This window comes from Myotis daubentonii, chromosome 7, assembly GCF_963259705.1.
Source record: "Myotis daubentonii chromosome 7, mMyoDau2.1, whole genome shotgun sequence".
In the NCBI taxonomy this organism is placed as follows: Eukaryota; Metazoa; Chordata; class Mammalia; order Chiroptera; family Vespertilionidae; genus Myotis; species Myotis daubentonii.
Window position 1 is genome coordinate 20,336,606 of NC_081846.1, and position 117,055 is coordinate 20,453,660.

General features: G+C 40.5%; 3 protein-coding genes and 1 non-coding gene across 6 annotated transcripts in view; 3 read left to right on the forward strand and 1 right to left on the reverse strand.

The window, feature by feature from the left end:
- Positions 1 to 19,755, reverse strand: part of PECR (peroxisomal trans-2-enoyl-CoA reductase) — a 26,382-nt gene extending 6,627 nt beyond the window's left edge. Inside the window, exons 1-6 of the mRNA XM_059703071.1 lie at positions 19,568 to 19,755; positions 10,059 to 10,192; positions 9,583 to 9,748; positions 6,711 to 6,792; positions 6,159 to 6,255; positions 4,242 to 4,352 (exon numbers count right to left, since the gene is read on the reverse strand). Coding sequence (XP_059559054.1) covers positions 4,242 to 4,352; positions 6,159 to 6,255; positions 6,711 to 6,792; positions 9,583 to 9,748; positions 10,059 to 10,192; positions 19,568 to 19,685 — 708 coding nt within the window. The 5' untranslated portion in view covers positions 19,686 to 19,755. The remainder of the gene's footprint in view (positions 1 to 4,241; positions 4,353 to 6,158; positions 6,256 to 6,710; positions 6,793 to 9,582; positions 9,749 to 10,058; positions 10,193 to 19,567) is intronic.
- LOC132238967 (small nucleolar RNA SNORA2/SNORA34 family) lies at positions 12,129 to 12,262 on the forward strand. Its single transcript, XR_009453931.1, has one exon. It is a non-coding gene; the product is annotated as a small nucleolar RNA SNORA2/SNORA34 family (small nucleolar RNA).
- Positions 19,756 to 19,801: 46 nt separating the features above from the next.
- On the forward strand, positions 19,802 to 33,911 carry TMEM169 (transmembrane protein 169). Of its 2 annotated transcripts, XM_059703072.1 has the most exons (4): positions 19,802 to 19,898; positions 20,300 to 20,406; positions 28,036 to 28,470; positions 30,652 to 33,911. In XM_059703072.1, exons 3-4 carry the CDS (start codon positions 28,200 to 28,202, stop codon positions 31,272 to 31,274), a joined length of 894 nt encoding a protein of 297 aa, XP_059559055.1. In that variant the 5' UTR covers positions 19,802 to 19,898; positions 20,300 to 20,406; positions 28,036 to 28,199; the 3' UTR covers positions 31,275 to 33,911. The 2 variants fall into 2 exon arrangements, with proteins under 2 accessions (XP_059559055.1, XP_059559057.1); XM_059703074.1 differs by lacking the exon at positions 20,300 to 20,406 and having other exon boundaries at positions 19,824 to 19,898.
- Positions 33,912 to 37,034: 3,123 nt separating this feature from the next.
- On the forward strand, positions 37,035 to 116,842 carry XRCC5 (X-ray repair cross complementing 5). Of its 2 annotated transcripts, none has more exons than XM_059703075.1 (21): positions 37,035 to 37,176; positions 43,133 to 43,246; positions 45,237 to 45,420; positions 46,332 to 46,380; positions 47,306 to 47,428; positions 50,855 to 51,046; positions 52,409 to 52,523; positions 53,068 to 53,206; positions 56,288 to 56,400; positions 60,402 to 60,464; positions 62,681 to 62,818; positions 63,680 to 63,770; positions 66,481 to 66,614; positions 67,725 to 67,921; positions 78,641 to 78,731; positions 80,147 to 80,216; positions 102,876 to 102,985; positions 104,724 to 104,820; positions 106,781 to 106,848; positions 115,804 to 115,878; positions 116,627 to 116,842. In XM_059703075.1, exons 1-21 carry the CDS (start codon positions 37,156 to 37,158, stop codon positions 116,639 to 116,641), a joined length of 2,199 nt encoding a protein of 732 aa, XP_059559058.1. In that variant the 5' UTR covers positions 37,035 to 37,155; the 3' UTR covers positions 116,642 to 116,842. The 2 variants fall into 2 exon arrangements, with proteins under 2 accessions (XP_059559058.1, XP_059559059.1); XM_059703076.1 differs by lacking the exon at positions 37,035 to 37,176 and adding an exon at positions 37,217 to 37,337.
- Positions 116,843 to 117,055: the final 213 nt, after the last annotated feature.

Sequence of the window (117,055 nt, forward strand, 5' to 3'; positions counted from 1 at the left end):
TTCTTCGTATGTTTTGAAGTGCTGCTTGGAAAGTGCATGTGCCATCAATCGGAACAAGTGATAATCTGAAGGAGCAAGGTCCAGTGAATACAGCGGGTGGGTTAATACTTCCCAGGCAAGACCTTTTAACGTGTCTTTAACTGGTTTAGAAGTGTGTGATGGTGCGTTATCATGAAGCAAAATTACTTTGCCGTATCTTCTGGCTCATTCTGGTCGTTTTATGATCAAAGCATGGTTCAAATTAACTTGGACATTCTTTGTTTTTCACATAGAAATCATCACTTTTAAAGCGTTTAAACCAGCGTTCACAAGTGTCTTGAGATGGAGCATGTTCACCATAAGCTTCCCAAAGTATACAATAACTTTCAGCGGCACTTTTCTTCAAAATAATGAATTAAAACTTCCTGTAAATGCTCTTTTTTGGCACAAAATTTGACATTTTTAAGCGTAAAAATATCTATGATGTTAACACCTTCAGAAAATTTGACATATGAAGTTTTGAAGCTTGTTGTCAATACAACAAAACAGCATACATATCAAATCGCATATATATCAACATATGTGTAACTCCATCTATTGAAAGAAATCCGCATTATTAACCGGTGCACCTGGAACATTGTTAGTTAAAGCATGATCAGCAAAACCCTGGGTGTACCTAAGGTCAAAACTACTTTCAAAATAATACTAAGTCCTTATTTGCATTTTTCACTTTGTTGACATTTGTGCTAATGGTGCCAAAGCAATGGTGGGAAAGACTGCTGGAGCCTCAGCATGAGTCATGGCAGGAACACAAAACTGACCTAGTGATCCTTATACCAGTAGTCATTATATACTTCACCGGCAAGTACTTTTTGGGGGTGGGGGCAGCCTGTTTCACGTTAGAATGTCCTTGGTGAAGCAGGAAAAATTATTAATCTCGACCACTGAGCCTACACCTTTTTGATATCCTGCATGATGAAAGAGGAATTACATATTAAGCTCTGCTGCATATAGGAGTATAATGGTTGCCTCAAGGAAAAGAATGTGCAATTGAGTTGCGAGCTGAAGGAGTCACATTTTCCAAGAAACACCTTTTTTATTTGAAAGAGCAAAGTGCAGTTACTGATCTTGGATACTGGGCAGACATTTTTCAAAAACGAACACAGTGAGACTGTCACTTTAAAGGGAAATGACTGACAGTATCTGTTATCCATGGTAAGATTTGAGCTTTCAGGTGAAAATTAGAATTTTGTTATTGTACATCAACACTTAGAATTGTGTGTCAACATTCAGAAAATATGCATTACTCAGGGAACCAATATTTTCCAAAAGATCAATGCCTGATGTTACAAAATCATCTATGGGTCAGAGACCCAGCCTAACTGCAAGAAAGATCAATAGATTGTAATGTAACAGAGCACAAAAAGTTCACTGACATGGTTCCAGGTTCCACACTGCAACTAATCTTTAAAAACTGCCACTTTTTGCCAGGGCGGTATGGCTCAGTGGTTGAGCATTGACCCATGAACCAGAAGGTCATCCTGTGATTCCCAGGCAGGGCACATACACAGGTTGTGGGCTTGATCTCCAATAGGGGGAGTTCAGGAGGTGGTCAATCACTGTTTCTATTTCTCCTCTCCCTTCCTCTCCGAAATCAATAAAAACATTTTTTAATTAAAAAAAAATAATAAAATAAAAACTTCCACCTTTTGAATAGTAAAGGATATTCACAATTATCTGAAAATGCTAATATTAATAAATGTGCCTCTGTTTCCAACTGCCCATGTGTAAGAAGCCAGCTTTTCTCCATATGCTTTATCCAAACAATGTATTGCTACAGATTGGATGCAGAGACTGACATGAAAGTCCAGCTGTAGCCTGAACCGGTTTGGCTCAGTGGATAGAGCGTCGGCCTGCGGACTGAAAGGTCCCAGGTTCGATTCCGGTCAAGGGCATGTGCCTGGGTTGCGGGCACATCCCCAGTGGGAGATGTGCAGGAGGCAGCTGATCGATGTTTCTCTCTCATCGATGTTTCTAACTCTCTATCTCTCTCCCTTCCTCTCTGTAAAAAATCAATAAAATATATTTAAAAAAAAATACTCTTAAAAAAAAAAAAAAAAGTCCAGCTGTATTCTAGTAAGCCGTACATTGAAGATATTTGTATAAATGTTTTGTTTTTGAAAATGTAGCTATTTTTCATTAAAAATAGTACTGCTGTCCAGTCAGCGTGACTCTGGTTGAGTGTCGACCTGCAGACTGAAAGCAAATTGAAGAAAAGAACAGAGTAGGATCCCTTTTTGTTTAAAAAAAAAAAAAAAGTCTATAAATATGGATATTTTTGTGTGTGCATAGTAAATTTCTGGAAATATATACATCAAACTGATAATGAAAGGTAGTTCTAGGAATTAAAACACATTTTCTTCAAGAATGTTATGATTTTGCTTTTATATTTAGCCCTTCAATATCTCTAAAAATTATTTTGCATATATGTGATGTGAGAGAGGTGTTCTAATTTATTTCTAAATGACAGCGCATTGCTGCAAAACTTTTGCTGAATGATCTATTCTTTCCCCATAAATCTGAAATGCTGCTTTTATCCTACAAACTCCCATAGATACATGGTACTGATGCAAGAGTCCATTATATTCCACTAATTTTAATCTCTTACAGTACCAGCACCAGATGTTGTAAATAAGTATTGCATTAGAGTATGTTTTGATGTCAGGAAGATCAAATCCTCCCATTATTCTTTTTCAACACATTTTTGGCTTTTTTTGCATAAAGATTTTTCTAAACAAACTTCAGAATCAGTGTGTTAAATTTCAAACATATATTGAATTTATACATTAATTTAGAAAAACTTGATTTCAATAACATTGATTCTCTCCATTGAGGAAGATGACATGTCTCTATTTTGGTCTTTAGTAATAAAATGTTTTTTGTTCAGAGCTAAGTTGACTCCAGGTATTCTAATTTTTATTATTATTATGGAAACAATAACTTTTTTTCATTACATTTTAAGACTGATATCGCTAACATTTATGAAAGCTATTAATTTTTTCATACTTAAACCTGACCACCTTACAAAAGTTGCATATGGAATGTCATATAGTCATAATAGTCTGACTTGCTTAGGGTCCGGTCACGTGATAAAATAACGTAGCTGGAAAAGTGCAATGAAACACGCTCTTCTTAATTCACACTGCATTTGCTCCTGAATAAAGTCTGCTGTGAGCACCCTAGCCCACTTGGCTCAGTGGATAGAGCATCGGCTTGTGGATTGAAAGGTCCCAGGTTTGATTCTGGTGAAGGGCACATGCCCAGGTTGGAAGCTCAATCCCTAGTGTAGGGTGTGCAGGAGGCAGCCTATTAGTGATTCTCTCTCATCACTGATGTTTCTATCTCTCTCTCCTTCTCCCTTCCTCTCTGAAATAAATAAAAATATATGTTAAAAAAAAAAAAAGACTGTTGTGAGCATTCAAAGTGATAGTGGGGAAGAGCATGTAATAGAATAGAGTGACAGTTGTCTAATAATTATTCACTTCACTAACTATAGATAAATAGTTTTCTTACAGATCCCGGGAAACTAGAGGATGAAACAAGGCTGTAAAAAGATAAGATGCCTCAATGGGTCCATTACTCTGAAAAGAAATACATTTTGAGAACAGACCAAGGACAGGACACACTTTGATTTGGTTGCTGTGCCTGGACCCTGACCCTCTCTGGGAGTTTTTCTCAGGAACGCTGACCATTCTCAGGTCCCAGGAACAGGCTGAGCTGTTTGTAACATCATAGAAGATTAGCCACCTTGTGATCGGACTTTGAGCTCCTAAAGGCCGGACTGCAGATTCTACCCTCCCCTTTCCACGTTACACTTGTAGCTTGCAGCTACACCTAGCTATCTTCTCCCTCGTGTGTACATAACCAGCCAACTGGTGAGGGGGGTCAGAGCAGATTTTTTGTGGATGACCTGCCGCACTCCCATCCAGACAGCATTATTGGAGCTCATATCTGACTCAACCCTGTCTCTGTTTAATTGGCTCAAGTAGTGACAGGTAGCCCGGACCTCTTGGTTGTCCGGTTACAAAAGCACAACCAGGATATTCCCCCAGATCCAGAAAGTCCAGGGAAATGGTTTGGTGGCAGTGGGAGCTATCGTCTCTATCAGCCAACCATACTACGTAAAAAAAAACACCAAAATGTTACTAAGTTCCAAAGTATGAAATAAAGTCATTCTAATCAGTGTTAGAAATATAGCTTACCTCCTCAGGAACTCCAAGTCTTTTAGCTGGAATTTTCTGATAGGCCCTTCCAAATATGTCTTTTGCCAAATCACCATAGTTGTCAAAAGCAGTCTGGGAATAAATGATTCCCTGTGTTTAGATATAAAATAAGAACAAAATAAAGTACATAAGATTAAATTTTAATTGTAAAGACAGTCTATCAACCAATACCAAAAATTAAGTGCCTTATGTGGAATAGAAAAGGTAACATTGTTAATATTGAGAAAATTTAATAGTGGTTGACTACTACAAATGAATTATCTGAATGCTCATTTTGTGGCCTCCCCTTCCTTAATAACCAGTTAAGCCCTAGATGTTTTTCATAAAAGACTTGGTTTCTGAAAGCATAATTGTATGAGCAGATTAGTGGGCTCTTAACTGGGACAAACAATGAGACAGGGGAGTCTATTTTATCTTCCACTGGGCTTCTCTGTTTTACAGTACAAGACTGGGCTATGGTTATGCGAGATTTAGAAAATGCAATATTATCATGGTTTTTCACCTAAAGTAAAATCACAAATAAAGCATGTGAATCTAATATAAATAAACAAAAAATGTAATTGTTTAAGAATTCTTCTGTATAGCTTTCATGGATTTATAAAGCCAAGAAAAGTACTCAAAACCTATATAATACAGGATAAAGCTATTTGTTATTGACTCAAAACTACAACAGAGATTATAGGGAGGAGAGGAAACAGGAGGTGTAAAAGATGAGGAAATTGCATGGTAGTGAGATGATATACTGGTTTCCCATTAAACAATTTGCAACCTTTTGTTTAAAGAGGATAACATCTTCTAGAAGTATTAAGTTTTAGAACTTAAACCTAAAAATGTCTCAGGAGGAAAAACATGACTTCAATAAGGTGCTTATAATACTAACAACCCACTAAAGGTTTTCAAGAAATGCACTTTTGGAGGCCAGTAATGCAAGGTAGCTGCATTAAGAATGGAACTAATATTTATTTTATAAATATTTGCATGTAATTTGAGTAAGGTAAGGTCAGCTATGAAGGACTAAAGGGAAATAAAGTTTCTGGCGAGGAGCCTGCAATTTGTTAAATAGGAGATTTTCTACTAATGTCAACAAGTCAGTTCATGCTTAAGTCCCACTGAGCAGCATGGATAACAATATGTATAGGTAGTATAAAGACAGAGGTATAGATAATATCCACAGATATTACGGAGTTTCAGGTTGAGGAATGATTCCTATATTTTAGCAATGACCAGGAAACATCACAGAGAAGTGCATCTGAGCTGAGTTTTACAGGATGAGTGTGTCCGTACATTAAACGTGTAATACTCAAGGAAGCTTAAGCTATACCTTACTTCACACAAAAATGATAGTTTTTGAAGTTGAACGTATTGTGATTTTTCCCCCCATCACTTACATTAGTTTCAGAGAAATTTTCTCTTTACTTCTAGTTGATCTTTAACTGGGAGTTTCTTCCTAAAACTTTGACTTTAAGTTTCTCACTCTCTCTTAATAAAAGATTAATAATAAACCAAGAAATAACAAAACAATCCAGAAAAATTCATTCTTTAAAGTAGCGATTTTTCAACCTTCACAGTGTATTTGAGTTTCTTGGGAGGTTTTTTTTAAAAATACTGATGCTTGGATTCCAGAGTTTGGAGCCAAGCTTATATATCACTATTTTTTAAACATTCCACAGATAATTCCACTATTTTTTAAACATTCTAATATACAGCCAGGATTGAGAATCATTGGCTTAATTTAACCTTAACAACCTAATCAAAGAATACTGGTAAAGCAAAGAATATACACATCCATTTTCAAAAGCCAATCTTTTCTAGTACACATACAGTGACAAATACCTCTATCAACAACATAAATGGAATCAGAAGAGCACAATTAGTTCATATAGAACATTTACCTACAGGGGCAACACAGTTGATCCTTATTCCACTGCTGGCCCATTCCAAAGCCAAGGTTTTGGTGAGATTGTAAACACCTTCTCTGGCAGCTGCACTATGCCTTTAAAAGACAAAATATAAACACTCTAATTAGCTTTTGTTGAATATTTCCCTCATTAACTGAACTGACAGGTGTGTCAATGGCCGGTCAGAACCCCACAAGAACTTTCTTGTCATGAAACTGTGTTTGAGTCTGTCTGAACAATGGGAAAGAATTGTGTCCTCCCATATTCGAGCCAAACCACAGCTGTCTGATTGTCAAACAAATCTCATTGTGTAGGCCCACATACGATTCCCCCAATTCACATGGACTTAAGAGGAATATTGAAAACTTTTTTATTATGAAGAAATACAAATTGGTAATTTGAGGGTTACAAGTGTGGTTGTTACAAGTCTTTTCGGTGTGTGCACAGTAAATTTTTTAATGTTTACGATTTCAGTGATTTTTTTTGTTTGTTTTACTTTGGCTATTTCTGAACCTTTAACACATAGGAAAAAATATATATATATGCTTACGCAAATCCCGGAAATCCATTTTTAGTAAGCATAGTGATATTGACAATGGATCCTCCATGCTCTCTCATCCAAGAGCTGTAAACTGAAGGAAACAGACAGATGACAGTCATATTAAACAGTGTGCTGACCTTTCTCTGGTTCCCTGTTCCAGCATACTGCTTTTGTGGTATATTTTAAGTTCATATTTATATTTCTTTTTTTTTTAAGCCTGGCTGAGGTACAATTTACACATCATAAAATTCATCTTCTTTATGGGTGCAATTTAATAATTTTTAAAAAATATACAGAGTTGCCCTGGCCAGTGTGGCTCAGTTGGTTGGAGTGTTGTCCTGTGCACCAAACAGTTGCTGGTTCCACAGTGGTCAAGGCACATGCCCGGGTTGCGGGCTCAATCCCTGATAGGGAGTGTGCAGGAGGCAGCCCATCGATGTCCCCCTCTTACATTGATGTTCCTCTTTCTCTCTCCCTCTCCCTCTCTCTCTCTCTAATAATCAATAAAATGCTTAAAAAACATATGCAGAGTTGTGCAACTACCAACACAATACAGTTTTAGAACATTTCCATCACTCCAAAACAAAAAGTTCCTCTGTGCCCATTTGCAGCCAAATCCATCCCCAGGCAAATACTCATTCATTTTCTGTTTCTGTAGATTCAACTCTTCTGAATATTTCACATCAATGGAATCACACAATATGTGGCCTTTTATGTCTGGCTTCTTAGAATGATGTTTGTGAGGTTCATCCATGTTGTAACACATATCAATAGTTCCTTTTTATTGTTGAATAGTATTCCATTGTATGGATACACCATATTTTATTTATCCATTCACCAGTTGATGAACATTTGAATTGTTTCCACTTTGGGGTGATTATGAACACATCTTTATGTAGACACATGCTTTTGTTCCTCTCAGGTTAAGGGTAAAATTGCATTCATATAGTAACTCTATGCTTAGCTTTTTAGGAAACTGCCAAACTTTTTCAGTGTCTCCACTATTTTATATTCCTACCAGAAATGCATGAGGACTCCAGTTCCTCCACACTATTATTGTCTGACTTGTTGATTATAGCCTTTCTAATGGAAATGAGGTGGTATCTCACTGAGGTTTTGATTTCCATGTCCTTAGTGACCAATGGTGCTGAGCATCTTCTAATGCGCTTATTAGCTTTTCATATATTTTTTGGTGAAATATCTACTCCAATCTTTTTTTCTGCTTTTTAATTGGGGTGCTTTCTTATTATTGAATTATAAAAGTTCTTCATATATTCTGGATACAAGTTTTTTATCAGATATGTGGTTTGGAAAACTTTCTCCCAGTCTTTGGCTTATCTTTTCACATTCTTAATGGTGTCTTTTGAAGCATAAACATTTTTAATTTCAAGTCTAGTTTACTAATTTTATATTTTATGGATATATGGGTATTTTGGTGGTGGTTCCTAGGACTCTTTGCCTAACCTAAGGTCAGAAAGATTTTCTACTTTGTTTACTTCTAAAAGTTTCATAATTTTACTTTTTCCATGATCCATTTTGGACTATTAGTTAACTTTTATTTATAGTGTGAGGTAAGGGTCTTTTTGTATGTGGAGATCCAACTGTTCCAGTACCATTTGTTGAAAAGACTATCATTTCCCCATAGTATTGTTGGCACCTTTAAAAAAAAATCAATTGACCACAAATATAAAGTTTTATTTCTGGACTCTCAATACTTTTCCACTTATCTATACATCTACCCTTATGCCAGTACCATGGTGTTTTGAAATCAAGAAATATAAGTCCTCCAAATTTCTTATTTTGTAAAATTGTTTTGGTTATTCTGGGTCCTTTGCATTTCCATATATACCTTGTTTATTTTTTTCTTTGTTTCCCTTACCCAAGAAGATATATCAGAAAAAATATGGCTAAGAGAAATGTCAGAGATTTTACTGCCTATGTTTAATTCTACGAGTTTTATGGTTTTGAGCCATACATACAAGTCTTTAATCCACTTAAGAGTTTATTCTTGTATATGATGTAAAAAGGTGATCTAGTTTCATTTTTTCACTTGTATCTGTCCAATTTTCCCAAGATAATTTATTGTATAGACTATCTTTACCCCATTGTATGTTCCTGCCTCCTTTGTCATATACACACTGTCCATATAGGTATGGTTTTATTTATGGGTTCTCTATTCTGTTCCATTGATCTATGTGTCTCTTTTTATACTAGTACCATGCTGTTTTGATTACTATAGACTTACAGTATAGTTTGATATCAGGCAGTGTAAAACCTCCAACTTTGCTCTCTTTTTCTCAAGATCACTGTGTCTATTAGGGATCTTTTGTGGGTCCATATAAATTTTAGATTATAGTTCTGTGAAATATGTCATTGGTATTTTGATAGAAATTACATTAAATCTATAGATTGCTTGGGTAGTATGGACATTTTAATGATTGAAACATAACCTGTAATCCAAAGACAATGCTGTGCTAATTAGTTGTTAGTCAAAAGAATGTGGACTCTGTCTGGTAATCTCCCCAAGGACCTTACTGAATTAACAGGTCCTTATAACAGATTTATTTCTTAAAAACAAACTAAGTGTGAGAGTTTTCTTTAATTTTATAAACAACTTTTAGTTATCTCTTTGTACAGATCCTTAATAATTTTCTCACGGTAAATTCTTAAAAATAAAATTATGAGAAAGATCAAAATATATCCATATTTTATAAATACTGCCAAATTACTAGCCAGAAATGTAGCAATTTACAATCCTGTGAGCAAATCAGGGCAATGTTGATAACTGGAGCTTTCTGAGCCCCTAACAGTTTCTCTTTCAGGATTCTCTACGATATTTAAAAAAGACACCTTGAATTTTGGGGTTAGTGATCACACTTGCCTGCTTTGCACATATAGAAGGTGCCCGTCAGGTTGGTTTCAATCACCGCGTGCCACCCCTTTGCACTGATGTGGTCAGCAGGAGACGTGAACTGGCCTCCTCCATTGTTTACCAAGAAATTGATCTTACCATAAATATCTAAGGTGGATTTGACCAAATTATTTACCTAAAGAAAAACATTAAAAGCAAACTGGTTAATGACCTAATTTACTACTTGGATCAATGGTTTGCTCCAGGAGAGCTTACAATCTCTCATCACAATGTCCACAGATCATGAAGCTAGATGTACAATTTTGCTTCCCTTCCTCTCTCCTCCTGAGGCAACTTAATATTAGCCAAGAACCTCCTTCACAGGCTCTGCTTTTCCTGAACCTCATCCGAGGCAGGTAACATAAGAAAACCGGAAGAACAGTCAAGTTTAGGAACCACTGCTATAGATTAAAAATGAATAAATGACATGGACATAGTTGCAGTACCTCCTCTTCCTTACGGATGTTGCATTTTATGGGGGTGACTTGAGACTGGTGGGTGAGAGGCAGGGTGGTCTTCAGTTCGTCTGCAGTAGATTTTAATACATCAAACTTACGGGACGAAATGACCACATTACAACCTGAGGAAAAAACAACCAAAGCACAAGTAAATATGCTTTCATTGGTTGGCAAAATCCCACAAATAATAATGTTTACCAAATATTTCATGTGTTCCTGTAAAAACGATGAATTGGGACTTCTGCTTCTGGTCAAGATGGAGTAACAGGAACTGGATTACTATCAAATTAATGAACATATCCTTAAGTGAGGATGAAAAAACAAACACTCACATCTGTAATTCTTCCATATTAAGAAACTGAGCATCTTTAAAAAACAAACAAACAACACACAGCAACTACAAAACAACAATAACTCAGGATACTAAAGTGATTAAGGCCTGATTTTGTCCAAGGCCTCAAAAAAGACATACAGTGAGCCCTAGCTGGTCTGGCCCAGTGGATAGAATGTTGGCCTGCATACCAAAGGGTCCTGGGTTCAATTCTGGTCAAGGGTCCGTAACTGGGTTGTAGGCTCCTCCCTGGCCCAGGCCCTGGTAGGGGCCTTGTGCAGGAGGCAACCAATCAATGTGTTTCTCTTACATTGCTATTCTATCTTTCCCTCTTTCTTCCACTCTCCCTAAAAATCAATGGAAAAATATCCTCGGGTAAGGATTAACAACAAAAGACATACAGTGAAAATATAAGTAGGATTTTTCACATGAATTATCAAATCAAACATTTTCTAAATTAACACTGACTATTATCTGAGCCCTGAATGCTTCAGCAAAGTTATGCAATACAAGTAGAGCTCTACTGAAACACAACTTTAAAAGGCTATTTACTTTAACTAATAGAGCTTGTCACTACACACAAATGGTAACCCACCCCACCATTCTTTTAACATTGTTTCTTAAATGATGACTTGTAAATTCACAGGTGGCCACTGATAAACTGCCTGTTTGCTTAAGGATTCTAGGAACTAACGTCCAAGGAAGCTAAGTCCAGGCTTCAGGCATTTTGGCTCCAGATTTGCTTACCTTCCAGGTGATCATTTGACTGGCCCCAAAATCATTATTGGAGCAGACTGTGCCAACTGGCACATAACACCTTTAAAGAGACCCCACAACCCCTCTGATCACCTTTGTTCTGCCTTCCCCTTCCCTGTCCATAAAAACCTCTGCCTGCACCGAGATGCTAAGATTGCCTTTGTGATGAGAGTCCCCCATCTTCTCAAGGTGCTGGCTCTTGAATAAACCTGCTTTCCTTCCATCAGCGCCTGTCTCTAGAGTATTGGCTTTCAAGCAGCAGTCAGCCAAACCTGGGTTCGGTATCAAAACTTGAACTAGTGTGCAAAGGTATTACAAGAAAAAAACAAACAAACTGCAATGCTGGGCAAAACACTAGAAATCCAAATTTCCATTAAAGGAATGGTTAAATAAATTATTGACCACCCATTCTATGGAATATGACATAACTTTGAAAAGAATGAGATGCCCTAACCGGTTTGGCTCAGCGGATAGAGCGTCAGCCTGCAGACTCAAGGGTCCCGGGTTTGATTCCGGTCAAGGGCATGTACCTTGGTTGCGGAGCATCCCCAGTGGGGAATGTGCAGGAGGCAGCTGATCGATGTTTCTCTCTCATCGATGTTTCTGACTCTCTATCCCTCTCCCTTCCTCTCTGTAAAAAAATCAATAAAATATATTTAATAAAAAAAAAAAAGAATGAGATACTACCATATATACTAGCCTGGAATGAAAAAAGTACAGAGCAGTAAAAATACTGTGGTCCCAGTTTTGAAAGTAACATATTATACACGTGTGTGTGGGGGGGGGGGGAGCGGGGGGGGGGGGGCATTTGGGTGGACTCATTGAAAATCTCCAAGAAGGAGATTTAGAATAAGAGCAAAATGGGAAAACTAATTTTCTTCTTTTCTATACTTCAATACTACTTGAATTTATTACAGTGTACTTATATTACCTTATAATAAACTAGAAATGTATTGAATATAATTCTTCTCTAGGCCCTGAATCAAGACCAGTGGGGTTTTTGTAGCTGTTGGTTTCAAACAGGAGCCAAGAGCAATGTCTTCCTGTGGTTTGTTGGCCATTTAGGACCCAGTGGGAATGGCCAATTCAATTGGAAGAAACATAGAAAAAAAATTTTAAAAAAGAAAGAAAAAAAAATATAATTCTTCTCCAAATCCTACACTAAATAATTTGAATAAACATTTTTTTTGTTTATATGAGTAGCTAGAGAAATCCAGAAAGCTTGATAAACTTGTTTAGATATAAGATATAGAACTAACTTGCAGATGAGGAGTTATTTCTACATCAGGCATTTGCTTTCCTGCTTGGGCTGACACAGATTCCTTTCAATCTTCAAATCAAAGTATTACATTTATTAAGTACTTTCTAGGTCCCTGGTGTTAGTAATAGTCTTGGTGTAAACCCCATAGGCTTTTGTTTGTGTCTTTGTTTTGTAATGTAAATGTCTAATTTAAGCTTTGATTGTCAAGGCATCCAATTCAAAGAAGGCTATCCTATCTAATAAAAGGTTAATATGCAAATTGACCAAACTGCAGAGCTCTATAGCCTATCAGGAATATTCACAGGAAAAATAGAATCAGTCACCATTTTATGTGAACATCACATACCCTGCAGGCTTCACCAAAGATTTTCCAGATCCTGGCTCAACCTTGCAGTCCATTTGTGGGTTTTCATATATTTGAACTCTCCTGGTTGGTAACTTTGCATTGGCCAAACACTAGATTTGCATTGGCAGGCATGATTTTTATTAGGGCAGGATGAAATAATAGGACAATGATATCTTGTAATATTTTGGAGGCCCCATGGATTCTTTTGAAATTCCAGTGAAAGAGATGAGTGTCTCCCTAAAAATATTTTGTAACCTTAAAAAAAAAAAAAACTGTATATATAATGTTGTTGTATTGTATTGGAAATGGATTTCCTTCAGTGAAATAATATACAAATAATTTTTATTGTGAATTTTTAAGCTTTATTTTTTTATGCCAGAATTAATAATGCTATTTCCCGAAAATTGTTATAAGCCCTAATTGGGCAAATAAATGCTAGCCAATTCTGTTTCCAGTGAGAAGGCTACTATATTTTGGTGTGAATTACAAGTTGAATTTTTAGACATGCTTTTAAAAATGCTGATTGTTGTGTTGCCTTACACATCCAAATGATCTGGACTGTTCCTTTTTCCAAAAGGATGCCAAAAGCACTACCTCACAAGAGTAGGATATAGTGAACAGGATTGGAACCTCTTTGTTTCACAGATGCTGTTAGACAGGGAATCCTGATTCCATCAAGGAATACTAAGATCATTTAAGTTTAATTCAAGTCAGTTCCTTCTCTTTGCTCTTGAGTTAATCATTCTCTTTCTGTAACTACAGCAGACGTTAGGTACAGGGGGCAAAATGGAAATAAGAAATCGTGAAGTAAGACAGCACCTTTTCTTGCTCTGCTGACTAGGCTTGTTATGGTCAACCTATCAATAACCAATGTTGAGGGTGGGCCAGCCTTTATGGTTCTCATTATGATTATAAGACACCCTTTAGTAATAACCATCAAGAAATGTTGAAAAGTAAACTTATATGCCTTATAGGACCTGGAAATGTCACAGCAGACCTGGGGCCACACAGTTAGGGCACCAGTTAGGGCACCAGTGGAGTGAGGGGGATGGGGCACAAGTGCTTGGGGTTCTGTTTTTATTGGGGTCAAGAGTGGGGACCTAGGTTTCATTGGCTCACTCTTCATTGATGAATTTAAAATGTAAGAGCTGGCCCAGTTGGTTGCAGTGCCCTTTTGTACATTGAAAGACTATGGGTTTAATCCCTGGTCAGGACACATACTCACGTTGCAGTTTTGGTTCCTAGTCAGGGAATGTATGGGAGGCAATCAATGACTATTTCTCTGACACCTCTCTCTCTCTCTCTCTCTCTCTCTCTCTCTCTCTCTCTCTCTCTCTCTCTCTCTCTCTCTCTTCTCTCTCTCTCTCTCTCCTTTCTCATCAATAAGGATGTCCTCAGGTAAGGATTGAAAAAAACACATAAGGGTTGGAATATAAAAAGCAGGAGATGAAAATAACAAGTGGCTCAAATGGTCAGTTATTGAAATCAACCAAGACCTCTATTACAGAGGAGCCTGAGTGAGGGGAGGTGACCTGGCTCTTTATCTAGTCCTGTGGCTGGCAATGTATTATTTGAGACTAGAGGCCCGGTGCACGAAATTCATGCACTCAGGAGGGGTTTCTCAGTCTGGCCTGCACCATCTTGCAGTCCAGGAGCCCTTGGGGAGCAGGGAATGGGCCTAAGCTGTCAGTAGGGCATACTTAGTGCTGCCGCCACCACCGCTGCGCTCCAGCTGTGAGCCCGGCTTCTGGCTGAGCGGCACATCCCCTGTGGGAGCACACTGACCACGAGGGGGCAGCTCCTGGGTTGAGCATCTGCCCCCTGGTGATTAGTGTCTGTCATAGCAACCAGTTCTGCAGTTCAGTCGATTTGCATTTAGCCTTTTATTAGATAGGATAGCCTTCTTTGAATTGGATGCCTTGACAATCAAAGCTTAAATTAGACATCTACATTACAAAACAAAGAAACAAACAAAAGCCTGTGGGATTTACACCAAGATTATTACTAACACCAGGGACCTAGAAAGTACTTAATAAATGTAATACTTTGATTTGAAGACTGAAAGGAATCAGTGTCGGCCCAAGTAGGAAAGCAAATGCCTGATTTAGAAATAACTCCTTATCTGCAAGTTAGTTCTGTATCAGCGGTTCTCAACCTGTGGATCGCGACCATCAGAAAACATATATAGCATATCAGATATTTACATTACAATTCATAACAGTAGCAAAATTACAGTTATGAAGTAGCAAAAAAAAATGATTTTATGGTTGGGGGTCACCACAACATGAGAAACTGTATTAAAGGGTCCTGGCATTAGGAAGGTTGAGAACCACTGTTCTATAGCTTATATCTAAATAAGTTTATCAAGCTTTCTGGATTTCTCTAGCTACTCATATAAACAAAAAAAGTTTATTCAAATTATTTAGTGTAGGATTTGGAGAAGAATTATATTTAATACATTTCTAGTTTATTATAAGGTAATATAAGTACACTGTAATAAATTCAAGTAGTATTGAAGTATAGAAAAGAAGAAAATTAGTTTTCCCATTTTGCTCTTACTCTAAATCTCCTTCTTGGAGATTTTCTATGAGTCCACCCAAATGCCCACATACACACACACGTGTATATTATGTTACTTTCAAAACTGGGACCACAGTATTTTTACTGCTCTGTACTTTTTTCATTCCAGGCTAGTATATATGGTAGTATCTCATTCTTTTCAAAGTTATGTCATATTCCATAGAATGGGTGGTCAATAATTTATTTAACCATTCCTTTAATGGAAATTTGGATTTCTAGTGTTTTGCCCAGCATTGCAGTTTGTTTGTTTTTTTCTTGTAATACCTTTGCACACTAGTTCAAGCTTTGATACCGAACCCAGGTTTGGCTGCCTGCTGCTTGAAAGCCAATACTCTAGAGACAGGCGCTGATGGAAGGAAAGCAGGTTTATTCAAGAGCCAGCACCTTGAGAAGATGGGGAACTCTCATCACAAAGGCAATCTTAGCATCTCAGTGCAGGCAGAGGTTTTTATGGACAGGGAAGGGGAAGGCAGAACAAAGGTGATCAGAGGGGTTGTGGGGTCTCCTTGAAGGTGTTATGTGCAGTTGGCATAGTCTGCTTCAATAATGATTTTGGAGCCAGTCAAATGATCACCTGGAAGGTAAGCAAATCTGGAGCCAAAATGCCTGAAGCCTGGACTTAGCTTCCTTGGACGTTAGTTCCTAGAATCCTTAAGCAAACAGGCAGTTTATCAGTGGCCACCTGTGAATTTACAAGTCATCATTTAAGAAACAATGTTAAAAGAATGGTGGGGTGGGTTACCATTTGTGTGTAGTGACAAGCTCTATTAGTTAAAGTAAATAGCCTTTTAAAGTTGTGTTTCAGTAGAGCTCTACTTGTATTGCATAACTTTGCTGAAGCATTCAGGGCTCAGATAATAGTCAGTGTTAATTTAGAAAATGTTTGATTTGATAATTCATGTGAAAAATCCTACTTATATTTTCACTGTATGTTTTTTGTTGTTAATCCTCACCCGAGGATATTTTTCCATTGATTTTTAGGGAGAGTGGAAGAAAGAGGGAAAGATAGAATAGCAATGTAAGAGAAACACATTGATTGGTTGCCTCCTGCACAAGGCCCCTACCAGGGCCTGGGCCAGGGAGGAGCCTACAACCCAGTTACGGATCCTTGACCAGAATTGAACCCAGGACCCTTTGGTATGTAGGCCAACACTATCCACTGGGCCAAACCAGCTAGGGCTCACTGTATGTCTTTTTTGAGGCCTTGGACAAAATCAGGCCTTAATCACTTTAGTATCCTGAGTTATTGTTGTTTTGTTGTTGCTGTGTATTGTTTTTTTTCGGGGTTTTTTAACATGCTCAGTTTCTTAATATGGAAGAATTACAGATGTGAGTGTTTGTTTTTCCATCCCCACCTAAGGATATGTTCATTGATTTAATAATAATCTAGTTCCTGTTTTTTGAGTTTCATTTTTAGTTTATACTATGTGACAGGCATTAGAAACACAATAGTAAGCAAAGACAGTTTACATGTTCATAAAACATCTTTAAATGAAGACAGTTTCTCCTGGCTGGGTTACTCAGTTGGTTGGAGCATCGTCAAGTGCACCAAAAGGTTATGAGTTCAATTCCCAGTCAAGGCACATATCTAGGTTGCGGGTTCGATCTCTGGTTGGGTTGTGTATGGGAGTCAGCTGATTAATGTTTTCTACATTGATGCCTGCCTCTCTCTCTCTCTCTCTCCCCCTTCCTCTCTCTCTAAACAAATCAATAAGCATATCCTTGGGTGAGGATTTTTTTTAAAAAAATGACAGTTTAATCCCCCATAATTCAAATTATTTCCAGAAAAAATAGTTGCTGTTAACAATGCTGTAAACTTCTGGTCTTTTTTGGCATATATATTGTATGTTTCATTTTGATTTACCTATTTCTCTTATAATGAATATTTAGGTTATTACCAATGTTTCCCTACTCACCACTACTTCCTTATACATAAATCTGTGCTTGTCTCTGATAATTTTCTTAAGGTAAATCCCTAAGAGAGAAGTTACCAGGTCATACAGCATGGATATTGTTAAAGCTTCCAGATTCTTTTTTTCAAATTGCCCTTTAGGAAGCTTCTAATAATTTTCATTCTTGCCAGCCTTTTCACTCCATCATTTTCTTTTTTTCAATTTTTAAAAATTTTGTTAGAAAAGCAATGTGCTCTTATTTTGCATTTTATTACTAATAAAGTTGATTGTTGCTCATGTACTTATTGCCTATTTAAAGTTCTTCATGGCTGGACTGGGGACCTGGTCCTGAGCGGGTCTGCCCAGGCAGGGCTGGTAGTGTGTGAGTTCTTGACTTCGTGGAGGAAAGATTTCACAATATGAGTCCAAGTGACTATAAGGGTAGTTTTATTAAAGCTGGGAACAGTGAAACAATGAAGGACTTAGGATCGAAGCAGCAGCAGGAGAGCCCAGGCTGGGCTGCCTTAGCTCACTGGCAAGTAGGAGAAAAGGGAGCCTTGGAGACAAGTTCAGGGGGTTAGCCTGGGACGTGTTGCCACTGTCCATTGCTCCCCTGGTTGCAAGTCTCCTGGGGTCACTTAGAGTTTAAATGGGGGAAGAAGAGAAGGAAGGGAATGACATGGACATGCTCTTCTGAGGGAGAGCTCACCCTGGGTCCTTTGTCTTGAGCATTTTTTTTTTTTAATTAATCCTCACCTGAGAATATTTGTCCATTGATTTTTAGAGAGAATGGAAGGGAGGTAAAGAGACAGAGATAGAGAAACATCGATGTGAGAAACACACATCGATTGGTTGCCTCCTGCATGCACCCTGACCAGGGCCCATGTGCTCTATCCACTGAGCCAAACCAGCTAGGGTTGTCTTGAGGCTTTTGTCTCTCTTTCTGGCCAGAGTCATAGGGGAGGCCTCAGGAGAGGGTTTCAGCAGAATATTCATCCATTTTCCAGGTGTGTTCTGTTAAGGTCATGGTCTCTACTGATTGGTCAGTGCCAGGGCAGGGGGTCCTCAGTCATCGCTCCTGGTCCTGGCATTGCCCACCTGGTTTTGCTGCTTTTCTGGGCCTGGAGCTGCAATACAACTGAGTCCTAGATGTTATCTCTAAGAAGGTGACTTTCCATATCTGGCTGTTAATTGCTCAGCCAGTTTGTTCAGCTATCTGTCTCAGTTTCCCCATTCTACTGGCCAGGGAAATATTGACTCAGTTCTGAGTTTCTTTTATTCTAGAAAACTCCAGACGCACTTTCTTCACAAGGAACACTTGAAGTTTAAGGATAATTTTATGAAGATATAATTTCATGTGGTTTGTGACTAGGCTGCACCAGTGGCTTCATGGAGCTCTGCCTGGGCGGGTCAGTGTGCCCCTGTGTGGTGGCTTCCCCCTATCCTGCCTCCATTTGGTTCACCTGGTCCATATCATCAGCCAATTTTTCTAGCAGTGTGTTCGATCTTTTCCTTATTTGTGAGAGCGCTTTCTATCATACATTTGTTGTATATTGTAAACATTTTTCTTCATGTGCCTTTAATATTTCCTTACACTGTTTTTCAGTTTAATGACAATTTACATTTTCATGTGGATAAATTTATCAATTTTCTCCTTCGTGGTTTCCCTTCCTTGTTCATGTGCTGACAGAGTCCTCCCTTCAGCCGTAGCCGTCTGGCTCAGTGAATAGAGCTTCCACCGGGGGACTGAAGGGTCCCAGGTTCCATCCCAGTCAAAGGGCACCTATCTCCATTGCAGGCTCGATCCCCAACCCTGGTTGGGGCTGGTGCAGGAGGCAACACTGGATGTGTCTCTCTCACCTCGATGTTCCTCTGTCTCTCCCCCTCCCTTCCACTCTTTCTAACATTTCCAAAGGTGAAAAATTTCCTTAAGTGAAGATTAGCAAAAATATAAAATAAAAAAATAAAATAAAAAGCCGACAAGGTCCTCCCTTCACTCATTACAGTAAATGTTATGAAAGCTCCTATGATGGGAGCCTCTCCATGTTGCAAACTTTCCAAGTTAAAGGAAGTCCTCCTGTGTCCTAACCCCTCATGAGGCAGTCTACAGAGAAGGATTCGTTTTCCATGACTAATTCCATAGCATGTTTCCACAGGTCTCCTTATTCCCTACTTGGGGCCCAGAGCGGTTTCAATTTCGCAACCCGGCCTAGCGCCCCCTGGCCCCGGCCCCAGGGTGTGCCAGCCATGCCAGCCGGCGTCTCCACGGACCCGGTGCTCCGGGTCCCGACCCCTCGCTCCTGGTCCCGACCCCGGGGCCTACTCACGTACCCAACCGCAGGAGCTCGGTCGCGATGGCCTTTCCGATGCCCGTGCCCCCGCCGGTGACGATAGCCACTTGATTCTGCAGCAAGCCGGCCGCCAGGCAGCTCTGGCCCTTAGCCCACATCCCCTTGACTGCGGAGCGTCTGAGTGCTTCCAGGGAGGCCAATTCGGGTTGATGAGTCCCCTGGACCTTGGACGTGGGCAGGGCTAAGAGCCCACGTGACCGCCCGGGCCCCGCCCCGCCCCGCCCGCTGCCGCAGCTGCGGAAAGACCGCTCCCAGGCGGCGGCTTCCCGAGCGCCGCGTCCTCTGCCCGTCTCTGCCCCTGGCAGGTGTAGGTGAGACATCTCGCTTGTGTTTGTTTGTTTGTTTTTTATTTCGATGCCATGGGAGGTGTTGGGGGTGGATGGCAGAAGGGAAGCAGACAAAAGGCGGGAGTGTGCTGTATTTTGAAAAATGCAATCCTCAGTGCTATAGCTCTCATGGTTAATTAAAATTAAATCTCCAGGGCATCTGGGCAAAGAGAGGCTGCGGCGTGGCCCCAGATGCTGTGTGCGGCTGGCTGGGAAGAGAAGGGGCTGGCCCAGCTGAGGGGAAGAAATCGCTTCCAGATCCTTTCATCCTCCAGAAGGGACCCCGGGGAGGGTAGTAGCGGTGCGGGGAGGTGCAGTTATCCGCAGACGCAAGGAAATGATTTAAAAATTAACTCGAGCCCATCTCCACCTCATCTCCCCCTCAGGAATGAAAGGAAGAAGCAACCTTTACCAGATTCGAGATCTGATCCGTTTCAGCGTAAACCCATGAGTCCTTGAAGGGTGCATGCTTGCTGCAAGAAAGGGTCTGTAGGTGTGTGTTTGAGAACCTATCCTCCAGCTCATTCCTTATGCAGGGGAGCGAGCCTGCTGAGGATGGGGGAAATTTCTCATTCGTGTTTGGGTGCCCAGTCCTAGGGATTCATTATTCAGATTCTCCTTCTTATTGTTCATCTGGCATGGTTCAGCCAACCCACCAGAGTGAGATCACACCTGGACTGGCCCGGTGAGACTTTGCCTAAGGTGTTGGCAGATCCAAGGGTTTGTGCCAGGTGCTGTGGTCTTAACAATCCAGGCAGGATGCTATTTCTAAGTCTGTTATCAGAGTGCTGTATTTTCCTCTGCTGGGCATTAAAAGCATGTAAAAGCAAACAAATACCATTATTCCTTGGTTGGGCCCAGCACCTTTTCACAAAGCAAACTGGAAATGATTGAGTGCAATCAGACATCTTCCTTCCTCTTCCTCCATCCCCTGCCTTCTCCCACCTCCTTTAAGACACACTTGCCCCTCAATCTTTGTTGCTGACAGATTCCAATCTACACTCATTACCAAAGGGAAGAAAGCTCTTCCTCTTTCCATTTGCTAGAGAGTTTACCTAGGAATCACATCTACTATTAAGTCAGGTATGTGATTACGACCAAATTTTTAAGAATGACACTGTCACCTCCACAACAAAGAATTAAATTTATATAGTAAAGTTCAAAGTTTTATTGCAGAAAAATTAATTCCTGGTGCTTTAATCCCAACAACAAAATAAATTTTTTTAACAGGAAGAGAAATATTGACTTGGTTCTGAGGAATTTCTTTTATTCCAGAAAATTCCAGGCTTTCTTTCTTCACAAGGAACACTTGAAGTTTCTTTTAAGAATAATTTTATGAAGATACTAGAGGCCCAGTGCACAAAATTCATGCACAGGTAGGGTCCCTATGCCTGGCTGGCAATCAGGGCTGAGGGGGCCTTCCGGCTGTCGGCCAGGGCCTTCCTTCATTCTGCACTGCCCCTGATGGTCAACACGCATCATAGGGAGTGATCGAACTCCTGGTCTCCAGGTCGGACTCCCACGGGGACACTTTGCATATTGGCCTTTTATATAGAGAGATATATGATAATTTTGTGTGGTTTGTGACTGGGTTGCACCTATGGCTTCATGGAGCTCTGCATGGGCAGGTCAGTGTGCACCTGGCTGCACCACAGCCCCTGTGTGGTGGCAGAGTGGACTGAGAGAGAGGCTCTGTGGTCCTCCAGTGAAAAGCTGGCTGGACTGGCTTCAAGCCAGTGTTGACTGCCGAGGATGACAGGAGCCAGTCCTGAGCAGCAAGGAAGTTGCAGCATGAACAATCAGAAAGTTGTTTTCCACAGTCCAAAGAGAGCCCGTGGTGAAGAGAGATGGGGTCTCTTTGAGAGTCTTTTGTTAAAAATAAAGAGGCATGTCTCCTCTGCCTCTGACCTTGCCAGGGTTTGAGGACCCCTGGGGCCACATGCGGCCCGCCGAAAACATTTATCCGGCCCGCCGGGTGTTTTTGCCGCCGCTGCCTGTCCTGCTTAGCAGCCGACTCGTCCCGGGCCCGCAGTGCACATGTGTGGAATGTGAGGGACAGTGAACTGGCCCCCTGTTTAAAAAGTTTGAGGACCTCTGGACTCTAATCCCTGACGGCCCAGCAGTAGTCCTGCCGCTCAGAGGCTTTTTGTTTCCCCGATTTCAACTCTGGCCCCTGATGGAGCCACCTCACCTCAGGGCAGCCACGCCATGCTGCACTGACTGCTCCTCTAGTGAATCAAGTGCCGCCCTTCCCTGCACTCTGCATCACTACCCGCTTTGTCCTGGGGTCAAAGGCATCGTCAAGGCCCTGACCCTTCCACACTCCCACCCTGTCAAACCCCATTAGCACTGACTCCCTTCATCTTCTGAGATTCTTCCTCACCCAGCTCACCACCCCTCCCCCGCCCCATCTGCATGGTAACTTCACTTTCCCCCTTCTGCAAAGCAGCTGCTGTCTCAGACTGACAGGGCCCTGTGGGATTCTCAACATTCAGACTCACAGACTCCACGCAGAAGGAATGTCAATGAGGCCTCTAGCTCCATCCCACCTTGAAATAAGAGCCCGACGTACATAAATAAAACTCTTAACCAATTCACAACATTCAGCCAATATTTACTGAGCACCTGCCATGTGCCAAGGACTGTTCTCTACAGTACAGAGGACAAGACATTTAGGTGTCCCTGCCTTGGTAGAGTTATATTCTAGCATGTATGCATGTTTGGAGCAGGAATGGGAGGTAGAAAGGCTACATGTGCCATGAGAGGTAAGACAGTAAGCAAACAAAAGGTCAGATAGTGAAGATCAGATCTTACAATAAGAACACACTTCAGCTCCTTGTAACCAACTACCTTTGCTGCCAGGAACGGTTTCCTCTGTAGATGGTCAGATCCTCCCTCAGTAATGAACCTGTCTCCGTGTGAGAACCTTTCAGAACCAGGTAGGTTGGCAATGACAAGAGAAATACTATCATGGGACCACAAAGGAACAGGCTATACTGTGCTCACGGCCAATTCACAGCAACTGATTGGAGGCTGCTGTTCCATCAGCGTTCCGGTCACTTGACACCCTCTAAGCCAAATTCCCTTTCATTTTTACATTGGTGAGACTATCTCCCTGAGAGAGGCTAATGGTAATTTTTAGTGGTAAAATGATAAGATTTATTTCCCGGTTTGCCTAGTATATCTAAAGGTGGTGAATCAAGATGCTATTGGGAGAGTCTGGCCACCCCAGACAGGTAATATGTGGCCTTTGGGTGACACATACACAAATGAGAAGAATTGAAAGAATAGCAGGCTGGAGCAAGACAGTTCACTGTAATGATAAATTAACTTGAAAATGAAGCTAGCCCACCCACCCATCCCCAGTTCAAGTTCTCTGAAAGAAGGAGATGTGTCCAGATGGGTCAAAGTGCAAAAAGTTAACTCCGAATTGATCTTAAACCATTGGAGCAGGCCACACTGATTTGGAAGTGTTATAAGCCAGAGGTGACAAAGTGACAGCCCATTTGTGTTTTGTTTTGCTTGGTTGTCCCCTTGGCAATTTATTTAAGTTTGTGTGCTGTGCCAGCACAGCCAAGCGTTCAGTGAGCCTGAGGGGGCACGGCAAAGGATGTAGAAAAGACAGACAAAGAGAATAAGCTGGATCTAGGTGGATCTCCTGTGCCTGGCTAAGGCCACAGAGAGAGACCCAGATAGCAAGCTGAGCCTTTATTTTATAGCCAGAGGTAAATAAGGTAGTGGTCGCCATAGTTACAATGTTCTTGTGAGTTTCACTCATTTTGGCAGCACTTGCTGCACCTCCCACAGCCCATTAGCTACCCAGATAAGACCTAGGGAGCACCATAAGGTCAAGCCTAATTATGCTAAGAGGGCTGTGCCCTCTAAACTGGGACTTGTTTATGGCTTGCCAACCAGTCAGTCAGAGGCTTAACCCTATAGCTCAGTGGTTCTCAACCTGTGGGTCGCGACCCTTTGGGGGTCGAACGACCCTTTCACAGGGGTTGCCTAAGACCATCATAAAACACATATTGAATATATAATTACATATTGTTTTTGTGATTAATCGCTATGCTTTAATTATGTTCAATTTGTAACCATGAAAATACATCCTGCATATCAGATATTTACATTATGATTCATAACAGTAGCAAAATTACAGCTATGAAGTAGCAACAAAAATAATTTTATTATGGTTGGGGGTCACCACAACATGAGGAACTGTATTAAAGGGTCGCGGCATTAGGAAGGTTGAGAACCACTGCTATAGCCGCTCCCTACAAATTTGAACTAATTGCAACAATTAAAGTCAGGATTTTTCAAATGAAATTTCAGGCAACCCATGCCAAATGGACCTGCATTTCTTCGTGAAAGCACTGTTGGCCAGCTCATTACAAGCAGAGAATAGTCTCTGTCTCAATCTGTGCAGGCTGCTATAATAAAAGTACGGATAGCTTAAAGAAATTTTTTTTTCTCATAGTCTGAAGGTTGAGAGTCCAAGATCAAGGTATTGGCATATCCATTGTCTGGTGAGAGCCTGGTTAATAGACATCTTCCTGGTTCATAGGTGTCCAGCTTCTTGCTCTGACCTCACATGACAGAAAGAGCAAGAAAATTCTCCGGAGTCTCTTTCATAAGGGCACTAATTTCATTCATGAGTGGTGCACCCTGATAACCTAATCACCGCCCAATGACTCCACTTCCTAATACCATCACATTGGAGGTTAAAATTTTAACATATGAATTTTAGAGGGATTCAAATATTCATTCCATAACAGTATCATACAGTGTATTGAGCTCTCTAGTGGATTCCTGGTGGGGCTTAAGCCAGCATCAATGTAATATCCTTTGTATTGGCCTGCTGAGATTCAGAATTCATGGCCCACCCAGAAGAATCAAAACTGCTTGAACCATAAAATGGGTGATGCCATTTTATGATCTGAGATGGATATCAAAATCTGCTTATGCCCCAGGGCTGATAACTTGGAGCACAGCAGAGGGGTTGGGACATAAAATAACCGTGGGCAATCCCAGTGTATTGGTTAAGATTTCTGTGTGGCATTTTTCTCATATTCCAGAGGAAGAGGGTGGCTTTTAATCCTTCTTCCTCATTCCTCTGCCATCCCTACAGGTTTTCCCTTGTCTGTATGGTTGAAGATGACTCACCAAGTTCCCATTCCAGCCCTCAAGAAAGTGAAAAGAGGAGAGGTGCAGATGTGGAAGTTGCACATATCACATTTACTCACATCCCATTGGCCAAAGATTAGTCATGATCACACTTATCTTTGAGGAATGCTGGGAAATATTATCTTTTTTTGGGGGGGGGGGAAATATTATCTTTACCAGAGAAGTCATGTGATCAGCTAAAATCCTCCATTATTAAAGAAGAAAATAGATATAGATGTAGCACTTAACAATTGTACCATAATTGAGCTTATTAGGCATAAAAGAGCTTATTAATGTCTCTTTCTTAAACTTTTCCTTAATCTTGGTCTTTGACAAAATCAGGCTAATCCTTAATTGCTACCATGTCATCCCCCCAACCCCCAAATTATTAATACAGTTACTTAAAATATTTTGTTGAAAACCTACTTGTTGGCCTAATTGTATGAGCTTATAGTCTAGTAGAGGAGATAGACAACAAACAAGTAAAATAACAAATAAGACTTAATTACAAATGTTGATGTCTTATACAAGAAATAGGCTATAATGAAAAGGAATAATGAAAGGCAGAGCAGGGGGCCTATTTTAGGTTTGGTGTCAGGAAAGCTGTGGGGGATATAAAGGCTATGGCCATGTAAAGGGCCCGGGGTGGCGCAGCATACCAGCCCTGTGGTAGATAGCATTTAAGAAGACTTCAAGAGGGCCCGCTGGTGTGGCTCAGTGTTTGAGCATCAGCCTAAGAACCAGGAGGTCACAGTTCAATTGCTGGTCAGGGCACATGCCCAGGTTGCAGGCTTGATCCCCAGTGTGGGGTATGCAGGAAGCAGCTGATCAATGATTCTCTCTCATCATTGATGTTTCTATCTCTCTCTCCCTCTCCTTTCCTCTCTGAAATCAATCAAAATATATATTTTTTAAAAAGACTTCAAGAGGGAAAACAGTTGGTGCTCTTGAAGAATAATGGGCAGCCAGTGTGATCAAGCATTGGAGGCATAGATGAAAAAAGTGGTAGAGCATAGAGAAGCAGGACTGGAAAAGGCTGGGTCATGCAGGTCCGTAGGCCATGTGGATTTCTTCTTATAACAGTGGAGAGTACCTGGAGGGTTTTAAGCTTTATGTGAAGTTGATGGTGATTGTATTAATGCTTTCAGAAGATCTTTCTAACTACTGAGTGGAGAATTGATTGGAAGACAGCAGGAGTAGAAGCCAGAAGATAAGGAACATGTTTTAGAACCATAGATAAGAGATGATGGCTAGTAGACCAAAGTGGTATAACAATGGGTATGGGAAAAGTGGTAGATGAAGTTAAAAATTATGGAAAGTTGCCTTCAAGAATGCTTAAAACCAGTTATTTTAAGCATGAGTTTTAGAGTCTGAGCATGTTCTTTAAAACCTATTTACCCCCTAGGACAGTGGTTCTCAACCTTCCTAATGCCATGACCCTTTAATACAGTTCCTCATGTTGTGGTGACCCCCAATTTCATTGTTACAAATTGAACATAATTAAAGAATAGTGATTAATCACAAAAACAATATGTAATTATATGTGTGTTTTGCGATGGTCTTAAGCGACCCCTGTGAAAGGGTCGTTTGACCCCCAAAGGGGTCGCGACCCACAGGTTGAGAACCGCTGCCCTAGGGTGACTGAGAATCCAGAGCTAATGATTTATTGAAGGTCACACTGTACAGCATCACATTCACTGACCATCTTCAGACTGGGAATGGAGGTGGAGGACGGGTGAAGCCCAACTTCCAGGGAAAAGAGCAGTCCTTTCTCTCCTCTTAATTCTATAGATGAAAGTCTTAGAAACTGAGCAAATTCTTTTTACCCTCCATTTTATGGAATCTAAAAGGAAGGATAAGTGTTCAGAAGCTGGTTCCCAGATAAAACACTAACAGCATAATAAAGCGTATAAAAATGGGGAGATAATTAAGCCTTTCTCTCTTAACAGTTTCTCTTATCTTATTTTTAAGTAGATATTTTCTCTTCTCCTCTGTCCTATGAGGTCAACAAGTATGCCCTAAGTATCTACTACATGAGTCCTGGGGTCTTTCCACTGGACATGAGGAAGTGTAAGACTGTCCCTGATTTCTAAAATTTTACAATCCACCCACAAACTCTCTTTACCTTGTAAGCAAACAAACAAAAGAGGAAGAAGGAAGACTGTTAAGAGTGAAAAGTGTGCATCCTCTCCACTGGTTTTCCAGCATGTGGTAAGGCAGATCCCAGGAACTTTCTGGGATCTTGGGCCAACAAGAAGCCAGGAAAGAGGTGTGCTCTGTAGAACAGTAGCGTATATGTGGTTGGTGAAGTTGTGCCATCTTTGGGTGCCTCACTGAAAGTTGCATTCATCCATTTGAGTATGCTTGTAATGTATGACTTGATAGCCAGAAGCCTGGAGCATTGCAACCAATGTTGCAGCCACCTGAATCTCCAAGGAGTAAGAAAGGTTCTTAACTCCCATTTGTCTGTAAGGCTTCCTCACCCAATTTCCTTATACTTGTCTAGATTGATGGGTTTACTAGTACATAATATATGCTTTTGTAAATAACAAACATCATTGCAACATATAAAATTTTGTTCACTACAATCCAGTCTTGTGAAAGTATTTCTGCAGCACTCAAAAATGCAGAAATACTAGTAGCCCAGCCAGTGTGGCTCAGTGGTTGAGCATCGACCAATGAATCAGAAGGTTCAATTCCTGGTCAGGTCACATGCCTAGGTTGCCGGCTCAATTCCCTGTAGGGGGTCTGCAGGAGGCAGGTGATGGATGATTCTCATCATTGATGTTTCTATCTTTCCCTCTTCCTTTCTCTCTGAAATCAATAAAAATAGATTTAAATTCTTGTTTAAATGCAGAAATAACATGTTATGAGAAGTAAAGTGAAATAAAGTGTTATGAGACGTAAAAGGAGGTGAAGACTTGCCAAGTTGAGGATCATTTCCCAAATTCCTTTTCAGCTCACCCCTGTTGATGGCTCTGCTTTCCTATCTTTCAAGTTGCACTCATCATTGGGCTATCTTTGCATAGCCCCATCCAGGAAGAAGCTCTGGGATGTGTGGATTGTAAATTTGCCCAAGCAAGTTGGACTCTTCACAAGGAATAACCAGACGTGAGGACTAGAATGGAAGAGTTGGCACCAGTGGAAAGTCAGGGCCAGCTTCCAAGCCCACACCATGGCTCTCTGAGGAAGGCCGTGGCAGCTGCCTTGGCCCTGGATGGGGAATCCACAATGGGTCACAGGAAAAAGAAGAGGAAGGAGTCCCGCCCAGAATCTATTATCATCTACCGGTCAGAGAGTGAGAAAGTGGATGAGGAGCCTGGGGAATCAGAAGGTGGAGACCAGCCTAAAGAGGAGGAAGGAGCCGACTTCCTAGACTATCCTGCCGATGATGGTAAGTCTCTCTGGGGCCACTTGCTTAAAGCCATGGGAAGGAAACCAAATGAGGATCCTCCAGAAAACAGACAGGCATTTGATCACTGACCTATTTCTTCTTGTTGATACATTTCTTCTCACAAACTTGCAGTCTTCATTTAATGAATTGACAATATTGATTACTTATTATGTTCTCTTCTAGGTAATATGGAGGAGATCTCGCCCTTTTGGAATTTCTAGTGTAATGAAAGAGACTAATTTATACACAAAATTTAGTAATACAAGCATACTGTGCTAATCGCTTAATACATGTAAGATAAAGAAACAATAATAGTTGGCTTTCATAATAATCAGGAAAATGCAAGTTATAACAACAGTGAGTTATAGTATTCCCTCACATTTAGGATGGCAAAAAATCGGATAAAATCAATAACATCAATGTGAGGAAGTGTACATACGCTCATACACCTCAAGTGGAAGTGGAATCGCTTTAATCACTTTGTAGGGAAAATTGTCAATTTTTATTAAATTTAAAATATGCATTCCTATATCCTGGAAATTCTCAGTATCCACCCCATGCAATTTATGCCCATGTGCATAAGGAAGCATGTGTAAGAATATTTGTTGCTGCTAATGAAGTTGTGGAATGCCTGTATTGAGCATCACTGTGTAGCAACAAATGGATGAGGTAGATCTATTTGTGTAGATGGATTCATCTCTAAACATATACCCACGGTGAACAAGCAACATCCTTGCTCTCATGCAGTTGACCTTCTAATGGAAGGAAGACAGACCGTGAGCAAGTGAGCAAATAAAAGATTATTCAGGTAGTGGTTCAAGTTTCCAAGACAATAAATCACGGTGATGGGAATATGAGTAACTGGGGAGAGAGGTTGCATGGATGTGCAAGGGCTCTCTGAGGATGTGAGGTTTGAGCTGATCTGAATGACATGAAGGAACCAGCAATGAAAAGATCTTGGGCAGAGCTTTTAGAGGAGGGAGAACAGCAAAGGCAAAGACCCCAAGGTGGGAACACCATTGCTTGTTTCTGGAATAGAGTATTTTCTGTTAGTGAGTATAGAGAACAAGGAATGGTGAGAGGTCAGAAAGGTCTGCAGGGTCAGATCACATTGGGCCTTGCAGGTCATAGTAAAGAGTTAAGGATTTATTGTACGTTTAAGGGGAAGTCAATAAAGGATTTTTTAAAAATATTTTTTGATTGATGTTTAGAGAGAGGAAGGGAGAGGGAGATAGAGCAACATTGATGTGAGAGTGGAACATCGATCAGCTGCCTCTTGCACACCCGCTACCAGAGATTGAGCCCACAACCTGGGCATGTGCCCTGACCAGAAAGGAGTCAAACAGGATGTTGGGGACATGCCAACCTAAAGCTTGTACTGTGCCCGCCTCCTTCATTTGTAGAATACATTTCACATACCGAGGACCACGGACTTCCCTATTTCAGTGTCTTCAACCTCACTTCCAGAGTGGCCAAAGGATGGCTGTTTGGTTGTTGTTGGTGGTGGTGGTAGTGGTGTTGTATGTATGTGTGTGTGGTATGTATGTATGTGGTGTGTGTGTGTGTGTGTGAACAGAACTTAGACACAAGGGCTGGGATGTCCACAGGCTTGTGAGGAGGCCCCCTCTCAGAGAAGCATAGTAGTTGATACTAATAAGCAATATTTTCACAGTACTTGTAAGCTGGAAATAAGAACACTATAAAGTGGTGTCTGTAGTAAGTTCCTCACACTCTTCCAATCACAGAGATTGTGTCAAGATTGAGGCCCAGAAAGTGGAGAAGGAACATGAAAAACAATTCAGTCCACCATTGAATCACTGTCTTCAGTGCCATAACAGATGCTATAACCTGGACACTAGCCCTGGCCGGTATGGCTCAGTTGGTTGGTTGGAGCATTGTCCCGTGCACCGGGAGGTTGCTGGTTCGATTCCCGATTGGGGCACATACCTAGACTGTGGGATCCATCCCTGCTCAGGGCACATACGGGAGGCAACTGATTAATGTTTCTCTCCCACATCAATGTTTCTCTCTCTCTTCCTCTCCCTCCCCATCTCTCTAAAATCAATAAAACATTTTTTTAAAAAGTAGACACTGTTGTCATCAGCCACAGCCTCAGGGGACAACACTGTGATGAAATGTCCACTCTTCTGATCTTGACTTCACCTCTTTTATGCCTTGCAGGTATGTGGAACATGCCTTTGGACAGCCGCTATGTCACATTAACTGGGACCATCACACGAGGGAAGAAAAAGGGCCAGATGGTGGACATCCATGTCACTTTGACAGAAAAGGAGCTGCAGGAATTGACCAAGCCTAAAGAGTCATTGAAAGAAACAACCCCTGAAGGCAGAAAGGTCTGCCAGATGTCGGCAGACCGTGGGCCCCATGTGGTCCTCTGGACACTGGTCTGCCTGCCTGTGGTTTTTATCCTCTCCTTTGTTGTCTCTTTCTACTATGGCACTATCACTTGGTACAACATCTTCCTTGTGTACAATGAGGAGAGGACCTTCTGGCATAAGATCTCATGTTGCCCCTGCCTCATTCTCTTCTACCCAGTGCTCATCATGGCCATGGCCTCTTCCCTGGGCCTCTATGCTGCTGTGGTTCAGCTCTCGTGGTCCTGGGGAGCATGGTGGCAAGCTGCCCGGGACATGGAGAAAGGCTTCTGCGGCTGGCTCTGCAGCAAGCTGGGTCTGGAGGACTGTTCTCCCTACAGCATTGTGGAGTTGCTTGAATATGATAATATTTCAGGCAATCTCTCCAACAAGGACCCCACCCAGGAAGTAGAAACTTCCACTGTCTAAACTTCGAACACCTTATTTCCTCTTCTGGTCCCTGTAGCCTGTATATCATCTTCCAATTTCCCTCCCCTCACAGTGCTTCCGGAAAAGTCTAGCCCACACTGATCTGCCCTACTATTTTGATGATTCTAGGAGAGCAGGGAACAAAAAAGCAATTTATACAAAAGTTGGCCATACAATGGACAAACTCTTCTTCATCTCCTGTCCTAAAATGACCATTCATCTGGGACAAGGAGCTCAGTTTTATGTCAGTTCTGGTGCTTGAAGGTGTTACTGGTGCTTGGAACTCAGGGGAATATGTGAGTAAGTGTGACAGGGAGAATAAGGAGGCTCTGGGGGACCAATAAAATAATAGGGGTTGAGTGAAACATTTAGGAAGCAGGTTTACCACAGTATAGCAGAATGTAAAGATTTGTATGCATCACTTAGAGTTTTATTTAGCTGCATATAATTGATATCCCAAAATATGAGTGGTTTAAACAAGATAGAAGTTTACTTCTTTCTTCTATAGAAGAAGTCAGGAGGCAGACCATCAGGTGACCTGATAGAGTTACTTGGATCCAGGCTTCTTTTATTCCCCTACCGTTGGTGAAATATGACCCTCATAACATTTATCTTCCACACCCCCGTGCTGACGACATCTGCAGCCATTTCATCCATGTTTCTGGCAGAATAGAGGAAGGGGCAAAGAAAAGCATATTTTCTGTGCTCAAGGAGGCTTCCCAAAGTCTCACTCAATACTTCTTATATCTCATTGGCTAGACCTTCATCACATGATCTAACAAGCAAAATAGGCTGCAAAACATAGTCTTTTCACAGTTATATGCTAGGCTAAATATGGGGGTTATGCAAATTTAAGAGGAATAAAGAAGAATGGCTATTTTGATTGGCAAGTAAGAATATCAATAATTATTTAAATATTTTCAGATGCCAAACTGCTAATATAGTTTTATTTATTTATTTATTTATTTATTTAGGCCTAAATCTTAGAGATTTTATATATAGATACTAGCTATATATACTATGTATAAGTTATATATAGATATTAGTATCTTGTACTTTGCAATTAAATGACTAATGTCATGTGGTTTCAGGGTTCTTTTTAGAAGCAAAGAGTAAACAGTTGAGTACAACTGTATAACAGTAATGTACCTTTTTTCCTGGTAGTGAAGGTGGGACTGGGTGGTAATATTTAATTTATTCTAAGATTAAAGACTGTGCAGGGAGGGATTGCATCTGTCATTCCCCACTGCCTTCCCTCAACCCTCCCCCAACAGGGATTGGTAGCCCTAAGCAGGAAGAAGATATAGTTATTTTTCTGTTGTTTGGAAAAACCTCACTCAGAGCCTCACTCACTCATACCTTTCTGGAGTTTAACAACAAACACAATCTTTGTTGAGCTGGAAGACTGTCTTCCTGGTCACCAGGGAGTATAAAGCAGATTAATCTAGATTGATTTTAAACTTAAAACCAAATTCATTCTTGAAGGTGTATTTCTAATTTTTTTTTAATTGAATCATCACAGATCAAGAAGTTTTTGGAGGTTTTGGGCCTTACAAGAATAGCTGGTACTTGTTTCTTATCCATGTCTCAGGAAGAAGTTGAAAGAACTTCTGTGAAGCAAACCAGACTGGTTGGGCATGATCTCCCACAGAAGGCCAGGGACATTTGTTTAACGTATGGTGCTGAAATCCACCTTCAGAAGATATCCCACAATTATTATTATGATTATTTAATCTTCACCCGAGGATATTTTTATTGACTTTAGAGACAGAAGAAGGCAGAGAGAGAAACATCGATATGAGAGAAAAACATCCATCTGCCACCTCTTGTACGTGCCCCAACTAGAATTGAACCCACAACCTAGGTATGTGCTCTGACTTGGAATTAAACCTGCAATCTTTTGAACCTCCAACCAACTGAGCCACCTAGTCAGGGCAACACCCACCTTTTAAATAACTATTATTAGTTTGACAAAAACAAAATTCTGTTCAACATTTTTTTAAGATAAACTTGGTGCTCATTGGTGCTTTTGTAGCCATGATTTAATATCACCAACCTAGTGATTAAAGTTATGTATTCTGTAACAAATCAAAGTATATGTGCTTTCTCCTCTGGCCAAGTTCTCATTACACTGGAACAGCCTATTTTGGGTGTAAGGAATGCTAATGCTGCAATAAAACTGAGGATGTCTGCTGGCATACAATGAGGGATGACTCTGACCTTCAGGGATTCCAGCTCCAGAATATTTGCTGATCTTCAATTGTAAAACCAGGATGATGCACCCAGACCATCACTTGACCAGTTTTAAGATTCTTAACGGAATGGACTATGCTGGTCTGCGCGTAAAAAACTTTTCAAACTCCTCCCCTTAATCTTTTTGTTCTGTTTTCCTTTCCCTTCTTATAAAAACCCCTTCCTGCACTGAGATGCTACGATTGTTTTTAAGGACAAGAGTCCACCATATTCTCAGGTTGCTGGCACCTGAATAAACCTCTTTCCTTATTTACTGTACCTATCTCATGAGTATTGGCTTTCATGGTGGCAGGCAACCGAGCTTGTGGGTTGTTTCCTCAGTTTCACTTTTGCAGAGATGTAAACAATTGAAATGAAAACAAAATAAAATATAAATAAAATGTGCTCACTTTGTTTCTGAGTTTCTCCCAAACTGCTTTGAGAGCAACAATTTGCAGAAAAAGAGTAACTATGGTGGCTGTTCTATCTCTCTATATAAAAGCCTAAGCGACTGTTAAGACTGGTTAACAGGTCACTATGACATGCACTGACCACCAGGGGGAAGATACTTGACACAGGAGCTGCCCTGTGGTGATCAGTATACTCCCACAGCCAACCTCCCACGGTCCCTCCCCCAGACTGGGAGAGATGGCCCTGATCGGCCCCAATTGCTGGCCAGGCCAAGGGACCCTACTCATGCACGTATTCATGCACGGGCCTCTAGTGTATATATATATATAAAAAAGTGTAATATGCAAATTGACCTGACAGCGAAACAAGGTTGGCTATGATACACACTGACTACCAAGGGGCAGACGCTCAATGCAGGAGCTGCCCCGAGCCCACAGGCTCTGATTGCCCATTGGGGAACAGGGAACTGGGGTGGGTGGTGGCAGGTGCAGGTGGCCCCAGGGCCCCGATCACCCTGTCAGTCGCCCCCCACACACACAGAGGGCGACCGGCGACCAGCGGTGGTGGGAGGTGGGGCTAGCTGCTGGCAGCTGGGGAAGATTGGCCCTGATTGCAGGCCAGGCCTAGGGACCCTACCCATGCACAAATTTTGTGCACCAGGCCTCTAGTATCCTATATAATAAAGAACTAATATGCAAATGGTTGTCATGCCCTCACACCATCATGCCCTCATGCCTTCAAGCCTTAATTGCTCAGACACTCAACACCGGGGAGAGAGGAATGGGGACCAGCCAGGCTGCAGCCGCAAAGAGGGACAAGCCACCTGCCCCATGGTCCTGGGAGCCAGCACCTGTGGCTATGGCCCAGGAGAGGGACAAGCTGCCTGCCCCACGGTCCCAGACACCTGAGGCTGTGGCCCAGGCAAAGCTGGCCCAGGTCCTGGGTGCCTGCGGCCAGCCAGAGGGAGGGAAACCCGGGTCCTGGGTGCAGGGCGAGGCAGAGGCGGTTAGGGGTGATCAGACAGGCAGAGCTGATTAGAGGCAATGAGGCAGGCAGGCAGAGGGGTTAGGAGCCATCAGACAGGCAAGCAGTTAGGAGCTAGTGGTCCCAGATTGCGAGAGGCAGTCGGGCATCACCTGAGGCGTCCTGGATTGGAGAGGGTACAGGCTAGGCTGAGGGATCCCCCCCCCCCCCCGCCGCCTGTGCATGAATTTTGTGCACCGGGCCTCTAGTATATACAATAATCTTAATCTGAATCCTTATGAATAGTACTCTTTCCATGTACTGTTACTAGTTGAACTTGGGCTGCCTGTTCCTGTGTCCAATAACGAAAGCAAGGTTGAATCATACAAGGCGTTTATGGAGGAGGCCAGCCAACCAAGAAGACAGGGTGTTTACAAGCATTCAAATCCTGTTTTACTGCAAGGTGCAAGGGACAGGATTATAAAGGGAAATAGGGCTAGGGTGAGATTGGAAATGGACGTCAGCTATTGTCCTTTAGTCATCAGGCGATGAGATGATGTTGATGAGATGATGTTTTGACTTCTGGTGTGTCGGTCTGACCATGCTTATCAGTTCTGCTTGCTGGATTCACAGCTGAGTCACCTCCTCAATTGTTTCACACAGGCCTTGAAAAGGAAACTTAAGAAAAACTTAACCCCTTATTCACATATGAGGAACTTAACCCCATAAGTATATGTGTTCTAAGATTTAAAATAATACAATTATTTTTCAGATTAATTCAGGTGCTCTATCATATTATAAGTACCCCTATCAGTATCACTAATTTATAGAGATTTTGTTTAGGTGGACTGTTTCCACAGACACATATTTACTTAAGCATATATTAGGAAGTTGCAAACACTTTTGCCACACTTTTCTGGGGTTAGGGAAATCAATGGCCAAGGCCAAAAATAGTTATAATTATAATTAGGGCAAGGGTAAGGAGGCCATAGTTCAGCCGTGGGCAAACTACGGCCCGCGGGCCAGATCCGGCCCGTTTGAAATGAATAAAACTAAAAAAAAAAAAAAAAAGACCGTACCCTTTTATGTAATGATGTTTACTTGGAATTTATATTAGTTCACACAAACACTCCATCCATGCTTTTGTTCTGGCCCTCCGGTCCAGTTTAAGAACCCATTGTGGCCCTCCAGTCAAAAAGTTTGCCCTCCTTTAATGGAGAAGAGTTGAGTGAGGATGAGGCCCAAGGGACACACCTAGATGAAGCTGACATGGCCCCCACCCTAGTTGGGATTGCCACCTAGTGGAAGAAATAGGCTTGTAAATGAAAATCATTTCAAAAGGGCTCTAATAAGGTACCTAGACTATTAGAAGGAAAACTTAACCAAATTGGGAGGCATGGCTTATGAGGGGCACCCAAATAACATTGTCATTCTCCTTGCATCCATTTTCCTCATTTGTGACTGTAGCTCTCATGCATCTCTCTTCAAAAACGTCCTTTTTTCCTCTACCAGCCATAGCCCATCAACCTCTTGTCCTCCCTCTTTCCACCCAATTACATAGCATACAAATCTAAACAGATTATATATATAATTACATGAATAATATCTGCCTCTTCGCCCTTGTGAAGGGAGGCCTTTTGCCAGTGAAAGCAGTGCTTAACGCCCATATCCATTCTCAGCACCACAACCGCCTCGCCGCCTGAAGTGGGTGATTCTAAAGACGTTTCTAAGGATGGCAAATGCAAACAAACACAGGTACTAGAATCTCTGATTCCTCCCAGGAAGCAAATCTGTACTGGAAGGTGTGTGGGTGTGAGATAGGGGAAGGGGAGAGAAAGGAGAAAGGAAGGAGAGAGAAGGAGACAAACAGAGAGACTATAGCGAAGATAAAATTATGGACATAAAGCATGCACATTTCCTCCACCGCGGTGGGTCTCCAGTCATTCTACTTATGGGTCATATAAAAAGTTTAAAAAATAATATTTGAGTTTTCAAAGAACTCCTTGCGTTTGAATAAATGAATCTTTCGGATAAGTGGTTTGTATTTAGACACTTGGGCAGGCAACTCAACGACCGCAAGCGCCTCCGCACCAGGGCAGCGCCCAGGGAATCTGCGCATGCTCAGACGCCGGCGCACAGCGTCCCCGCCCCTCCCAGTCTCCCGGTCTCCCAGCCGCTCTTCCGGTTCACCTGGTTCCGAGTCCGCGGGAACCGAGTTGCGGCGCTGCAGGTTCCCGCCCGGAAGAGGCGACCGGGGCGCCTGCGGAGCGGCAACATGGCGCGGTCCGGGAACAAGGTAGAGGAAGCGTGGGCTTGCGCGTTGCCTGTGCTGGCGATGGAAAGGGTGTTTCCGAAGCAGGAATCATGGGATGACGGCGGTGCCGGGGAGTGAGGGAAGAGGGGAGATCGTGGTGGTTCGTGGGCTGGATCAGCACGGCCTGCACCGAGGGATGCAATGTGCGAAAAGCTGGAGATTCGAAGTCCTAAGACCTGCATTTGAGCCTTGCCAACTGCCCACCCTTCCTCTGCCCTCCCATCCTCTCACCTCCTTTCCATCTGCTCACCATCCCACCTCCCTCCGGTGTCGGCTACTCCTCTCTACCCCTCTATCCCAGTCCACCCCTAACCCTCCTTCATTCCTTCCGAGCCCGGGCTTTTTAAATCCGTATGAGAATGGCCGTTAGCCATGGTAAGCACCTACTCCACAGGCTTGTACAACTTCAAAGAGGTGCTGTGAGTAAAACAACTTGAATAGAAGGTGCCCTATTATTGCCTCTAATAATCTAATTTTCTCTGTGCGAGACACTGATCTAAATGCTTCGTTCCTATCTCGTTTAATCTTAACAAGCCCATGACGTGGAAACTATTAACCCCGGTTTGCAGGCATGAACAATGATGAAGTGATCCATTAGCCCAGGTCACCCAGCCCATAATCGGTAAAACTCGGGTTCCAACCCAGGTGGTCTGGTTTCAGAGCCCTGGAGAGTTTCTGTGTTGCTAGGAATCTTTGACCTTCAGTGTTCCAAATTAACAACAGATATTGAAATGAATTTTTAAGTCATTTCTTCAGTATCGGTAGAGTGGTAGTAGTCTGGAAGGGTCACTAGAGGGAGATGTGTTCCAGGGAGTGGCTCACTCACCCAAAGGCAAGGCCCTGGCAGAGGCATCACAGAGATAGGAGTTTGAGCAGCTGATCCCTATACCCCCTCAATCTTCAGTTAAGACTGTTGATGAACACGATTAGGAATGTATGTGGCCACCCCCCTTTTCTGTATAGCTTCTTTGAACTGCTGAAAACTTCAGCTTTAGTGGCGCAGCTGTTTATGGCAGGTGGGCTTGCAGCAAAACTCAAACTGGATTGCTTTGGTGTAAAAATGAACCCTGTTACTGTGCTGCCCAGTTTCTCGTTCATGGTATTCTTACTGCCGCCAGAAAGGAACTTGAAATATTACACAGACAGTTCTGCTTCCCTGAAAGAAGTTCTATATTGTGAGACCCTTGGATACCACCTTTTTTGGATACCTGATTCCTAGCAAAAGGCTTTCTCGTTTAAAAGTAGTTTTTATGAATGTGTACTAAATAAATGCAGCAATGTATTTTGGGACTCTTAAATTTTTAAATATTTTTGCGTTCAAGACATTGAAACTGTGGGATGTAAATTTTATTCTCAGAGGAATTTTGTAGTTTATTACCACCTTTTCTCCAAACATGCTATCTTTACTCCAGAAATCTTTAATGTTAGTGCATTAAGTTTACTATCCTATATAATAAAAACCTAATATGCTAAGTGTCCAGGGGATGTCAGAGAGCTGGTTTTGGCCCGATCCCACAGGCCCAGCAAGGGACCTCACTGGTGCATGTACCGGGCCTCTAGTTTATAATATAAACTAGGGAAAAACTTAAATAGTCTTTCTTTTCCAGGTGTTGCCTGCGCTCTAACCAAATCTAGAAATCATGTATAACTTCCCAGATAGGAGCTCATACACGTTTTCCAGACACTTCTAGGGGCAGGAGATCACTGCTTCTGAAAACTGGTTCTTTTACTGATCACTTCTAAATGTTCTTTCTTCTTCCTTGTATGGAGTCAAACCAACCTCCCAGTAACTTCCATCTGCTGCTCTTATCCCTCCCAAAGACCAATTCTTTTATAACACAGCTGTCAAATATTTGGGAGGAACGCTCATGTTCCACTAAATCTTCTCATTTGGCTTAAATATCCATTTTATTTTCAAACTGTTCCTCAAATCACATGTTCTTCAGATCCTTCTTTTAACCTGCTCATTTCATGTTCAGTTTTAATAATCTTTCTCTAAGATGTGATGCTCCGAACTGCTCACAGTTTGTCAAATGTGGTCTGATCAGTACAAAGCACAAGTGAAACTGTCAAAGAATGTTAACTATGAAAAGACCTTAGGTCTCATTTTGTCCAATGCTGCTTTCTGCCTCCATGAATTAATAGTGAGTTTAAGTGGGAATGGTGAAGTTAAGTGGGAGTCCTTGGGAATCCAAGAACTCAGAGCTAAGCTATCCTATACCAATAAAAGAGGAAAATGGTAATTGGCGTACGACCGATACCTTTTTCATTGGCTAATCAGGGTGATATGCAAATTAACTGCCAGCCAAGATGGCGGCCGGCAGCCAGGCAGCTTAAACTGAACATGAGACTTGCTTGCTTCAGTGACGGAGGACTGCAACATTCCCCGCCTGCCTTGCCGGCCTCTGAGCCTGCAGTTTGAACATTGTAACAAATATAGAAGCTAAACAAAACCCCAGCAACCTGCTTTCAGCAAGCCGGGATCTCAGAGCTGGAGTTGATACAGAGTTTCGATTATAGAACCTAAACAAACCAGATACCTACTTTCAGCAGCTGAGGCCTCAGAGCTGGAGCCAAGCCTCAGAGCTAAAGCTGGCCCAGAATAAAAAAAAGAAAGAAAAAAGGAGCGGTTGGGAGCTTCAGTCCCAGCCTGAAAACAGCGCTCAGCCCCTCACCCAGACTGGCCAGGCACCCCAGTGGGGACCCCCACCCTGAAGGGTGTGTGACCAGCTGCAAACAGCCATCATCCCCTCATCCAGGCTGGCCAGGTACCCCAGTGGGGACCCCCACCCTGATCCAGGACACCCTTCAGGGCAAACCAGCCAGCCCCCACCCATGCAACAGGCCTCTATTCTATATAGTAAAAGGGTAATATGCCTCCCAGCACCGGGATCAGCGGAGCCGCGAGGCCTCCCGGCACCGGGATCAGTGTGACAGGGGGCAGCGCCCAAACCCCCTGATCGCCCTGCGGCTCTGTGTGTGACAGGGTGTGGCGCCCCAACCCCCCCCAACCCCACGGGGCCCTGCTCTGTGTGTGATGGGGTAGAGCCATAACCTCCCCATCGGCCCTGCCCTGAGTGTGAGAGTGGTGGCGCCCCAACCCCCTGATCGGCCCTGCTCTGTGGGTGATAGAGGGCGGCGCCCCAACCCCCCCACCCCACGGGGCCCTGCTCTGTGTGTGATGGGGTAGAGCCATAACCTCCCCATTGGCTCTGCCCTGAGTGTGACAGTGGCGGTGCCCCAACCCCCTGATCGGCCCTGCTCTGTGGGTGATAGAGAGTGGCGCCCCAACCCCCTGATCCGCCCTGCTCTGTGTGTGACAGGGAGGAGCTCCCCAACCCCCTGATCGGCCCTGCTCTGTGCATGACAGGGGGCAGCGCCACAACCCCCTGATTGGCCCTACCCTGAGCGTGACTGAGGGTGGCATCGCAACCTCCCAATCCGCCCTGCTCTGTGCATGACAGGGGGCGGAGCCCCAACTCCCCAATCGGCCCTGCTCTGAGCCCGACCAGGGGCTGCACCTAGGGATTGGGCCTGCCCTCTGCCACCTGGGAGCAGGCCTAAGCCAGCAGGTCGTTATCTCCCAAGGGGTCCCAGACTGCGAGAGGGCACAGGCCGGGCTGAGGGACTCCCCTCCCCCCCAAGTGCACAAATTTTTGTGCACCGGGCCTCTAGTATATATATAAAAGACTAATATGCTAAGTGTCCAACCATCAGGGTAGTGACATCACGTAGCAATGCCCGGCTTCCTCTCCCTAGTGACTAGCCTTGTAGTTTCTTCACCCCAGGAACACAACTTGCTTTATAGCTAGGTGCAAACATTTCACACTGTAACCAAATGTCTATGAAGCGTTTTCCCGTGCCTCATCTCATTTGATCCTCACAGAAGTCCTGGAGTAGGTAGATAGGAGACTCGGTGGAATTCTGTTTTCATTAGCCAGAAAATGGGGATTTAAAAAGCTTAGAAACTTGACCCAACTGAAAAGAAGTAAGAAATGGTGGACCTTGAAAATGACTTTAGGTTCTCTCACTGCACAGAATATAGTCAAACACTGCTGCAGTTAAATATTTTACTCTTTGTTCTCCCTGTGTGATCTACAATAATCTGCTTCCTGTTGATATTTACTGCTGGGTTTCTGACAGTTACCTGAAAGAGAAGTCGGGGTGCTTCACTGGGCTGGAAAAAGTTTAGCTAAATCAGAAAGCAGGTCTAATTAAGCAAATTTATTCTATATATATAAAAGGCTAAGTTGACTCACACATGCGCAATACATATAAAGCTCTCAATGGCGCCAATTACACAGTGTTTCGATCTGTCATTGTGGATTGTGAATTTGGTTGACTCTTCTATTATAGAGAAAGGGCGAATAGCGATATTAAAATATTCTAACTAATTTCCTTTCAATGTGCATGAATTTGTGCACCGGGCCACTAGTTAATAATAAAGATGGAGACTGGATCTCAGGTCTTCAGATTGCTAATCCAGTCTTTTTTTCACCATAAGCCCTTTCTTTTCTTTACTTGGATTCAATAAGCCATTGACACAATCTAAAATATTTTGGAGGATGAAATTAGGGGGATGTAGTGCTATAGCCATGTCCTACTAGTGACTCATTTTATAATCCACTCTGAAATTATTAGTTGCTATTTGTTCAAGTCTTCAACTTATTCAGTTAAATTTTGGATGCCAAATATTGATTTTATGTGTATCCCTCTTAGTTTATGTTTTTCCTATTTTCTTCGTCCCCTACATACATGATTGCTATCTAATGACTAGATGTCTTTGTGTGGTTCCCTCTATCTGTAACTCCCTTGTTTACATGACTGACTCCTACTCATTCTTTAAGACTCACCCAAGTTTCATATCCAGGCAGCTTTTTATGCCTCTTTATCCCTCCTGTATCTCCTCCCTTGTGTGTACTTTAGTGCCCACTGCATATCTCTGTCATGGAACATTGTACTGGTATTGTTTGTTTATATGTCTTTGTCGGCTACTAGAATAGATTTGGTGTCTTGATCTTTATTTTAGATCCTCAGTTTATAAACCAATGCAAAGTGTTGTGATCATTTTTGCATATATAAATTGTAGTAGTCACCTATTGCCACAAAATGCATTATGAAAAACTATGCCCTGGATGGAATTGGAGAGCATTATGCTAAGTGAAATAAGCCAGTCAATGAAGGAAAAATACCACATGATCTCACTCATTCATGGATAATAGAGACCATTATAAACTTTTGAACAATAATAGATACAGAGGCAGAGCAGCCTCAAACAGATTGTCAAACTGCAGCAGGAAGGCCGGGGAGGGGTGCGGGGCAGGAGGGAGGGGGGTAAGAGATCAACCAAAGGACTTGTATGCACGCATATAAGCATAACCAATGGACATAAGACACTGGGGGGTAGGGGAGGCCAGGGGATTGTCAAGGGCAGGGGGAAAAAAGGGACACATATGTAATACCCTTTGACTGTAAGCAATAAAAAAAAAAAAAAATGGTAATAAAAACCCCACAAAAAACTATGCCCTAAATCAGTGGTTTACAACAAAAGCTTGTGGGTCTGTAGAGCAACTGCAGTTTTCTGATATATTTGGGGCTCAGCTGGTCTGGACTTATCTCTAACTTGCAGGTTGTTTGCAAATCTGCTTCCCCTTGGTGTATTCTTGGGTTCAGGCTAAAGGACCAGCACCTGCCTGGAGCATACGCCTGCCTGACAGATACTTTCTAGCTTTTAGAAAATATTAGGACTGTTTAAACTTTCTCTATAGTAAAATTTATGTCTTACGTCTATTCTCTAAGTAGAACACGTCCTCTCCCTTCATCATGCATCCCCTAAAGATCAGTACAGGTTATTTGGGTGAAATAAACAAAGGACATATCTCTTTTTTATTGGCTATTATTAACATTTTTCAAACATTCTTTGGGACCTTGTTTCCAGGCAGCTGTTGTGCTATGTATGGATGTGGGCTTTGCCATGAGTAACTCCTTTCCTGGTGAAGAATCTCCATTCGAACTGGCAAAGAAGGTGATGACCATGTTTGTGCAGCGACAGGTAAGAGTCAGATTGGCCTTGAACTTATAACTCACCTTCTAGCTGTGTATTGCCTCCACTTTAGTAATGCGAGATACCAGCCTCTTTACAGTGTCCAGCCTCAGTGTTTTCTGCAATCCGAGGAGTTTTCTTACATATGCTCCCATGCAAGTTCAACTATCATTAGAGCCTGATAGTTTTTCCTTCTCTTATTTTTGGTCCCTCCACTGAATATTACAGTTTTTACCAGACACAAGAGGCAATGTCGAGTCATGTTTAAAAGTACAGTCTCTAGAGCCAGATGGCCTAGGTTTGAATCCTGGCTCTAACATGTCATTTACTAATCTCGTAATCTTGAACAAGGCCTTCAACTACTTTGTGCCTATTCCAGTTACCTTTTGCTGGTAACATAATATTTCTATTTTTTTAAAATATATTTTATTGATTTTTTTACAGAGAAGAAGGGAGAGGGACAGAGAGTCAGAAACATCGATGAGAGAGAAACATCGATCAGCTGCCTCCTGCACATCTCCCACTGGGGATGTGCCCGCAACCCAGGTACATGCCCTTGACCGGAATCGAACCTGGGACCTTTCAGTCCGCAGGCTGACGCTCTATCCACTGAGCCAAACCGGTTTCAGCATAATATTTCTATTTTAAACAGGCCTCAAGAGAGTCCCATGGAACCATGAGAGATGATTTTTTAAAAGATATCCTATCATTTAAGCATGTCCCACTGGTGTGCTGGACATGTTTGAACCCCAGCAGCTGGGACCTTTTTTCCATGTACAACTAGGGATTATAACGAGTTGTGAAGAGACTGGGGAATTTAACAGACCAAACAAAAATGAAGAATGCCAGAATTTCATTTTCTCCCCATGCAGCTTTCTCCCAGTTGATATAAAAGGCTTAATCATAGATGGGAACAAGACTGCCTATTGTGTCAGATACTGTTTTGTTTTGTTTTGTTTTGTTTTGTTTGATTATGAAATGTTTCATAAAAAAGGCAGGTGCAGAGAATAATATAATGGGAACATATTTTCCCATTGTCTAGCAATATACAACCCTAAAGTTTTGCCATGTTTCTTTTTCTTTTTTTCTTAAAAAATAAAATATTACAGATAAATGGGAAGCCCCTTGTGTATCCCTTTCCAATCCTCTTCTTTCCTCTTTTCCCCCCTCTTTTTCTCAGAATTTGTATGGTTATTACTGAGCTTATTTTATACTTTTGGACATAAGTATATTCATAAATAATACTTAGTGTTTTGTGCAGTTCTCAAAACTATGTGATGTTATTATATGGTGCATGTAATTTTTTTTTTTATCAACCTTACGTTTTTGAGATTTCTTCCTGTTGATAAACATTGCACAAATTTTTTGTTTTTTTACTAGGTGGTAATATTCCATTGTATAAATATTCTGCGATGTTTTTTTGCCTCCTCCTGTTGAAGGATGGTTCGCTTGTTTCCAGTGTTGCCCTGTTTGTTATAAACAGTGCTGAAGTGAATTTTCTTGCTCATTGTGTCCTTGTGTACATGCCTAAGAATTTCTCTATGGTATATACACCTGTAAGTGAAATTCCTGGGCTATAGGATATGAACCATCAAACATTTTTTTTTTTAATCTCTGGAAAATTTAAACCTTGAATAGTTATTCCAGAAAGACAGACTAAAATCTTTTCAAATTATCCGTAATTAGTTTTCATTCAGAATTAGAGTTTGATTTTGCTAGAATTCTTCAAGAGCAGTTACCATCCTATTTCCCCACCCTAAATTGTGCTGAAATGAAGGGTGGTACCTATATAGTTCATGAAAAAGTCTGCTTAGAACCTAGGAAATTGTCTTTATCCCATGGGCCATCCAGCCCAACGTACTGTTGTTGACAATGGTCCCAGGAACCTGCCATAGGGAAGCACGGTTGTCTCTCTCCCTGAAGGATAGGTATCTAGGTGATACTATATGGCTTCCAGGTGATACTGTATGGTTTTCAACCTTCTAACATTCTTCTCTAGGTGTTTGCTGAGAGCAAAGATGAAATTGCATTAGTACTTTTTGGTACAGATGGCACCGAGAATGCTCTTGCTTGTGAGGATCAGTATCAGAACATCACAGTGCACAGACACCTGATGCTACCAGATTTTAACTTGCTGGAGGACATTGAAAGCAAAATCCAACCAGGTTCTCAACAAGCTGACTGTATCCTTTTTCAGCCAAAGAAGACTTAAGAAATTTCCTTTAATCTGTGGAATCATAATTTAGTTTGGTGAGGTTCTCTGAGTCCCAGCTCTGGCTATAATGACATTTTTGGCTCTGAGGACATGGAGGTGATGTGTGTTAGGATTTAATGGGAAATTAATCGGATTGGGTTGGGTGCCTGGATTCCAGGTCCTCCAGAATAGAATCTTGCTCCTTCTTTGCACTAGTGATATTGAGAGGATGGGAGGCATAGGAAGGGGAAGATACGAAGGGTATACGTGTGTATCAACGATGTGCAGAGGGTTTGATAGTGGTAATGGTCAGAAATGTTTGGACATAGAGAAGGTATTTCTAGAAGAGTATAACATTAGCCATTCTCCATGCTTTCTTGGATGGAGGATATTTCTGTGCCAAAAATCAGACTGATAGCCAAATTGTGAGACTTCCATAGGTGCCCTAATTGAAAGGGGTTACTCTTATTTTTCTAACAATACTGCCTCCCTGATCACTAGGAGGTGCTGCTGTGCTGGGAGTAACTTACAAATGCTACATTATGGCTCACTTAATATTTAAGAGTGGACTGTTAATCACAAAAATTGGGTTCTAGTCATTGTAAAATGGCATCATGATTTTTGGTTAAATGAGTGAAATATGTTAGATTACCTTTTGGATTATTTTATTTCTCATAGTTATATGTTTCAAGATGTATAGTATGAAACATAGCAAATGCGAGTATATTATTAGTGAAATAAACTTTGGAAGAAGGGTCATTGAGCAAGTACTTCTAAATCATCACACAGTCAACCTAGTGTCTACAGTTTCCAACACTATGGACTTTATTGGAAAAAAAATTGCATGTTCTTGGAATAAAGGGACTGTTTGGTCAGATCTTCTGCCCTTAACTAGCTGAGTCCTGGATGCACTCATTGTGTGCATGGATGTGATTCAACAAGAAACTGTGTAAGTGTCTCAACTGGAGAGAGTTGGAAATGAGCCTTTCTGCAAAAATTGTATGGCTTGATATATTCAGTGCACTATGTGATTCATTGTTAATCAAACGGCATGTTTGTGTGGCTAAGGAAACATTTGATAGAATTCAGTGGTTGAGTTCAAACTCCCATAAAAGTTTAAAAGGAGGAGGGAATATATTGGGAAGGCATTTTTCTGGGAGGAATAAAAGTTTGGCTTATTACAGGTTCCTTCCTATTTGACTTAGCTAATTACCTGGAATTTTTAAAAATACTAAGTAGTGTGGTCCATATGTTATTGAAATTAGATGCATAGTAACTCTGGCCAATTTTCTAATTCATTATTTTTTAATTACTGTGCTTTTAAAATATGTGTCTTTGACTACACATACACAAACACATCCCTTGACTTTTAGGAATAACGATTTGCATAAAAATCTCAGGCCTAAATTTGTATTGTAATTTCTCAATATTTATACATTCTTTGCAAAATCTTGCCATAGCCCTGTGAGAGAAGTCAGACCAGGGTGTTTGGCAACTGAACCCTTACAAGGCTGATGTAGTACTGACCTTCTGCCTATCTGAGGCTGGAAGGGGATGCTTTTTAATCACAATGACCACATCTTTACCTGAAGATAGAGTTATGAAATGAGGGACATAATTCCAAAATACTAAGAAATTTTGAAATGCTATGTTGTTAAAAGTATGAGCTATTACTAGGTGACTAGATGTTTGGTAGAAACTTAACTGAGTATCAGCAATATGTGGACTTCTATAAGGAAGGTAATTACATTTATTAACTGTACCTAGATTCATTCCTTAGTCTCTTTCTGCTTAGTAGACAAGTGAAGTGCATTTGAATCTGTAGGAACTAATTCAGGAGGAGGATTTCTTAATGTGATAACTCTCTCTTGTAGAGGAAAGAAGTTTGAGAAGAGGCATATTGAAGTGTTCACTGACCTCAGCAGCCCATTCAGCAAAGATCAGCTGGATACTATAATTCATAACTTGAAGAAATCCAATATCTCCCTGCAATTCTTGTAAGACTGTAAGAATAATGCTTGTAGACAAACCCTGTGCTCTCACATGTAACGAGTGGGCCTCGTTACAGAGCGCTTGGTTCCCAGGAGCCTTTGCTCTGCTCTGGGTTGGGATCTGTCAGATGATTGGCCTCAGCAAATATCCACGGATCACTTTCCACGCTCCAGGAACACTTCTGAGCTTTGGTGATAAAGGATGAAAGTCACAGTGAAACAGGAATCTAGCTTAATAGCAGATTGTTCATTACTCTTAGACTCAAAGAATTGATGAATTAAAGGAAAATTTTGAGCATATTCAGTCCATCTCTTGCCTACTTAGAGGATTTGACCCAAACAATGAATGACCAGATTGATGGAGTTCTTTCTTGAACAGCTCAAGAGAACGGTTCCTTACAGTAGATATTTTGGGGGTAGAGAGAAATGCTAACTTGAGAATCATTTTAAACATACATAATGCTTATTTTTAACTGTTTTCAGATCTAAAGGATACACACATGTATCTAAAAATAATTTGCTTATGTGCATTTAGAGATGAGCTATATGAATAGAGAGGGGAAATGTATTTCACAGTTTGTTGGGGAGAGAGTCCCTCCCCAGAAACTTGAATTTTCCCTCCAGGCATTTCCATTCGTTATCTTCTATGAAAGTTCTTTGACTGCATTAATCCTTCCTGCTGTGTCTGTAGCCTATTTTTTCTTGTCCTATTTTTGGTGAAAGCAGAGTGATATTACAGGATGTTGAATTATTAGGCTTCTGGGGACACTCCTTTTTTCAGACTGAGAGCTATCCTAAGCAGTCTCCAGCCCAGAGTGGGAAGCCTTTGGCTTTAAAATGCCTGCCATGGGGAATTAAGCACCTCCTTGCATGTATGTACCTCTTAGAACTGCTGAGGGGCATCTCCTTTCTGTAGAAAAGTAGTTCAGAATAACCCATCATACTGAAACTTGTTAAAATGGTACCTCACAGAAATTAAGTGTTTTTAAAGTGACACTTCTCTTATTGAATTGAGATTTTTTCCCAGCACTTCAAAAGCCCAGCTTGGCTTCTGTTCCCTGTTCATAATCTCAGGATGCCTTTACATGGCTGAAGTACACTGCACTTGTATTTATTTTTCTTTTTATTGAATTTATTGGGGTAACACTCGTTAAGAAAATTATACAGCTTTCAGGTACACAATTCCAAACACAATTCTGTACACTGTATTGTGCGTTCACCACCCCATGTCAAGTCTCCTTCCATCACCATGTATTCCCCTATACCCTCATTCACCTCTCCTCACTCCCCCTCTCCCCAGCAATCACATTTGTTTCCACGAGTTTTCTCTCTCTCTCTCTTTTTTTTTTAAATATCTTTATTGATTTCAGAGAGGATGGGAGAGGGAGAGATAGGAACATCAATGATGAGAGAGAATCATTGATTGGCTGCCTCCTGCAGTCCCTCCCACTGGGAATCAAACCCACAACCCTGGCATGTGCCTTGACCAGGAATCGAACCATGACCTCGTGGTTCATAGGTTGATGCTCAACCACTGAGCCATACTGGCTGGGCTCTTTTTTTTTTCTTTTTCCTTTTTTGCTCAATCCCTCCATCCCCAACCCAATCCCTCAGTGCCCTCCTCTGACAGCTATCATCCTGCCCTCTCTGTCTATGAGTCTGTCATCTGTCTTTATTTTGCTTGTTAGTTCATTTTGTTCATCAGATTCCACATTATGAATGAAATCATATGGTACTTGTCTTTCTCTGACTTACTTTGTATGAGAAATACTGTAAAGCATGCTGAAGAGGGAAACAATCAGCCTTTTCTTCTACTTGCTCACTGTTTGACCAGTTGTATTTGTGTGTGTGTGTGTGTGTGTGGTGGTAGTTTCTTCCTGTGCTACAAACCTCCAGCATATGAAGTAAAATTTTGGTTTTATTATTTTGTGTATCCTGTGTTATTTGGTTATTCTAGATGGACTGAAAAAATACAGGCAGGACAAAGAAGCATTGTGTTCTGAGCAGGACTGTTCCTTGGACCTGGTTTTTAGGTTCTTCTAACTACTGAGAAAGTTTATTTCTGGTTTAATGCAGGGTAGAAAGAACTGTTGTTATAACTCTTTTTCCTGGGTAGCTTCCTGACCCTTCATTTTCCTATCATTCTTCCCTTTTTCCTGTTTGGTGTTAGGGAAACAGCAGTAGCCTGATGCAAACTCTGTGTCCCACACTCTGCTCCCTGGGAGCTCTTTATCTGATAGGTAATACAGTATATGCAGATATGTCATGCTATTATACATAGAAAAATTAAAACAGGAAGCCCTATTTTAATTATAGCAAATAAAATGATAGAGGTCTGATATCTAGATCTGGTCCTGAGGCAACCAGATTATATATATACTAGAGGCCCGTTGCACGAAGCGATTCATGCAATAGGCCTTCCTTCCCCTGGTTGCCGGTACCAGTTTTCCGCTGGCACTGGTTTTCCTCCAGCACTGGGGACCCAGGCCTTTGGTTCGGCCACAGCAGAGAAGCCAAGCCTCTTCAGTCTTCACTCTTCACTCCAGCCAGAGCCTTCAGTCTTCCCTCTGTGCCTGCATATGCAAATTAACTGCCATATTTGTTGGGTTAATTTGCATAGTCACTCTGGCTGGTGGGTGTAGTGGAGTGACACCAATTTGCATGTTTCTCTTTTATTAGTGTAGATATTTTAAATTTGAGAGTGATTCATATATATATAATATATATAATATATATATATATTTGATTTGAGAGAGAGCAACATCAGTTGCCTTTTGGTACTGGAGTTGAGTAATGTGAGTTTGAGTGGTCCATGGGCAATGTGGACGCCTGTCTGAGAGAGTGAAGCCAGCATAAAAGCAAATGAAAACTTAGTATGGAGATAGAGAGAGAGAAGGTCAGATAACCTGCATGGTGTTTGAGACTAATCATCCTAGGGCCACCTGCAACCCTGCCTTTTCAATTATTTGGTCATTTAAGCCAATAAATTTCTTGTTTTTACCAAATCAAAGAGGCTTTGGCTACTTAAAACTGATAGAGCCCCAGCCGGGTAGTTCAGTTGGTTAGAGCATTGTCCTGATGTGCCAAGGTTGCAGGTTTGATCCAAGGTCAGGGCACTTACAAGAATCACCAATGAATGCATAAATAAGTGGAACAACAAATAGATGCTTCTCTCTCTCCCTCTCTTCCTTCCTCTCTCTCTCTTCCTCTCTCTCTCTCTCTCTCTCTCTCTCTCTCTCTCAAATCAATAAATTAAAAAACCCTCATAGAATATTGGATAAGAGATAAGATGACAGATGAGAAATTTAAAGCTTGGAGAGGTTGACATACCCATTTTCTCATAGCTAGTGAGACAGAACCAGGACTGGGACCCAGTTCATTGCCTGGCTTCAGAGCCTGTGTTCTTAACTAATGCTGATCTTTTCCTGATAGTTTGCCTTTCCCAATTGGCAAGGAAGATGGAACTGGGGACAGAGGAGATGGCAACTTGCCCTTGGACAACCATGGGCCCTCCTTTCCTTTAAAAGGAATTACTGAGCAGCAAAAAGAAGGTATTCGGATGGTGAAAAGGGTGATGATGTCTTTAGAAGGTGAAGATGGGCTGGATGAAATTTATTCTTTCAGGTGAGAAGTGAAAACCTTGATTACAATTTTCAGTTGTAATATGTAAATTTCTCTTTTGATCATAAGGCTTCCCAGTGTTTTCCTTTTTCTGGTCCACTCTTGAATAAGCAGTTCTTCTTTAATAAATATTCTGATTTCATAAAAGAAATAGTATACCAGTCCCTAATCTTTTTTTTTAATCTCTGGATAATGTCACATAATTCTCTTTACCTCTTTCTCGATGTATTTTTCATCTGTACCAAGGGGATCAATCATAGTCTAGACCACTGGTGGTCCATGAGGTCTGAAAGATTGGTGACTGCTGGTCTACTGTATGCTTTGAATGTGTTTGGTCATTAATTTCTTTGTTTCTTATTTTAGTGAATACCACAAATTCCAGATATCACCCGTCATCTTCTCTGTTGTTTGGGGGTCAGATAAAAGTAGAATTGATCTGGATTTATGTTCACATGAAGTAACACTTGACATTGTTTTGCTACCCCTCAAGTTCTCCCCTCTCTCCCCAGTAAGAAACCTTGAGTTTTCTATCTGCTTTGCCTTAAAACTAAAATATGGACTTCGAAGTTCCTTTATCCCCTGGAGAGTCTTTATTTAACTCTCTCCATTCTGTACAGATACATGTGCCTTTTATTTGGGAGAATTGGAATTAAATAAGAATTGTAGAGTTGTGATATTATAGGGTGGTGCCCACTCCATGAAACCCTAGATAGGAGTTCTTATCCTCAGGTCTGTGGTTTTCAGGGAGTTTGGTGAACCCTTTCTATTGTGTGAAAACTTATTTATGAATGTGCTTTTATCGTAGCCTCAAAATGTCCTTGGCCCTGAAAAAAAATGTTAAGAACAACTGGCTGAGTTGAAAGAAAAAAAGATTGAATAGAGCAGTGGTTCTCAACCTTCGTAATGCCGCTACCTTTTAATACAGTTCCTCATGTTGTGGTGACCCCCAATTTCATTGTTACAAATTGAACATAATTAGAGCATAGTGATTAATCACAAAAACAATATGTAATTATATATGTGTTTTCCAATGGTCTTAGGTGACCCCTGTGAAAGGGTCGTTCGACTCCCAAAGGGGTCGCGATCCACAGGTTGAGAACCGTGGGAATAGAGGAAGATAGAGATGTTTGTTTTGACCTGTCACTAAGCCAACTCAGGTGTACCTGGCTCTCTCCCAACTTGTGATCGCCACATTCCTGCTGTCCCCAGCTATTCCTCCTCTCTTTATGATCGACAACAGTTCACTTCTCCTTTCAGCACAATTAACATTTTAAAATTGTTGCTCTCATTGTATATATATTTATTTTAACTTATCTTTATTGTTAAAAGTATTACAGATTGCCTTTTTTTTTTTTTTCCATTAAGTGAGAGTCTGAGGCAACTGTGTGTCTTTAAGAAAACTGAGAGGTCTTCCATGCCCTGGCCCTGTCAACTGACCATTGGCTCCAATTTGTCAATAAAGATTTTAGCTTATAAATCGGTAAGTAGTTGGTACACATATTTTTACAGAAATGTTACCTGGCAGACAAATATGCTTACATAAGGAACTGACAATTCGTGAGTGGTTACTCAGTACTGTAGTTACTACTTCTCTAACTGCTCTCCCTATTTGTATCCTCTCTATCTTTTAGGAAAAGACATGCTAGAAAAGGAAGCTTTATGAATTTTCTTACTGATTTCTGACTACTGATAGACATCTCCCCTTTTTTTATGAAAACTGGGGTAACAAGATGTATGGTCCTCTTTTATTTTTTCGGTCTGAGGGTTTAATATAGAAAGTGTTTGAATATATACTAATATTAATGTTTATCTGTGGTTTAACCTGAGGGGAAGATGAAATGTAGAAAGAATTATTAAGTAAACTAAAGTTTCCATAGTAGGTAAGAACCAACAAAGCAATTCAGCTAGATTAATTGTTCTGGATGATTTTCTGTAAGTAAAGAGTATATCAGAGTATGTCAATTGGAATCCTAGCTTTCTCTGCATTTATTTATGTTTTTCTTCATTTTTTTGTTTGAAACAAGGTTCTACAGGAGAAAGTTAAAAAGTCTTGGATAGTTGTGGATGCAAGAACCCTAAAAAAGGAAGATGTACAAAAAGAAACCGTTTATTGCTTGAATGACGATGATGAAACTGAAGTTCCAAAAGAAGATACTATTCAAGGTATTACAGTGAGAGAATCCACTTTTGCTTAAAAGAGCTGTTCTTCAAAGTGATAGGAGGCAGGCTGGGATTTGTATTATTGTTGTTTAGAGATATTTCTCTGCGTTCTGGAGACACAGCTCTTTGAGGGGATCATGAGACGTAGATTCTTTAGCTCATCTGTTAGGTGTGAGGCAGGATGGTTCCTAGGAGTGCACTTGAGTATTCCATCTCTCTGAGCTTTAAATGTCTCATGTGACAGAACTTAATACTTGGCTTTGTTTTAAAGTTTGAAATTTAACTGGTTATATCAATGTGACCAAAGGAAGTTTTTTTATTTACTCTATTTCATTTCTTACTTCCATGATGATTATTTTTCTGAGTGCCAATTTAAGATTATTTTTAAGTGCTAGATGTGCTCCTTGAAGTAATTTAGGGCATAAGAAAAATTATTTGTGTTTATTGGGTTGCTTTATGTTCGCTAGGATCTTTGAAGTTGTCCTTTTTATATTATACTCATTTGATCTGTATAGTGTATCTAGATGGCATCTCTATGCAGGGGGCTTAGAAACTAGCTAAGAGTGTCTGAATGTTCAGGAGTTAAGATTAGAAGTGCCAAATGATGTTTTAAGTTAGAAACCAGGTTTATATAGATTTCTTGCCAGACTATGTGCTGCACAGCATAGGTTTAGTTGGCAAACCTTGAAAAAAAATATCTTTCATCTGTGGTGCTGTGTTGCAGTGTTTGTGGATATTTGTATGTGTTGTAGGGGCAATAGGGGAAATTGGTTAAAGGTGGTAGTGGTGGTTATGGTTTCCTTCTTTCTCTTGGTGGATTATGTGTAGACTAATCAGTACCCTACAAGCTCTACTAGTGTAGTGTAGTTAAGAACATGAATTTTGGAGTCAGACCTAGGATAGAATTATGGCTCTATCACTTGCAAATCATTTGATCCTAGTGTAGTGACCCATCCATCTAGGAAGAATAGCACGATGAGAGGTGAAGACCAGGAAAGTACAGGGCCTCCTCAGTGATGTCGAGTATTTGGGTTGCTGGTGTATTGGGCACATACAGATTAGTGTGTGGTGGAGGATAGTATCCCATAGATAGCCTGCATTTTTTCTTTTAATCTTCTCACCAACCTAATGAAGCACTCTTGTTACTTTCATTTTATAGATAAGGGAATTTTGACCAAAAGACTTCCATTAATGTATTCAAAGTGACACAGCTAGCAAACTAGCATAACTTGAACTCAAGGCTGTCCTGCTTCAGAGTCTGTGTTATTACATGCTGTTCTGAATTAGGAAGGGCTTTGAATGATAGGCTGAAGAGTTTAGCCTTAATTTTGAAAGCAGCATGGCATTATTTATAGTTTTGAGGAGCAGGTTGTCATTGGACTGTGTTATAGGAAGGTTAATATGACGGCTGGGTATAGGATAGATTGGAAGGAGAAGAGATTAGAGTTGAGGATGCCAATTATTTTGGTTGCAAGCAAGAAAAGCAGCTCTGGTTATCTTAGGCAAAAGGGAAACTTATGGATTGAGCAATGGAGAGGGAATAGTTGAATATGGTTTGAGTTCAGAGAGCATAGATGTGCAACTTTTGTCCCTTAAACTTTTTGCAGTTACTCACATACTCCCTTTGCCTGTCCTCCACTCTCTACTCCCAAATATGTAGAGTTCTGTTTCTTAGAGAGAAGGGCAAAGGAATATGGTCATATGGTGTAGTCTGTTCTATCTTTTTCGCTATGTACAAAAGTTAGAGTTATTGATTTACCCTTTAAATAGATGAACCAAAAACCCAGGACAGTTTTCATTAGAATTTTCACATTACTATTAAACAATTTAAGTAAGATGTCTGATGACAGAAAAGTTAAAAAAACATTTGGTTTCGATACCACCCTTAATCATGTGCCATACCTTCCCCTGTTAACTTTTTGTTGGAAATTTTTAAAAAGACATACATAAAAGTAGAAAAATTTTTTAAAAATTAAATATGTGACATCAACAGATTAACAGGAACAAATAAATGCTGGATCACTGACTCTGCCTCAAGCACACAAGTTCCTATGTTTCTTGGAGTAGAGGTGCATATACTTTTTCTTTCCTTTTACCCAAAGCCAGAATCCTTGGATTTTGATGATCCTTCTCCCCACAAAATATATAACACTACATATTGAAAGAGCATGACCTTCCATAGAGCAGAGGCCTTGGACAGAGTGGGAGTTTTGTGTGTTTTTTGTTTTTTTTTAAGAAACCAAGAGCCACCCTAGCCAATTTGGCTCAGTGGATAAGCGTTGGTCAGCAGGCCGACGGGTCCTGGGTTCAATTCCAGGCAGAGCACATACCTCAGTTGCAGGCTCCTCCCTGGCCCAGGCCCTGATGAGACAACCGATCGATGTGTTTCTCTCTGTCTTTCCCTCTCTCTTCCACTCTCTCTATAAATCAATGGAAAGATATCCTTGGATGAGGATTAACAATAAAAAAGAAACCAAGAGCCTTTATTTATATGAGCAACCTAAGTAATAGAAAAAAAAATAATAGACAATACAATCCCAGATATAAAATAAATTTAAATGCAGAAAAATATTTAACTTATCAATTGAATGTTTCTAAATAGAAAAGTTTTGGCTTCTTCCATTAGGCACTTGTATGCATTTTTGAGAACATTCTGTTTTGAAAATTTCCTGTGGGCATTTTTCTCTGTGGTTCTCCAGGTTTCTGAAGAAATATGTTCATGTTATTTTGTTTACAAATCATGATTATATTTTAGTCAACCATGGTTTATCTTTAGAGAATAACTAGTTTATTGCATTGGCTATATTCTTTCCTCTAGGCTGGGTAATCATTAGGTAACTAAATTGCAGAATATGTACTTAAAAAATGTAATTGGATTTTAATTGACTCTTTTTGTAGATGTTGTTTGTGTATCTGCTGCTGCTTCTCCGTTCATCACAAGGGATGAAATTTGATTTTAGGGAATAGTATATGGAGGCTTGATCTGGAGTGTGCATGTATAGTTAGTGTATGTGGAGGGCTAATTTCAGCTCATAGAGAATGAGGCTCCGTATGCTTAACAGATGCTCTTCTCTTGTTCTCTAGGGTTCCGCTATGGGAGTGATATCATTCCTTTCTCTAAAGTGGATGAGGAACAAATGAAATACAAATCAGAGGGGAAGTGTTTCTCTGTTTTGGGATTTTGTAGATCTTCTCAGGTACAGGACTTAGTTTACTAATTATAAACAAAATAAGTGACTTTTTTCTTGTTATTATTTGAGATGGTGTGATTTTGATTGGTCCTTTTATTTATAATACGTTTATTTAACTTAGTTTTTCTAAAATGTAGTCTGGGAGTTAGTGCCACTATCTTTGATTTTTTTTAAATATATTTTTATCGATTTCAGAGAGGAAGGGAAATGGAGAGGGAGATAGACATCAATGATGAGAGAATCATTAATCAGCTGCCTTGTGCATGCCCCCAGTGGGGGGATGGAGCTTGCAACCCAGGCATGTGCTCCCTGAGCGGAATTGAACCCGAGACCTTTTAGTCTGCAGGCTGATACTCTATCCACTGAGCCAAACTGGCCAGGACACTATTTTTGATTTTTGAAGAAAAAATCAAGATGGAGAAAAGTCAGAAGAGTAGATGTTATTGAAAGTCACTTTTTAGCTTTGCTGTCAGTCATAGTTCATAGTAGCCTTAAAGAAACAGTATCTAGTTCTTTGCTATTATATTGCCTTTTCGAAGCTGTTATGTATAATGGAGTGTTTATAGGAATGAAGATCTAGCTGGGTTTTGAATGCCAATAGACCTCTTAGAATATCATTGATTTATGCCAGTCACCGTTCATCTCAATGCCCAGCAAAGAGGTCCAAGATGTGAAATTTGTTCATGTCATATGCTTTTTAGATACCAATGCAGAGATAGCACAAAATAGACACAGTGGGAAATGCAGTAATTCACTGAAGGCCCTGAGATACCATATACTGCCCTATAAAGGGTTATTAAAGGTCCCTGGATATCTTAGATAAAATTATTTGTGAGGTGAATGAAAATTAATCAGTATAAAATGTATCTTTTCAGGCTCTGTAGGGATGAAGATATATTTTTTTTTATTCTAGATGAACTCAATTGAGAATTATAATAAAAATAAATACTACCCAGTATATTGGGTTTGAACTTCTTCATATTGCTTAAGCATAAGTCCCTGTGTAATTCAATGTTAGAATAATTCATTGAAGTTGGGTGAATCTTTTTCATGATATGTGCCAGTTGTTAGATACATTTTTAAGACTCATAAGCTGAAAATTGAGAAGATTTACTTAAAGTTGATGAGATTTTAATGGTAAGAATACTTTTTGAGATATGAGAATCTCTAATAATTTTCTAACAAATTATACTAAATATGCTTTATATACCTCCCAAAGTGAACTCACTTTGGGAGGTATGGAAACTTAAAATTAGTGGTTATTTATGTCAGTGCTTATGAGTCTTTTCAGTGAAACAGAACCTTTAGTCAGACCTGTTTGTACAAACTGGCCCATTGGAAAGTGGTCTTCCTAATTCCAGACAGGTAGAAAAGACCTATTCAAAACATCTGCAACCCTACCGTTTGGCTCAGTGGATAGAGCGTCGGCCTGCGGACTGAAGGGTTTAATTCCAGTCAAGGGCACATGCCGGCTGGATTCCCCAATGGAGGGTGTGCAGGAGGCAGCTGATCAATGATTCTCTCTCATCATTAATGTTTCTATCTCTCTCTCCCTCTCCCTTCCTTTGTGAAATCAATAAAAATATATTAAAAACAACAACAAAATAAGACCAAAAAAAACCCTGCAAGTGTAATTCAGAACTCAAAAAATTGAAATCATCTATGCCTGGCTGGGACTGGGGGAGCCTGTTTAGTGAATGGCAAACCAAGGAAGAATGAGCTGAACAAAAAGTACATTTTTCCTTTTTTAAAAACGTTTTATTGAATTTATTGGGGTGACATTGATTAATAAAATTATGTAGGTTTCAGGTATACAATTCTATAATACATAATCTGTGTATTGTATTATCAAGTCGAGTCTCCTTCCATCACCATTTATCCTCCCTGTACCCTCTTTTACCTCCCCTCGTTCCTCTTTCCTGCTGGTAATCACTGTACTGTTTTGTCTGTGTCTATGAGTTGTTTTCGTTTTTCTTAATCCTGTCACCTTTTTAAAAGATTTTTATTAACTTTTAAGTCATGAATTATTTTTCTAAATTGACTTTTTGTTTTTAAGCTCTAAACTATTTTTATCTTAAGTATAATCTCAGACAGGTACTATGAAGATAATATAATAGTTATCATTTATCGAGTGATTATAATACTCCTGTCATTATACTAAGCATTTTATGTAAATTCCCATTTCATTCTTTTATGAGCCTCTTAGGTAGGTGCTATGATATGTATTTTATACATTAGGAAATTGAGCTTCAGAGCTGTTAAAAAACTGGTCCAAGGTCACCTAGCTAGAAGGTGGTAGAGGTGGGTTTTGAATCAGGTCTCTGATTCCAAAGCTTATGCCATTGATCAGTTGTAATCTGCCCACCAGATGGATAGCCTCATTTTTGAATAGTCTAAGTTTTACATACCTGCTTTTGTGTATTATCTTAACAAATGTATACACATCATCTTGTCACCTAAGAAAGTATAAGCATGTACCTTGTAACAGATGAGTAATTATCATTAAATTGATAAAATCTCATAGTTTTCAAATTCCCTTACAGTGAGGGAAACTAACATTTCTGGATTGAACTGATAGTTTTCATTCTATAAAATAGGATTTTTGGTTTGGGTTATTTTTTTCTTTTTTTGAAATGTGAATTACTTTTCTTTTTAAAATTTTCAAGAGTCCTTTCAATTTGTCTTTCTCCAAGTTGTCAGTGTTCTGGATATGTAATTACAGACGGATAAGAATTTAGCCAGAACTTCCCCTAAATGTCTGGCTGTCTTTTGAAAAGTCATTTAGGTGCCTTGGGAAGAGATTTCATTAGCTCTTCTTTAATCAATCAAGAACTATTACAAATTCTAATAGGAGGACAAATCTATATAAATGTAGCAAACTAAAAATATAGGATTATTCCCATATTTCTTCAAATAATGGTTCTCAAATGGGTAATAGAAGTGGAGATGGAGGGAATTTGAGTTACATGGGCCTCACACCCATACATTTGAGACTTAGTCTTGAGCTACTATGACAGTGCTCATAATTTCTCAGCTTTAGAGGTGGAAGGGCAAAAGAAACCCTAAACATTTTAGAAGCCTTGCCTTATACAGCATATGGCATGTTCTTATAAATAAGCTTCAGGCACAACGGCCCCTAGATGAAAGAGAAGTTCTTATCTTATTCAATAGGTGCAGGTGGCAACTCTTCAGTGTTCATTTTCTCATATTTGACCCCTTTGATACTGTGATAGATGAGTAACTAAAGGGGGCAAAAGAACACACAGTGTTGGTGTGTGTGTTTTTTTTGCTTCGGTTACCCTTCCTTCAGTGCTGCCCCTCTGTTTAGTTCTTTTGCTCTGGTCTCTTTGCATTTCTTCATTGCTCTTAGGACCACTTAATTTTGCTGATAAAAGACTTCATGATTGATTGTTGCTAATCTTGCTAGTTTCCCCCTTTCCCCTTGCACTGTGATACTGTACTACTTACGAAACAGTTCCCCAAATATTTCTGTGTTTTATGTCACTCTAAACTAAGACACTTTTATCTCTGTCCAGGATATTTGTGGCCAGACTTTTTATCTCAGTTCCGAACACATCCTTTAAATCTTAACTTAGGTGTCACCATTTGCAGAACCCTTCCCTGAGCCCTCATGACCAAACTAGATGCCCTTCTTATGTGCTCTTGTAGCACCAAAATGTAATACTGTATTAGAAGACTACTCTTGTGTCCTCGTAGCACTGTATGTTACTACTGCACTGTGGTTAATTTAATATTTACCTAAGCTCCTCAGGACAACCTATATTCTGTTCATTATTGTGTTTAAAGTGCCCAGAATAATGTTGATGCATATTAGATGCTCATATATTTATTCTGTTGAATCTTAGGTAATATGTTGTTTCTAGTACTTGTCAATGTTTTTCAGTAAGAACATTTTGAATGGAATTTCTTAGCAAACTGTAGCATTATGGTTTTATGTATAACTTATTTTGGATCATAACTGATTCTCTCCTCACTTACTCTTGTAGGTCCACAGGAAATATTTCATGGGAAATCAAGTTCTAAAAGTCTTTGCAGCAAAAGATGATGAGGTGAGTTGACAATGGGTCTTTGAGGTAGTGCCACAGAATTAAATTGTCATTTTAAGTGAATTGTTTGGGACATTTATAGTTTAAAATGACATTAATTATTGTAACGGCAGTGGGGAAATTCATTGTCTTTTAACTCTGAAAATGAAGAAATGACTAATGAATTTGTCATAGTATGAGCACAAGGCCTTAGGAAATAGTCCTACCATCGGACAGCAGGTGAATGTTAAAAACAAAAAACATTTGAACACATGCATTTAGTATGGGGATCTCAGTGTCCCCAGAAAGGTTGGGGCCAGGTGGACATTTTTATTGTTATGGATATTGGACATTTAGTACTGGCTCTAGTGTCCTGGAGATGAGCTTCACTGACTCTCTGGACCACTTGTCATTGAGAAATTTGTCTTTTCCAACCCCCATCTCTTTGCACTCTTTCCCCACCTTCCCAAGAGATTCTGTTTTCAGGCTGGTTTCTGCCTGGCTAACAACCCATGACTCTTGCATCCTACACTCACGTGAACCTGCCCTCTCCGTAAATATTTTCTGTGTGGCTTCCAAGTCAGAACTTATTTCCTTGGAGATGCTGATCTAAACTGGAAGATTAGAATATAGTGTCTTTTTAAGACTACTGAAGCAGGTCTCCAAATATTTGTATTTAAAATTAGTAGATGTAGAAGGCTTGTTTGGGGGGAGGGGGAGGGGGAGGGTGTAAGAGATCTAGTCCTCTTAATCCTCTCTTTCTCCTCATTTCTGAAGGGTAGCTGGTTATAAATCTAGTGAACGGGTATTATTCCGTTATTCCATCAGAACAGTTGACGTTAGGAGAAAACACTCAGTACTGCACAGGTTCACTAGAGCACAATAGGCTCTAATACGTGAATCCTCCAATTTAAAAATCCAAGTTCCTGGGTTTCTCCTAAATCAGATCCTGTTGGTAATCACGCAGTTTTGGGATATATTGTCAACACATCTTAACTGTGTTGTTAACTTCTGCTGAATATAAGTCTGGGTTTTAGAAGAGTGTTAAAGCTGAATATACAGACTTTTGATTCATCAACTCATGAGACTGGATAAAATAATCCCCAAGTAGAGCTTTAGAGTAAGAGAAGGAGAGAAAGGTCAAGAGCAGAGTGTCAAGTTAGTTGGAGGAGGAGAAGAACCAAGGGAGGAGTGGCTCACAATCTATACAAATAAAGAGGTAATATGCAAATTAGCCAGGACACTGTAACACCTCACTCCGGGACCATTAGCATATTACCTCTTTATTAGCGCCTATCATCAGGAGGCTGCCTGCGTCTCAGGCGTTGCTCCAGAGATGGGAGATGGGGCAGAAGTGGGGAGGCAGGAGTGGAGAAGCAGGGAGGCAGGAGAAGGTGGGACCAGCCGGAGGCAACTTGAGGGTGGGCGGTGCTGTGCAAATTCGTGCACTGGGCTCCTAGTGTATAATAATCAAGAGAGAGTGTTATTCTGAAGCCAAAGGAGAAAGTTCAGGGAAAGGGGATGGTCAGATGCTACTGAGAGGTCAAGTAGAATGAGAGCCAAGAGCTTAGCAATTAGGAGATCATGGCTGACTTCAGAAGATAATTTCAATAAGGCAGGTCAGTAGATGGATTAGATTGAAGAACAAATCTTGTGCTAAGCAGTGTCAACAACAAGATGATTATTTCATGGAATTTAGAGGTGAAAGGAAAGAAAGATACATGTAGTAATTTATGGTGAAAGGGGGACAAAGAAAGATTTTGTTTTAGGAAGGCCGAGACTTGAGTTTATGTAGCGGGTGAGGGTATGAATTCAGATAAGGAAGATTGAAGTGATAAGAGAGAGGATTTAGATGATGAAGTAAAGTTCCAGAAGAGGTAAAGTAAATGTGATCAAATGCAAATGTGTAGAGTGTGGCCTTGAAGTGGGTGAAGGTGCACTTTAAAAAAAGTCTGAGCTCTAGCTGGTGTTTCTCAGTGGATAGAGTGTCAGCCTGCGGACCGAAGAGTCCTGGGTTTGATTCCAGTCAAGGACATGTACCTCAGTTGCAGGCTCCTCCTTCTCTCTTCCACTCTTTCTAAAAATCAATGGAAAAATATCCTCGGGTGAGGATTAAAAATAAATAAATTTTTAAAAATCTGAAACAGGAAGACAGTAGAACACAGTCTTAGGAGTATGTGGTTCCATTGTGAAAACTCTCCCGTGTTGGATAGGTGTTAATGCTGCATCTTTCTTACTAGGCAGCAGCGGTGGCCCTTTCCTCCCTGATCCACGCTTTGGATGAATTGGCCATGGTGGCCATAGTTCGCTATGCTTACGACAGAAGAGCTAATCCTCAGGTTGGCGTGGCTTTTCCTCATATCAAAGACACCTATGAGGTAAAACCCACAGGGCTCTTTATTCATGGTTTTTCCCCCCTTCAGTTTCTTTATTCTAAAGGTGCTTCTCAACTGTTAATGTGTGTGGGAATCACTTGGGGCAGCTTGTAAAAATGAATTCTGATTCTGTATTCTGGGGTGGTGCCTGGGATTCTATATTTCTCACAAACTCCTAAGTAACGTCGATGTTGCTGGCCTGTGAACCACATGTTCAGTTGCAATGGAAGAACATATGTTAATACGAGTATGTTAAGGACCTTCTTATCAAATCACTAAAGGTTAACCATGACCTCCTGTTTACCCAATCCAGTGACCTTCTCTTGGTTATCATCCTTTTTGACAATCTCAGAACCTAATAGGAATAGATTACCTCTATTTTTTTTTTTTTACAACAGACTTTATTTACAAAGATTGAGGATGTGATTTTCTTGTGATCTTTGTGAAAGTCAGTTTGGTCAGCGATGTCCTATTTAAAATACGGGCCTACATTTCTTACATTTCCTATTTCTCAAAGAACTGACTGTGGCAGAACTGAAAAAGGGACAGCAAATGACTTGACTTATACATCAGCCTTCCCTCAACCTGACTCTTCTCATTTATTGTATTGGGCATACATTTTCCAGATATTCTTCGGTAGACTTTGTTTGAAGCTTGTATTTCATGTTTAATATTCTCTGTACTCTTTGCAGCTGTGTATAGCTAATAACAGTAATCAAAACACTGTACTTTCCATGCACCGGCATTGGGCCTTCTGATTTTCGAAATATTTTTGTTGTGCCACTTTCACAGCATTTGGGACCAGTTTTATATTTTTTTATTAATTGGATTGTTTTTGCTTTTACCTCCTTTCTTTCTCATTAGTGTTTGGTGTATGTGCAGCTGCCTTTCATGGAAGACTTGCGGCAATACATGTTTTCATCATTGAAAAATAATAAGAAATACACTCCCACGGGTGAGTTTATTTCCACTTTGCTCCCTAATTGGCTCTAAACACAAACTGTTCTTGGGAAATCACCTGTCTGCAGTCATTGGCTGGGGCCAAGGTTTCACAGGATGGAATTAGTTGGGTCCATGTCGCATCGTACACAGTAATGAAGGTGGTTCATCATGTGTTTTTCCAGTAATAAGGATACGTTTGCCCTGAACTCTCCAAACACTCTCTAGGTTCCCCCTTCTGACTTAGGATTTATATCTAGGAAGCAGCTTGCTAGAAATGGATGTGCATTCTTTGGTTGTGAGCAGGTTTGCCTTCTACGGGAGCTGACATATAGAATCACACCTGGGACTTTAGTGTCCTACATAAAATAGAACTTTAACTTGAAGAGTGATAGTGCTGGAGTTTACCTTTTCTCTTTGCCCTTTCTTTGTAGTTTCACGGTAGCAGTTTAAGTCACACTGTTCTCATTTCTAGGAGTTCCTTCGAGCTTGGCGTGGAAAGGCCTTTCTTAAGCATCTGGCTACAAATGTCAGGGGCTGCACAGAATGAGTCTCACAGATGCAGATCCTGTCTTCCAGAGAGCTCACAGTTTAAGACAGTTGTAACAAAATATAGTAGTGGGCCAGATGTAGAGAACATACCACAAAGAACACAAAATGACATGTAGATGTTTTAGTTTACAAGTTTTTCTCTAGGATTAGGGAATAGTAGGTGACTCTCAAAGCTGGTTTCTCTGTGTGTGTTTTGGTTCGCCCGATTGGGAGAAGTGTGCAGTAGAAAAGCCAAGAAACAAATGGGCTTCTGGGGCTTGTGTCTTTCCCATCTTCTAGAAATGAGTCCTTCTGCATCATGGGGGAGCCAGGCGTGGACTTCAACATGCAGAAGCTGCCCATGTGTTAGAGTAGCCTATCCCTACCTCTTAATAACCCCAAACTTTAAATGAGCAGAACATTTAAAAAAGAGAACTTTGTTGAGAAATTATGGACATACACCATTTACCCAGGACCTAAAACATTAAATATCTCTCGACCTGTTGACTTATTTTCTGTGAGTTGACATTTTTGTTTGCATTTTCTCCATTGGAAAAATGTATTATTAAAACTGTTTGGCATATTTCCCAAGTAGACATTTATGTAGGGGTGTGCAGTGCTAGAATGATCTGGCCTGATAACGTCCTGATAGCTTGTAATGGCAAATGAAAAATCACTGCATGTTCATACACAGGTACCACCTACTATGTTGTTTACGTAGTCAGCTGACCATGGTGATGGCTGTGCCAGTGCCTGAAGCCTCCCCTAGAAAGTCCAAAAATGGGATAGGAAGATTTTATGATAAATAGCTGCACGCTCTCTCCTTCTGTAGTAGCTGTTCAAAAGGGAAATTTGTAGCAGTAACGGACAGAAGTATAATGGATGTTTTAGGAACCACTTACTCTTTTCTACCTTTTGCCTAGTGACTCGATGATCCAAAACTAGCACCTCAACTTTTAGGAACTGAACTGCTGTATGAATCAGCAGCATGAAAGTGACACATGGTAGTTTAAGTAGAAGCATTTTTGATAGAGTTGCCTTTCATCCACATTGCCTTGGGGCATGTCATTGTTGTTGACTAGGTCGATTTTTATTGAGGAGCACTTTCTTTTAGGTTTTAGAAGAGTCGTAAAGAAAAGGAAGTCATGTTTTTGCTCTTAAGGATCTTTAGCGTTTGCATAAGACATGAACACAAGTGTGCATATATGCGGAGTGTGCTTAGTGCCATGAGTTTTGTGAGAGGAAAGGGCTCCTTCTGACTTGGGGGGCTTGTGAAGGAATCTGCTCACTCCGATCCAATGTTGTCTTCCTGTTAAGCTGTGATATAAGTTATATTAAATCCTTATAAAGTTAATGCTCTTTTTCTTTTTAAAAAATTGTATTGATTTTTAGAGAGAAAGAGAGAGTAATAGCCATGTGAGAGGGAAACACCAGTTGGCTGCCTCCCACATGCCGTCTACTGGAGATTGAGCCCACAACCTGGGCATGTGCTGGGAATTGAGCCAGCAACCTTTTAACGCACAGGACTATGCCCACCCAACTGAGCCACACTGGCCAGGGCTTTTTAAATGTTTTTCTCCTTTAATTACTAATTTCTTTTTAATATTAATTCATTGAATTCTGAATATTTTAAATTGCCATATACAGGTTGCGTTTTGTGTGGCTGTGGTCTGGTTTGTGTGGCATTCCTCTGGAACAAAGTCTTTTGCTTTTTTTAATTTTTTAAAATATGTTTTTATTGATTTTAGAGAAAGGCAGGGAGAGGGAGAAGCATCAATGAGAGAGAAACTTTAATCAGCTGCCTCCTGCACACTCCCTGCTGGGGATGGAGCCCCAAAACTGGGCATGTGCCCTGACAGCAGTCTCTTGGTACATGTGATAATGTCCAGCCAACTAAGCCACACTGGCCAGGGCTAAACTCTCCTGCTTTTGATATGATTTCCATTGTCAAAAGTTCACTGAATGGTAGAACTGGGAAGGACCTAAGAGACCAGTTACTCTAAATAACTCATTTTTACATATAAGAAAACCAAGGTAAATGATTTGCATAACTAGAGACTATATTTGGCAGAGCCAGGGCTGTGTAACCTGCCAGGATTGCTATGAATAGCTATGAGTGGAAAGCATTTGTTTTAGTGGAAAATAATAGAATTAGTCTATTTTTCTTTCTGCTTTTTTGTTTATCCTTGTTTTAGAGGCACAGTTAAGTGCTGTCGATGCTCTGATAGACTCCATGAGCTTGGTCAAGAAAGATGAAGAGGGAGACACCATTGAAGATTTATTTCCAACCACCAAAATCCCAAATCCTCAATTTCAGAGATTATTTCAGGTGAGAAAGAAAAGATGAACCTATCATACTTTTTTTAAATGAAAGAGAACTGAGTGAAAAATTAGAGTAATTGACCAGTCACTAACAAATGTTTTTAATCCCCTCAGTTGCTCTATATGTTTAATGGAAGAAAGCCACCTTCTTTCTACTAAAAGAGAAAAATACTCTGAGCTTTTGGAAAGAAAGAAGTCAAGTTAGGGTGCTTTTAATTTCTTTCTGGAGAAAGGCTGTTGTTTTTTCAGGAAGGCTTAATAAAAAGCCGATTTTCCTTTTATGTGTTTTCCAGGCTTTTCTTCTTTTTTAAATATCCAAATAGTAGAGTTTTAATGAAGTTTAATGAATAATCACTATTAGGGAAGAAGTGTTCCAGTGCCACATTTGTCAAAAATTTCATAATTAAAGGTATCATGAAGGTCAGATAAAGAGGTTATAGTAGGAAACTATTAAAGAGTAACTAAAATACAGGGAAATATGAAATATGGATTTCTGAATCTTGGGCCAAAGGAATTGGAAGGTGGAGATCGGATTAAGGGAACGGGAAGTTGAAAACAAAGCTGACTTATGCTGAGGAAGGGGAGGCATAGGCCAGGGTCGAAGGGAAGGAGTATTCTAGTCCTGGATTAACTCAGTGACAGCAGGACATAGGCTTTTCTGAACCCCCAAACTAAAAATGATCCCATGCAGCTTTTTCAGGCAAACTCTTCCTCACATAGCAGTGGAGGACCTATTTCTGAGGGGGTGGGGGCTGTGGATAGAGAGACCCTCAACTCCCTCTTAACTCACTTCTTAAAGTCTCCTTAACTAGCTCAGGTCCCTATTAGGGCCCATTGTAATTTTGAGGGATCTTCTGCACGAGAGAAAGTGCCTGTTTTTTTGAGGTTTTTTTTAATGCTTATAATTCCTTTAAATAATGAGGGAGGGGGAACAACTTTTGTTCTAAAATTAGAAATGTAAAGCTTAACAGTAAGGCCTGACTCAGTGAATGCTTTAGTAGTCTAAGTGTAATCAATATAAATACTTGTATAAAATTCTTCGATGTTTTTGACAACTGGACTTCAAATGGCCTTTGCCATTTACTTGCATTTTAAAATCCTTATACTTTCCCCACAGTGCCTGCTGCACAGAGCTCTGCATCCTCAGGAGCCTCTGCCCCCAGTTCAGCAGCATGTTCTAAACATGCTGGATCCCCCCACGGAGGTAACAGCTAACTGTGAGATTCCTCTCTCCAAAATAAAGACCCTATTCCCTCTGACTGAAGCCATCAAGAAAAAGGACCAACTGACTGCTCAGGACGTTTTCCAAGACAAGTAAGTAATGCTATGGTTGCATTTCACATTGGACAACATAAGATTGGTGGTAGTCATAGACTGGGGCTCCAGGACTGACGGTTGGATGTGGGAGGAAGAAACTTTTGGTTATTTGATCCTGGCCTTGAAAATACTGGTTTCTCTCATCTGTGCATTGTAGGTCTGTTTTATTCTTGCTATTCACCTGGAATGGAGAGCTACCTTCAGGGCTGTTGGCTTTTTAATCAGCATCAAATTCTTGAGATATATATATATATATATATATATATATATATATATATATATATATATATATATGCTAAACAATTTTGATTATCTAATACTAAATTTTACCATTTTCTAAAGTAGGGTGCTGAGGATGAGAGGAGAGGGGGGAAGGTCATAAGGTTTTTTGTTTGGGAGGTTAGGTATCAGGAGAATGTCAATGAGATTTTTGGAGGAAAAGTGAGAAGGGGAATGAAAAAACCTGGCCCTGTGTTAATGATGTACTTGGTTATATCATCAGTGAGGTGTTTGCATTGTAAGAATGGCAAAATGCTTTTCATATAATTCTCAAATCAAATCACGCTTTCAGGAAGCTATTGAGTTTTTTCTTCCCTCAGCAAATTCTTTTCAGAATCTGTATCAATTTCTATTCAAAACAAAATAAAAACCATAAGAAATTGTTTTTTATTATCCAGAATCATTTGGGTGTATAGATTGATTTTTTACCAGTTTTAGGTTTCGTTATTGGTGACTTTTCCTCCCAAATCAAAATGATCTGTTTATTTATTTAGATTGGATTCTGAGATCTAGGCTTAAGCCACATTTTTTTTTTCTTCCTTCCCACAGCTGTATCTTTATTGACAAGTAAAGCTTATTTGTAAATACAGTACTGAATAATTTCCAAAAACCTTGACAGAGTTTTGTAAATTGCTAATTTAATGAATCATCTTCCAAGTTGAATAGAAAGCTTTATGCTTTCTGTGGCTTTTTAGAGATTAATACCCCCGGCTGTGTTAGAATTGAAAAAAAAAAATAATCATGGGATTGATAGATTCTATCACATGCTTTCCTGATACGTTCTGGAGAGTTTTTTGGTTCACTTTAGCCTGTAGCTTTCTTCTACATAGAAAGGCTGTCACTGGAAGTTTACTTTCTCCCTGCTAGCCTCATCTGCCTGTATCCCTCAGATCAGTGCTTTAGAACAGTTACTACAATTTGAAGTCCTTTTCTTCCCATGGCAGCCTTGCTCTGGCCTCACTGCGGTCATTAGCTATTCTCTGTCTGTGTTAAGGCTCCAGTTCCTGATCCTGATTACCTTCTGCTGTTGTGGGAAGGAAAGGGGTCATTTCCCCTTCTCCCCTTGATTAAAATGTATACTGGTATTAGCTGACTTTAAGAACAACCCAGAGGTTGTTCTGTGATTTGGTCCCCGCTGTGATGACACCTTCAGCTCTAATCCTACCCCTCACTCCTTCTGGAAGCCTGAGTGTCTCCTGGGGCCTGAGAATTATCTCGCTCACACATACCCACTCACACTCCCATTCTCTACCGTTCTTCAGAAATCTTTGTTTTTAAGAACTACAGAAATGGTGCATTTAACAAATATTTATTGAGTACTTTCTATATTTAATAAGAAGGATTCAGCCCCTTCTGCAAGGTTCTTGCAACCCTTAATTTTTATGGTAAGGTACCCATCAGCTTTGGAGGTGGTTTCCCCAAAGAGAAGAAAATTGCTAACAACCAGTTATACTTTTGTGTATATTCAGTATCTCTGTATCCACGGCACATATTTCCTGTGTAGGGGCAAGGGACAAAGACTGGGGAGTGAGCAAATGTCTGTTCAGGAAGTGTCAGAGGCCAACACAGAGAGCCCTGGACTGGGAATCACGAGTCTTCATTCTAGCTTTGAACTCTATGTGATTTTGGTTAAATAATTTTATCTTTATGAGAGTTTTTCCATCTTAAAACAGCATCCTCTCAACAGAGATTGTAACACTATCTCTTAAATTAATATTTAATTTAATAAGCACTTTGAACTATTTAGAAGGGAAGGCAGTAGTCAAAACCCAAAACAATAATAGTATCATGCTGTCCCAAGTTAATCCTTTCACCTGTTTCCTGAGATGTTATCTCCTGTCTCATCTGGTACCTTAGTCCAATCCTAATATCTTCCCTCTTTCTGTAGTTTCAGCTTCTCCCTTTGTACCAGCTCCTTTCCCTCTACACATTAACACTATATTTCTTTCCTCTGTAACAAAATAAAATAAATCTCTCGCTTCCCCCTCAAGTTACTACCTATCATTTTCTTTCCTTCCATAAGCCAGGCTAATTGGACAATAGTCTAACTGATTCTTTACTTGGCACTCATTGTCTCAGCTTTCTGCCCCCACTGCTTTCCTGAAACTGTTCTTCCAAAAGACACCAACTGCTTACATGTACTTTAGCTTGGCAGCCCTCTCTTTCTTCACCTCTTTGCAGCACTTGACATTGTCAGTTATTCTTTGCCTCGGAACTCATACATCTTCCTTAACTTCAGCTTCTCCGGGTGTTTCTGTCTAAATCTTTGACGGCTCCTGCTTCGATTCTTCTGGGGCTGCTTTCTTTCCCCACCAACCTTAAATGTGGATGTTCTGTAGGACTCTTCCTCACCAAGAGCTGACACTTATTGGCCACAGGTATTTGTTGAATGCTTTGCTTGACATGTATTACCTTTTTAGATCCTTTGGGTAATCCTCTGAAGTAGGTTCTTTTATAACCCCCATCTCAAAACTGGGGATACTGTACCTTAGAGAAGACAAGAAACTTGCCCAAGATCACAGCTGACTACATGTTGGTGTGAGGATTTAAATTCAAGCAGTCCAACTCTAGCTGATTTGGCTCAGTGGATAGAGCATCAGCCTGCGGACCAAAGGGTCCCAGGTTCCATTCCAGTCAAGGGCACATGCCCAGGGTAGGGGGCTCGATCTCCAGTAGGGGGCGTGCAGGAGGCAGCCAATCAATGATTCTCTCTCATCATTCATCTTCTACCGGGGATGTGCCCGCAACCCAGGTACATGCCCGTGACCGGAATCGAACCTGGGACCCGTCAGTCCGCAGGCCGACGCTCTATCCACTGAGCTAAACCAGTTTCGGCGCATCATTGATGTTTCTATCTCTCTCACCTTCTCTTTTCCTCTCTGAAATCAATAAAAATATATTTAAAAAATAAATAAAAATAAAATAAATGCAGGCAGTCCAGCTCCAGAGCTTGCACTTTCACCCATTGTGCCACGTTGCCTTCATAATACGTGTTCTAGGGCCTTTGATTATTTCACATGCACGTCTTCAAACACTACTAAGTATCTGTCCATCCTGACATATTTCCAGCCTAGCCACTGTATCTTAAGTGTCTGTCATTACTTCAACTTTAATGTGTCCACAAATGACTTCATAATCTTTTTTCTTCCATGCTCCTTTTAAACCTCATTTCATGCTATTTTTTATTCTCTATTTTAGTTAATGACACCTATTTCCAGGAAGTCATCACTTTTCTACTTTCCATATCTAGTTGGTTTACCAAGATGTATTAGATTTACCTCAAACCCACTCCTTTCACTTTGGGTTAGTATAGTGGCTAATCGCATTGATTTTGGAATCGGATACATTTGGATCAGACCCAAGCATTTCCCTTTAATAGCGGTTAAAGTTGGCAAGTGGTTCTGTGTCAAGTGGCCATAACAGACACCTGCCTTTTAGGAGGCTACATAGGAGAGTGGTTACTAAGAGTTGAGGACTAGTTGTGGACCCTTTACTAATTGTGCTTTAGACAAGGTCAGAAGCTTTTGAACCTTGGTTTGCTCATTTGTAAAAGACAGTAACAATAATTAACACATAGGGTTGTTGTGAAGTTTAACTGAGATACTTTATTTTTTTCTTTATTGATTAAGGTATTACATATGTGTCCTTTTCCCCCCATTGCTTCCCAACCCCCCCCCCCCCCCACTCATGCCCTCACCCCCCCTAGTGTCTGTGTCCATTGGTTAGCTTATGTGCATGCCTACAAGTCTTTTGGTTGATCTCTCCCCCCTTACCCCTCCCCTCCCCTACCTTCCCTCTGAGGTTTGACAGTCTGGTCGATGCTTCTCTGTCTCTGGATCTGTTTTTGTTCATCAGTTTATGTTGTTCATTATATTCTACAAATGAGTGAGATCATGTGATGTTTATCTTTCTCTGACTGGCTTATTTCACTTAGCATAATGCTCTCCAGTTCCATCCATGCTGTTGCAAATGGTAAGAATTCCTTCTTTTTTACCACAGCATCATATTCCATTGTGTAGATGTACCTCTGTTTTTTAATCCACTCATCTGCTGATGGGCACTTAGGCTGTTTCCAAATCTTAGCTATGGTAAATTGTGCTGCTATGAACATAGAGGTGCATATATCCTTTCTGATTGGTGTTTCCAGTTTCTTGGGATATATTCCTAGAAGTGGGATCACTGGGTCAAATGGAAGTTCCATATTTAGCTTTTTGAGGAAACTCCATACTGTTCTTCATAGTGGCTGCCCCAGTCCGCATTCCCACCAGCAGTGCACGAGGGTTCCTTTTTCTCCACATCCTCTCCAGCACTTGTTGTTTGTTGATTTGTTGATGATAGCCTTTCTGACAGGTGTGAGATGGTACCACATTGTTGTTTTGATTTGTATCTCTCGGATGATTAGTGACTTTGAGCATGTTTTCATATGTCTTTTGGCCTTCTGTATGTCCTCTTTCAAAAAGTACCTATTTAGGTTTGTTGCCCATTTTTTTGATTGGGTTGTTTATCTTTCTTTTGTTAAATTGTATGAGTTCCCTGAAAATGTTGGCGATTAAACCCCTTATTGGAGATAACATTGGCAAATATGTTCTGCCATGCAGTGGGCTTCCTTGTTGTTTTGTTGATGGTTCCTTCTGCTCTACAGAAGCTTTTTATTTTGATGTAGTCCCATTTGTTTATTTTCTTTTAGTTTCCATTGCCCTAGGAGCTGTATCGGTGAAGATACTGCTTTGGCATATGTTTTGAGATTTTGCTGCCTGTGGATTCCACTAATATTTTTATGGTTTCCCATCTTATGTTTAAATCCTTTATCCATTTTGAGTTTATTTTTGTGTATGGTGTAAGTTGGTGATCTAGTTTCATTTTTTTTGCATGTATCTGTCCAATATTCCCAACACCATTTATTGAAGAGACTGTCTTGACTCCATTGTATGTTCTTGCCTCCTTTGTCAAATATTAATTGAGCATAGTGGTTTGGGTCGATTTCTGGGTTCTCTGTTCTATTCCATTGGTCTATATGTCTGTTCTTGTGCCAGTACCAGGCAGTTTTGAGAACAGTGGCTTTGTAATATAGCTTGATATCTGGTATTGAGATCCCTCCTACTTTGTCCTTCTTTCTCAAGATTGCTGCAGCTATTCGGGATCTTTTTTTATTCCAGATGAATTTTTGGAGAGCTCCTTTTAGGTCTGTGAAATATGCTGTTGGTATTTTAATAGGGATTGCATTGAATCTATAGATTGCTTTGGGTAGTATGAACATTTTAATGATGTTGATTCTACTAATCCATGAACATGGTATGTTCTTCCATCTGTTTATGTTATCCCCTGTCTCTTTTTTCAGTGTCCTGTAGTTTTCCGAGTACGGGTCTTTTACCTTCTTAGTTAAGTTTATTCCAAGGTATCTTAATTTTTTTGGTGCAGTGGTAAATGGGATTGTTTTTTTATAATCTCTCTTTCTGTAAGTTCACTATTGGTGTATAAAAATTTCTTGGCATTAATTTTGTATTCTGCTTCATTGCTGAATTCATTTATTAAGTCTAATAATTTTTTGATAGAGTCCTTACGGTTTTCTATGTACAACATCATGTCATCTGCTAATAATGACAGTTTTACATCTTCTTTTCCAATTTGGATAACTTTTATTTCTTCTTGTCTAATTGCTATGGCTAACACTTCCAGTACTATGTTGAACAGGAGTGGTGAAAGTGGGCATCCCTGTCTCGTTCCTGTTCTTAAGTGAAATGGCTTACTTTTTGCCCATGGAGTATGATGTTGGCTGTAGGTTTGTCATATAAGGCTTTTATTATGTTGAAGTATGATCTCTCTATTCCCATTTGCTGGGGGTTTTATCAAGAAAGGGTGTTGGATTTTGTCAAATGCTTTTTCTGCATCAATTGATATGACTGTGATTTTTATCTCTCAATTTGTTTATGTGATGTATCACGTTTATTGATTTGTGGATATTGTACCATACTTGCATCCCAGGGATAAATCCTACTTGGTCATGGTGTATGATCTTTCTGATGTAATGCTGGATTCGATTTGCTAGAATTCTGTTGAGGATTTTGGCATCTATGTCCATGAGGGATATTGGCCTGTAATTTTCTTTCATTGTGTTGTCTTTATCTGGATTTGGTATTAGGGTGATGCTGGCTTTATAGAATGATCTTGGAAGTGTTCCTTCCTCTTGAATTTTTTGGAATAGTCTGAGGAGGATAGGTTTTAGTTCTTCTTTGAATGTTTGGTAAAACTCCCCTGTGAGGCCATCTGGCACCAGGCTTTTTTTTGCTGGAAGCTTTTTGATGACTGCTTCAATTTCCTCCATAGTTATAGGCCTATTGAGATTTTTAGATTCTTTCTGATTGAGTTTTGGAAGGTTGTCTTTTTCTAGGAATATGTCCATTTCCTCTAGGTTGTCTAGTTCAGCGGTCGGCAAACTGCAGCTGGCAAGCCACATGCGGCTCTTTGGCCCCTTGAGTGTGGCTCTTCCACAAAAATACCACGTGTGGGCGCACATGTACAGTGCGATTGAAACTTCATGGCCCATGCACAGAAGTCAGTATTTTGTGGAAGAGCCATTCTCAAGGGGCCAAAGAGCCACATGTGGCTCGTGAGCCACAGTTTGATGACCACAGGGCTATTTTGTTGGACTAGAGTTGTTCATAGTATTTTTTAACAATCCTTTGTATTTCTGTGGGGTCTGTTGTTATTTTGCCTCTTTCATTTCTGGTTTTGTTTATTTGGGTCCTCTCTTTGCTTCTTGGTGAGCCAGAAGCTTCCAGAAGATGCTTTGTATGTCTACTGTGATCCTGGCTAGAGGTTCATCAATCTTGTTTATCCTTTCAAAGAACCAGCTCTTGGTGTCATTGATCTTTTGTATTGTTTTTTTGTTTTGTTTTGTTTGGTTTGGTTTGGTTTGGTTTGGTTTCTATGTTATTTATTTCTGCTCTGATCTTTATTATCTCCTTCCTTCTGCTCACTCTAAGCTTTTCTTGTTGCTCTCTTTCTAATTCTTTGAGTTGTAGAGTTAGATGATTTACTACCTTTTTTTTTTTTTTTTTTTTGAGGTAGGCCTGTAGAGCTATAAACTTCCCTCTCAGGACTGCTTTCATTGTGTCCCATAGATTTTAGATTGTTGTGTTTTCATTGTCATTCGTTTCCAGGATGTTTTTAATTTCTTCTTTGATCTCTTTGGTAACCCAATCATTGTTTAATAGCATGCTATTCGGCTTCCAAGTGTTTGAATTTTTTTTATTGTTTTTATTTTAGTTTATTTCTAATATTATGCCATTGTCTGAGAAGATGCTTGATATTATTTCTATCTTCTTGAATTTGTAGAGACTTTACCTGTGACCCAATATGTGGTCTATCTTTGAAAATGTCCTATGTGCACTTGAGAAAAACGTATATTCTGTGGCTTTGGGCTGAAATGTTGTGAAGATGTCAATTAAGTCCTGATACCCTCTCCCCAGAAACATACCCTAACATACTAAGTTTTGCGTATATTTTCAGGGCATTCACACGTTCCTTGATGCCATCCTTCGACCCCGATTAAAAACCTTTGCTTGAATGGCTTTTCATTACCTTCAGCTTAAGATCAAACTGTTATACAAATGAGAAAACTCAGATAGGCAGAAAGAAAAGAAGTATCCTATATTATAAAAAGGTAGTATGCAAATTGACCATCACTTCAACACACAAGATGTCTGCCCCCATATGGACACAAGATGGTTGCTACAAGATGGCCAGCAGGGGAGGGCAGTTAGGGGCGACTAGGCTGGCAGGGGAGGGCAGTTAGGGGCAATCGGGCCGGCAAAGGAGCAGTTGGCATCGATCAGGCTGGCAGGGGAGTGGTTAGGGGCAATCAGGCTGGCAGGCCGGCGAGCAGTTGGGAGCCAGCAGTCCTGGATTGTGAGAGGGATGCCCGACTGCCCTGTGGGATTGGGCCTTAATGGGCAGTTGGACATCCCTCGAGGGGTCCCAGATTGGAGAGGGTGCAGGCTAGGCTGAGGGACACACATCCCCACCCCCCACATGAATTTCATGCATCAGGCCTCTAGTTTATCCATAATCCAGCTACTTAGAGAACCAGTGTATTTCTTCACAGTTGCTGAGTGTATAATTTAGATGTTTTCTGTCCTCATCTCTCACTACTTCCCGGCATGCTCCTCATGCCCCAGTCTAACACAGCGACTTGCTATCCTCTCACAGGGATGTGCTGCTTGCCACAATGCTTTGTTAATTGCCTGTTTATATATTTATCTTTTTTATTTCACTGAACTTCTTAAAGATTTTGATTGCATATTAATTTTTGTATATTTAATATCTAAAGCTCTGCTTAGTTTTAGTGGCTAACACATTGTATTAGGTAAATGTTTGGCTAAATAAATAAATTACAAAATTTATACATATTTGTAAAAGAAAATGAGAAGAGGAGAAAGAACAATGAATTACCTATGGTCCCAACATCCAAATACAGCAGCTCCTAAGATTTGTATGTCTACTGTGATCCTGCATGGATAATTTCTACCTCCCAGGGCTCTGCTCCTTCATAAGTAATTGGGGGATGAGAGTCATTGCCCTTTCCCACTTCAAATAGACAGTCTGAGTTCAATATATGTAGAATTCCTAATAATGCTGTTAAATGATTTAATATTGAGAATATTAATCATATTAAAATTTCACTACTTTCTGCTTATTCCTGGGCCTGCCTTCACCTGCTCAGTTCTGAAGAACTAAAATTTATATCTTCTTATCCTTCTTTCCCAAGAATCTTATGTTGGAAGGTTTAAGAAATTCTCTATGTGATTCAAACTTGTATTCTCACAGAACTTAGCACAGTGCTTTGCATATTTAATGGTTCTTAATGCCATCTTATAAGTTAATTTGTATGTTTGGAAGAGAATAGGTGCATAGTTGTATACTCATGGTACTTTTTATCATAGTGTTTTCCTGAGGAGCAAATCGAAGATCAGAGAGTCTAGTAGCTTACTAGAGTCTAAACTCTAGATATACTGGGATTAATATGAAATCAATATTTTTAAGAAATAAAATTTCAGGGCCAGGGAGTGTTGAAACAGAGACTAAAATCTAGCTCTTTGGTTTCCAAATCTTCAGCAGTACCATGAGCAGTACCAAGTTGTCTGTCGAACTGAGATGACTGCGAGGTTTTTTGAATGGACTCAAATTCTGGGGGAATTTCATGCTGCTTTGGGTTTATGCATTTCCCTCCATTTTTGCCATCAAGGCTTTGTGTGCTCAGCTTCTGTTCTATTTGAAGGAAAGAACTCAGGATGATTGACCCCTTTTAATGATTCCTGGGCCCCATCCTTCTGTCTTCTATCTTTTTCCTTTTTCTTTTTCTTTTTGCTTCTCAAAGGGAAAAAGGCAAGTGGTGAATGGGAAAGATGTCAAGTACTAAAACTTTTAATTCATGTTTTTGTAAGGCTCTGATTACTGTAGTCCTTCATCTAGCTGTAAGAGGAGATTCATTATTGAAACAGCATTGAATAAGCCAGCTCATGCCTTATTATTCTTTGCTTTAATTTTAGGATAACCTCTTCTTCATGCCTCATTGTCTGAAGGTTGGGCTTTTGAACAAAAACACATCGCATTTAGAAATACTAGATCCTAGTAATTTCCCTTCTCATTCAGCCGTTTCTTGACAGCTGCTTTTGCCCTGGATTGATTATTTGTCTGGGAGGAAAATCTTCATATCTCAGTGTTCAGTAGCTTAAGGGAGATTATGGGCAGAGCCTTTGGATTTGATTTGATTTTCCTTTGCAATTAACTTGACCTCTCCTGACTTCTAGACAGGCTGTTAAAGCCAGAATGTTGCTTGAAGCAAGATGTTTGATACACTTCCTTGGAGTCATCTTTCCCTCACGACACAGATGCTATTGGACTCTGTTAGCATACTGTCCAACACAGAATTAGGTTTTTTTAATAGCTTGACTTCTCTAAGAACTAGCTCTTGCATATTTGATCAAGGGTTATCTTGTAAGCTTTGAAGCTGTAAGAGGAAGTTTCTAAAGCTCTCACGTACATGATGAAGAAGACAAGTCTTCTATGTACATGGAAAGCTAATAGCTGTCAGTTCTGAGATGGAAACCAGCAAATAGTATCTGAAGAGCAATGGGTTTCTTACTGAAATGTTCTGTTTCCATGACCCGTGCTTACAGTTGCATCTGGGAGAGGGCTTTTTGATGCACCTGCTGACTGTGACCTCTATGCTGTGAAGCAGCCAGGGCTGCTCAGGTCAGGGTCAGGCCGGAAGTTCTGAGGTTGGGAAAGCGAGCCAGGCTCTTTGTAAAGGAGGACCAAGTGCGGCTGTTAATTTTTGACACTTGAAAAATAAAGTCGTACTTTTCACATCAGTAGTTCTGGGTTTTGTATTGTTTGCTTTGTTTTAAGGGGAAACCCCATTTATTTTTTTTACAGGCATGAGGAGGGACCTAACTCTAAAAAACTGAAGACAGAGGAAGAAGCCCACTTTAGTCTCTCCAGCCTGGCTGAAGGCACGGTCACCAAGGTGAGCAGAACTTTTCCAGCGTGCTCTCCCCATTGCAGGGAGACGGGCTGGGGGAGACTGCATCAGTGTCTGTTAGTCCTTCCAACATATAAGCCACGCAGGCGCACCCCATACTTGTTCCTGGAAGTAATTACTGTCAGTGAATTGCTTATAGAATGGTCTGTATGATACACAGTGCACAGAGCACTATATAATACACAGAGCATGGAACATTGCTGTGGGAGTACTTTTTGTAGAGATTTTTTTGTTGTTGTTGACTTCACTTTGCAGCTTTCTGTTTAGTCAAAATGATAGGGGTTGATGATACAAGTCTTAATCTCCAAGTACATAAAATTTGAGTGTAACTCTTCTTTCTGATATACAACTTCAGAACAGGTTTCACAAGTTTAGGATTTCTCCAAACCAAATATCCTTCGACACCTGAGATCTTTATTTAATGGAAGGTTTTGGGAACTTAAAGATAATTGCCTTATTTGAAGTGTCATTAGTTTGAATCAATGGGTCTTAAAAATTGTCCCTTACTAGCCAAGTGCACTGGGAAGGTCAGTTAGCACTAGGGCATGCCTTTTCCCTTCTTCAAAAAGAAATGCTCTCAGAAAAATTGAATGTCTGAAAAATGATTTGGGTTTTATTTCAATGTTTTATAGTGAAGGAAAAAAATTATGACCTTATTTGCTCGGAAAACTTTTCTGACTGCTTTACCAGAGCAAATTGGAAACTTTAGTATGTTTTGTGCCGAAGTCTACCAGCCATAATAGAGCCCCGTTGTCGTCTTCCTTTGAGCTGAATGATACTTAGGCCCTGTTTAGGTTGGGACCGGAAGATTAAAGGCATAAGTATGATCAGAAAGTGCCATATAGTGTGGCAGAGATTTCCATCTTTGAAACTAGCACTGCAGTAAACCTTGATACACGATCTGCTTGTACTGTTGGGTGACATCTTCAGTTTGGGCACGTTTATATATTCTACCAAAACTTCAATGCCAAAGGGTCAGCAGCAGTCCCCCCCAAAAGGGGAAGTTCAGAGAGTCAAGCATCAGGCTGTTATTTTCACGCCATCTTTGTAGGACAGATATATTTGGAACTGGCCCCACACTGCAGAATCCTCCCTTCCTAATTGGTTGGGTGTCAGGATGCACAGGCAGTTTGCCACATAAAGCCTTCAAGCTGGGCTGGCTAGTTGCTTGGTAGTAACACTTCTGACCCCTCTGGAAAGAAGTCAGCTTGCACAAAGGGAGGTAAGTGAAAGTACAGTCGGCAGCTGTATCTGCTAGCTTTGAACAGAACCCTGGAAATGACTAGGAAGGGCCTTCACTCTGGCTTTGGTTTTATTCTATAAGAGGACACTTCCGACATCAAGCCATCTTGTCTTGGCTGGGGTGATCTGCAGGGTTATTTTCTGTGGATATATTCTAGGTCGGAAGTGTGAATCCTGCTGAAAACTTCCGTGTTCTGGTGAGGCAGAAGAATGCCAGCTTTGAGGAAGGTGAGTGATATGCCACTGGCTCTGTTTTTAGGGAAGGTGTTCAATTGAGTTAATGGATTTAAAATCGAGATTAAGAAGTGTAGCCTTTTGTAATAATGTTATAACCTCTATATATAGCAGTTTTCTTTCTTGTGGGTCTTTGTGTTGTCCCTTATTAGTGATCTCATTGAGACATTATGAGCAATGAGATAAACTCAGTACAAGTCTGCCCAAACAGAGGACTAATTTGTTAAGAAAACTGTGGGCGAGAACCTTGGAGTTTTTAGTTCCACTTCATTGAACTTCTTTGGGTGACTGTGAATGAGCTTAGAATAAAACAACTTTGTGTCATATCTCCCTGTTTTCTGGGATACACATTCTTAGTCTAGTCTTAAGGATTGGAGCCCCTTTACAACCCAGAAAGACCTTGCTGTTGCCCTCTGATTCAGTACTTCTGAAATTGACTACATTCTCACAGTTTTCTTATCATATATAACCTAGAATTTCATTTAGGCTTGGGTTAGTATTAAAATGGCTTCCAGAACGAATAGAGGGTCTCCCCCCCCCCCCCCCCCCCATGCAAAAGCAAAGAGTCTTTATTCGAACTAGTTCGGCTCCCCAACCACACTCACCGACGCAACGGCAAGCCAAGTGGCAGAGAGAGAGAGAACTCTGTGTGGAGAGAGGTTTTATAGGGGGGTTGGAGTAAGGGGAGGAGAAAGGACTGTGGGCCCTGCCGATTGGCCAGGCGCAAGTTGGTGTCTTGTTACACAGGATGTGGTCATATCTATGGCGACTTCCCTTGATTGTCATTGATTAGTTTAAAGAAGTCATGGTGTGGCTAGCAGAGGCTTGGGCTTCTGGGAAGAAGCCTTGCTGAGCACATGGCCAAGGTAAGATGGAGGGCGTAAGAACGAATAGAGGGTCTTGAACTGACATTCACATACTACTTGAATGTGTTTATATTCCTGTTCTCTCACCCCTTAACGCAAGGGTGGGGAAACTTTTTTCTGCCAAGGTCCATTTGGATATTTATAATAAAGACCATACAAAATTATCAGCTTAAAAATTAGCCTGCTATATCTGGTCAAACATTTAATTAATTCACCCCTAATGCCTTGGTAGGCCCAGACAAATGATTTTTTGGGCCTTATATGGCCCATGGGTGGATGTTCCCCACCCTTGTCTTTTAAAGAGTGGCAGCTAGCACTTGTAGCCCTGCAGCTTTGTGTGCACAGTAGTAGTCATAAAGCTGCCCAGGTACAGGCCTATCTGTGAGACACCCTCTGTGTGTGAGTGTTACTGCATGCATAGAACTTTCTCTTCTCACTTCTTGGTGTTTTAGGTGGAGAATTGCCTAGAACACTACACCATTTTAGTTTAATCATCTATAGTGGCAGGCATAGGTGTAGGGTGCCTTAGTACTTCGAGTTTGAGAATCCTAGCAAGATGTCTGGACATGCTGTGCTGTTGCCCAGCAGCAGTCATAACCAGCTAAGCCTCCGAGAGAGCATGTAATCCACCAGGCCAAAGTTTGTTGGCAGCAACACCAAAGACCAGACCTCTGAGAATTACCTAAGGAAGAACAGCTCTGTTACCATGGTAATTCTTTTAGGTGGGTCATGGATGTTTTATGTTTTGAGATCGAAGAAGATTTTGTGTTTTTGATGAAAGGTCATGGCCTTCTTAGCTTTTGATTGTATGTTGTCAGTTACTTTGGCCAAAGTCAAGGGTCCTCTCTGTGGAAGTGATTGACCTCCCTGGTTGATGTAGGCATGGTCTCTTCAGGGGGCTGAGTCCAGAATCATCACCATTATGAAGGTAGCCACTAGTGTCTACTATGTTCAAGCATTGTGCACCCACTTTGTTATATTTTTGTCTTAGTTACCTACCCCACAGAGCAGTCCCACGGTCACATGAGCAAGTGGAGAAAATGTGAGAGCTTTAACAACTGGTGCCAGAATTTGCTGAAAATTCTTCCATTGTTTTAATTGGGAAACTACTTTGATAAGTGCTTAGGGTAGAAATAGACTCTGTCCAAGGCTTGGTTGTTAACCAGTACTGGGGTTCAGAGGAGGGGGTAGCTATTAGCATCATAGAAGTAGACAAGCTGACTGGAGTTTAGTCAGGAGAGGGGGAGGAGAAAAGTATAAAAGCTAAGAGGGAGAGGAAGTGAAGGAATAAGGTAAGGGCACAGAGTTCTGTAATACATTCCCAACTTATGACTACAGATCCTCAGAGTCAGTAAAATCAGAATGCTTGGCTTCAGTGCTCTGGTGAAGAGGCAGAGTTTTGGGTCTTGAATTATTTCAGGCAGAGCAGAGAAAGCACCTCAGAGCACAGGAGGCCAGAGTCTGAAGAGCTCATGAGAAAGTAAACTCCTCAGAATGTTCACATTGATGAAAACATGTTTCCCTGAGGCCATGGAATTGGGCATTTGAAGTAGATATATGAAAATAAGGGCAGTGACCCCTAGATGGCACATAGGTTACAAATAGGTACTATTATCTCCTCTTTACAGATGGAAAAACTGTAAAACTGGAGGAGATGAACTTCCCCCCAAATCACACAAGGATTCAAACCCATTTCTTTCTTAAATACTAGATTTTTCTACTTAGTCATTATTTCTCCTAATCCTAATGGCCTCCTTTCCTACGTGTTTTTTGTTATACATTATAGGGTCATGAATTTAAAAGCTTGTGTCTATAGATAGGACTTTGGATGAGTAGACTGTCTTTGTGAGCCAAGACCTACTTCCCCTGTAAGCCCAGAGTTGTCTTCCAGTCGTTAAGCTTTCTCCTTGGTATTGATCATTATCCCTCCCAGACTTCTCTGACTAGGGCAAGGGTGGTAGAAGTCTTGCTCTTTTCTCCATTGTATCTATTTTTAAAAATTCAGTTGCCAAAAGCATGATCAATAAGTATTAGTAAGATTGTTTTACCCTTAGAACTTGGCCCTTTCACCTCTTGTTATAAACTAACTAGAGGCCGGTTGCACGAAGAGATTCGTGCAATAGGCCTTCCCTTCCCCTGGCTGCCGGCACCAGTTTTCCTCCAGCACCCGGCACCCAGGCCTTCGCTCCTCTTTGCAGCTCCAGACAGAGCCTTCAGTCTTCGCTCTGCCACTTTGCCCCTACATATGCAAATTAACCACCATCTTTGTTGTGTTAATTTGCATACTCTCCTGATTGGCTGGTGAGTGTAGCGGAGGGGCGGTTAATTTACATGTTTGTATATTATTAGGTAAGATATACAGGTGTAATCTGTCTGGCCTAATAATCATGAAGTCAAACTGAGAAAATTGTGATCCTATTCCCTTGACATCAGTTGTCTACAGTAAGCAGCTACACATTTTATCTTCTGTTTTTTTGGTGTGAGGGATATTTTTTGTCCTAAGTTTATTGGCAGAGAGGAGATAACACTGAACCCCAGGATGTGTTCTTCCTGGCTGCTGATGCTCCGGTAAGCTGTCTTTGATTCTCAAGTGTCCTCCTTCTGCTGGTCTCTTTCCTCCTTTCTTACACACCCCTACATGCTATCACTACAGTTTACAATAAAAAAATTCTTGACTATAGCTGTATATGTAATACTTGTGGAAGTGGAGTTGTTTCCCTCATGCACAATTCATAAGTGCACCTGGAATTTGTAGTTGTGGGTTATTGGAAGAACCTGAGTCCACAGAGTTCTCAGACTCCTCAAATCAGGGTTATCCTATATAATAAAAGCCCAGTGACCATAACGGCAGGATGACCAGAACAACCGCTCGACTAGTCACTATGAGGTGCACTGACCACCTCTCAGTGCCTTTCCCCAGCTGGCAGGCTCTGATCACCAATGGCAAACGGAACCCAGTGGGGGGGGGGGGTGGAGGGTGGGACTGGCAAGCGGGTGGAATGGCCAACCTCTTGGTCCCTCCCCCCGGCCTGCAGGCTCCAATCGCTGATGGCGAATGGGAACCAGAGTGGGTGGAGGGGGATGCAGACAGCTCCAGGACAAGGCCTCCACCCCACCGGTTGCCCCACACACAGAGGTGACCCACGGCGGGGGTGGGGCCGGTGAGCAGGCAGCAATGGCTGACCTCTCAGTCCCTTCCCCGGCCATCAAGTCCCCATTGCCAGATGGCGAAAGGGGAACCGGGGTGGGCAGCAGTGAGATGGCCCTGATTGCAGGCTAGGCCTAGGGACTGTACCCGCACACGATTTTGTGCACCGGGCCTCTAGTCTACTTACATGAACACCCTTCTCCACTAGCTCATCAGCAGGGCTTCTTAGGAGGAACGCCATGGATTTCCAATTCTTTGTCCCTTCTCTGCTTTTACTTAGAGAGAGTGCTAAAGTGGTCAAAAGATGACAGCAAATTAGAGAAAGAAAAGCCACATTACTTCAGTCCTCCAAAAGATTTCTACATGATTGAGATAGGTTTAAATTTACAGGTTTCCACTGAGTATGAAATATTATGTAAAGTAGCTGAAAGGTACCTAGTGTGTCAAAAACAGGTTCTCTGAGGACCTTAAAAGCTAGAAAAGATGAATATTTGGAGACAAAAGGATGGAATGTAACTTTTTATAATATGAGATGATTCTTCCATCAACCCTACTTTTGCCACTTAGATTGTAGGTTCTATACTAATTAGGTTTCCAAGTAGTGACAGGGTGGCGGAGCTCCATTCCACCAAATTGAATTCACAGGGACAGGATTGGTTAAAAAATAAATTTGTCAAGAAAATATCCTAAGTAGAAATGGTAGGGACTCCTATTTGGAGTCTGATAGTTAACATTAGATTTATGTACAAGTGAGCAATAAAGTGCACATATCCGCTTGATTACTTGATGGTCACTTTATTCTGTGGCTGCTGAAGCATTTCATTTTCTCTCAGATCTCTTCCTCCTGCTGTGTTTGGACACATCTCATCCTCAAGTCTTTTGGCCTTTGTTCTCCAACCTAACCTTATTCATTAAACAACATCCTTTCCATTTTAAAGGATATTTCTTAAAATTTACTTAAGCACGACCTTCCAACAGTAGGTAGGTAGACTGTGGTATAGTTAGTGATAAAATTATATTGTTCATCAAAGCTAAATAGGCAAGTTTTTTCAGTTATGTTTTTTGTATGGTATAGCACTATCCCATTTTCACAGAAGTTTACTTACATATATTATATGGTTTTTCTGCCATTGAATCAAGCCCTAAATTGTGGTTTCTCAAGAGTAGGGATCTAAGAAACTTCCTGTGTATTTTCTTTTTTTATAGGGCCCTGATTTATGTAATCTTGGGTGTGAATTATGTAACCTATCATAGCTCTTTCCAGAAAAAAAGAAGATAAACATATGGCCTTTAGCTGTTGTTTTGCACGGAGATGGTAAAATTTTTAAAGAGTACATTCTGTCAAATACCTTGAACATCTTGAAGGATACTAAATACAAATAGTAACTAAAAGTTTAAACATCTTTACCTCCGTAAAACTTCTGTTTTGTTTTTTTAACAGTTTGACATATTTTCTTAGTCCTTTCCCAAAAAAGCAGATTCATCTATTCATAAGAGAAATAATACAAGATTACAAATTCTAGTGGTTTAGGCTGTGCTTTATATTTTTTACTAAACATCTTACTTGTTCCTCTCTGGATTCCTTTTTGACTTGCTTAGTTTTAAATTGTTAAACTCCAGAACTTGATGATCCTGGCTTATTTTATCAATTACAAGTAGTCTAATTCAAAAACAAAAATCAGCTTATTTGGGATTATAAAGGATGCCTTCTAAAAGGGTGTGTTATTATTCCACCGGTATCAGTGACCCTTAGTGTCTTGTCATATCTTCCATGTGTGTGGACTAGTATGCTAAGATGACTTTCCACAGATATTGCAAATGTGTGGAAAACACTATATCAGAGTCCAGAGAGCCAGTTCTTGGTCTCTTGTGGCTTTAACTTCTTCACTGTTGCTTCAGTACATTTCACGAGATGGCACAACACCACCCTGAAGTTTGCATTTTAACATAATAAAACTCATCAATCAAATAATTAAAATGAAATCACTGAAATGAAGACAGAAATAAAAAAGACATGACATAGAAACCAAAGACCATCATACATAACCACTTTAAAGTATTTTCAGTTTTCAGCAACACTCCCCAAAATGGTTCTACCCATTCTTAATCAGCTTCTGAAATATTTTCAAGATCAGAATATGTCTAATGTAGCCTGGCTATCTATTAGGAAAGAGAGCCTACTGGTAGCATAAACATAAAAGCCTGTTGGCTGTAGTTGTGTTCTCAGTAACACTAAGATTTCTCCTGAGAGCATTAGAGGACGTCGATATGTGTGGCACATGACAGTGTTCCTATTTTCTCCCACTGGTTTGTTTTCTCATCCCAGGTGGTAAAGTTGCTTGCCTTAAACCTGCTGAGTATTTTCTCCTTTTTATGTTAAACATAGAAAGGATATTTTCCCCTCTGGCTGAATATGTGGAACTCATATGAACGCTTTCCATGTCCAACAACTAGAAACACACAGAATCTGTTCCAGCCTGCTTTTAACATGGTGACCAGTCGGCTTGCACTGATGGCCCGTGCCAGCAGTGCATCAAGGCAAGTGCTCACAGCTGACTCCAATGGCAACACAAAATTAGACTGGGTGCTTTGGAGAAAGGCTGTGGTTCTCCAATTTGGTGCTGGAGTTTACCCTTGCAGTGAGTGCTAATGAGAGTGATTTGTGAGGCAGAGAGCTGTTGAAGTACTTCTCTTACTCTTGGTTCTTCCTTATACCTCCTATAAATCCTACAATTCTTCCTGCATGGTAGATCTTGCCATCCGGGGCATTGCCCTTGGCTCTCCTGGAATTGGGCTGCTTCAAGATTGCTTCTTAAGCCCAGCTGGTTGAAAAAGGAAACTGATTTCAGATTGTGCTGATGTGCAAACTGCTTTAATCGGGGACTTGTGGCAAACAACAGAAACTCTTAACCAATTACTATCTTTAGGGATGGATGTTTGGCTTTTGTTAAAATAGTCACTAATCAGCTGAAATGTGTTAAGAGCAGCTTAGAAACAGCTTGGAGTCCCACTTCAATACAATAAAAGTGTTTTGGTCCTCCCCTTTTAAATTGCAAGCCCAAGGCAAAAAATATGCTGACATAGAAAGAAGTGGCAAGTGTAATTTTACATGGTTAGTCCTGACTGTTATTCATGTTTTCATGAGACTTTAAAAACTGGTATGCATGTTTCTTTGGCCAGAAAAGGGAAGGGATTTGGTTCAGATATAGAACACAGATCAGCAGGACTTGAGAATAGTATCAGCAAAGTTGTCTTCGGACATAGGAGAAAAGTTAACCTTTTATTTTATTGTATTTTTTGTGGTTTCATATGGACAGTTGAAGAAAAATATTTAGTTAATAGTTATGATTAAAGGACCTTCTGTAGACTGAATTACCTCCCCTCCCCCCACACAAATTTATATGTGAAAGCCCTATCTCTTAATTTGATTGATTGTATTTTGAGATGGGGTCTTCGGGAGGTCATTAGATTTAGATGAGGTCGTGAGAGTGTGGCCCTCATAATGGAATTAGTGCCCTTATATGAAGAGATACCACTTTGTGTTCTTTCTTCTCCTCTGTCTCTCTTTTCTCTCTCAACTGAGAATACAGTAAGAAGGTGATTATAAGCCAGGAAAAGAGAGCCCTCACCAAAACCTGACCATGCCGGCACTAGCCTGGAGAACTGTGAGAAAATAAATTTCTGCTGTTGAAGCCACATAGTTCATGGTATTTTGTTATGGGAACTTAACTAATACAGGCTCATTTCATTTCCTTTGTCCGAGTAAATTACTGAACTTAATGTAGTTTATCTCTCTATGCCAGTGGTTCTCAACCTTGGCTGCACATTAGAATCACCTGGGAATCTTTTTAAAATCCTGATTTCTGGGCCTCATCCTCCGGAAATTCTGTTTCTTTGTTATGGGCTGGGGCCACAACATTAGTAACAAAGAAACAGAATTTCCGGAGGATGAGGCGCAGAAATCAGGATTTTAAAAAGATTTCCAGGTGATTCTAATGTGCAGCCAAGGTTGAGAACCACTGCTCTAAGCCTTTCAGTGATAATGAGCAGCAAGTATAACACTCAAGATAATCCTGTTAGAGTCAGGAGCCATATCCCAGATGAGAACTACCTTTCGATAATCCCTTGCCCTTGGAACCTAATAGTGTTTCTTTCGGACAGTGAGGATAAGTTTACTATCTGCACCTTAGTAGTTATCCTGAAGTAGAAACATCTAGTGTCTCCCTTCTGTCTGTGGTAAATATCCACAAATCTCTTTGCTAAATGGCTTGTATTTATTGCCAATTTTTTATAGTTTATTGAAATGTAGGTTTCTACTATAATAATATACTCATTCTAAAGGCAATTCAGTGATCATTTGTAAATTTACAGAGTTGTACAATCATCACCATAGTCCAGTTAAAGAACTTTTCCCTCACCCCTAGAAGTTCCACATAATCATTTATAAAATCAATTATTTTTCCCCACTATCACCCCAAGAGACCACTTTCTATTTCTATAGATTTGCCTTTTCTGGAAATTTCACATAAATGGAATCAGTCAGTATTCAGTCTTTTGCATCTGGCTTTTTTCACTTAGCACAGTGTTTTTGAAATTTGTCCATGCCATAGCATGTATCAATAATTGATTTTTTATTGCTGAATAATATTCATTTTTATGAATATACCACATTTTATTTATCCATTCATCAATGATGGATATTTGGATTGTTTTCAGTTTTTAGCTATTACAAATAATGCTTCTGTGGACATTTGCCTACACATCTTTGGATGTTTTCATTTTTCTGGGCCATATGGAAGATTTATGTTTAACTTTTTAAGAAATAGCCACTCTTTTCTAAAGCAGCTGGCCATTTTTCGTTCCCGTAAGCAGTGAATGAGGGTTCTACTTCCCACATTACTGATAGCGCTTGTGTTGTCAGTGTTCAGTTACATTGGCAGTGTATAGGTATTTCGTGGTTTTAATTTGCAATTCTTTAATGACTAACAATGCTGGTCATTTTTCATGTGCTTATTAGCCATTCCTATATCTTCTTTGGTAAAATGTCTTTTCAATCTTTTGCTTTTTGGGGGGCCCATATTTTGCAAATATTTTTTACAGTCTGTGGTTTGTCTTTTTAATGATGTCTTTGATGTTTCTTAATTTTGATTTTTTTTTTTTTTTTTTTTTTTTGTGGACTAGCATTTTGTTGTCTTGTGTAAGAAATCTTTGCCTAGCCCAAGGGTGGGCAAACTTTTTGACTCAGGGCCACAATGGGTTCTTAAACTGGACCAGAGGGCCGGAACAAACGCATGGATGGAGTGTTTGTGTGAACTAATATAAATCCCAAGTAAACATCATTACATAAAAGGATACGGTCTTTTTTTTTTTTTTTTTTTTTTAGTTTTATTCATTTCAAACGGGCCAGATCCAGCCCGCGGCTAGTTTGCCCACGGCTAGCCTAGCCCAACTCACAGATTTTCTCCTCTGTTTTTTTTTTTTTTTAATATATTTTATTGATTTTTTTTACAGAGAGGAAGGGAGAGAGATAAGAGAGTTAGAAACATCGATGAGAGAGAAACATCGATCAGCTGCCTCCTGCACATCTCCCACTGGGGATGTGCCCGCAACCCAGGTACATGCCCTTGACTGGAATCGAACCTGGGACCCTTCAATCCGCAGGCCGACGCTCTATCCACTGAGCCAAACCGGTTTCAGCAAACTCTCCTCTGTTTTTTCTGAAAGTTTTAGGTCTCTAATCTGGTTTTAGTTGATATTTGTAAATGGGTATGAGGTAATTACCTAGATTTATTGGTTTTTATAGGGATAACCAATTGTCCCAGCACCATTTGTGGAAAAGACTGTCCTTTTCCCATCAAATTGCCTTGGCACCTTGTTGAAAATCTTTTGACCATAAATGTAAGAGTTATTTCTATACTTTTCAATTCTGTTACATTGATCTATGGCTGTCCTTCACTAATACATTGTTTTGATTACTTTAGCTTTATAATAAGTTTTAAAATACTGTAATATGTCTTTCAGTTTTGTTCTTTTCTAAAATTGTTTGGCTAAACAAAAGCCCAGTGGGATTTTGATAGGGATTGCACTAAGTATATAGAATAATGAAGGGGGAATTGCCATCTTAACATGAGTTTTCTAATCCATGAACATGGAATATTTTTCCATTTATTTAGATCTTATTTACTTTCTCTTCATAGTGTTTTGTATTTTTATTGTATAAGTCCTGCATTTCTTTGGTTAAGTTTTTGCCAAGTATTTTATTATTTTTAATGCTGTTGTGAATGGAAGTTTTTGAAGTTATTTTTTGGATTGTTTGTTTCTAGTATATAGAAATACTGATTTTTGTATATTGATCTTATATCTTGCATCCTTATTAAATTTGTTTATTCTAGTTGCTTTTATATACTCCTTAGTTCTACGAACAGGATCATGCTGTCTGCAAATAAAGGCAGTTTTACGTCTTTCTATCTTGTATGCCTTTAATTTCTTTTTCTTGATTGTACTGGCTGGAACATCCAGTACAGTGTTGAAAAAAATAATGAGAGTGAATATCCTTGTTCCTGGTCTTAGGGGGAAAGCTTTTAGTCTTTCACTATCAATATGATGTTAATTCTAAGTTTTTCTCAGATTCCTTTTATCAGCTTAAAGAAGACTTCTCCCATACCAAGTTGGTTGAGAGTTTTTTGTTTTTGTTTTAATATTTTTATTGATTTCAGAGAGGAGGGAGAGGGATAGAGAGATAGAAACATCAATGATGAGAGAGAATCATTGATTGGCTGCCTCCTGCACACCCCACACTGGGTATCGAGCCTGCAACCTGGGCATGTGCCCTGACCAGAAATTGAACCGTGACCTCCTAGTTCATAGGTCAGCATTCAACCATTGAGCCACGCCGGCCAGGCTGGTTGGGAGTTTTTATTATGAATGGATGTTGAGTTTTGTCAGATGCGTTTTCTATATCTATGAGATTATTGTGTGGATTTGATTCTTCTATTAATATGCTATATTATATTCATTGATTTTTTAGTTGCTAAACTGGCCTTGCTTGCAGGGATAAATTCCAGTCAGTTGTGGTATATAAGCTCTTTGGTATGTTCTTGAAGTAATTTTGCTAATATTTTGTTAGGATTTTTGTGTCTGTTCATGAGGAATATTTTTATGTAGTTTTTGTGGTGTCTTTTGCTTTGATACCAGAGAAATATAGGTCTCATAGAATGAATTAGGATGTATTCTTTCCTCATTTTCAGGATTAGTATTATTATTTTTTGCCGGGAGCCGGTCCATCCTTGCTGTTTCAAGGGACCTGGCATATATGGCATACTGTTCTTACTATGTTTGCTCACCTTCTTGGCACTGTGTGTTTTAACCAAGGTCACCTCTCTGAGAAAGGTTGTTTCCCCAGGTAGGGATTTTCCCCTGAAGTTAGGGAGGGAATAAAACCCCTTAACTAAGTGCCAGGCGGGTAATTAATCACTTTAACTACGAACAATCATGCTTAAGCTACATAATCTTTACTCCCTGGAATGGAGATAAGAAACGCCCTAACCTTTGGAATAGAGATTGATAGCATTGGAATCAACTGGTATAAATACAGATGTAACAAGACAACAGGAGACAGAACCTAGATACAGAACCTAGACAGAACCTAGATACAGAACCTAGACACAGAACCTAGACACAGAACCTAGACACAGAACCTAGACACAGAAGAACTTCGCTGGAGAGAACATGGCAAAAGATCCTGGACAGAAACTGGAGACAGAACCTAGAGACAGAACCTAGAGACAGAACCTAGCGAGAGAACCTGGCTGAAGAACCTAGAGACAGAACCTGGCTCTGGAATGGAGATAAGAAACGCCCTAACCTTTGGAATAGAGATTGATAGCATTGGAATCAACTGGTATAAATACAGATGTAACAAGACAACAGGACACAGAACCTAGACACCGAACCTAGACACAGAACCTACACAGAACCTAGAGACAGAAGAACTTCGCTGGAGAGAACATGGCAAAAGATCCTGGACAGAAACTGGCCACAGAACCTAGAGACAGAACCTAGAGACAGAACATGGCAAAAGATCCTGGACAGAAACTGGCCACAGAACCTAGAGACAGAACCTAGAGACAGAACATGGCAAAAGATCCTGGACAGAAACTGGCAACAGAACCTGGAGATCCTAACCAGAACTTCGCTGGAGATCCTGACCAGAACTTGGCTAGAGATCCTAGCTAGGCTGCTGATCAACTGAATGATGTCTCTGTGTCATTCCTTCTTTGCCGACTCCGTCCACACCTTTGGGGACTCCTGGACCTGCTGGGGTGGGACCCCAGCATCTGGCGCCCGAACAGGGACCCCTAGGTAAGCCCCCCACTCGGGATGGATAGGACTCCACCGTAGGAAGAGGGTGGATAGTCTTCGCCAATTCTGTCCACACCTTTGGGGACCCCTGAACCTGCTGGAGTTGGACCCCAGCAATTTTTTTTTAATATTTTATAGAATTTGCCAGTGATCTGGGCATGGTTTCTTTGTGGGAAGGTTTTCAATACTAATTCATTCCTGGGAGAGTAGTTCCTTAGTTAAGTGAATAGCAGCACTTAGTAGTTCCTTAGTTAAGTATATTGAATTATTATTCAGATAACATGGTAAAATTACGGCAGAAAAATCATTAAAATGTTAAAATGTATTTCCAATAGAATACATGTATCTATGGATGACTGTTTGCTTCATGATGTCTATCTCTGCATACAGATAACTGATTGCTTTTATGCATCCATGGTTATTCAACAAATAAGAGAATTTCAGATAACTTGATTTCCTATTTTCTTCATATGGAAACTTGTTATGGACCCAGTGACTAAACTTCAAAATAAAATATTTTATATCCTGAACATTGATTTCAATACCAATGAAGATGGGGAAGCTAAAATTTGGATATGATTATTATGTTTTTAATAGAAAATTTTCTTTAAATTTATTTTGTTTAATAAACATAATAATTGTGATTTTTCAAAAAAACAAAACTAATTCAGTTATTTTACTTATAGATTTAGCCAGACTTTTTATTTCTGCTTCAGTCAGTTGCAGTAATTTGTGTCTTTATAAAATTTGACCATTTCATCTGTCTAATTTGTTGACATAACATTGTTCATATTATTTATGTTTTTAATTTCTCTAAGTTGATAGTGATGTCCCCTCTTATTTCTGATTTTGATCATTTGTATCTTAGCTGTTTAATTGGTCAAAGTAAAAGTTTATGATGTTAATAAGCAAAATTTAACTGAATAAATTTGAAGATCTAATTGGCTTTAGTAACTGAGTCAAGAATCCAACTGGCATCTCATCATCTAGCAAGCAGAGAGAGATATGCCTAGGGGTTATACAAGACAGAACTTTTATAGAAAGGAGGGTGGGACAAGAAAAGTCATCAGCAAGAGAAAAAAAAACACATTCATTCAAGGAAGGGAAGAGTTCAGGTGACAATGGCTTTTTGTTGGCTGAGTTGTGGTATTTCCATTGACTGGGCTTGTTGCTGAGCCAAAGGAAAATCTTCCTTCTTCTTGATGGAGTAGTAAAGTAGCTGCACTTCCTGTTTGGGAGTGCAAGGTAGTCACTTCCTGTTGGAGGCTGTAATTGACTCTGAGCAGTAGGATGTGAGAAGAGCTCCCTCTACAGGCCTTCCCAACTCAGCTTTTAGTTGAGGTTTCATTTATTAACTTTAACAGTGAATTTATTTATCTTTTATAGACGATTCTAACTTTTATTGACTTTACCCATTATCATTCTTTTTTATTTTATTGATTCTAATCTATCTTTATTATTCCCTTCCTTTTGCTTGCTTTAGATTTAATTTGGGCTCCTTTTTCTAATTTCTTAAGATAGAAGCTTAGATTATTGATTTGAAACCTTGTTTCTTTTCTAATATAGTTGTTTTAAAGCTACACATTTCCTTCTAGCCACTCTTTAGCTGCACATCATAATTTGTGATGTTGTGGTACATTGTATTTTCATTTTCATTGAGTTAAAATGCTTTCTAACTTCTTTTTCGATTACTTTTTAACCCTTGGATTATTTAGAAGTGTGTAGTTTAATTTCCTAATATGGAAGATTTCTCAAATTTCTTTTTTTTATTGATTTTTAATTTAACTCTGTTGTGATTGGAAAACATTTTGAATGGCTTCAACCCTTTTAAATTTATTGAGACTTTTTTATGGCTTAACATATAGTCTTCTGAAATGTTCCATATGCCTGTTAAAGCAATGTGTGTTCTGCTGTTGTTCAGTTGAAGGTTCTGTAAATGTCAGGTCATTTAGGTTGATATTTTGTTCAAATCTATATCTTTGTTGGTTTTCTGTCTAGTTCTCTATGATGTTTTGAGTTTTGAAAGTTACTCACCTTGAGACTTTGTGGGCTAGTAAGACCTGTATAATTTTTGCCTCGCTTAGCTAAACAAAAATCTAGAGACCCAAGTGAATTTTTACAGAGTACCAATAAAGAAAACATTGTCAGTTCAGGTAATAAAGTGCACTTTAAATAAAGGTCATCAGGTATGGGAATTAAAAACACGCTTAGATACATGTATCGCAAAATTATGTTTGTATTTCAGAATCCTCTGCTTCATGGGAGAAATTCATTTACATTAATAAGTGACAAGCTTACTCAGTATAGGAAATATTGTGTAGATTTCAGGAACTTGTTAGAGCATAGAGATGATGAGTTGTGAGTAAGGAAACCCAATTTACATTTTAGTGACAATAGGAATGCTATCTTTTTTTTACAGTAGGTATTTTTGTCTTATGTCAGTGTGTGCTATTTTTTTTTTTTACAATAGATGTTTTTGTCTTACGTCAGTGTGTATAGATTTAGAAAAATTTTAGATTCATTATTCCCTCCTTTCATTTGTTTCTTCTTTGGTGCCATTTCTCAGGGTTTATTTTGTTTGATTCATTATTTATCTAATACACTGAGAAGAAGGTATATGGAATAGCTAAGGTTGGATTGTCCTGTAATTGTTCCCATTTCTAATTATTCCTTAGATGGACTATAATGCAGTCAGCAAGACTCATATATTGGAATTTTAAATGTGTTTAATTGCAGGGAGGGTTGAATCTACAATCCAAAAATAAAATTTGCCTATAGCAAAACTGGTTAAAATTGGTAGACTTTCCTGAAAACAGTGGGTGAAATTAGATAATTTCTAAGGTCCTTTTTAATACTACCCATTAAGTATATGAGTAACAAACAAAAAAAAGTAAGTGGTTCAGAAAGAATAAAAGAAAAAGATCAATGAACTACAAGTATTTTGAGCTTCACCATTAATAAATATCAACCCATGAAAAATGTCTTTCCATTTAGGACTCACTAGAAATAGAAACAGTTCTTTATTGTCTACTTATATAATCGCCTCTGACATGTCACAAGATGATTTAATTGCTCCTGTGGCTTCTCCTCATTAAATAAGTATGTGCTCATTGGGAAAGAAAATAGTAATATAGGTTATACATAAAGTTAAAAGGGGGAAGTCTCCTCTTTCATTGTCCCCCTCTCTTCCAAAACCTCCTGATACCCACATTTCTTACCTTTTTTTCTTACTCTTTCTTCATAAGGATAACCCTGTTAATGCTCTCTATTTTAGTCAAGATGGTTAATAGTTTTAGGGCAGCGGTCGCCAACTTTTCGGACCTCACAGACCACCAGTGGTCCGCAGACCACCGGTTGCCGACTGCTGCTCCAAAGATTTTCTTCAACCAGCGGTCGCCAGCCTTTTGGACTTCGCGGACCACCGGTTGCTGACCGCTGCTTTAGGATATGGTAAATTGAGTTTATGGCCATTGGCAGTACATTTTTGGGACCCTCCCTCCAATTCCCATTTACTGTTGATCATTTCTGACTACTTTGTACCCATTTCTAATTCTCTTCTAATTTCTCATCATTTTCTAGATCTGTCTCTTCCTTTCCATCCTAACTACCACTATTCTAATTCAGGTTTCATTACTTCACATTGGACAGCTACAGCATTCTTCTATATTAATTATTCTTGGAATTGTTCTCGTTCAACTCATCCTGTATGTTGTATAGATTTAGCTTCTTATAGCACAAATTTGATTATGGGTCATCCCTTCTTAATTATTTCCCATGTCTTTAAATTAATGCCCCATTCTAGACTTTCCACGATCGGGTACCACCCTGCCATTCCAAATCCATTCACAGTTCCCCTTTGTGAACCCTGAACCCAAACCAAATTGTATTCCTGCTAATACCCTTGTAACATTGGCTTTCCTGCTTCTGTATGTTTGCTCATGATATTCCTTCCACAAAGCTCCATTCTTTTTCCTCACTCCCAAATCCCATTCTAAAGAGATGCTTGTGATTTAAGAGTTTACATTCCCTAGGATGCCAATACCGAGTAGTAGTTTTATTGTAGTATGACTCATTATCAAAGACGCTGCTGCTAGTGTGCTGTCAAATAACCTCCATCTGTTTTTATTTTCTAAGTACTTCTGGCTAATAGTAATTTTTTTGTTTGTTTCCATTGTTGATTTTAACAAAGCAGTGCTTGGGAATAATAATAACTTGAATTTTTGAATTATAGCAGAATTAATTCTCAGGTAAGATAAATTCATAAATTTTAGCCCCATCAAAGAAGTAGAGAAGAATAACATGTCTATATTTTGAGCTTTACAATATGTAACTTTCTTCACAAAACCAGAAAAAGATAGAGGGAAAAATTAAAGGGGAAAAAAAGGATCTGAGGAGCTCCTTAAAGGAAAGGTACTATATAAACACTGGACCTCATTATTTATCTTTTTTTTTTTTAAGATTTACCACATGAGTACAGTTGTTTTAAAATTTCTGCTACTTGATATTTCCTTTAAGGAATGAGTCAAATTTTTGAGGTCTCATAAAGCATTGTGTGCCGCCTCCTGCTCCTCCATCATCCACGACAGCACAGTCAGTCAGTGGCCACCTGCTTCTTTCCTTGCTGAGGAGTCTGACTCATCATTCACTGTAGCTCTTCAACTAATACATGAATTTCAGTTCCATTCAATTACCAGCTTTTAATTGGAGCCCATTGCCAGATTGGTCTCCTGTTCCAGAGCATCTCTTCTTGGCTGCACTGTTACTATGGCTACTTGTTTTTTTCTGCTACTTTCTGCATTAGCCTGATGACATCCACACAGGTATGAAGCTAGACAGATACTGTAGACTTTCTATAGTACCAAACACTGTCATCTTGCATTCTGCCTCCCTCCTACTGCCCATCTGGAATGGGATCAGGTTTAGATGGTGAGGTTCTTAATTCTTCTATATCACTTTTATTTTACTGAGCTTTGCCAAGTTTTAGAATTCTAGGACATTAGAAAATTGTGGAGACCTCCTTTGTCTGCCTTCTCTACTTCCTACCTCCACCCCCACCACATACTTTCAAGCATATGCGATATGCATTACATAAACAAGCTGAAGAAATCACCTTCTCATTTGATGAGAAGCTCTTCCTTTAGTTTCTTTCTTATCTTAGCCTCATGTCCCAGTTTTGTACTGTAAGTGCATTCCTTTCTGGATTGGGGGAATTAGTTACACTAGAGTGGATTTTCTTTGGTCTTTAGTTAACTGCTATATGCCCTGTAAATGTTAATTGATAATCTTCAGGTTTTATGGGACATGTGCAGTGGGTCTTTAATGGTTAGATTGAATGCTTTTAATACAAAATTAAAGACCAGAGTGTCATGGAACCCACCCGCTGACCAGGAAATAAAATTTTCCCGCTGACTTGGGAACAGATCTGGTCTTATTCACCAAGTTATTTAAGATGAGAAATATTATTCATACAGAATGAAAAAGACTTGTCATAATGTTCTCTTATATGAAGTGAGCTTACAACCAGTAGTCTAACTGGATGCCGTTTCTCTACTTTCTCAATTGCTTACACCATCACCTATTTTTTAGAGTATGCTAAGACCAAGAGACACAGCTCAAATAAAAACAAAAATAAAACAGAGAACTCGTAGTCTGCAGGAGTGGATTCTGACAATAAAGACTTTGCATTTACCCTGCTCCTTGTGCCTGGGGTTTTAATTTAACACATCAATGAAAAGGCTGCATTTACCAAGGGGGGAAACACTCAGCAGGACTTAACTTTTATTAGTGCAATTTGTAAGAAATTACAGCATTTAATGAGAAAATCGTTAAGCATGAAAAAATGGGCTGTAATTGAACTTGTGGAGTTTAAATGGTGAGGTTTTAATTGAGTTTTTTAGTTATTGGTAAGAAAAAAATAATAACCAGGGCTGTACCTGTACTGTGGAGGTGGTCAGCAGTTCAATTTCCTGTACCGCTGGTCATGTATAATATGATGGCTGTGGTGTTCTCTGTGTGGTATCCACGGACTCCTTCTGCCTGGCAGGTGAGGAAGTCAGGCTGGAGTCTGACAGAATAATTTCTGAAAGGAGGAAGGACAGGCGAGGGGCAAAGAGCAGGTCAGAGCCGTGTCACCTTCACAGGCCAGCTGCTTTAAAACAAGACAACATTTGAATATCCTTTTCAGGTTCAAAAAGCTTCTACTTTTTTCTTAGTTCTCAGTTTCTTTTGTTGCCACCCAGTGACTTCTTTTTCCCCAGTAAGGCTTTCATTAAAGACTACAAAAACGAAAAACAAGAATACCAGACCAAGGAGGCAAACATTCCTGGATCTTAGATCTGAACTCTTTTGGAATGGAAGCAGAAAGATATTTAAGAAACAAATTGGCAGATCTTTTGTTATTTAGCGGGAAAATATTTAGATACCTCCTTTTTGTACTTAAATTTTTAGAAGAAATAATACACTTGACGTCCAAAAGGACATAACACCCTAAGAAGATTCAGTCACTTCTAGTTCCTCTGGTTTATCATCATAGTCTACACAGTGTGGCAACTCTGCTGTGTTTCAAATGTTAAACCTGGAGGAAAGGGAAGCGTGTGTAGCTCTAAAGATGTTGAGGTAGAAATGAAAGTCATATTTTTTATATAACTCTGTTTTCGTAGAAATATAAAAATATTTAAATGGCTGAGGAAAGCTTTAAATATGCTTGTGAACCTTTTCAAAAACTTCTTAACTAAATTTCATTGTATCCTACCTTGCTAGAAAGAAAGAAAAAAGTCTATACACTTTATCTTCCCTTATTATTTAAAGAACTAGAGGCCCGGTGCACAAAAATTTGTGCACTCGGGGGGGAGGGGGGGTCCCTCAGCCCGGCCTGTGCCCTCTCGCAGTCTGGGTCCCCTCGGGAGATAATGACCTGCTGGCTTAGGCCTGCTCCTGGGTGGCAGAGGGCAGGCCCAATCCCTAGTGCAGCCCCTGGTCGGACTCAGAGCAGGGCCGATTGGGGAGTTGGGGTGCCGCCCCCTGTCATGCACAGAGTAGGGCGGATCGGGAGGTTGCCGTGCCACCCTCAGTCACGCTCAGGGTAGGGCCGATTGGGGGGTTGGGGCACCGCCCCCTGTCACACTCAAGGCAGGGTTGATGGGGAGGTTGCAGCGCCACCCCCTGTCACTCACAGAGCAGGGCCCATCAGGGGTGTTGAGGCTCCGTACCCTGACACGCACAGAGCAGGGCGGATCAATGGGTTGGGGCGCCGCACCCTGTCACACTCAGAGCCACAGGGCGATCAGGGGGTTTGGGCGCTGCCCCCTGTCATGCTGATCCCGGTGCCAGGAGGCCTCACAGCTCCGCTGATCCCGGTGCTGGGAGACATATTACCCTTTTACTATATAGGATAGAGGCCTGGTGCATGGGTGAGGGCCGGCTGGTTTGCCCTGAAGGGTGTCCTGGATCAGGATGGGGGTCCCGCTTGGGTGCCTGGCAAGACTGGATTAGGAGATGATGGCTGTTTGCAGCTGGTCACACCCCCTTCAGGGTGGGGGTCCCCACTGGGGTGCCTGGCCAGTCTGGGTGAGGGGCTGAGGGCCGTTTTCAGGCTGGCGGGTGACTGAAGCTCCCAACCACTCCTTCTTTTCTTTTTGTTTCTTTTTATTCTGGGCCAGCTTTAGCTCTGAGGCTTGGCTCCAGCTCTGAGGCCTCGGCTGCTGAAAGCAGGTATCTGGTTTGTTTGGGTTCTATAATCAAAACACTGTTTCAACTCCAGCTCTGAGATCCCAGGTGGCTGAAAGCAGGTTTCTGGAGTTTGTTTAGATTCTATATTTGTAACAGTGTTTCAAACTGCAAGCTCAGAGGCCGGCAGCGGCAGGCGGGGAACTTGGCTTCCTCCATCACTGAAGCAAGCAAGCCTCATGTTAGCTTCAAGCTGCCTGGCTGCCGGCCGCCATCTTGGCTGGCAGGTAATTTGCATATCGCCCTGATTAGCCAATGGGAAGGGTAGCGGTCATACGCCAATTACCATGTTTCTCTTTTATTAGATAGGATAGTATGTAACATTATTTATGTAATACCTTATGACACAGCAGACAACTTTGCTCTGCCAAGCTTCTCTTGTCTTAGTCTCTGTGACACCATAGCCTCCTGTTTTTATCCATCTCCTGTCCTTTTCTTCTTAGCCTCCTTCATCAGCTCCCTTTCCTCTTGTTTCTTCCTGTATGTCTGTCCATGGACTCCATATACTGAATCATTTGTTTTCTTCAAACATAACGTGTGCTTTCCCACCTCTGTTCTTCCAACTTTTGCTCAGTCTGTTTTCTCCTATATGACAACTAAATTTTGTTTTTCATTGCCAGCTAAACAAAAAAAAAGTTAATTCATGAATTTTTAAAAATTCAAATCAATTGACATGTTCCCATAACATTCTTCACTTTTACCGCCTGTTGTTTTTGTGTATGTGTATTATATCCTCTACTAGAGTGGGAACTCCTCAAAAGCAAGAATCTTATCTTCAACTTAATTGAATCTTCCACAGACCATAGCATAGGGTCTTACATGTAACAGTTACACAATAAATATATACCAGGTTAAATTAATGAAAATGATCACTAAATCAAGCATAGAGGAACATTTACATTATAGCGTGAAATATCCCTCGTTCTCATTCAAAGGAAATGAGAAACTTGGAATCTCTGGGATTACTGCCATTGACCTGGAAAGACTCTTGTTTGTGCCCAGATATATAACTCTGAATGAACTTTCTATCAAACTGTCTGATAAAGAAGCCTGCTTTAAGTGGAATAGGAAATATCAAACATTTGTTCCTTCACCTTAACAAGCTGCAAAAGGGAGATAGCTTTTGTTGCTTTGAGCTTCTGTCAATGGTTTTCTGCTGTGCCTACTAATCAGGGTAGTATTGTTTACCTTGTTTAAAAAGACCCATCCGAGCGTTCTTTCTCTCCTTCAAATTGCTGTTGGATATTAATTTACTGCTGCAGAATACATTGGTAAAGATTCCAAGGAAGTGTTTCCTTAATCCCTCAAGTTTGTTAAGTACTTTATTATAATGGAGATCATAATCTCCTGGTTGGTAGAAGAGATGAAATGGTTCCTGGGCATATTTTCTCCTGCTGCAAAATTTTTATATTGGAAAATACTTCAGTTTATAATCCTTTCCACCTGCTGCAAGAGCCTTAGGAAATAAGTGGGTGGCACTGAGTTTCCTGACTTTCATAAGGTGTCTAGCATTGGTCAGGTCACTGTGATTCAGTTAGTGGCCCTTACAGGCGAGCCTTGAAAGTACTTTTCATTAGTATTGTATGCACACATTCATAACTGTTAGAGTGCTCAGATGAGGCCATGACCACAGCAGACACGCAGTCTTAGAACATCTTGATCATTCAGCATAAAGTGCTGAGCAGCCCTAGGGAATGGTTTCAGGGGATGAGTGAGAAGGAGCCGTTAGGCCATGAAGGTGCATGTCTCCGTAGTTTGTTCTTCTGCGCAGATCATAAGGGTCAGTTTTGATCTGCTCAGCAACTTAAGTTTCCTGATGATGTTGTTTTTCTATTTTTCTCTGCTTTTATACTGAAGAATTGTTTGTTTGTAAGGCAGCCCCAAATTGCAATCCGCCTTAGAAATGATAACATTAATGTGTTTTCTCTTTCTGTAGCATTTCTGACATTGCTGGCTGAGTTATTGTTTATTAAGTGTTTATTATGGCTTGTAGACTGCTGAGCAGCATAGGGGTTATTTGGGTTCAGCTGAGGGCAGAAGATATATAGCAATGACTTCCCATTCCAGAGGATATTATTAAATTAAGACAAGGCCAGTCTTTTCCAGTTTGACCTGGGATTAGAAGATGAGGTGTCCCTGCCTCATTATTTTCCACTCTCTTGCACTGTTTGACATTTATCTTAAGTGTAATTAGGGAGGGACTAGAGGACCTATCTTTTATAAATATATTTGGAAAGACAGTTTTAAATTAACTCAATGGTTCATAAATTCTAGGGAAGGGAGAATAAAAAGCAAAACCAATAATTTTTTAAAAACCCAACAATTTAGTATTTGAAGTCCCAATTGGAACATTTAGCTATAATTCTCAGCATTTTAGAAATTAAATTTTATTTCTTGACAAATATTAGTAAGTTCTACCCAAACTTTTCAAATAAAGACATCTAGAATCAGCATTTTGCATCTCCAGAAAAGAAGATAGCCACACAGAAGGATATATTCTCTCTAACAAGCATCACTTGAATAGAGAAAAATAAAACTTGTCTTGTGTTCTAGCGAGTCGCCAGCTAATAAGTCACATTGAACAGTTTTTGGATACTAAGGAAACACCATATTTTATGAAGAGCATGGACTGCATCAAAGCCTTCCGGGAAGAAGCCATTCAGGTAATGCTATCCTAGCCTGTCTCCTCACCCAAAACCGTTGGCCATCATCACAGGGGAGACACATATAGCACCCCACAAATAAGCCTGGGCTTTGGAAACAGTCAGTCTCACTATGAATAGCAATGTATGCCAAGAGAAGTGGAGATGACTAACTCATCCTACTGTCAGTGTCATTTCTGAGGGGGAATAGGGATGGGTGGAAGAGTGGAATGTTTTATCCCTGGGAGTGAGCTTTTTGTTCTGTTATAGCCTTGGCTGTATGGTTCCCATTAGGCAAACAGGAGAGTTCCATTGTACCCCTAGTGGTCCAGTCATTATTGTAAAGGATGGACTAATTATTTAAGGATATTGATGGGAAATATATGTTGTGTAATTATTGAGAAGGATTTTATGAAGACAGGAGTAGGGATCTGAATGCCAGGGCGTAAAAGAACACTGAGAATTAATTACTCAGTACCCCTATCCTGCCTTTTGTGTGGGTTTTTGTTGGTGTGTTTAATTGGAAATGTTTATAAAACACTTCAAAATTCTTCCAAATTATTTCCAAGCTTTTATACATAAACTCTAGGCAAGAATAAGCAAGTTTAAATTATAAAAGCAGGCACAATTATAGTTCTTACATCTTGTACTAATTAATATTTGCTGAGTGAATGAGCAGTATAATTCTTGAATAGTTTAGACACTTGCAAAGAATAAGAAATGGGAAAATGGTTACAGTTAGAATAGAATAAGAGATTTAGTAGCAGGTGACCCAAATGCCCTACAGATAAAAGAGAAACTTTTGACAGAGTAGAATCAGAAGAAGACAGGGGTGACTCAGTCAGGTGGAGAAAGATTTCATTAGGTAGAAGAAGGCAGTAAAAAAAATACTGCTTTTTAAGTAACACTGCTCCCCCGGGCTAGATAGCGTCTGACGACATTTCTATGTACTCCTGCCACTACTTGTCCTTAAAAGTACCCGGTGATAGATTTCTTTAAAAAAATAAAAACAAAAAAAACACAAGAAAAAATAGAAAAAGAGTTGGAGGAGAATCAAAAGAGACTTTAAAATTATATCAATCTTAATGTAAAGACATTTCTCATTGTAAAAAAAAAAGTTTTGAATGTTTTATGGAATAATTGGGGAAATTTAAATACTGACTGGTTATTTGCTTCTATTAAGGAGTTATTAAATTTTATGAATACATTTTAAAGAATCTATATATTTTAGCTATTGTGTATTGAAATAGTTATAGATGAAATAATATGATGGAAATTTTCTTCAAAACAGTCAGAGTTGTGGGAGAAGGTGGGGGTATCGATGAAAGAAGATTGGCCGAGCTGATAATTGTTGAAGCTGGGTGATGGGTATATGAGTGTTCAATGAGTTATTCTCTATTTTTTTTTAATATGTCTATATTAAAGGGTAAAAAACAAAATACCAGGCCACTAAAAAACTATGTGGCTCTGGGAGGTTCTGTACCTTCCACAGATGGAAAGATTTCAGGTTCCTATCAAACAAAGTTGAAATTGGAAATAACAGTTTTCCATTTACCAAAGAAATATATATATTACACATATATTATGTATATTTAATATTTATATTAAAATATATAACATATATTTAATATCTATAAATATACACATATATGTATAATTGTAATATATGTACTATCTGTTATAAATGACTAATTCAGTATCTATAGTACTTTGGCCTGGGGAGGACTCATTTTTATATTGCTCTGACCTGCCCCCACAGTTTTCAGAAGATCAGCGCTTTAACAATTTCCTGAAAGACCTTCGAGAGAAAGTGGAAATTAAACAATTAAATCATTTCTGGGAAATCATCATTCAGGGTAAGCTATCATTTTCTTCAAATATTGATGCTATTTTTTCTAAATATAAATACAAATTCTAATATATAAATTGTGTTGTGTGATGACTTTTGATGTGTATTTGGGAACAGCTCAGGATTCAGTGAACTAAAAACAGAATTCAAAAAGCCTAAATACAAAGAGGTAAATAATAAGTATACATGTAAGTCCCACATGAAACTGTAGCCTGACCCATTTCAAAGATCACACCTTTCTGTTAGATCAGTGGTTCTCAACCTTCCTAATGCCGCGACCCTTTAATACAGTTCCTCATGTTGTGGTGACCCCCAATTTCATTGTTACAAATTGAACATAATTAAAGCATAGTGATTAATCACAAAAACAATATGTAATTATATATGTGTTTTCCGATGGTCTTACGCGACCCCGTGAAAGGGTCGTTCGACCCCCAAAGGGGTCGCAACCCACAGGTTGAGAACCACTGTGTTAGAGGAAAGAAGCTGTGAGGGCGGAATTGCCCCCTCCCCCAGACTCTGAGATACTTTTAGTCCTGCTGGACCCACGGCACTTCCTTGGCCTCACCTGCTATACTTTTCATAACCATGCTCTTGGGCTTCACATAGCAGCAGACCAGCATCTTCATGCACCAATGTGGCCACTCAGTTCCTCACTTATTTACAGTGGCCAATGCAAATTAAACCTAGAAAGAAGGTAGCTTTGTGTTTGATTTTCTTCATGCCCTCTGCCCATTTTTTTAAGCAGACTTGATATTTTTTTCAGAGCCCAAGTACTCTGTACAAGCTATTAAAAACAATGATGTTAAAAAGTATGAAACTTTTCACTTGAAATAGGGCCCCAGAATTACTTTCAGCCTGGCTTTTTGTGCATTTCTGTGGGAAGGAGTTACATACCTATCTATCCAGCTTCTAACGGGCAGCTTTTCATCACACAGGCAACCATTTCCCTGACAGTTCATTTCTCAGCCCTTTAACTTCTACACTGGGGACCAAAAGCAATTAGAATAGGTGGCAAATGGGGCTTCCTCAAATCACTCTTGTGTCTCTGCTGCCGACCTGGTAGATGAAAGAGATTGGTTTTGGTATTTATTGAATGCCTCCAGCATATTGTTTGCTGAAAAGAAACTTACAGGATGTACACAAGATACATATTTTCTGAGAGCTTATATCCTATTGAGAGAATACACATGACTTGTGCCATTTCTAGGTACAAATGGATATTAAATGCATGTGCTTTTCTGAAAGTATTTCACGCATCAGCCATTTGAGGCAGGAGAAAATCTTAGGAAGAAAAGAAAACTAAAGGGTAGATTTTCCCTCCTTGGTTTGCTCTCACTGAGCTAAAATTGATGTGCTGTGCTAAATGATAGACAGCCATTTTAAGAGATGTTTCCTCCCGACCTTGGCCTTCCTGCCGTTCCATCAATAGCCAGTAACACTCCTGGAAGTCAAAATGTCTGCAGATTCCCATATTGGGTACCAAAGTATACAGTCATTCAGTTATCACTTATTTACTGAGTTTCTGCTGTGTATTACATTGAGGGGAATATAAAGATGAGTAAAACCTGCCTTAGAGAAAAGTGTAGCATCCCAGTAGGAGAGATGAAATTTATACAAATAGCTATACAGGGTAAGATATGATGAGAGCCATTTCAAAGTCATGAACAAAGTGATCTGAGAATTCGAAAAGAGAGATTATTTCTATCTGGATTTAAGCAAAGAAGGCTTCACGGAGCATTTGCGATGTGATTTTTATTTTACACAAGCAGAACTAGGAGAAAGGGTAATGTAAGATGGAAGGAACTATGTGAATGAAGTGTCTTTATAGTTTTGTATTCCTTACAGAGAAGAGCACAATCATAGTTTTAAAGATCTCCAGTTCTAAATGTGAGGAGGTATGGTGAAAAGGAAGGTGGGACTGGGGTTGATTCTGTACTTAGATTTTACTCTGAATTACTTTTTAGATGGAATTACTCTGATCACCAAAGATGAAGCCTCTGGAAGCTCTGTCACAGCTGAGGAAGCCAAAAAGGTACTTCCTGTCTTTAGATCAGTTACTGCAGTGAATGTTCTTTTCTTAGTGCCCATTCTTATTCGAAGAAGTTACTTTTTTTAAAAAAATATATATATTATTGATTTTTTACAGAGAGGAAGGGAGAGCGATAGAGAGTTAGAAACATCGATGAGAGAGAAACATCAATCAGCTGCCTCCTGCACATCTCCCACTGGGGATGTGCCCGCAACCCAGGTACATACCCTTGACCAGAATCGAACCTGGGACCTTTCAGTCCGCAGGCCAACACTCTATCCACTGAGCCAAACCGGTTTTGGCCTGTCTTTTAATTTTTTTCTCCAATTGCAGTACATTTTGGGTGTGTTTTGCTTCCTTGTCTTCTAATTCACTAATTCGGTCCTCCGCTTCTCCTAGTCTACTGTTGATACTTTCAATGGAGTTTTTATTGCAGCTTTATCACTCTTCATTTCTTCTTGGGTCTTACTTAAGTTGTTGATTTTTTCGTCTGTTTCTTCTAGCTTCTTCCATATGTTATCAATTTTTTCATCTGTTTCTTCTTGCTTCTTGCAGAGGTTGTCGATTTTTTCCTCCATCCGGTTTATCCACTCTAGGACCCTTATTCTGAATTCTTTTTCTGTCATGTTGCATGCCTCTGTATTACTTAGCTGCTTTTCTGGAGAGTCCTCCTTCTCTTTCCTTTGGGGGTTTCTTTGTCTACCCATGTTTGATCTCACTGACATATCTAGACGTTGAGTCATTCAGTGGTTGCTCCCTTGGTGGCAGTGACTCCTTGGTCTGTGGTTGCTCTTCGGGCGGTTGCGGTAGCAGCTGCTCTTCAGTTGGCAGCAGCTCCTCTGGTGGGTGCTGTTCACAGCTGTGGTGGCTCTTCTGGCTGGTGGGGCGAGGTTTCACGTACAGCTGCTGTTCCTCAGCAGAGGGTGTGGTGCTCAGGAGGTTGCTGTTGCTTGGATCTGCTGCGTTGATTTAAAGGCACAAAATACAACACAACAAGGCACCACGTACCAGGCACTATACACAAATATATTCACGATATTAATAACCCCAAATAAAGGTGACCACCCGAATTAAGAGAATTAGGGGATAAGGAAGAAGGAAGAGAAAAAGATAAAAGAGAAAAAAGAAAAGAAAAGTAGGGACCAAAAAAAGGAGTGCAAAAATGAAATTGGGAGAAAGGAGGGGGGAAAATAAAAGCGAGAAAAGAAAAGAAAAAAAAAAAAGAGCGAAAAGAGAGAATGAAGTGGAAGAGGGGAAGAGACTTTTTATATGAGGAGAATACTCCTGTAGAACAGCCACTAATCCCAACAAATTCCAGCAACAGCTCCTTGGAGATGAATGCAAACTAGAAACAACCAATAATATAATGATGAAAACAGAATGGAGAACACTAATCCCAAAATAAAATAAAGAGAAAATAAAATGGCACTTTAAAAAATGGTAAAATGGTAGCAGTAATAATACTGGTTAAAAATAAGAAGGTAGTAATTAAAAGGGTAGAATCAGGTGATGGAAAAAGAAGAAAAAAAAGAAGGAAAAAAAAAACAGAAAAAAAATTGGTTTCTTAGTTAAAAGGTGAAAAAAGAAAAAAAAAAATTGCAGTAGTGAAGGTCCTTCGGTTCTTCTATTCTTCAGTGTGGCTCGCCTTAGACCTGCCAGGTATTCAGGAGAGTGTTGAGTTTCCCTGCGATACACTGTTCCTCTGTGTTGTAAACCACAGTCCTCATTTTAAAGCTGGCCACATTTGTTTCCCAGACTGCCTTATTTTGTGTTTAGCAAAGAGTCAGTTTGTGGGTCAGCCTCTGGGTGGCAGTGTTCTGGGGTTGGCCTCTGAGGCTATAGGGCCTCTCTGTCCAGTGGAAGTTCACTGCCTAGAGCTGGCTGCGTAATAGTTAGTTACCGGTGCTGTGTTGTTGCTGGGATTGAAAATCCCTCTATAGGCCAGACCCTGTTAACTCCCAGGGACTGATCAGGTTATTTTAATCCTTGATCTTGTACAGGGTGGAATCTGGGTGTGGCTGTGCTCCTTGCCTGGGGGCTGGGGGGAGGAGTCTCACTCTCCGGAGAGAATGGCTGCCCCAGTCCTGGGCTCAGGGGTGTCTCAGCACTCAATTCGCTGCCACCTCTCCCGGCCCCCCTTCTCTCCTAGTCTCTCCCCAGATTCCACTCCTCCGCACACTCTCCCTCTCTTCAGCACAGGTGAGTGTCTGTATCCGAAATGTCCCATGAACAGGATTCAGTGAAAACAAACAAACAAACGCCGGCTGTGGAAACAGGGAAGGCTTGGTTTCTGTAAGCTTCTTCTCTTACCGGGACTGCATGGTCTGGTCAGCTCTTCAGGCTGCCCCCTTTAGTCTCAGCCCTCTGTGATCACAGAACCCAGCTCTCATTTCCCCCGGCAGCGCCAGGAATCCCGCAGTTCTCCTTTCCCCCGTCAGGGGCTGTGCCTGTCCCAAGGGGCACGGCTGTCTGCCATGCGGTCTCCCTCCGACTCTCTGGGCTCAGAGGTCTGGCAAACTTTCCTGCCCAAATCCCTGGATTTTTTACCTTTCCAGGGGAGTTCTGCTCTTCCCGGCTGCAAACCGTCTCACCAGCTGAGCAATTTCACCAATTCGGTGTGGGTGTTGTTAGTTTCAGCTGCTCACTCCATTTGCTCCAGGACATGACCTGGGACGCGTCTGCCTATATCGCCGCCATCTTCCCGATCCCTCAGCAGCTGGTCTTGCCTTGCGGCCTAGGAACTGCCCGTCAGCGGTTTAAAAAACACCTTGAATTTTTATACGTGATTTGGTAGAAACTCTAATGTTGTTTGGAAGAACAGTTAGTCTAAATATGCAGGAATTTTTTAAAGCACTTTGCCTAGCAAAAGCCTTTTGCTTTCAGGAAATAATATGCTGGAATTTCAGAAGCAAACTTTAAGATGCTGATGATTGTCTCAGGAGGAGTTGTCTGCACCCTCTCTGCCATAATCAGTACTGTGAGGCTGTCAGTACTTGAGAGTATGTCATTCAGCGGCTGTGTTTTATTTCTGTTTGTTACTTTATACAATGGCTTGCTGATATTTCACCCTCTAACTGGGTTGTATCATTCAGAGCTCTGCACAGAGGCAACCAGTAGAATGTGTGTGGTGGAAGGGAGATTGGTTTATTTTAAGGGATTGGCTCATATGATTGTGGAAGCTGGCAGATCTGAAACTTGTCGGGCAGGCCAACAAGCTGGAAACTCAGGCAGGATTTCTATTTACAGTCGTCAGGCAGAATTCCTTTAACTGATTGGATGAAGCCTACCAACATTACTGAGGGAACCTTTACTTCAAGTCAGCTGATTGTAAATGTTAACCACATCTACAGCAACATCTAGTCGGGCGTTTGACGCAGCAGCTGGGCACCGTGGCCTAGCCTGAAGGCTTGTCAATCAGTTTTTGCTAAACAAATAAAATTAGCCAATACGAATACTTTCATTTTAGTCACTATTGCACTAAAATATCTGTTATCTAGGTGAGAGTTGAGTACATATTACAGTTTTTGGAAGAAGAAGGGACACTGATCTAAAAGGGTAGTTTTCCTCCCAGAGGTGTCACAGCCCAGTGGATCCAGTTCATTAAAGTTAAAGCAGAGAGAAACCTGACGGGATCATATGCTTCTTGCACATTGTCTGAGGTTTGTTCTGTGTTGCCTCCCCAGGAATTTTGATGTCTGATAATGTAGCTATAGAGAGGAATTTCATTTCATGACTGTGTCTGTGGTGGTGTCCTTACGTGATTCTAATATCAGCAGAACTGATTTTGGTTGGTTGTAATTCTGAACACCTCATCCTTGACTAGAGAGAAAACATGGTGGACAGTAGAGTCCAGCCCAGTGTTTAGACTCCCCTGTGCATACTGGCTTGTTTGCAAGATGATGATTCTGTACCTGCTTCAATGTCATATGAACCTTTGTTTTTCAGGGTGAAGATTTAATCTTTTGTAATAGAAATGTTTTTAAATGGCACCTGTTGGTTTTTGAAGAGAAGTGAGAGTGTATTTACAGACGATAATGGGGAGAATTACTGAGAGAGATTCCGGCTCATGGCAGCTGGTTCTTTGTGGGTTTTTCTTTTTTTAAATTCTCACCCAAGGATATGTTTTTTTTTATTTTAGAGAGAGAGGAAGAGAGAGAGAAACATCGATGTGAGAGAGAATCATTGATCAGTTGCCCCCCGTATGCACCTCAACTGGGGATCAAACGACAACCTAGGTATGTGCCCTGACTGGAAATCAAACCTGCTGCCCTTTGGTGCACAGATGCACTGTTAGTTTCTAGTTCTGCAGAGGGATAGGACTGGAAATTTCTGGCAGGTCTTCTTTTTGGTTTTAATGGGAGAGACATGTGTCAGTTATTTCTCTTAGCCAGGTTAGGGAAGTGTGGTCATTTTTTACTGTGTACTAAAATAGTCATTTATGTTGTCTTTATTACACAAGTGTTTTAAGTTTGGTCATTTTTCAAATAATTAAGGAAACGACTATAATTAGTGAGATTGAAGAGCAGTCTTCACAGTGTGTTTAAATTCAAGATATTTATAAGTTATTTAAAATTGGCAAGCTGTCAGATTCTTGCTGTTGGTGACCTGAAAGGAAATAATTATCCAGGGATGTCCATTTTAAATGACTATGAAATTCTAACTTCATACTTGCACATCTTAAGGAGAGCCATGTCCCCCACTGTATTCTAGAAATGTGTGGATGTTTGGATTCTTTGAGAAATGTAGATAAGTCAGCCATGCTGCAGAAATAGAAAGTTCTTCCATGACATAAAGTTAGATATAGGTAGTCACTTTCTTTTAGGTGTACAGATACTCTCACTGCATTTTGAAGCCTCAACAAAAATATTACCACTTTTACATTCGTTTTTATTGTTATTATAACCTGTTAATTCTTTCAGTTCACTCTTTTCTCTTTCTGGTGATTATTCTCAGACATGCCATTGACATTTGATGCTTGGTAAAGTCTTGGTGCAGCTCTTGTTGCCTTTCATCCGTCAGTTTATTCTCTGGGCGTGGTAGTGGGTAGGGTGGCTGTTTATCCTGGCAGGTTCCAGGAGCACCTGGGAAGTCCTTTGCTCCAGGCCACAGTCAGTAAAGGGCAGTGCCTTGTGAAAGGCCGGGATAGGCTGGTTCTTACCTGAAGTTTATCTTCTTTATCTTCTTTAGGTTTCTTCTTGCTAACTGTGTTAGGGTGAGAACATGCTTCTCAACCAGGTACATTTGGCAGTCTAGACACATTTTTGGTGGTTACAACAGAGGGTTCTTTAAGAAATGTAAATAATGTGCTACTGGCTCCCAGGGGGTCAAGTTTTGAAACATCCTACAGTGCACAGGACAGCTCCACAACACGGAATTATCTGGCCCCAAATGTTGATAATGACACTGTCAAGAAGCCCTGGATTAGAAGAATCTAAACAAACCAGATTCTTAACTAAGGCAGAGGACATTGGCTTATGTTGCATAAAATTTATTCAGCTGGAAAGAATCCTAATGATCTCTTAGCTGACTTTTATTTTTTAAACTGAACACTTACAAGGGAGCCTGATATGTAGAACAGGTAAAGGTGGTGCTCCTCAGTTGATAGGAGTGGCAGATCGAGAGCACCCGTGCCCAGGGGGCAGAACCTGAGAAATAACTGATCTTGTGCCAACTCTGTATTTTATGGATGAAGAAACGTAGGGCCTTGAAAAGTAAAATGATTTGTCTGAGATCTTCGTGGTAAGTCATTGTCCAGGAAGCCAGTTGTAGGACCATCCCCAGTCCTCCATTCTTTCTACTTCATATTAAAAACAATGGGGGAAGGGGATTAATCCCTGTGGCTTTTGGACTATCATTTCTCTTGGGATTCAGAGAGGCTGAGCTAGTCTAAATAATTATGTGATACAGGATCTATGGTGGGGAGGAGGATTAGCTTCTTAGCACTTGCTTTCTTGCAGCTGCCTAATTTAGCTTTCTTTACTGTTGTTGACATTTATTGCTTTTATACATCTGGACTATGAGTGTATAATCACCTGCTGGTGTTGGAACCAGCCCTATGGAAACCATGTGCCTTTGACTTGGGGATTGGTGAGGGTCTGAGCAGAAGCTGATTGTTAGTTTCTCGTTCTACTGAGGGATAGGACTGGAAATTTCTGTACAAAGGTTATTGACTCCATTTCTCTGCTTGGGGCCAGGATTGTATTTCTGTGTACTTGACAAGTAACAGTTTATCCATCCCCTAAAGATCTCTGAGTTACGAGACTCTCGGTAGCCCCAAGTGAGTGATGGTGCTCTGAGGAAGAAGGAGTGTGTCACCCACGTGTCCTTTCTATTTATTTTCTACCTTTTCAGCATCTTGTAGAGGGAAAGAGCACAAGAAAAGATGAGAATTGGTGCCTACCCACTTTGCTGCCTTCAGAGAATCTGTTGCTCTTATTGAGAAAGCCGGCCCATCCTTGAATTCTCTGCTCTGTCTGTCCCTCCTTGTCACTGTGCAGCCTGGAAATCACTGGCAGTTTAAACCTCTGATGAGGAGGAGTGATACATGTAAGAGATCAGCCTTGCCTGGGGCTTTGGGGAGGATAATGGACAGCAGCCCAGCTTTTAGCCATGATTTGCTTACGCAGAAATGTTGAGCAGCGCTATCAGGACACTCAGTTGCAGACGCTCAGCACTGGATGGAGATGAAAGTTGGTTTGCTGCTGTTCCTCTCTTCCTAGGAATTTGGCCTAGTCTCAGAGATGTGCCATTTGAGTTTAATTATCTAGATCTCCGTCCTGCTGTGCAGATAGTCCTGTCTCAATTTATCCTCTAATTGCAGCGTGAAAGGGGCTTTGCAGGTGGGGAGGGGATGGTAATACGGAGTTTTTAGGGCTGTGTGCCAAAAAGCATGAGGGATTTTCTAGTTTCCTCAGTAAGCACCCACCATGGATCAGGTTACTAAGGGGTAATAGAAGATGCGGTGCCCTGTGGAGCCTTTGGCCTGCAGTTTGTGTGTGAATGGTGCTGGGCATTTGTGGCTTCACAGAGGTTTGGAGCAAGACACAGCTCTGCTTTATATTTTCTTCGCCCAACCCGATATCTTATCCTTTAGCCATTACATTCCTGACACCGGAGAAATGAGAAAAGAAACAAAATAAAAATCCTTTTTAATAGTTATAATAATTAGGAGAATCATAAATAAAAATTAATTTGGGATTCTGCGATAGAGCAGAGTTTAATCTTTAGACATTAACCATATGCAAATACACATGTAGATTTCTTATTTATCTGTATTTGGTCCTCAAATATCTTTATTAATAATTAACCAGAATAAATAAATAGAATTAATGGTACGGAAGCTGCATTACAGTTCTGTTCTAGACTGTACCCTTACTGCTAGCATTTTCTATCTCTCCCATTGACTGTAGCACTGAACACAGTCCAATTTAGGGTCAACAAAGGGCGATGGAAAGATCCATAAATGTCTTTAGAAAAACATAAATCCCTTAATCTCTCAGTCAGACTTAAAGATAATGATGGTGGGTTTGCTTTGACGGCAGGTTACAAGTTCAGGGGAGGATGCATGAAAAACAAGCCGCCATAGCACAGTCCAGGGTGCTGACGAGGGCACCGCCCAGTTCTGTACATGCAGCCTGCACTGTGCGCATTTGGTTAACTGTGTGAGTTTTGCCCGTGGGGAATGGAAGGACATGCAGCCTTGCTTTCTAAGACTTGCTATGCACAGCCTAATGTTTAAAGGGTGACTGTTGAAGAGACATATTTTGAGTCTATAAGTTTTAGGTTTCAGGAGCCTCGATTGTATCCATTACACCATAAAAATAACAGGGATGTACACATAGGGAAAGCAATTCTTGCATATTTTCATGGTGAAGAAGTGAGGAAAGTACAACTACACTCCTCCTCAAGAGAGCAAGAGTGGGAGGGCAGGTTCGCTCACCACATGCGTGCTCCGTGTACACTGACCTGAGGAATGCTGATGGGATCCTTGCCCCTCTCCCACCTCCCACCTCCCACCTCCCACCTCCCACCTCTCCTTTTAAAAGCACTCGCTCCTGCAGGCTCATCTCTGCTGCCATTTTAAGTACTTACGCTGCCAGAAGATCACTTCTCGTGTTATGATAGATAAGTGGTTGATAAAACCTAGCTCTTGGATGTGGTTACCATGTGCCTTGAAGAAAAAGAGTTCCCACTGCTATCTCTCAGAGGGACAGGATGAGAGCAGGGGTGTTCAGATCGTTTTCAAGGGCTCTCATTACCCTTTTAAAGTCTGAGTTTTATTACCAAATCTTTGCAGACTTCTGTTCAAGCCCTGGCTTTGCTGTGGCTCTGCCTTTCAGAAGCTGCAAGTCTGGAGCGTGGCTGCTGAGCAGATGGGTACAGGAGAAGTTTTCTCATCCACTTCTTTTCAAACATCTTCTAACACAATGGATTTCCAGAAAATGAATTGAATAACCTCCAAGCTCACCTATTTATTTGTTTTACATCATTTATAAGAAATTCTTCCTTTTGCCTCTTTTGCCCACAGAGGAGAGGAGTTGGAGAATAGTGGGTTATAATCTTTAATTCTAACCCTTCATTTTTATGATCCCTTCAAAGGAGACTAAGACATACTGGTTTAGGGCGTTTGGTTCTTTTCTTAACCCTAATGACCCCGCACAGCTCCTCTGGGAGCACAGGTGGGAACATCAGGCATCTTCCCTGCCTGACGTGGGACTCCACGGGGTCACTGGCTCCCTCTTCACAGGCACTTTCTCGGTGACCCGTTAGTGTGGACAGTTCAACCTCAGAATTAGTCTTTCACCCAGAGACAGACACAGGAGCAAATATCGAGATGACGCTTCTTGGGAGCCATCAGGAGCTGGTATCAGGTTTGCCTGTGGCCCTGCTAGCGGTTTGTGTCTTCATCTCAAGAGGAGGAATGTCGTTTTGGTATCATACCTTCTTTTATATTCACAGTTTCTGGCCCCTAAAGAAAATCCAAATGAAGAGAGAGCAGCCCTCTTTGAAGCAGGTGGTGATGTGGATGATTTAGTAAGTACTTTCACACAAACGGGCTTATCTTGGAAGTTGTCTAACCTGTGAGTGTAGCACAGAGGCTGCTGGTCATGCCTCGTTTCTTACTTGTGCTTTCATTCCTAACACACCGGAAGCTCCCACACTGTTATTTGTTGCCATCATAAATTTAATCGGGTGATTTCATAGTGGGAGTCCCTGTGCTCAGTGGTTTTAGTCACATAGTTCATCCAGTCTAATCCTCCTCTTTGAAGGACCAAGAGAGCTATTCCTGTGGTAGCAAAATGACCCAGTTCCTGAAATTGCTCTCAGCCCAAGTAAGTGATACAGCATGCGATTTGTGTAGGTTGATGAATAAAAACCAGCCTTTAAGAAGCCTAATTCTTAAATGTTCTCACTTAACTTAATGTAAACAAACCAGGCTGGCAGGCATGTGGGGGCTTCTGGACCTCATCCCATTGCAGTGCCTGGGGGCTGGGTACAGGTGTTGGCCTTTGTGCCCATCTTTCAGGTGTGGGAACTTTCTGCCTTTAAGGCTCACGTGACATGGCAGCCGTCCAGTAACAGCTGTCAGCTCTCCGTGAAGAAGCTCTTAGCATTACAATGAGGAGATACTTGGTATTTAACTCCTGAAATAGTTAGTGGTGGACTAGAATGCACATCCGTGTGTGTTGCCAGCGAAGAGAACCACCGTCATTAAACTCACCAGAGCAGCAGTGGCCTGCAGTGGCCTGGCTCCTTTCTGAACATGTTGTTCCTGTTGCAGCTGGACTTGATTTAGGTCCTGGACGTGTGGGGATTGACACGAATCGTCATTGCTGTCGTGCTGGGACTCTACACAGAACAGCCTGGAGGGACCGAAGCTCTGGAGACAGCCTCTGAGGTTGCGTGGAAGGAACCTCCTAATTCTTCGTGTAATGAGCACACACACAGGAGGGATGTTTAGACCCGTACAGGTTTATAAAGTGTCCTTGTTTTCTGATTGGTGTGTTGTTGCTTGTGGTCTTACTGATCTCCGTATATAGCACATGCGCTTTGAAGTTTCTGGAAATGGGCTTCCTCCTGACCTGGGGTGTTGGTAAGGGTGGCAGCCCTCATGAAGCTCTCTCATCGAGACCATGGCAGGGCCCTGGCTGAGTTTCTCAGTCCTCGCAGGAGGTGTGGTCCATCGCCTGGTCCTCTCGGCAGTCACAGC

Coding starts and splice junctions, on each gene's coding strand:
- TMEM169 (XM_059703072.1), top strand. CDS start 28,200: ATGGAAGAGTTGGCACCAGTGGAAAGTCAGGGCCAGCTTCCAAGCCCA. Junction 28,471..30,651: donor AGACTATCCTGCCGATGATG/GTAAGTCTCTCT, acceptor TATGCCTTGCAG/GTATGTGGAACATGCCTTTG.
- XRCC5 (XM_059703075.1), top strand. CDS start 37,156: ATGGCGCGGTCCGGGAACAAG. Junction 62,819..63,679: donor ATATCAAAGACACCTATGAG/GTAAAACCCACA, acceptor CTTTCTCATTAG/TGTTTGGTGTATGTGCAGCT. Junction 80,217..102,875: donor GAATGCCAGCTTTGAGGAAG/GTGAGTGATATG, acceptor CTTGTGTTCTAG/CGAGTCGCCAGCTAATAAGT.